General features: G+C 46.8%; 4 protein-coding genes and 1 long non-coding RNA gene across 11 annotated transcripts in view; 2 read left to right on the top strand and 3 right to left on the bottom strand.

The window, feature by feature from the left end:
* Positions 1-5,620: 5,620 nt before the first annotated feature.
* On the bottom strand, positions 5,621-93,561 carry LOC135235623 (transmembrane protein 135-like). 2 transcript variants are annotated; one of them, XR_010324419.1, is made up of 16 exons: positions 93,379-93,561; positions 90,871-90,998; positions 85,836-85,928; positions 77,620-77,653; positions 55,614-55,679; positions 38,213-38,259; positions 15,862-15,903; positions 14,996-15,160; positions 14,467-14,536; positions 13,860-14,027; positions 12,993-13,056; positions 11,928-12,004; positions 11,547-11,645; positions 10,125-10,192; positions 6,042-7,804; positions 5,621-5,984 (listed from the first exon to the last, which is right to left on the bottom strand). XR_010324419.1 is itself a non-coding variant. In XM_064301301.1 (15 exons), exons 1-15 carry the CDS (start codon positions 93,517-93,519, stop codon positions 7,672-7,674), a joined length of 1,395 nt encoding a protein of 464 aa, XP_064157371.1. In that variant the 5' UTR covers positions 93,520-93,561; the 3' UTR covers positions 5,621-7,671. The 2 variants fall into 2 exon arrangements, 1 of the variants encoding a protein (XP_064157371.1); XM_064301301.1 differs by having other exon boundaries at positions 5,621-7,804.
* A 4,502-nt stretch (positions 93,562-98,063) lies between these two features.
* Positions 98,064-102,909, top strand: fzd4 (frizzled class receptor 4). Its single transcript, XM_064301881.1, has 2 exons — positions 98,064-98,658; positions 99,942-102,909. The coding sequence occupies exons 1-2, from the start codon at positions 98,404-98,406 to the stop codon at positions 101,271-101,273; spliced, it is 1,587 nt and encodes a 528-aa protein (XP_064157951.1). The 5' UTR covers positions 98,064-98,403; the 3' UTR covers positions 101,274-102,909.
* Positions 102,910-103,248: 339 nt separating this feature from the next.
* LOC135235890 (CD276 antigen) lies at positions 103,249-111,772 on the bottom strand. 3 transcript variants are annotated; one of them, XM_064301882.1, is made up of 8 exons: positions 111,471-111,772; positions 109,030-109,064; positions 108,568-108,605; positions 106,607-106,906; positions 105,417-105,704; positions 104,827-104,958; positions 104,566-104,591; positions 103,249-104,060 (listed from the first exon to the last, which is right to left on the bottom strand). In XM_064301882.1, the coding sequence occupies exons 1-8, from the start codon at positions 111,504-111,506 to the stop codon at positions 104,028-104,030; spliced, it is 888 nt and encodes a 295-aa protein (XP_064157952.1). In that variant the 5' UTR covers positions 111,507-111,772; the 3' UTR covers positions 103,249-104,027. The 3 variants fall into 3 exon arrangements, with proteins under 3 accessions (XP_064157952.1, XP_064157954.1, XP_064157953.1); XM_064301884.1 differs by lacking the exon at positions 111,471-111,772 and adding an exon at positions 111,266-111,437; XM_064301883.1 differs by lacking the exon at positions 111,471-111,772 and adding an exon at positions 110,873-111,259.
* A 2,595-nt stretch (positions 111,773-114,367) lies between these two features.
* Positions 114,368-116,036, bottom strand: LOC135235489 (uncharacterized). The gene is made up of 2 exons (XR_010324384.1): positions 115,891-116,036; positions 114,368-114,564 (listed from the first exon to the last, which is right to left on the bottom strand). It is a non-coding gene; the product is annotated as an uncharacterized LOC135235489 (long non-coding RNA).
* Positions 116,037-117,128: 1,092 nt separating this feature from the next.
* dync2h1 (dynein cytoplasmic 2 heavy chain 1) overlaps positions 117,129-126,608 on the top strand; it is a 154,552-nt gene continuing 145,072 nt past the window's right edge. Inside the window, exons 1-15 of one of the 4 annotated variants that reach the window (XM_064300939.1) lie at positions 117,129-117,349; positions 118,472-118,678; positions 118,871-119,041; positions 119,321-119,459; positions 119,949-120,067; positions 120,152-120,296; positions 120,598-120,830; positions 120,937-121,071; positions 121,327-121,440; positions 121,901-122,012; positions 122,884-123,008; positions 124,761-124,936; positions 125,219-125,414; positions 125,523-125,618; positions 126,341-126,505. In XM_064300939.1, coding sequence (XP_064157009.1) covers positions 118,478-118,678; positions 118,871-119,041; positions 119,321-119,459; positions 119,949-120,067; positions 120,152-120,296; positions 120,598-120,830; positions 120,937-121,071; positions 121,327-121,440; positions 121,901-122,012; positions 122,884-123,008; positions 124,761-124,936; positions 125,219-125,414; positions 125,523-125,618; positions 126,341-126,505 — 2,127 coding nt within the window. In that variant the 5' untranslated portion in view covers positions 117,129-117,349; positions 118,472-118,477. Of the gene's footprint in view, positions 117,350-117,924; positions 118,679-118,870; positions 119,042-119,320; positions 119,460-119,948; positions 120,068-120,151; positions 120,297-120,597; positions 120,831-120,936; positions 121,072-121,326; positions 121,441-121,900; positions 122,013-122,883; positions 123,009-124,760; positions 124,937-125,218; positions 125,415-125,522; positions 125,619-126,340; positions 126,506-126,608 lie in introns of those variants that run through there. The other 3 variants (XM_064300938.1, XM_064300940.1, XM_064300941.1) reach the window with 3 other exon arrangements.

Genomic DNA, 126,608 nt, shown 5'->3' with positions numbered 1-126,608 from the left:
GGCCCTTTCCCTCTGTTAATCTACCCTCATCCCCCTCTCCTTCCTCTTCCTCTCCACTCCCTTTCTCTATCTCCTCCCTGTCCATCACCACTTCTCTCAACTTTCCATCTCTCTTCCCTTCTCTTATCCATCTTTCTTCCCTCTCCCATCAACCCCCCCCCCCATACAGGTTTAAAGCATGAGAGAGATGGAGGTTTCTCCCCCTCCAGCACAGGGAGGATGAAAGAGGGTTTTCTGTGGAGCACAATTGACCTCACTGCCAGCCTATACATATTTCATCTGGATGAAAAATCATTTTCAGGACAAAGCTGAAATTTTCTATTTGTGCCCCAAACAACCTTCAGCTGAAACCAACATCATTTACTTCAAGCACGTGCATGCACTCAGTATGCAGCAATCACAGACACCAGTGTGAGCAGATAGCTGACAGATTCTGGTTAAAGTTAGTGAAACTGGCCCCTAAATCCTTTAGTGAAAAATGGTGACAAGCTGAAAGGAAATAGATGTGTTCACAATCAACTCATTCAAAATCAAATTCAGACTTCCTTAGACACTTCCGCATATCAAATTGTTCTCACTGGTAGTTGGACCGATAAGATGAAAGTATGTGTATGTTAGAGTAAGGGACATGTAGCCAGTGGATTTAGTAGATAAGAATTGGTCTTGTAACTATAAGATTTCAGTTCCTAAGTCAAAAATGCTGTTGTACCCTTGAGCAAGGTACTGTTCAGTCTTACATACTTATGTACTTACAGTATATACTTAATTTCCTCCAGCATATATCTAGCAGAGTAAGTTTTAAAGCATTTTTTCTAAATGTGCTACTTTGGTGTATTTAGTGTATTTTCTTAGCAGACAGCCTTATCCACTTCAACTCACAGCTCATATTTCAACTCACAATGTCAATTTACACAGCTTGACTCCCTGAAGCGACATCAAGCTAAAAGCTTGTTTAAGGATAAGCCAGGGCTACTCCAAACACGAACGGAACCTTCAGCCTATTTATTAATAATACAGCTCCTTTGCAATTTGACGACACTTCCACCAGAAGAAACGGCGTTGGCGCTGACGTGCGCATTCCCAGCCCGTTCTGGGGCGGCCCTCTGGAGCACCGCTACCTCAGGACACCGCCAGAAAGCCACGCTTGCATTGTGCTCAGCTCACTCAGTCACCTGCCTCTGACTTTAATTGTATTCTGACTATGAATATTTTATCAAGGGGTCTTCTGCCTGCGTTGCTACTTCAAAACTCCGGCAGGGGACTAAATTACATTACAAAAATGCATTATTAAAGGCAGAGCAAGACTGCTGCCTCGGGTCAGCTACGCGCTCTTCTGCTACTTGCACAGTTAAACGGAGAATGATTCAGTGAAATTCTGATTCTGATCATGAGTGGCCCTTAATTACCTGTGTTTAATGGAAAAGAAAGATTTATCCAGGCCAGGGAACACAAGGCATTTTTCAGGATGCGTTGATCAATAAGCACTTTCAGTCCTTCGGGAGGGTGTTTGCGCACAACCAGTGTTTCAATATCTAGATACAGCATCTCATATTGTGTGATTTATTACCTGCAAATAGAAAAGAATAAATATGAGCGAGTCATTTTGCAAACTAATCACAGGGATTCCATCAGTGGATGGCCGGGCCTGGGCAGAATTACAGTACAGCAGTGTACGTATGACAGAAGCAATGCAGGGGCTGGCTTTCAGGTGGCTTTGAGGATTCTCACATTGCTGTCTTGTGAGGCAACACTAAGAGCAGAAACAAAGATCCTACACAGCGAACGCAAGCACCGCTCCAAGCCAAAGAGGAAAAAAAAAGCAAAGAGAAAAGCAGAATTCCCTGGAGGGTCATGCCTCCGATCACATGGTGAGGGAAAGGCCTCTTTGCTCATTTACGTTTTCCCTCAGGAGTCTACCGCCAGTCCCCCAGTCATCTCCCACCCCCATGAAGTCCTCTTCTGCATTCACGGGCATTTCCTTGAGGAGGGGCCCGCCCCTTCCCCCAATCCTCCGGGCCGGGTCCTAACCTCTCTCCCTCACCCCCGCCTATCAGCTGACGGGACTGCCGCGTGAGACCTTAGCACGAGTGCTCCAGAGCCTGGGGGCCTCCCCCCAGCTCAGGCCTCATATTCCTGAGAGGAGGCTCAAAGGGCCCCTTCTCCTCCCAAAGGTTCGTCTGGGTTCTCCGCTGTCACTATTTTTATTGACAGCACAAATGCCTTTTCCTTTAAGTGACCGTGAAACGGCGCAGACGTCTGACCTGCGTTCAGGGCGTCTGGTACGGCACACGCCAGCCTCTCTGCGGAAAAGCACGGGACGGCCTCGCAGCCGTTTGGCGCGTTTGTCCTTCGTCATCGGCAGCGTCATCATCGCCATCGCTGCACTCAACTCTCTGTAATCACGCAACCATCCCTGCGGCCGTCCACCGTTCCTTTAATGAGACGAGTGTGAGTCCAGGTCTGGGGTGCTGGGCGAAGCTCCAGGCTGCGGCCCCCTCAAACCTGCGCAGGGGTGCGAGGCCTGGAGGCTGAATCACTTACTGAACCCCTCATAAAAACATCCGCCCTCAGGCCGTCTGAGCCTCCCAACTTTCAGAGAAAACATAAGCACTCCAAAAAGGCCTGGGCGTAAGGTGCAGAATCAAAGTGTCTTATGACGCAATAAAGAACCAAAACTCCAACTCATATGCTCGAAAAATAAAGGAACTATTTTATTTTGCCTAATGACGATATTGTCACAAGGTAAAATAAAATGATTGCTTTTTCTCACAAGTGGAAGTATTAGAGTGTGAGATTTTATTGTTCATTCCCTCCACCATTCTCTCTCACACACACACACACACATACACACAAACATTCAAAAACACCCAACAGCACCAAGCCTTCACAAACAGGCATTCAGCTCAGAGGCAGGGCTCACCATAATCACCCAAACACACTCACCCCATACCGCCAACCATGTGATCGCGTTACCCATTACGCAAAAGTCACTGGGCTTTACAACTTATTATTAGGGAAAAGGTCACAAGTCCCCGAAACAATCCACCCACACATATTTTTGGTTTTATTTTAAATCTGTTAAATTCAGAAGATAAGCTGCGCATTCAAATTCACAGAAATGTATCTTAAGTTTGTTCCCTGCATAGTTTCATGTCTTTTCACTTAGAAAATCAACAAACATACAATTTGACCAGGCAAGTTTTGCATACGACTGTACAAACATACACTACACAACTGGGAGTCCTTCATTTGTTTATTTTCTAGTGTAGCAGTTTACCCAGTTCTGTTTGGTGGGGTGGGAGGTGGTTGTTCCCCATTTATGAGTTTCAATGCCTTGGAATTTTCACAGCAAAAAGGTTTCTTATAAGTTTTTTTAGCTCTAATTTACATGCACACAAAAATTTATTTCCAGCAGCCTTGGTTTTTGCATCCCAATTCATCATCACTACAATGCACTCCCTATATAAAGATCTCAACTCATTGTTCAAAGTGAAATATATCCCAGTGACTTAATCATGTTTATTGTAAATTCCTTTTTAGCTTACATTTTAATGACCCACTTATCAAGGCTTAAAAATGGCTCGCCTCAATTTCTCCTTTGTCAGCTGAGCATATATTTTCATCCAGACAGATTAATTCCTCTTGATTGATCAAAACCACATTTCCAAGTGTATAAACATCTGGCTGTTTCCTCAGCTGAAAGATTCATTAGTGCTGGTATCAGTAAGTTATATTTATAATCACAGTTAAGGCTTTCAAAACACAACAACAGGCTCTTATCTGTGTTTATAACTCAATCTCTAGTGTCTTACTGTATTATTTGTGAGCAATACGTCCTTGCAAAACGTGACCAGAAGATTCATCTGCTCTCGGAGTCTAATAATTGTAAATGAACCACCAGTGCCTTCTAGTGGGCCAGACTTGAACTGCCCTGCCTTTACAGAGAGGCTTTACAGAGAGTACAGCTAGTTCAGTTTCTTTCTAATGAAAGCCTTTTTTAAGTCATATTCTTCAAAAAAATCATCTCTGATTTGCTTTCTGGCTTAACTACAAAGCACTTTAACCTATATGGAATGTAGCATCAAGAAGACTGAGGTTTAAATGTGTTGGACACACCAGAGAGTTGGTATAGAGCAGCAAGTTGTTATAAATTTATCAGCCCTTGTGCCTTCAGCAATTCAATAAACTCACTCTTTTTGCATTATTTCATTTTTCTAACATTTTAGGAAGTTAGCAGCCACTCTTATCCAGAGCGACTAACAGCTTACATCCATTTTTACAACCCATTTAGACAGCTGGATACTTACTGAAGCAATTCAGGTACAGTTCCAGGTTCAAAGGTTAAAGGATTTGATGGCATTTTGTTTTGCCCAATTTGGTCATCTCACGTATTCCACTGTTATGAATTGAACAAGTTCTTATTAGTGATATAAAATGCACACAGACTCAAAATGTATAAAATAAGGAACCATAAAACACACAACCCCCAAAGCACTGAAGACAATTCTTTTTTTTTTAAAGATAAAATAAAACCAAATTCAAAAGATGTTACAGTACGGTCAAAAAGATGTGGAGGGCTTGTCCCTGTATGATGTGATGTTATCTTTTTCTCTAATGTCTAACCCAGTGTGTTTGATGCAGGCTCAAGCAAGACATGTCAAAAACATTAAATATGATTGATTCCATCTGGCAGGAAAAAGACTTTCCATTTTAAATGGCGCCAATCAGGGAGACATTTATAGCTTTTAGCCCTGAGTTCCAGAAAAGACTCCCATTGTGCAATAACAGGTAGGCGGCACAACAGCCGAATTAGCCAAGGAGAGAAAAATGGTCCCATCCCCAGGATTTGGAGTAAAAACATATTTGTGCAGTTAACTCAACACAAAATGCTCACTGCCATGTAGCCATGGCTCTTTGAGTTGTGTATGGCTCACTCATTTAGTACAGTTTATGGCACAGTCTCTATCTATGGCTTTAGGCAGCAGCATCAAGGATAGCATGGCTGTAGGATACAATGACAGGTTCCAGTGTGGAATGGAGCCAATGACTGACCAGTTCTGTGCCTTTAGTACGAGTCCCTGCCTGTTTCCGGAGCCACCATTGCCATCACTGATGGTTATTATGCGTTAACTCGAACCAGGAGGGCACTGAACTAAGGGCTGGGGAAGTCTGGAGTCCGTGCGATTCTGTAGCGGTTGCTTCTCGAGCAGCTGACACAGCGCAACATGACTGGCGCCTTCCTGATCCCCCAACCTGATCACGTCTCACCTTCTCAACCAGTGGCTGGCTCCACACTCTTAGTCACAGTGATGACAGGGGAAACCAAAGCAATCTACCTGGAGTAGTTAACTACCACCTTGGAGAAAAAAACACATAAAGTTTACCGAGATCTCAGTAGGTAAGTGAGTGCTAGGGAGCACTTCATATCCATGCTAAAAGCAAACATGGAGCAAGCGATGGCAACTGATAACAATGTTAAGCAGCAAGGATGGTGTCTGTGAGTATTAAACTCCATAATACATGATATAGCCTATGTATGATACATATTAGAGGCATTACATTAAGAGGCAATTGGCAAGCCTAATCTAATGCACAATAACAACCACAACGAGCCAACAGGAATTGTGATACATCACATTTTTATTCAACCGTAAAGCAACAAAGGTTTCTAGCTGTAAAAAGACCTATACAATACCCTGTCAAGTATAATAAGTTACAATATCTACAACATGTACTTTTTAAATGGAAAGCATATCTCTCTTCTTGCATTGGTTGGAAGGGTTTAATGTTCTTTTACAGGGTAGCTTATGAATAGAAAACGTATTTACCATATAGACTTATAAGGACGAGTGAATGATATACCTCAAATTGATCATTTTCTTGTGTTTGAGGCATTTGACAAATCTTTAATAGCCTGCTTATATAAATGAATATCTAAAACAGAATGAAGTATAGACTACAACATACACCCATCCCAGTTTATTCTTAATAACAGAAGCGCTATTTTATCACACTGCAGCAGACTGAAGTAGCACATCGACTTCTTCATTTTTAGTATTCATTTATTACACAGATGAGCAACATTAACAACATCTGAGAAAGGCTATCATTCCCTTTGTTGCAGCTGTGCTTGTGAATGTGAGAAGATGGGATCGGGGACCTTCAAATACATTTTGTTTTATGCGACACACACTGCATGAAAATGATATTCTTTTCAAATGTTTTTCTTTGTAATGTTCAGAAAAGAATGATTATTCCACAAATATAAAGATACATGTTACTATCTGCAAGGTATACACATTTGATTGCTACAGGAATATAGTGAGTTGAGTGGTCATTGCTAAATTTATTTTAAATGAAACATCATGTGCATATTTTTAAGTTGACAAAGCAGGTCTGGCTGTTATATTGCAGCATGCAAAAGAACACAAAACCCTTGAAAATAACTACTGTGATTTCTACTATTTCAGATGCAACCATATTTTGCTGAGCAATGCAGTACGTCAGAAAAAACTAGTCAATGGGCTGAGAAAGATAGATTACACTGCATAGAGGAACATTCTGTCACAACACCTTACTGAGAAGTAGCTGAACACCATTTCGAAAACAAAACTTATGTAAAGGAATTTACTCATACTGCCTTGCTCATTTCAAATCTGCAGGGAGCTGATACACAAACGTTCAAAGCGTTAACTATGAACAACGCCTAAGGTTCGAGGTTTTCGTGTTTTTGGAATGAACTGCCATACATTTTTCTCTCAAATCTGGAATGGCCAGTCCTGCTCGTGCTGCAGTGCTTAATGCAGCGCTGTCCTTTGGGGAAAGCAGAGAGGCACGCGCTCAGAAACACGTGATGCCGAAGGTTTCTCACATTCGCTTTCACTCTTTCAATGAGGCAACACATTCCTGAAAACGTATTTTCAGTCACCTTGTGTGTATACTATGTACCACAAAAATCTCAGTAATCGACATTAACTTCAAATTTAATAGAACTTCAATAGAATAAAATGTTTGTTTAATATACAAATACCAATATATATGTATTGTTTGGAATATTGAAATGATACATATATATAAATTTACACTGAATATATTCATAATATACAGTTCTTGGTATACACTCGTACAAAGGTGTGTTAAGAAGAAAAACGTTTTACAGCTCAAAGTTCTTACCAAGTTCTTTTTAAACTTCAAGTTATTTTCTTCTCAAAGGGAAAAAATAAAATAAATGTAAGGTTTTCAGAAAAAAAGGTTTGACCTGAATTCAATTAAATACTTCACAGAAAAGAAATATACTTTTCTAGAAACTATAGAGAACATGTCACAGCTTAGTTTCTTGCACTGACTATAAACTTTACTTATGTGCCACTATTTTTTAGTTGAGATAGTCTTCTTTTATTACATATTACACTGAGATTTAAATAATCTCTCTGAATTGATTAAAAGAACTTTTGAGGAAAATGTGCTGTACATACCAGAAGTACAGAAAGGTTGTGCGTTACCTTGATTTACCTCATACCCCTCTCCCCCAATCACAGCACTCCAACATCAAAACCCCACATAGCCCCATCCCTGACCAATCAGAGATACCCGTTTCACATTTAAAAACCCCGACTGCGAGGGCAAATGCTCCACATACCCCTGCCTGTATCTTGCCCCACCTCACCCTCCTCAGCCCAGGTGCACCACCAGGTCAGGCTGGACCACAGTGTAGCGGGGGTCCAGTTTGGGAATGAAGCCGTGGAAATCCCGCGAAGCGTTTGTGCCGAACGCGTCCAGAGCCTTCCGGTTCATCACGGCGAACCTGAGGAGCACACGAGGGGGGAGCGCATGAGAGGCCTCAGACCAGCGTGCGCTGTGTGCTACTGTCACCTTAAACATGAGTAAGGACCAGAAACATTTACATTTACACAACCTATAAAGTGACTGTGTGACTGTGTGTGTGTGTGTGTGCATGTGTGTGCATGTGTGTGCGTGTACGTGTGTGCCTGTGTGTGTATGTGTGCGTCTGTGTGAAAAACAAAAAATAATTCTAAAAGTTACCACTATCTGAATTGCACACATTGTCAGTAGAAACTGATAACAAACTGATGATTCAGGAACTACAACCATTTGTTAGTCTGATGTTTCCAGGAAGCTCTCCAATAGAATCATTTTTCTAAAAAAAAAAGATCCTTTAAAAGTCACATTGGGCTGTTCTCTAAAAGACAAGCTGCTTCGAAGAAGTCAGTTGTCTGTACTCCAGGGAATGGACATGGTACATTCAAAAAAACAAACAGAACCCATCTTGTCTTGAAACAAATTAATGTGATAGTCCTTTACTACTCCTCTGCTCTCTACTCTATATGACTAAGCACCCATGTTTCTTATATTTACCCCAATTTATTATCCGCACTCACTTTGCATATAAGAGGGTTCTGAAAGTGGGTTCTCTCCATCCCTTTAATGCTCTATGAAGTTCTATAAGCAGTTAAGCTCAGCCACATAAAGCACATTAAAAAACGTTTCTGCTACTCACTGGGGAAGTGTGGGGTGAGACTGAGTCACACTCTGAATATAGCTAAGTCACACCGTACATGACTAAGCCACGTCGTGTATGCATGTGAGCACTCTACATCACGCAGTCCACACTCTGAGTGTGAATAAAGTGTGAAGCGCTGGGGACCCAATGGCCATTTGCTCGGGGGGAAAAAAAGTGCGCACACACATACGTACACAAAAAAAAGCACATTTTGACGAAACGTGATCCATCTGTCAAAACACGGTGGGGCGTTCGCGATGTGGGAAAATGCCTGTGATGTTCTGCGAGCCCAGAGCAAACAGCTGCGGTACGGTGGGACCCGCAACTTTCCGCAGGAAACAGCCCGATCCTCAGAGCCCACAAGGCCAGTTGAACCCACTCAGGTGCAATAAAACATCTCAGTTTTATGTGCCTCTGAAACTTGTAGCATGCACAACAGCGGTGGGGGGGGGGGGCTTAAACAGCAATAAACAGCCAGGGCGATGTGCAACAGTGGACCAGGGGAATACGCTCATCCACGGCACACTGTTGCAACATTCTAACATTCCCAAAATCCAAGGAGAGCAGATGGGCTTTAAAAAATAACGAGAAGTATCAGGCAATGACATACAAGGGGGATATTTTAATCTGGGTGAATAAAGTGCCATCCGTACTTCTGTTTGTTTCACAGGACCGTTAGACATTTCAGTCCAGAGGATATTAATGAGGTGTCGCAGCCCAGTAGGGCTGCTCTCTGTGAGCCAGGAGCAATATTTCTCCCTGGAAGCCCAAAGCAATCATTTGGAAAAGGTAAAAACCCCGGCATCTGTGATGGTCTCCAATGCTTCACTTAGGGAAACAAATCAAGCAGTGATTAATTTGACTGTTGTGGAAACATTATTAAACAGAACCCCAGTCCAACACTGTACAAATTCCTTCTCCAGAGAAGCGACTGCCAAACCCCATTTCTCATGAGGATAACACACAGAACATAGGCCTAGGAGCCAGCACACATGCACACACATGCGTGTGCGTGCACACACACACACACACTTACAAACACACACACATGCATGCACATACACGCACATGCACGCACACACACACATGCACTCACACACGCAGACATACATATACACGCACACACACGTGCACACAAACACAAACTTGTACACGCACACACACACACACACACATGCATGTTTGTAGACATACATGCACACACACACACACACATGTACACATACACGCACACACACACACATACACACGCATGTACACACATGTACACACACACACGCACGTACACATACATGCATACACACACACACACTTACAAACACACACACATGCATGCACATACACGCACATGCACGCACAACACCATGGCATACACAGCAACATACTACAACACGCACACACACGTGCACACACACACACAACTTGTACACACACACACACCACACACATGCAGTTGAACATACATGCACACACACACACACATGTCACACACGCACACACAGCACACGTACACGCATTACACACATGTACACCACACACGCACTACACATACAGCATACACACACACACACACACACGCAGTCGCACGTGCACGCGCACACACCTGCCCTTGGTCAGTCTCAGGAGGAACTTCCAGTAGGAGGGCCGCAGGTTCTGAACCTCCATGACCGCCTGAAGAGAAACAAGACAAAGACACAAAGACCCCGATATCAGTGACAGCTGCATTTCACTGTACAAACTGAGCTTCTCAACGAAAACTGCAGAAATCTTTCTGTGGTTTGTGATAAAAAATGAAAATCTCCCTCCTCCTCCAGGATAGAACGCTGAGCTCAGGAGATAATGCAAGTTGAACAGAGTACAAACTCCTGTTATGATTACAGCATGGTGCTTCATGGCTGCTTCTACAGGAAACCACAGCTATTTATTTTTAGACAAAATTTTCCATTTACTGCTCGCCACACTGTTTCTGTGTGTGTGCGTGTGCGTGTGCGTGTGTGTACGTCTGTGTGCGTGTGCATGTGTGTGTGTGAGAGAGAGAGAGAGAGGGAAACATACTGAGCGAAAGAAAGAGAGATGAAGAAAGAGTGACGGACAGAGGAGGACAGGTGAAAATGAGAGCCAAAGTGCTAGTGATGAGAGCAATGGAGTGTGACACTTTCCCCTGAACCGGTTACATTAAGCAGCGTTTTAGTTGTAGAACTATTTTTACCAAAGTTTTTTCACATCCATTCACAATCCCCAGTTAGAGCCCCCTTCCCTTCCTATGACTCTTTTTCCACACCACAGGCCGCAAAGTATAACGGGACAGGAGAAAGTGAATCTCTCACTGAGGACCACTCGGGGGGACTCCACCCAACCCCACCCCAACTCAGGAAGATAAAGATAACGGTTTCAGGTTCGTTATAAGCTAATGGCATAGCCTAAACCCCCCCCCCAAAAAAAAAACTGCTCAAAACCAGTCATTTCACACCTCTGAGCTGTGGCTACCGTTTACTGATACAGATTACACGCAAACCTGGGGTACCACCCACTTGCTACTGAACAGCCCTATACAGCACAATGCTGGTTTATTAGAAATAAGCTTTGCGAGAGAAACAAACACTGCAGGTTTCCTTTAACTTTCAGTCTGCTAATGCGATAAAAATGGTTTTGTTTTTTTGCCTTCTACATATTCTTTTGTTTACTGGGGGGTTTTTTTTCTCTAAGATGTATTCTTCTGATATTACAAAAGCTTTATTTTCCTATACTGTGGCCCACATGAATCACCTATGGCTAAGAGATAGTGCTATAAGGAATTAACCTCCATTACAGAAACTGTAAAATGGCCCCATTATGGGCTGATTCACTGAGCTCATTCCTCCTCTGCAGCAAATCCTCTCTGACTCACACTGCCGGGCCTGGGGAGCCTGATAATCTACAATCAATAGCATAAAACAGCAGGGCGTGTCAGAGCAGACAGAAGCAGACTGAAGCAGAGTGAAGCAGACTGAAGCAGACGCGGTGACCAGGTCCTCCGCTTCCTTACGGCCTGGAAGCAGATGGCGGTGGACACGGCGTAGATGATGGTGTCCGCCTGGGAGATGTAGGGAAAGCGGCCGGCCTCGATGCCTTTGAAGTACATGGTCTGTGGAACAGAGAGGAAACAGCGTCCGTCAGTCCTGCCACACACTAGAGCGGCATATGCAATCTCCCGCTTCAGACGTGCCTCTTTTTACTGCCGAGTGTCTGTTATTAAGCAGCTGAAAGTCCTGTAGCCAGCAAATCATGGATTCTGCACATAGCTCTGAAGAGTATCATAAAAATGACGCCATTGCCATCAGGGTTACAGTTAGCATTACAATTACTGTTAAGGGCTACAGTTACAGTCAGGCAGGCAATTAGAGGAAACCTGAAAGTAGGCCATTACCTCCACCAGTTTGGACGCCAGGTACATGGATATGGTAGTGCTCTTGTAGAAGAACATGGAAAGCCCAGCCAGGAAGCCTTGGAGGACCATCAGACAGAAAAAGGAAAATAAGGAGACCAGGAAGAGAAGCAAGTATGAAAAAAAAGGATATGCTAAACAAATATGCATTACGATCACTGTGGTCCTCCAATCCCTCCCAATGTCCTCCACAAATTAAAGAAGTGGTATCCTCTGAGAAAACACTACTGGAGGCAGAGAACTAGCCTACACATTAAATAATCCCGTTTCTCATGCATTTTTCAATTTTTACTATTTGTCTTTCTTAGCAAAGATCACTCATCAAATCCTTATTCTCTCTGACTTGGATGCGTGATAACTCTACCAGGTGCATTTCACATCAAATAACACCGATTTGGTTACATTAATTTGGGAATATAGCTTATTTACAGTCGATCTTTTTTTTTTTTTTTGCAAACAGCTTCACATTTAAGTTAATTATTATTTTCCAAGTTATCTTCCAGACAATTAACCATAAATTATGTAAAAAGGGAAGGAGACTAAATAAAATAATAAAATAATACTAAAACAATTTTATACTGAATTCACAAAATGTAATGACATCTCATTAGAAGCAATCGAGTACAGGTGAGCTGACTGCTAATGGGTGTGCCTTATTCAAATTACCAGCGGTACTAACCATCAATCAGTGACAATAAATCAATAAAATTTTATGTTCAAGGCAGTTATCGAATAAAGATTAGGTCATCTTCTATTTCAACAGGAGATATATGACACATAAAAGCCTGGATGCAATCAAGATTTGTCCTTAACTTAGCAAGTAAAGGCTATATAATAAAGTGTCAAATGTTCTTTTTAAACACATTTTTGTGTCAAACTGTGCTTCAGAAGACTAATATTAGCATTCAATTTTGAGTCAAAGCTCAGGACAAATGCTGATTGGATGCAGGCCATTTGGATGCAGGCCAATGCCTGTAAAGGTATCTCCTATGAAACATGATGTGGACGTCTTTGAGCAATGCCAGCTGACATTCCCCCCGGCCTTACCGGCGATGAGGGCGTGGAGCTCATCGTCCAGGTTCCGCAGCCAGCGCAGGATGCAGCTTGTTCCCTGGGGGAGAGGACACCATCATAACTCCCCTGCTGAATACCCACTCATCAGTTTCCAACACGTTAAACCTCCAAAAACTGCGTAATGGAAATGTGCAAGTATAATGGCCACTGCAATTGTGCTACTGCTCAACGTTTATGACAAAAACTCAGCAATGTCTGTAAAATCCAGAGTGGACAGTCCACCCTTTGTGTACCACAAAGGCTTTACAGAGATCTGGGCCTGAAACTTCCAAAAGCACACAGAGAGGGACAGCAGCAAGGAAAAACTCCATGACTAGTAAGAGGAAGAACTGAAGGACCTGACTTAGGAGGGAGCTGCCGATTGCTGCCATCAGTTAAATTGAAAAAGACCCAGCACATGACATACAGAACTAAGATAAATAAATGTCAATGGAGGCAGACAAGGATGACGACAGGCCAATGGGTGGCACTGTCAGCCAGGGGGACAGGGGTGGCCATGGAGCCAGGAGGGGGCGCTAAGAGCTTCCTTAGACAGCAGGAAATGTTTCCATTAGAAGAATTAGAGCTAAATACTCTGCCCAGGCCTACTGGGGATAAAGGTATGTGTGTATTTGGGTTTAAACAAAAATTACCACCCATAAAATCCCTGCACTTACTGCCATAAGCTAAAAGACCCCAGTCATACAGGTAAACCATTATACACACTTGTAGGAGAGGGGAGATTATAAGAGGGAAATAATGGTGCGGGTAGAAGGAATCATTAGATTGAAACTGCCTTGCTCACGTTAATTAAAGTGGGGGGAGGGCTTATTCTGAGAGTTGGGGGCTGTGAGGAGTCACCTTGTAAATGCTGACGAAGGAGCCCAGGAAGGCCCCCAGCTGGAAGTTCTCCTTGTTGTAGAGCAGAGACAGCAGGCGGGAGGGTTTAGTGAAGAGGTGGCGAAACGCAGAGGGGATCTTCAGACAGCACTGGATCAAGTAGCCTACACTGAACATCCTAATGAAGCCCTGCGCAGAGACACATATCAACTTTACACGCTAACAAAGGCATGCGTGTGCACATATATATACCTACACGCACACGCACACGCACACGCACAAGCACACGCACACGCACACACACACACGCACACGCACGCACACACGCACACACACAGGTACACGCACACACACACGCACGCACAGATACACACACATGCACACACACGCACACGCACGCACACACACACACACAGACAAACACACACACGCACGTCCAGGCACACGCACGCAAGCACACACACGCACACACAGAATAAATTGTATGTACTGAATAAATCAAATGTACGAAAGACAGACATATTACGATTCCAGACAGAAATTAAGGAAGTAATAAAGGAAGAATAATAAACATGATCCAGTAAAATGCACATGTGCTGTTCTGTTTCCTGCTCAATGTCAGCCTTACTTTAACACAGTAAGAGATGCAGTTGTCCTCGTAGTGCTTGCAACACCTGTGCCTGGGGCCATGCCTGCATCTGGAAGCAATGAAGAAAAAAGTGTCACTCGCTTTCTGCCTTGGCCGTCTGACGTACTTTTAAACAAACATTCAATTCAACGGACAGTAAATTACAGGAAAAGCAATTTCTTTACAGAACAAGAAAGCCCCTCCATTTTGCAGCCTCCTGGAGGTAATCAACCTTTTGATAAAAACATAAACAGTTGAGAAAAGCACAAATGGACGTTATTACTGTAATTTACTTCCAGCAGCAAGCAAGCAAAGGAAATCAAAAGTGCTACTCAAGGGGCGCTCATGACATGAGAGTCCTTTTATTATAACCAATACATATTTTGCAGTGTGAACAGTATGAAGTGATAACGTTGTGTGTGAGTAGGTGTGTGTGTGTGTGTGTGTGTGTGTGTGTGTGTGTGTGTGTTAAAGTGTGCGATAGTGTGCAGATGTAAACTGTGCAGTGGTGGTCCAGTACACGTCTCACACAGATTCCAGCAGCCGTCGCGTCAGGGCAGCGATGGAGGTTCTGCCAGAGCTGGGCCTGACCCGGGGCGGCTCCGGCTCCACAGCGCCCCTCTCTGGTCCCCTGGGGTACACGTGCTCCGCCAGGAAGGAATGCGTCGGGATCTCTTCCTTTCCCACAATGAACCTGGAGCCCAGAGAAATTACAGAGGGCCTTGCGGGACTCCCAGAAAGGGGGGTGAGGAATGGGGGGGGGGGGTCTGACGGACGAGCGTTTGGGATGACGGGGTAGGGGCTAGAGGGATGGGGGCAGGGGCCGGGAGGTGTGACAGCTGAGCTGAGATAAGATAAGGGAAACTCCTCACACCTCTCCCGCTCTTATCTGACCCGCAGTGCCTGGCTCGCCTCATCTCTGTTTTTACAAAGGCCAGTAAAGCTAGTGGGCATCTGCGCTCAGAAACACAGTTAATTTCTTTATGACTGAGAGCAGCTCTGCTCTATCTCCAGCTAATGAAGTGCACTCCGTAAAGGAGCTGATAAAAGCGGCAGACGGAGCGTTTGTGTTTATCCAACAGGACACTCAACTAGTACAACTGGCATGTAAAAACACGGAGGAGACCGACTCCTCTGCCAGTTCTGCTGCTGTCAAACAAAATGAACACATAAGCTCATTATTTTCACCATATTCTCACTGATGTCAGGGCAGAAAAGAATGATTTTTTCTGTTTCCTTTTTTTCTAAGGACTGTTGTTTTAGGGGTAGAAACAAATGAGAAATATATACTTTTAGCTGGGAAACCAGCATTTCCATGAAAAACAAGAATTTGGCGCAATTTCAGCAAGACTTCATGTGAATCTTGAAATGCAAATTATATTAATTATCACTTACTTGAGTGCAGAGAATGCAAATCCCTGAAGCCCATCTTTACACCTTTAAAAATACAAACAGACAAGCAAAGCATTCACTGTAAATCCACCAAACACGTAGCTAGAATTGATTGCACCCCTAAATAAAACTACACACTAACAGTTAAATGTTAGAAACATGTTCAGCAAATTCAGCAAAATGAAGAAATAAGCATATAAGAGTCTACACTGTTACTAGACAAGCTTCAAATGAAGTAGTTATACAAACAGATTATTTTCAGGAGTGACATTAGTTTCAGTTTTTTCCAGTAGAAGAATCTCTCACAAACTGCACATAATCTATATATATTCTGCATTCACACAGCAGATGGCACTGTCATGCCAAACAGTACTGCGATAAACAGTAATTGTATGTATTCATTCATATTGGAAACTACACACACACACACACACACACACACACACACACGCACACACACGAACACACACACACACACACACCACACACACACACACACACACACACACACACACACACACCACACGCACACACACACACACACACACACACACACACACACACACACACACACACACACACACACACACACACGATTATCTGATCTTCCTGTGTGTTCCACTGTGAGTGATAAGGGGAAAGGACTGTTTGTCTCAGGAGGTCAATATAAACAGTGCATATCGGGGGAAGGCAGGATATACACTGTGAGCATGAGATCATCAACAGATCTGCAAATTAATGCCTTTGCTTCATTTGGATTTAAAGATTCAGGGACTATGAAAAGGGGGTTTCATCTTTTCTTTTCTTGAGGGATAAATCTGTGCCCCCAGTAAAAAAAAAAAAAAATTAAAAAAGATTGATACGCTTACGCACTGGTACACAAAGAACAAAAAAGGCAGACCTTTTGTCCCTGTTTGTCTGCCTGTTAGTCTCCACTGGTGTAAGACAGTCATGGAAATGTGGGAATTGGTTGCAGTGAGTGGGATAGTGTTACTGTGTTTATCAAAAGAGAGAGAGTCGGGGTTTCCCTCTGGTTAACACCACTTAGCTTTGAGTAAACGTACAGACAGGGCCAAGCTGTCCAGCGCCAAGCATCACAGCGCAGGGGAGCCTGCCCTCTCTCCAATCAATCTTCCCGGCTGCTCACTGCGCAGCCTCACTCCCTGACTGTTTACATTAAACAGCACTATCACGCAAGCCTAGTTAGCCCGCAGGAATGCACCTCCCCCGCCAGCCAACCCAAACAAACAGGAGGGAAGATGACCATCTCCTAACCCAGGTGGACGCGCACCACATGCCGGCCTGCACTGAAACAGGCCAACGGAGCCGCTCGGCCGAGGGAAACCTCGAAAAGGCGGAGCCGGGGAGGGCCGGAGCGGAAGCCGGGTGACGGGGAGCGTTTCAAACGGGGCGGCGGCGGCGGCCTCAGAGGGAGAGCCGTCTGACTCTTCCGCTACGCAGCGGAGAATGGCGGATTTGTCGCCCGCATAGCTGAGACGCGATGCCCGTGACCGAGGTCTGTACTCCTGTTCCATGTGCCCTGTGCTGGACACGCCTCTAACCACAGAACGCTCACTTAAGGCTACATCTGGGCCACAAAAGGAGGACAAATTCCTTTCTGATATTGATTGTGCATGAATCCAATATTCCATGAACCCATCCGAAATCATCATTAGGTTGACAGTGGGAGTACTGCATTTAGTTGGAACAGATATCCCATACATTTCCATTTACAAAAAAAAAAAAAAAAAACCTCTATTAAACTATTCACCATGATTGACTCGCTATGATATAATTCGATTATCAGAGTTATGAATGTCAACGGAATTAGCTCAGGGATGCAGTAAAGACTGCTTTCAAGACAAAGGACCAATTCAGAAAAATACTGCCATGATCTGGTCACTGCATTCCAAAGCCATTTCTACAAACCAAAACTTGGTACAAGTAATAATACTTACAAAAGAAAACAAGCAAGCTCACAGTGTTACGTCTGAAAGCATAGGTTCCAGACTAAACAGTGAATCAGGGTGTGGTCTATTGGAGAAGTATGCATGGTTCCAAATGTTATCTGAATTAGAATAAAAGGGAATAGACCAGCAGAAGACCTCAAATTCACCATTTCTTGTATGGCTTGTCTTAATTTACAAAACAGCGTTTTTTTGGCAAATGCTGCTTTTATCCAGCAAGAGTAGGCCCAGACAGCCCTTAAGATAAAAGACTGACCTCCTCAAGGACCAAAAAGGAACTGCTCACAGACAGTTTGAGGAAAGGTCTGAGAGGTTAGTCTTGTGAATTTTGTTTTCCCAGAATAACTTCTCCCAGGGGGTGAGTATTTTCTGTGGCAAGTAATTCAGTATATTCTTCTGTATAGCAAATATACACATTTATATATACTTCCACTATTTAGCTTGAAGCTTCACTTTGTAATTGTGTCATTGCTGTACTCACTATTCTGTACCCATTCCCTTCTGACAACTCTAATAACATGCACTTAACATATCAAGGCCATGATGTACTAGCAAGCCGCAATGGATAAGAGACTGCTGTAATGATAAATATACCGCAACAATAATAAAAATGCTGCTGCTGATGCTACTACTGCTATTACTACTACAAACACACAATAATAATAATAATAATAATAATAATAATAATAATAAACAATAATAACAACAAAAACAACAACAGAGAAGGTAATAAACAAAGCAGTGAAGTAGAGCGCTCCAAGCATACTGTACATTCTGATCAGCAGTAAGTGAAAGATCAGGCCCCTTAAAGACGTTTGATGGATGCTGAGATGATGTGGTGTTGGAAGCAGTTAGGCCCTGGGTCAGGCTAGGATTACAGCTGATCCCATCATCAAACGGCCCGGCCCATGAGGGTCCTGTCATCTCAGCAACCCGAGGAGCTTCAGATAAGAGCCAGCCTTCTTGCTCTTATTAATAGCCTTGCTGAAGAGGGCATCCTGTGCTACACGCCCTTCCTTAAGATTCCCCTGCCTGAAAGCAACCTGTCCAAGTCAGGGATGGCCAGGAGTTACTTTAGAAGCTACTTCATCATCTTCGCTTCACTGAAAGGCACATGAGGTACACTCAGAAAGGTCCTACATAAGTTGAACTGCTGCTATTGGTATTATGCTGACCAGTATTTGAAGGTCATATAATCATTACTTCTGAAAAAAATATCAAATGAAGATTGTTGGAAATGAGAGAAAGCTACAGTATTAATTTTACTGTTTTTAATTTGATGTTTTTGCAGACTAGGCCCATTTCAGAAAAGGCAGTCAAAACAAAGTGAGCACTGGTTCCAACGAGAGTCACCCCTGGTAACCTTCACAAAAGCCACATCAGAATGTTTTTCAGCTATAACAGGTGGCGGTGGACTAATTCCTGCGTAAGTTTGGGCCTGCTTATCCTGCCTGTCTACCAGCCCCTCACACCCACACTGGAGGGTGGGCAAAAGGAAATAGCCTGACCTTGAAATTCAAGATGGGGGGAAAAAAAATCGCAAGGCTTTGACTGGAGGCTTGCGGGAGTCTTATTTGCGCCAAGCGAGGACTCTGGTCTTTAATCTTCCGCGCCTCTCCGAACCCGTAACCCAAAACTGAAGTGCTGTGAAACTGATCTGCGTCTATATTTACCCGGCCTGACGGAACAGAAATAAGGGCCTTGCTGCAACTGGCCTTTGGGCCGCTGCGATGGAGCAGGTGTTGGGGAGTCACCCCCGCCCCCCCTCCCCCCAACACCCGCTCTGATTTGCGAGAGATGGGATTTTGGGGGGGCAACGAGATAACGGACACCTGAACTCACAGAAGGTCAATCTGGAAATCGCTGACACCAATCAAGGGACCTTTGATCATTTTACACACACCTTTAAAAATAGGAAATTCAGCACAGTAATGCTGGATCCTGCCCGTCTGTCCTGTATATCCAGTTCAAAACGCTTTCCAGGGAATGCAGAAAGCGGCCATAATGGTAATCGCATCCAAAACACTTTAGCCGATTCCAGCACGGGCTCACAGCTCCGCCTCAGGCTCTGAGCTCCTCACTTCCACAGGCCTCTCCTCAATATAACCTGAGATACTTGAACTGCCTGGAATCAAATTACACTCGACAAATAAACCAAGTTATATTTGCTATTAAATAACATCTTTTGCCTCGGCGAGATGTGAGAACAAGTAAATAAAAACCCCATCAAAGCCCCCAAATGGACTGCCTGGTCTCACTGTGAATAAACGGTTTAAAGGCGACACAGACAGACCACACAGCGTTTAGGTTCTGCCGATGCATTTGGGGATGGCTAGATGACAGCCTAATTAGTCATTATCCACTGTAACGAAGACGAAGTGCAGGCCAAAATGGCTGCTTAAAAACCCTGCAGCGGCCTCCCGCATCACGGCCCCCTCAGCACCTCCCTCCTCAAACAGGTGGGGGGCCCGAAATAAAGCGGGGCAGGAGGGACGGAGAGGTAAAGTCCTGAGGCTGGTGCGCGAGGATCCGCTCGGGGACCCCTGACCCCGAAAACTGATCCCCACTCCATCTGTCACGAACGCCCGGCAGAAGGAATGCACCTTGTTTACCGTTCGCCCAGGCCCAGCGACGTGCACCCCCCCTCTGGCCCAGCACGCACCCCTGTGTGCGTCCTGCTGGAGAGGGACTCAGTAACAGAAAAGCTTGGCATTCTCTGGAACAGTGTACAAAAAATTATTATTTGCGTGCCGGAAAATCTCAACTGAAGCCCTTTTTACGTCTTTGGACCTAATAAAAGCATCGGACCACCCTGAAATAGACATTACTAATTCGATAACAGTCTTACGGTGCCATAAGTAAGAACAAAAATAGCCTAAAAAAAGCCTAAAATTAGTCTTAATTTGCTAAACTGCGTTTGAAAAAAAGCAGTTCCATGGAATGAGGGAAATGACCCACACACCCATGCTACTCGGTAGTTTAGATACAATCATCTAATTTGTCAAAACCCACATGATAAGGGCTGTTGAACCCAGTTCTCTTTAAAATGGAATAAGACAAACGAATATAAGAATAGGTGGCAAAACCCCTGTGTAGGAATTTGTCTTGTCTGTTTACAAGAGATAGCCAACACTAAAAAAGCGGAACACAGTTCCTGTCAAAATAAATATGGAAGATTTATGAGTTCAAACATTGCGCATGGCGGATGGGGTCCTTCTCATTGGTGGGGGGCAGTGGGGTGGGGGTAACATCTGTTCCTCAGCATCCTGCTGCACTCAGGGGAGCCAAAGGAGCACTTTTAATCAAACAGACACTTCCTAAAAGCCATGCCTCCGGAGGCTCTACTTTCACATCCACTGATCCGGAGCTGGAGAAATGTCTAAACTATTCGAGTAGCCAGACGGACAACAGCTCTCGGAATGTGCGATTTGCTGACCACGTCGAGGCCCGCGTGCGTGTCTGCGCGCGCGTCGGGGTGTGTGCGTGTTGAGCGGCGTGACTGCGGAGGCTGAACGCGTTGGCGCGTGTGCGTGTTGAGCGGCGTGACTGCGGAGGCTGAACGCGTTGGCGCTCGTGCGTGGTTGGTAGGGAGGAGGCCTCCTGACGGCCAGGAGTCGTCGGGATGAATGATCCTCTGGTGTTTGTGATGGAAGACAGCTGCTGATCATCCGGTGATCGGCTGTGCGGGGGATCAGCTGCACTGCTCATTGGCCATGTGGAGGTAAGCTGCACTGCTCATTGGCTGTGTGGAGGTTAGCTGCACTGCTCATTGGCTGTGTGGAGGTAAGCTGCACTGCTCATTGGCTGTGTGGAGGTTAGCTGCACTGCTCATTGGCTGTGTAGAAGTTAGCTGTGCATGCCTGAGCTCCTCAGGCGAAAATACCATATGCCCAGTCAGTGATGCATTTGACTGCATGTATATGTGTATGCAACACCGCCAACATGACTTACTAAGTAGATCTAAGGACGAGATGTAGCTGTTAGTAAATAACTCGAGTGAATAGGCAGATTTTGATACACAGGCCTGAACAGGCTGTATGGTTGCACCTAAGGCATATATTCTGAAAGGAAAGGGAAAACTTTAAGAATAATGTGTTCACATGTAAGGAACACGATTATTATGAGTCTACTCGTGTACTCTGAGCTTCCAATGGTGACAAAAGGTTTGCAGTGTACATTTGAAGGCCGCCGCTCAGTTTTGCACATGCTCAGTTCAAACCAAGTCTAGCAGTTTTTACTGTAACACATAATTCTTACATTCTTACATTGCTTTGACCTTTGTTGAATGTAAACTGTGCATTCCAAAGCAAAACACTGTCTATGCTGAAACCAGGAACAAATAACCTAGAAAAGCAGCTGTGGCATGTTTGCGGAAAGAGGTCATGAAGGAACACAACCATTAAACAATGTCAGCCAGAAATCTGTACACTACTCCTGACGTTTTTCCCTTAAATTCCCAAACTCTGCTCCCATGAACCCCATAAAACAGCTACGGGTTAACGTGAATTATAAAACTGATGTGGACAAACTCAGAACAGCCACATACTCATTAATGGATAACCCCCGAGGTCCTTCACCAACGCTCAGTAGAAAATTAACTCGAAGTAGACCCCATCAACTCTAATGTAAGCTTTATTTTAATGGCAGTGATTGTGATTTGAAGGAACGAGCGAACATTAAAAAGCAACGGCTAACAAAGCTGCCGAGATGGATAACAACACCTCCAAAGCCGCCTCGCCAAAGTGCAAGTGCGTTCATATGTGTTCATATGGGACCCTGAAAGCGGGGAGATTTATTGTGGAAGAATTCAGAAGCCAAATGGGGAGAAGAGGAAAGGACTGAGTGCATGAGAGGCGCTGGGGGGGGGGCTAGCTTCCCTGCGGCAGATTCAGGCACGGCGCCCAACGCAAACACACACGGACATATTCCCCGGGAGTCGGCCCGTGTGTACCCAAAGTTAAAAATGTCGCAGGATAAATATTTGAATCTCTGCGGTTCTCGCTGCGGCTCCTCGCTCTGTCAGAGCGCGCGTGCTTGTAAACTCGCAGCGGGACGCGCCAGCACACACGGTCTGCCAGTCCTCTCTCTGCATAAACAGCGACATAAATACTTAACTAACGCCACATTTGTTATTACACATTTGATTTGCTGTGCAATAATACGCTGAGCCTCTTGACATTCTGCATGGTATTTGTGTGTGGGGGGGGGGGGGGATGGGGCACAAGAGGCATTTCAGAAATGTAACGTTATTCGGGGGGGAGTGACTGGGCTAAGTAAACAGTGCTCCCGATCAAGTGTGGAGGAGTTCTCCTCGGAGTGGGTGGCTAGGGTCGGGGCGCTGGGGCTCCACTCAGAGCAGCCCAGACGCAGCCCGAGCTGAACCGGCACCCTGCCCCGACCGCTACGCCAAAAAAATAATCCCGCCATCACTCCGCGGAGACAACCGGGAGGAATCGGCCAGCCAGGCGTGTCTCCGCTGCCAATTTCCCAAGGTCAATTTATTACAATTCCACCTCTGCGCTCGACAGGGGAACGAACATAAGGCCATCGCAGCGCACAGCAAAGAGCGGGCTCGCCAAAACTAAAACAACTATTCCTGCGATTCATCGAGATCGACGTATATGGTCAGATTCCGTTTGTTCTCAGCAGCCAAAAAATGTCAAGATGTAATGAAGTGAAATGAATGATTTTACTCTGCTTTCCCCATCTCAATCTTACTGGCCCTCAATTAACTTCACGGTTTTCAAATTTCACCCTTCTTTTAAAAGTAAATATCACCCTTCTTTCTAATATATTTTTATATACGCCTAATAAAGAGACTTCTTAAACATATAATTCTCCTTCCTCAGTCCGGAGTGCCTTGAAGCTCCTCAAAGTCAGATTTCACCAGGGGCAACACTCGGAGGAGAGCACATGCTTGTCTGCTTTCTCAAATAACAAAGGTTACGATGGGCATTGCAGCAGGAGCAAGATTGGGTAATCCAACCCGAGGAGAGAAATTTTTCTTTTTTTTCTAAAGAAATGATGATCACGGCTCATTGATTTGCTGGCAGTAGCATTGTAGTGCAAGCTAAATACCCTCAGGATAAATGAGTTATGCTGCCCCACAGATCAGAGGTGCACACAGGCAGGTAGCGGTGGGCTTTGTTGAGGAGAAGCCAGCGGAATGGGACAAAACAAGCTCACTCTGAAATACAATGGGTGAGGTCTTTGGCAGGGGAACAGCTAATTAGACTGCAAACACCCAAAGGAAGGGGAGACTATAGGGGATAGCTGTGGAAGGAAATTGGCAGCGCACACAGCATTTGGTGGCACAGAGGCCAGGGCTGTGACACAGGAGGACGTCGTTACGCATGCAGCGAGCCAAACCCTAATTCCCGCAACCGGGACTCATGCTAATTGTAGGAAATCGTAGGAAAAGTGGATATTTATTTTGGGGAAAGGGGGAGGAAGGGAGGTCCTGAAAACGCTCGCCTGAAAAAAGATGTGCCAGGGGAGTCAGGGCCCGCAGGTCTGTCAGCTCTCTGAACTCTTCACGCGTTTGATGGAGGCTGTGGCCCAAAAATAGGGCTCAACAGCCTCCTGGGTCAGCACACAAGACCCACGCTGCTTCCACTGGCACTGTTTGGAGGCTGCTCATGTGATATACTGATAGATATGGGATTGTTTTGACAGCTAACCTGTTTTACTGATCGAACATTGTAAGCTGTCGGGGAAGGGGGACAGTAATCGCAGTACAGTTGAGTACACCACAAGTGTTAAAAACTGAGGGACGATGACACCAAATAGCATCTGGGATTGCAACTACACCAAGGGTACAGTGCTGAGAATGGAAGTGCTGACTGATTAGGGAGCTGTGACTCATGTCAAAAATGGGCAAGAAGATTTGTAGGTTACTGGGTGTGGACACAAACAACACAGATTGACTGATGTAACAACAACTTCCTGAGGCGTAAGCACAACATAAGCAGGACTGTGGGCTCACAAGAGCAACACCATGGTGCATAGCAGGCCCTGTGCGCACCCCACACATTGAGCCATGAGCTGCGTCAGCAGTGAAAGTTATAGTGGAGTTGGAGCAACACAGAATAGTCATGAAAAAGCTATCAACCAGTAATTCCTCAGGCTAGTTGCAAAGCCTAACGGTTCGTGAAGACTAACTATTAACTGCACACATTTGTTCAGGCAACGCCAGAAGCACATCTAATAAGGGCAAGGCCTGCCATTATTTTGACTGACATGGAGCCTCAACACAAAGTATTCTGTCTTTGATATCGCAAATGGGTTTCGCAGCATTCCTTTCGATGCTGACTCTCAAGATATATCTGTTTTGGCAGTTGGATAGAAGCAGGTCACATGGACCTGTCTCCAACAGGGCTTCCACAGAAAGACGTTTCACGAAATAATGACGCAGGCGGTGGCTGGATTTGGGCTGGAGCCAGTGGGGAGGAGAGGAGATAGAGACCGTTAAGGCATTTTTCACTGCGATGGACCCAGAGGAAGGTCATGCGCAGGCTCTGGTCTGTGTGTCATGTGCACTGGAGGAGGTAAGACTGAAGGCCTCCCCTAACACGCCCCGATAGGACAGACGGAGGTGCAGTATCTAGGACGCAAGGAGAGCGACTGCTGCCACTCACCAAAAATGAGACGGCAGTAAGGAAAATCATTGGCATGCATAAACTACAGTCAGTTTGCTGAAATTACACAACCTGAAGTGGGAAGAAGAACCTGAGTTTTCCAACAGGGGGTCCATGAAGGTACTCTGAACCCCTCCCTCAGTCCACAATCACAATCTCCCGTCCACAAGTTTGTGATCGCACTTCCCTCTTCCAAGTTTGCATGCGCAATCCACCCGTCCACCCCCAAAGTTTGAGATTGCAACCGCCACCCCTCCCCACTTTGCGATAGCAGATTGTTTTCATCCACTCCCACCAAGCAGGAGTAAAAACATTGTTTGGATGCTAGCGATCATTTTGTGTGGAGGGTCAAAGCATTTGTTACTTCCTCATGCACGACACCATTCTGCCGAAGCCATTTTGGCAGAACAGACCCTGAGCACCTGGCTTCAGATCAAGGGGCAGTGATGAAGGAGGTGTGTAAATGACTGGGCATCAGACAGCGATGTAACGTCCCACTTCCTCCCAACAGCTCCAGCATGGTGGAACACATGACCTGGGCGTTCATGACTGGCCTCACAAAGCCTGCTTTGGAAAGGGGAATGTTGGCTGCAGTGTTACCAGCACGTCGGTGGGAAAGGAGAGCAGCCCCACATAGAGGTACAGGCCAGACACCCTTCAGAGTGATGGCGGGGAGCCACATGACGCTCCCAGCAGACACCACTCTTATCCTGTATGAAGTGAGTCTCCTTCTGTACTTGAATGAAGTGTTGTGAAGTGTTAAAGCGATTCGATTCCCAACATTGTCTAAACACTTGCTTCCTCAGGAGGGCTGAACAGAATACGCTATTGTTTCTGCAACATGTGCCTGTGTTTAGAGTATAACTGCAAAAAGGAAAAATCACACTGAGAAACCTGCCATAAAAATGCCCAGTACATTTGAAGTCAAATTAACTTCATCTGTAGAGCATAACTAATTGGATTCAACTTTACTGAAAGATAATCACATACCTTCAAATCTCCTACATCTGATACTTAAGAACTGGCAAGCTCTGAGCCGCAGAGCATTCCAAAATATTAAAAATAATAACTGATAAAGTGCCAGAACAAGGTTTATATAGTTCAGTTTAGGATTTTGTTTGTTTCAGCTGCCTTAAATGGACATGAGGATCACATGGAACTAATCATGCGCTCGTAAAGGTGTTACGCAAGCCGCAGTACCTCCAGTGCCCTTGAAATTAAATGATTACAAAGTCAAATGTTTGATGCTGATTACCATTAGCATTATTTCCTGCAATTATGGACCAATGTCTCCGCGCTGCTTGAGGGAAAACAAAATGTGCGGAGCGCTAAGAGCGCTACGCCAAGGCTATAAAGCTACGGCTGCAGCGTGGGCCTGCCGCTACACGCCATGACAGGGGAGGCCAAAGCAAACACGCCCGTAGAAGAGTGGGAGCCATCGGCTCCGTGGAGGGCCGGGGAGGGCTTCTCGCAGCGCGTGACAGCAGCGGGAGGCTACCCGAGGACCTGAGGACGCCGCCGCCACGGCGAGGGTTTTTGCGAGCCCGGCGCTGATCGTATATGGATCCGGCGCGGTAAGCGAGTGATGGATCTGCGCGTGGCGGGGAGCCCGTTAGCACGAAGCAGCGCTGAAACGCTGAGCAGCCCGGGGTGCGCGGGGCCAGATGGACCGCGGCCACCCCGCGGTGTTCGCACGAAGCGCCGCGCTCCGGTTCCAGCAATGAGGCCCGCAGGATGTCAGCTGCCCCCCCCACCCCCCCACCCCCGCCCAGCGCTGCAGTTTTCGCTGAAACCCAATGCTCAGGCACGGGACGCCCAGGCGCGGGACACTCAGACGCGGGACACTCAGGCGTGGGACACTCAGGCGCGGGACGCTCAGGCGCGGGACGCTCAGGCGCAGGACGCCCAGGCGCATGAGCCCCCAGCCAGAGGAGCGGCGCGGGGCGTCTGGCCCTGACGGGACGGGACTGGAGACGGCGGTACGGCCCGCGCACCGAGCGCTGAGAGACGCCTGCTACCGAGTCCGTCTGAGCGGGGGGGGGTCGGAGAGTTCCATTTCTCACACCCCCCTAACCCTCCCCTCCCAAATTCCCTGACCTAGCTCCACAGCTACATCTCAGAGCGCCTGAACGCTGCTGACTTAACGTTTTCGTGGATGTGAACTGGGAGACACGGGGAACTGCGTGAGTGCGAGTCTGCACACGTCCTGACGGAACGCTGACCCCAAAGGGGTGAAGGAGAAGCTCAGAAGTGGACAACCAGTAAAAGGGGTAAAAGAAATGATATAAAAAAGAAATGAAGACTGAGTGCTGTTCTGTGAGAAGCTGCAGAGTGTGCAGACTCATTCCAGAAGCTTGCTTCATGCTGAAGGCATTCCGCTGCGCAGCGATAAGCTGCCCCCCCAGTCCTCCCCCCCAGCTCTCCGGGTCTCCTGTGTTTTGTGTGAAACACTCAGTCATGCTGTAGAATAACATCTCGCTGGCAGGCGGAGGACTGCAACTCCCATGCAGGCGCTGAAATGAGGCCTCGTCTGGACTCCCGGAAAACTGGGCCGAAACCCGAGCCCGTCCCCCGCACCCCCCTCCCCCCCCGCCCAGCTTTAATTTGTCATCAGCCCTGAAGTGTGCTGCGGCAACCAGCCAGCATGGCGCAGCCAGAAGCCCCATTTCAGACGCCTGCGTCGGCTCTGGCAGCGGAGAGGACGCGTGAAGATCTCCCGCCGGCGATGGCTCGGCCGGCCTCGCTGCTGTCCGCGCCTCGCTGCTGTCCGCGCCTCGAAACGCCGCGGCGATCCGCCCACACCCCGCAGCAGCCGTGCTCCTGATTTCAGCCAGACCAGAAAAAACAAAAACAAACTAAAAACCCCCAGTGTGACACAGGAGCGTGCGATCAGGAGCGGTGCGATCTGGAGCGGTGCGTTCTGGAGCGGTGCGTTCTGGAGCGTGCGATCTGGAGCGGTGCGATCTGGCGTCCACCGCGGCCGACTCCACCGCGCCGCGGGCCTCGGAGCGCGCTTTCGGAAGGCCGCGGCCCCCGCGCTGTCTGGTTCCATGCGGAAAGCGCATTAGAACGATACGGCACGCACGCTGCGCAGGCTTCCGTCCCCTTACTCCAGGCAGAAATGAGGGATGAGGACCCGCAGCTGTTTGTTGTGCTGCTCCAGCGCGGGCGGCCTGCTGATAACGAGGCCTGTTTTCCTCACGGCGCACGCACGCTCACAAGCACCTAAAAGCAGGGAGGGGGGAAGAGAAACCTGACTGAGAAACTAATTAACCTTGAGTGCGACCTCTACAGAAACACTACCCCAGAATAATGGGAAACATAGCGCCGAAAGGGAAGAAAGAAGCAAATGATTAATAACCACGGCCAGTACTCCCTGCGCATAAAAATATGCCTTATTTATTTCCTTCCATCAGGCCCAAGAGCTCCAGTCCATCTGTGGCTCGAGCCTGGGGAGTTTCAGCTCAGTAAACACAGGGGGGAGGAGTGGGGTTGGGGGTGGGGGGGTTGGGTTGATGGAGCGTGCCCCTGCCACACGTACGCCTCTTAAACGCCAGCGCCCCGCATTGGGGGCCCCCCTCCGGCACTCCGCGGGTACGCGCCCTGGTTTTTGGCACCCAGCCCAAGTTGTTTGTCCTACGCGGTTACGAACGGGCCATGTGGCGTCAACTCCCCGCTCCCCTCTCACCGCACTCTCAGCTGGTACAAAACACGCTGTCGAGGCAAAGGAAACATTCATCGGTTAATGAGCTTAATCTCAAACCATCATTTTGAGCACAGCCAGCTCCTTCCCCTTCCTAGTTTCCCCTTATTACACAAACCATTCTGCATTTTTATGCCGAGAAAAAAAACCCTCTTTCCCCACAATTCTGTTTGCTCACGTGGAAGTTGGAGCTCACAGCGAACCACAAGGCCCAGTCATGCTGTGGAAGCGCGCGGTCTCAAGTTCACGGCCTAGCGGACCCGGCTCTCTCCCGCCGCCGCGCGCGGGGGCCAGCTGACCAGCTGATCGCCACGGTGATGGACGGAGCGATTACCCAGGGTCAAGGGTGGGCCTGGAGACGTGGCGAAGCGCCTATTTTGAGCCGGGCACCTGTCAGGGTGAGCCCCGGGGCGCCGCAGACCCGCACATCTGCACAGGAAGCAGGGGTCCGGGAGCCCGAGGCCTGCTGCTGCTGACAGCCCGCTGCACGCCACCTTCTGGAAGCTTCTGACCAGCAGCGGCACTCCGCCACGGGGCGGCGAGCAGAACGGCAATTCTGCCGAGAATAAATTCCGAAGGACGCCGTGGACCGAGGCGGACACACCAAAGACCAGAAGAGGCCACGGAGAGAGAGATATATTTCACATTTCACATTTCATATTCTGAAAGAAGGAAGCCTGGCGTAAGAAAGGATCGCTCTATTTCAGGCCTGCGGCGCTGTGGTCGAATGAGCGCGCTGCACTGGAAGGGTCTTGCGCAACAGTCTGGATCCCCTCACTTCTCCTCACGTGTTCTCAGTTAATGTTCTCCTACCACTCGTTTTTTTCAAATGCACAAAAACTGCCAAAAAGAACAAGTAAATGGCCGTGCGCGATGACTGGTGAGCGGGGCTCTGATCCTGGCCAGCCCCGGACCCCGGTCACATTGCGTCCCTGCTCTCCTCAGAGCCGTTGGCCGATCTCTGCGCCTGACTCTTTGCCAGCAGGTGGCGTTAGAGGGGATGTAAGCGGAGGCCAGGCCGTGCCAGGGGGTTTCTCATGCTGGGCTGTGTGCCTCAGCGGGGGATCAAAGCCGCGCAGCGGGTAGGCAGCGCAGCATCGCGCTCCAATTGGCCGGCCAGTAACAGCAGCCCTCTGTCAATCACAGAGCGAAGCTAAAATTGGCAGGAATCGAGGACTAATGTAGCAGACTGTTAAGGGATCAAATCCACTCCTCCACACAAGAAAAAGTCTCGAATAACTACGGTCAGCCTCCCACCTGTGCCTGCTTTGCCTCTCTAAACACACAAAACGGCAGCATGCGCGCACACACACACACACACACACATAATGTGTAATAAAGTACACACAACACGACAGATGAATGATAGAACAAAGCAAGAAATAGAGACAAACAAACCGCACACAAATGAAGGCAATTCCACACAACAAACAGACATTAAGGTAGCGTTTCCACACACACAATCACAAATGGAGGTAGTGTTTCCACACAAGCATATAGAAATGAAGGCAGTGCTTCCACACATGCCAACACAAATAAAGGTAGTGTATCTTTAGGAAATGGTAGGAAATGACAAGACATAGTATAACCATAAATTTACCAATGCACATACATACATACAAATGAAATCACATACGGACACACACACACACACACACACACACAGAGCCACTTTGAGTACAAGCCCCTCATTCTCTCATCCATGAGAACTGGAGGGGACTTTCTTTTTCTGACCCCACTTCTGCACCCCTCTACCCCCTCACCCCCTCACCCCCCCCCTCCTTTCTGCTTCATGTTTCCAGATGACAGGAACATGATGAACAGCCAAACCTCCGGCACTTCAATGGGCCGGTGACAATGGAGGCCTGTGAGTGACAGGTGGAGCCAGCCAGAGGGAGGGGACCCTCTCTTCCTTCCCTCCGCGGGACGGCTGCGGAAACCGGAGCCCTTAAAAGGCTCTCGGGTTTCGGGGGCTCTGAACACCTCTCCCAGGTGAGCATCCCCCCCCCCCCCCCGGGGGCCGCGGACCAATCCCGGGCCTGTAACCCACACCCGCCATGGAAATGCTTCACAGAGCACGGCCGTGTGATGTCATTCCTGCGGCATCACAAGAGCGGGCTTCTCAGCCCCCGCCCCCCCGGCCTTCTCGCTCTCATTTCCTCTATCCTCAGCCCTGCTTCTGCACTGCAGCAAAACACTTCTCAAAAAAACCCTTCACTTACACTACTTTTCTTGCACTGAATTTTTTTTTAAAAAACAGAATTTGTTTAAATGCCACACTTACAACGCCCAGATTTACTGAAGTTCTATAAATCCGAAGGAAATCTTTAAAAGAAGAGCTAGCGTATAAAAGCACTGCCTGATGCATCGTGTGTCATGTAAAAATGATTAGTGTATAATTCAGGAAAGCAACTGTTGAATCATTTCCAGGAGCAGAGTTTCTTGATATTGCTAAGTATTCAAAATCTTGTCCAAGAAAAAGATTTAAAAAGTCATTGCCTATGTCTGCAAAAATAAAAGTACACTTCTAAGAAAGTCTAAGAATCTAATCAAATGAAGCCATTGTCAAAGTGCTGTACTGGCTATGAGCAGCAAAAAAGAACACAACTCAGGCTAAATATAATTGTATTATAGATAGAATCGTATTTGTTGCCACAAACGTCATACATGCACCCATCTCATGATTAGACAACTGAAAGCTTTTTATTAAAGTCAAACCAGCAATGCGCTATTTCACCTCCAGCTGATTCAGAATGCCACAGCTAGCATACATGAATTAAAACAAGAAAGAGGACTCTAAAATTCAGTTCAATTACATCACACTCTCTACAATTGCTGTTGATTGTTTTTAAAATAGATTTTATTGATTACTTTTAAGGCACTAAATGGTCTGAGTCTCCTGAGTACAGTTCTGAACTAACAATTCCTAATCTGCCACAGCAGGTCTTCAGACCTGCAGGAAATGCTATTCTTTTTCACAGCCCACGTGAAAACAAAGCTTGAACAAGCTGTCTAGAGCAGGCTGCCAAATTATGGAACGCCTCACAGACGGTCTCTACTGAAAAAATCCCCAAGAAAAACACAACTTTTTAAAACTTGTTTTTCAGTGTTTGAAACTGACTTTTTTTTACTATACTGACTGTTTCACCGTTAAACTGTTTTTTACTATTTTCCATTGCTTCCATTCCATTATTTCCACCACAATTGTTTTATCATGTTTAATGGTGTAATGTACAAGCAATTATAGAGAGCAATGGAAATAAATAATAGTACTTTATTATTATTATTATTATTATTTCTCCTTTGCTCCTCACAGCACTGGGCCAATAGAGGGCAGGGGAGAGCAGGATGGGGGGGGGGGGTCTCTGGGCTCCCGTTGCCATGGCTCACAACACTGGGCTGAAACTCTCGGGTCAGGTGACGCCATACAAAGGCCAGAGACTTGCAGTTCACATGTATGGAAAAGCTCAACCCTGAGCCGAAAAAAATAAATACATTCAAGTATAAATCACTTTGAGGAAATGATCCAGCTTTGCCCAATGAGATTAGGACTGCAATGGCGGCCTTCCTGATTAATTTAACCAGGGTCACACTTCAGGACTGGCGTCAGCTCCGCCCCCGCAGCCCACCCCCCTTGTTCACTCTTCTGTCACAAGACGCTGGTCTCAGATTTGGCTCGCTGCACCGTGAAAATGCGATTTCACAGACACGTCGCAAACGAGGAGGAGTGAGCGGCCCAATCTTATTTATGGTGCCGGAAACCTCGAACCCAGCCTTGTGATCTTTTTCTTAACAGAGCGTGTCATTTCTGCCCATCCTCCGAAACTCGATCCGAAAAAGTTTGACGCCATCCGTGACACGGCGATGCTATCTGCTCCTCTCCACCCGCAAAGGACCCGGGGTGGGTTCAGGACAGGACAGGCCCCCTCAAAACTGCTCACGGAGCCTGGTCTCACACCCGTCTTTCCCTCTTCCCCCCGTCAGACCGCAGCATTCCACACCATTACGCACTCCACGCAGTGCATGAACACACATTTCACTATGCTGTTCTCAACTTTTTTCCCCCAAGATCAAACATTTTCTACAATGTCCATTTCTTTCCAAAACCAATAAAGTAGAAGTAAACAAAAAGTAATTCCATAAAGTAAAAATGCAATATAATGCAAAAAAAAAAGTCAGACACGTGGTGCCATTAAGAAGAAAATGTGAAATAAGTGGTCATAATCGCCACGGGCGTGATGACATCACTTCTTCACCTGCTCTACATTCTCTCCAGTTCACATGTTTACGGCTTCCCTACATGGAGCGATTACACCAACCTGAAAATTACCCCACTGCAATTACTGACGGCATCAACTGCAGCTACACCACAGTTAAAACATTTTCCACGGGTCTATAGTTACTCCTCTAACCCTGCTTTAGTTTACCCCATGGGCCTTAATGAGCTCAGATTTGGCATAGGTTGAAAATGAAGACAGAATGAAAGCAGCCCTTCGGAAGATTATATATATATATACACATGTAGACATAGACATAGGTTTCATTATTGACAACATAAATATTTTACCAGTCATTTGATCGTTAATGCTTATTCCAATACCCCACCGTGAATTTTCAAAGAAAAGTATGCACTTGAGACCAATATAGAAAACCTGTTTGTACGAATGAGGCCTGGTGTTTTTATTCAAAGCTAGCTGTTTTCAGTGTTCCAGATCAGTGATTATGTTCCCTGTTTGTGTTCCTGAGGAACATGCAGCTCCGTATACCTGCAATCAGACAAAGAGAGAGAAAGAGACAGGAGACGAAGAGAGAGTGATAGAGTGGACAGAGAGAGAGAGAGATGGAAAGGCGTGGGTAGAGCCTGAGAGCGAGGGAGAGAGGAGTGATACGGGGAAAGGCTGGGATAGATAATGGGGATGGAGTAAAAGGCAGGAGTGGGCTTTGATCTCTGGGAGAAAGGTGAGAAGCGGCGGGAAGGGAAATCGTACGCTGTGAGTATTTCTGATAGCCCCAGCCTGCGCGCAGCGCCACAAAGAGCAGCGCAATTAGAGGAAACCCAATCACAGCAGCCGAAGAGCGCCAGCGGCACACAAAGGGGGGGGGGGGGCATGACGGCTGGACAGCAGCGCCGGGGAAGACAGGAGGCACCTGCTGAGCACAGGAATGGGGGGGGACCCATTCAACCTTTCCAACTCTTAAAGCCCTACCAGGCCCACAGCCACAAAACCATCCCCTCAAACATACCCCCACCCCCCAACACACACACACAGAAACACACACACACACACACACAAAGAAGCACACACACACACACACACACACAGAAACACACACAGAGAAACACACACACACACACACACACACAGAGAAACACATACACAGACACACAGAAACACATACACACACACACACAGACACAGAAACACACAGACACAGAAACACATACACACAGACACACAGAAACACATACACACAGAAACACATACACACAGACATAGCATTATTGCACTTTCAAGACACATTTGGGCAATGTATTCCTTAAAGAAAAAAGAAGTACCCACACAGTATCTTCATTTCTGAGAGTGTACCCACACCTGGTGCACAGACACACACACATGTACACATTCACACACACACACACACATGTACCCACAATAATGCCCTGGTGAATGTGCCCACATAAACTAGCAAAAAAAAAAAAAAAAAGTAGCTTCCATTCATGTGTCTCCAGCTGGAATAGCAGTTCAGTTGCTGCTAATGGCATCCAGAACGTGCTATGGTGAATAGCGTAATATGAGGGGTGAGTGTCCAAACATATTTTAATGGCATTTCCATCCAATCTGGCACGGTGGCAAGATGTTCACAGTTTGGGCCCTCTGAGGGGGGGGGGGGGGCAGTTGGCACCGAGCAGTTAACTGCTAATCCATCGTGAATCGGGACAGGATATTACTCTCTGGACTCATTTTCCCCCTCCCAAAAAAAAAAGAAAAAAAAGGGGGCCGACAGCCCGGACATGTTATCACCGCCGAACAAAACAATAAAAGCTTTCAACAGCTCCCACAGGATGACAGATAAGAGCTGAAGGGCCTGTTCCTGAGCCACCGGGACGGTGTGACCCAGACACACAGGCCCAGGCTGCAGGATGACATCACGCACCGCGCGGCTCGCCGCTCTCCTCCCGCGGGCTCCTTCCCATTCGCTGAGGGGGCTGCCACTCAAACGCGCTAAACACAAGCGTTAGCGCCCGCGCCCCAGGCCGTGTATTCCTCACAGAGAGCTCCGGAGGGACACGTCATGCTGGCACAACTCTCCTTCACACCCACCTGACCGTAATGAGACGTTCGGGTTGAGCGCAGTTTCAGACTGTAGGCTAATGTTGCTGTAGGCTGCGTGGTGCTAATGTTGTCCTTTCTGAAAACCGTATATCAAATGTATATAAATGTACAAATTTACACATACACACACTTTGGCTATAATTGCACTATCAAAAATGTTTTTCTGCCTTAAATACAGCTATGTATTTGAGTTCACATACAGTATATCACTTTGTTAGGGCACAATGATGCAACAGTTGAGGGGTGGTGTTGGTGAAATCACACTGAGCAACTTTACTGTAGAACGAAGAGATCTTTGCAGTCTCAATACCAACAGCCAATCAGAACGCCTCGTAAAATAAAGCAGAGCATTCGAGCTGGAGTTCAAAAACAAGATAAAGGAACTGGAGGTGGAACCAAGCGTGGCATTGGAGGTTGTGTCCAATAGGCAATCATCTAAGGACAGGCAAAGGCACCAATGGAGACGACCGATTCTCGTCAACACCCTTTCACCATTGCCCCGCTCTTGTAGGTGGATTCCACTAAAACCCTCATGACTAGCATCACTCCGAACTCCGACCGTATGGACAAACAAACAAACAAACAAACAAACAAACAAAAAAAAATAAAAATAAATAAAAAAAATAAATAAATAAATAAATAAATAAATACATTTTAACTGAGAGAATACTGGTGGTTAAAAACTGTATGTGTTCTACAGATCGCCCCTGTCTACTTTTGAAAGTTTCACGTTAAAAGAACGACGCCCCTCTGCAGAAGCTCAACCCCACCCCAGTGAGGAGGATTAGCGGCCAAACGGGCGTCTGGGACAGCGCGGCGTAAGCGGGCCATTCAGCGGCCTCAGCCATGTAATGTCATGGGCTCCAGCGAGCCGGAACAACAATGGCATTCCTTAATTACTTGTAAAGGGGCAAAAAAGACCCCATTCCACTCCAGGCTCTTTCAGTTTACACGAGTTTTCCCCCCTTTAATTCCGGCTTCCGTGTCAATCCCCAAAATAGAGACAGGGTCCGGCTGGGACAGGCCTATTGTGAGTCGCCGTGGTGATGGACGAGGATTAGCTGCCGTGGCAACCGGCAGTGCTTTCTCGTCCACACTTGTTGGGAGCGGCGTTTGCGTGTGGCGCATGCACGCGGGCCGGTCCTGCTAGCGCCAGGCTGATCCCACAGCGCCCGCTGAGAGAGCCTCTTCACTCTAACCGCCAGGGCTGCCAAAGCACGGTGTGTTTAAACGGGACACCGAGCTCTATCTCTCTCTCCCTCTGGTGTGATTGTTTTAAACGCCATGGGTAAGTGAGCGCACAACAACTTTAACATGTATCCATTAAGGGAGCTGCGTTTAATGGTTAACACAATTTCAGGAAGGGTTTTGTTCTGGATTTGTTTGGCCCTCAGCAAGAGCTAAATTTAGGATGGAGGTCAGAGGCTCGCGTATATCAGAACCACTCTGTTCTGCTCTGGTATTTTCTTCTTCAGATGAAGATGCTGATATTTTCAGAACATCTGCACAAAGGTAAAATAAACACAGCACGGTCTTCTGCACTTTCACCCTCTGTCCCGTCAATTCTGGGGGGGGGGGGCACTTCCTCCCCCTTCCCTTGCATGCAGGAGCCTTGCCCAGCCATTCCTGGCCGCGGCGATACTAGCCTAATTGCTTTCAGCAGAAATAATTGGGACTCTAATTCATGAGCTGTCAAAGGTGAGCCAGCCCACCTTGTGTTCCTGATTTAGACTTCAGCGAAGCCGCCTCCCACCCTCCCTGCCCTCCGCTGAGCCGTGACCTGCCCCCCCCCCCCCTCGCCTGCCACCCAGCCGAACCACGCACCCCTTTGTTCCACGGGAGCGGGGAAGAACAGAATCGGCATGACCTACAGTGTCATTCAATTTGTCCAGTCTCCGCGGTTCCGCCCCCCCCCTCCCGACCCGACAGGCATTCATGCGCCCGCACATCCAGAACGCTCCGCTGCCGACCAGCCAGTATTTATGGGGTTTTAAATCTGAAAGAACACGTTAGGGTGAATAAACCGCAAGGCCGACGCCTGCCCAAGCGCCCGCCAATATCGTCTGTCCGCCGTCATCCCATCTGAAGGATTGGCGTCCGCTGTAACGCATGTCGTCAGCTGACCGCTCATTTCACATGCGTCTGCAACACGTCAGCCTTGGCTCCACAGCTACCCTACATCACAGGCCCTTGACCAATCGCAGCAGCTGCTGGTGAATGAGGACGTGACTGCGGACTGAAGGCTGTTTCCCAGGGAGACGCTGTGACTCCCGGCTGCAGTGGGCTCAGGGATGGTGTGGCCTGGGCGGGACGGGAGGCGCCACTGCGCTCCACACAGGGACCTCAGCTGGAGGCACCGCCCTGTGCTGCAGCAGTAATGCCGTCTCAGCTAAACCAGCCCTTCATTCTACCCACAAACTTCTACTGACAAACGTGATGAAGCATAGACTGTGCATGCCAAATCTCATTCATATCAAGCCCTGGTGATTTAAGTCTTTGGTGCAGAAACATTCAGAATGTGGGCAAATCTGACACTGAACAAAATGTTCCTAATGGTGCATATATTAAGAAAATTAACAATCCAATATGGGGGACACCACAGTCAAACTGACAAAGAAGAAGAATAAGTATATGCACCTTGCTCCTGTAATATAGTAATAATAAAAATAAGAATAATAGTTGTTTTTGTTGTTGTATGCTCATGTCACTCACCTGAAGAAGAACATGTAGAGAGAGGCGGTCATACAGAAGAGCAGCACCTGAGGAGGGGAGCAGGACAGACACACACAGGGGGAATGTGAGTAAAGCACATCAGAGAGATGCCCACACAAACCTGGCGTGTGAGGAAGCCGTGTTTGTGCTCACTGCTGAAACTGTTAAAAAGTCTGCTTTTCATCCGCACCCCCACCCCCGATCTGACCTGACCTTTCGGCCCTTCTATGCTCCAACCACCACGCGTTCCCTCCCCCCACCCCTCAGAACTCCCAACAGCAACCCCACACCCCACAGCACCCCCCACATACCCTCCCCCACCCCTCAGCACCCCCACCCCCACCCTTCAGCACACCTCCCCCACCTCACAGCACTCCCTACCCCCTACCCCACAACCCCACAGCACCCCCCACCCCAGAACTCCCACAGTAACTCCCACCCCACAGCACCCCCACTCCCTACCCCCGCACCCCACGCACCCCTCCCCCGCACCCTGGAGCCCAGAAGGGAGGGTATCTGCATTTCCTCCTGATGGCTGCAGGACGGGGCTGAAGGGCTGTTTGGGGAGTAAAGGGTAGCAGGCCTGCCCTTCCGCTGCGACGCTGCAGCTCTCCACTCCAGCCTGAGCGCGCTATTTTACCGCCGCTATTCATCATCCGGCCACTCGTATTCTTATTCCAGATATCGCCCTGGAAGCAGCCCCAGCGCCCGGCCCAGACCATCAGCGCAGCTGCTAAACCCCCCCTCCCCGACTCCCCTTCCCGCCAACAAATCTGGCCACCCCCACACCCCCCCCAGGATGAGGCTACATACAGGATCAAAGCAGCGCCTCTCAAAGACACCAAATAATCCCCCATTATTGGCAGCCAAGCCCCGCCCCCGATCCCCCCACAAGAACCTGATGAGTAAATCGGGCAGATATTCAGACGTTACAAACGCAGACACGGGCGATGTCTGCCACGTCCCATAGTTACATCCCATAATATTTACAAACTGTGTCGCGGCTCCCCAGCACAGTAGCTGGGGCTGCAGCTCGAGCGCTTTCCAACTTTACGGGCAGTTTTGAGCGCCGTATCAATTACAGGCCAGCGGGCCGCTGAGCGGCGTTCCTCCCCTCCGTGCCTCTCCAGGCCTTTGTGTGGCGGCCCCCGAGCGGCTGGATTCCGCGCGGCTCCCCGGGCGACACGCACGTCTCTGCCGTCAGGGCGGCCGCTGTGCAAACCCTCGCGCAGCTAAACCAAACAGAGAGACGGAGGCGACGTCCACCCCGGAGCCAAAGGTCAGGCCGGCCGTGTCCACACGCGGGGCCAGCCCCGCCCCTGCCGCACCACCCCACCCCCACATGACCCCCCACCCCCCCCCCCCTCCTGAAAAGCAGGGTTTCCCACCAGGAGCCTGACAGGAAACTAAGTGGAGTCAGACCCACCCAGCTGCAGTCCCTCGCGGCCTTTCCCCCAGGACTATCCGCACTGCGGGAACTGGCCCCGGGCCCCCCGCCCTCTCCCACCCACCCACCCTCGTCCCAGAATTAACCAAGACTAATTACCGCCTTGGCAAAGCCAGCCGCCGCCCCCCCTCCGCCCCACTTTTCTCACCCAATTACGGGCGGTTTTCCTGGTGCGGGCGGACCTGTGGCCAAAACAAAGGGCTCAAATAAAGAAGCACGAGAGATTTGAGCGCTATTTCACGCTTGAAATCAGGCCGTTCAATCAGAGCCCTGGGGAACGGTGGCGGGGAAACCTTTCACGCTTCCCCTGCCTTAATGTCAGAGACAAAAGCTGCTTACAGAACACCTGACACCAAATGAACTGGCCTTTCCGCACGCCAGCCAGGAAACATCAAATACCTCCGAGCCACTCAGATAAGAGAACATTTATCTGAGTATAAACAGCCGTAAAACAACGCGAAGGCGCGTGTGGGAAAGAGCGGACCCTGGACCACGGAACGGTCAGGCGCTCAGGAGAACCCCGAAAAACCAGACGAGATGGAGAGAGTGAGAACGAGACAAAGGAAGGGAGAGAGAGTGTGAGTGACAGAATAAAGGTAGAGGCAGAGTAGTATTACACTTCAGAGAGGGCTCCGCTTGTGTTTCGCAAGACAAAGGGGGGGGGGGGAACAGTAGCCAAAGCAACACATGAAATAAGCCTAGCCCCTGAAAGCAGCCATTGTGTGGGGAGCATGATATTCCCTTACAAACGCAGAGGGGCTGGCCTGCCTGCTGGAGCCTTTAAAGCAGGGCCAGTCTGGGGAAGCTCGCTGTAGCGCAGAGATGGCATTTCCATCAGCGGCTGGGCCCCGCCAGACGGCCAGGGGAGAGGGGCCGCTGCGCCGGGGGGCCAACTGACCCTGCGTACCTGCAGCCCACGCGCTCACACCCCGCCAGGGCAGAGAGGGAGAGAGGGAGGGGGGGAGAGAGGGAGAGAGAGGAGAGAGAGAGAGAGAGGGAGAGAGGGGGGGAGAGAGGGAGAGAGAGGAGAGAGAGAGAGAGAGAGAGAGAGAGAGGAGAGAGAGGGAAGGGAAGGGAGAGAAGAGAGAGAAAGGTAAAGAGAGAGAGGGGGAAAGAGAACCCTTTGAAGCTTCCCACCCGTTCCACAGGCCACTGTGACTACAGGCCAGCCTCCACCCACGCCCTGCACTCACACACACACACATACACCCACACATAGACACACACATTCACACACACGTACATATAGCCTATTCGTACAATGACACCAGTCCTGAATGCACACACATACACACCACCTCCTCCGTTCTCTCAAAAAAAGCAATACACTCACAGACCCTCTCCTGAACTCACTCACACACACACACCCTCTCCCACACTCACTCACAAAACCAGAAAACACCCCCATCACAGCAGACATACTGTAAGTACAATAAGCGGACTCTCACATACATACAGGCTCATCCAACATGCTTTCTTTCTCCATGTCTCCCACAGTAGCATTGAATCTCACAACAGCCGTTACCAGGAACAGTGACAGAAAAACAGGGGAAGAGCGTGAGTTCTCCTCTTCTGTAATGGTTCTGGATAAGAGCATGTGTTAAGTGATAGTAATGTAATTTGTGCCCGATGCATGACTTCACAAGAGAAGAACAAAGAGCATGCTGGAAGGCTGTAGGGGAACTGGTGCCAGTGGTTGGGGTTGCCAGTGTGTGATTTGAGAAATGGCTGTGATGCCAGAAAAGCATGTCCTGCTGTAAAAACTGTTACTGAAGCACACAACCCCTCGCACGTGATGAACTCACATTCGTTTTCTCATACAAACAAAACAGGGACGGCTAGGATAATCATATACACTTTGCTACACTCAAGAAAATATGTGATCAGTGGTTCATGTCAGCTCAGTGTCAAGCATGTGGACTGCACATACACCTACAGTATGCAGAGAGACAGACATACACACAAGCACATGTGCACACACACACACACAAATACGTGCACGTACACACGCGCACACACACACGCACACACACACACACACACACGCACGCACACACGCACACACACACAGATTGCGTGCGCTGTGTGGAAAAGCGCTCCCCGTCCAGAGGCATCAGTCCACAGCTGTAGAGAAACACAAAGGGGAGGCGGGGGCTGAAGCGTGAGATCGATCGGCTCTGCCGCCCCTCAGCCGCATTGCTGCCGTGCCAGCGCCCAGCAAACCAAACAGGCCGCCCGGCCCCTCTCCCCCGCGCCGGCCCGCCCGAGGCCCGCTGTTTTCACAGCGCATACATGCGCGGGACTCAGGATAAGCCCTCAGCAGCCTACGCAGCGCTTCTGCACAGCGCAGGGGCCACACGAAAACACCGAGGGCCAGAGGGCGACGGCGGGTCACTTCAGCTCGGGCTAGCCTAGCGTAGCTGCCCGCCCCCCTCACAAGCGCGCTTCCGCTGCGTCCTGCAGAGGCAGGTCTGCCGGGTTTTTTTCGACGGGGGCAAATGAGGGCCTCCGTCGACTGCACCGCTGGTCGGGCCGGGGGGGGAGGGGGGCGGGGGAGATTTCGGGGCGGATGAGGTAAATGAAATATCAGCTTACTGAGAACGCGGCGGAAACAAAAAGGGCCCAGTCCAGAAACAAAATGAGAGAGGGAGCCGGCCTTTCCCAAGACGGGAGCCAGGGTAATGTACAGCTGACACCAGCTGTCATCGTCCAACAGAGTGAGCCGGGAGCGCGGAACGGAGAGGAGCGGAGCGGAACGCAGAGGAGAGGAGCACGGAGGAGCGGAGCGGAGGGCGGGCCCCGAGGCCAGGGCCCTCCTGTAGCACAGGAGCACGGCTAGGGGCTCCCCTCCCCGTGCTGAGAGATTAGACTTTATTACAACCAGTCTTACAGGCTCTCTCATTTATTACACTGCGCCCTCCCCCTCCCCCACCTCCCCTCCACTCATTTTAATTACCCCGTTTAGCGTCCCCCCGATCTGTCCCCTTTTATGACGGATCGGGTGGCGTCCCGCAGAACGGAGCCCCTCGCCCCTCGCCCCCCGAGCCGAACCCAAACCTTGGGAGGGAGCTCTGCGGAAAAGGCGGAGGGAGGAATCGGGGCTTTGAAAGCCCCGCTGTGCGGAGCAGGGAGGAGGCCTCAGACTGGCTCTCCGCGCGTGTGTATATACAGACCTGCCAGGACAGGCGGCTAATGTCAAAGGTTCTGGCTGCTGCACTAAAAATACGAAGCTCAAATATGTGGTAAGTTACAGACGCTCCTAAATATTTCTATATAAAGAAATACAAATAATGCAAAAAGGTCTGCTGGTTGCCACTTGGTGTCACTGTGAATCACTTTTATTGCTATAAACTTTAATCACTGGACAAATGCAGAGGCCCCAACTCTTCAGTCAGTGCGCTTCCACTTAATAAGAGCAAATTAAAGGCAAAAGGCAGCGGTCTTCCCTCAAGGTGGCGCATAACCGCTCCCAGGCTGAACGCACCGCCAGCGTCACCGTGCAGCCGGCCGTGTCACGCGCACGGGAGTCCCACTAGAGTCTCTGCCGCGCCTCCTCAGCCGGTCTGAAAGGGGAACGGGGCTTTGAGGGACAGCAGTGCTGAGAGCTCCAGAGAGAGCTGATTACAGGACACCTGTATGCAGGGGGAAGGGCTGTGTCCTGCCGGCGGCTAGCCTTCTCTCAGCAGGGCTTTGATCACAGGGCTTATAACAGGCCCGGAGCTGTGAATCCCGCGCATTAGCATATGAACAGGAGCGCCCGCCGAGCCCAGCACAGGGTCCGATCCCACAGTGCTAAACAGAGGAGCTGCCCGCCAGAGCCAGACAGCCCCAGCCCAGTCAACAAACGCCAGCCGCCGCAGTCAGAGCCACCCACGGCGGAGCCCCAGTCCCACCCCCTCCATCTCCCAGATCCCAGCTCCCAGCTCTCAGCTCCCTGCTCCCAGATCTCAGCTCCCAGCTCCCAGATCCCAGCTCCCAGCTCCCAGCTCCCTGCTCCCAGCTCCAGTACAGGAGGGCCTCTGGGACTCACAGGTCTGTAATCAGTCAGCGCGGTCCGCATGCCTCCCCCACCCGGCACCGCAAACGCTCACGCTCCAAACAGGCCAGACTCCCATGCAGGCACTTACTGTAAGGGCTATGATGTCATGAGGGCTGGATGTGTTTTGCAGACACCGTCAGGGGGTCACGGGTAATCAGGGGTGTTTAAAATTGGACAGGGACAGTGCATGTGGCCTGCAGCGCGCAGTGCACTCTTTCCTGTCAAATTCAACCAGCATGACCGCATATATTTCTGCTGCCATAACGTATTTGTGTTGAACACAAGATAACTGCAGCTAACAATGAAAAAGTGATAAAGGAATAATTTATAAAGACTAAATTAAAAAGAAGACAAATGAACAAAGTAATTAATATGATAATGAGCTACTATTATTATTTTTTTAGAGTTAGAGCAGCTATGGTGTGAATGGAATGCCCATAGCTCAGTTTATCTACGTGCTGCAGTACAGGGTGCTGTTGATTGCTCTCCACTATTCCAGGAAATCAGGGGCCTCTGACTTCCATGTACTTCTCACATTTTGTGATGAAGTGCAGCTGTCTCAACCAATTGTGGACTCACTTTCTCCCTCTCTCTCCCCCCCCCCCATCCTTCCTAACCCCCTCCCCCTCAGTCAGAGCTCAGGATATACGGTTTCTATCATTAGATGCAGGAAGTGCAGAAAATCTCGGCCATTTTCCTCACAATTGCGTCAGATCAACTTCCTCTGCCGGCGCATTCCCGCAATCTTTGGCCTGCGCTTCTGCATTTCTGCATGCGCGCGTTGCAGCACGCTGGCCGCCGTGCATGCGGCTGCAGCTCAGGGTCTGCCGCGGACAGCCTGAGAAACGTTTCACAGGAAGGCTTCAGGAAGTCACAAATGTACTTCGGGTTTAACAAGAAATATCTTCTCTCAAGTATTTTTACACACCACAAAAAAATGTCTGCTTTTTCTTTCCTCCAATGGCTATCTTCTGAACTGTGCGTGTGTCTCAGGTCAAATTGCATGTTCAGATCAGAAAACAGGTCATTTAAAAAAGGAAAAGAAAAAAATGGGTCAAATGTTAACAAAAACAAATTGCTCTGGGAGGAAGACGGGCACTGTTGGGTGCCGGCGCGGACGGGCGGCGTCGTTAAAAGTGCTGGTTTGCGTTTCGGCTGCCGTGCCGGTCGAAGGAACGGCGTTCAAACGCAAACCTCGCTTCACCCCTCTTCTTTGGCCTCGCGGTGACCTCTGACCCCGCCCCCCTCCCTCAGGTAGCCCCTCCCACCCCAGGGCCACCTGTGTCAGCGGCCCCAGGGGAGGGGAGCAGGGGGCGGGGCGTCGCGGTGACACGCGATACAGTACAGAGAAGCGCTGCCTTTGTCCTGCTCCGTTTCAGCGGGGACAGCGGGGACAATGGAGAGGGCACATCTTTCAGGACAGCCCCACTCTCCGGTCCCCTTTCCCTCTGTTTTTCACCCACTCACTTTGTGTGCTTGGGGGAGTCACCCCTTGCCAAAAGACGCATGAGAGAGAGAAAGAAAGAGAGAGACAGAGATTACAGATTACACCTGGAGGCGGAGGAGACACGTCACCTGCCGCTTTTGAACATTACTGTTGGCCCTTTTTTCCATGTTTGACCAGCGGGGAGCCCATTAAAACTTTATTTGTGCCTCGCTATCCTGAGAGCGCAATGCTAAAAGAACGCACTGGGGCCGTTTCCCTTTTAGTCAAAGTACAGGGCAGCATTTATGATCTTGTGAGTGCGGTAACAGGCCTCTGTAATTTACTGCAGGCTTTGCCCAGGCACATTAGCAGCCCTGTTTCACCATGGCCCCGCTTTCCCAGCCGAACCCCCGGCACGCGGGGCCACCGCGGCTCCGCCCCCGAGGCTCCGCCCCCCCTCCCCGAGCGGGAGATGCTATCAGGCCGCGGCGGTAAACAACGCTTGCGTTGTCCTGGATGCGGGCCACCTCGCTGCACCGCGACCTGATGCTTATCGAGTCAGGGTGGTCCTTCCTCCCGCGCACATGCTCAGTGCGGCCCTGAACTTCCTGCTTTTATCGCGGTGGACGCCCCTGCCCCCAAGGCCACCGGTGACGAATCAGCCGCTCACAATCAAGTCACCTTTTGTTATAATGGGGCATTAATTTCAGAGTCCACCCCCGCTAAGGAATATGAACAATGACCCTCCCCCCCTCCTCTTGAAATATGTGGCTGTGAACTTCCTTTAGTGTAGTTCAACCTATAGGAGGCTCTCGATATCATTCGATATTGTTTACCCAACTTCCTTTGACTTGCCGTCTTAGTTTAGTTTGTACCGAAGCCATTAAAAATACGGCAATAGTCATTTTAATGTGGAACAGCGAATACCAAGGCCTGCGTCTCACATTAAGATGCCTATTACAAACCATGTGATTTAAGGGGGCCTCCCAAACAGTCCATTTGCTGAAAAAACTGTTCCAAATTTAGCAAATCAGAAAAATTTTCAAACTCAAACCTGCACATTCTTTTAAAGTATGGTCCAACATGGTGTGGGTATGCCATCTTTAGACTGAAAAATACCAGAAAAACGAAGAGAACTCGCAAAACTGTGGGTTAAAGAGAAATCGGCGATTACAAAAGTCAAAATAGCCGGCAGTTTAATTAAAATCAGATGGAGGCAGAAATGGTCTGATATTTATCTCGTAATTCAAGTCTGGCATTAGATCCAGCTGGGCCCAATTTGTTCAGGATAAAACGCTCAAAAATGCATTCTTTACTCTGTCAATCACACACAGAAAAAACACTCATTTGTGCAAACAGAAATTTAGGAGTCAAAACTAAGCTTTATGATCCTTTTTTCGTTTGAAACCTAGAACAAACTTGGAGGCTTTTCGTTCCCCTTCATAACCTGATCTTGGGCTTGTGCTACCAAACACAGGCGGAAGAGAAGATGTCAGAAGAGGCTGAAGGCATGCGGGGTGTCGCCTGCACTCCGGATGAGCCACTCACATCATCAGTGAGTGAGAGAGACCAGCGTCAGGACAGCTGCACACGCGCAGCCAAAACACGCCTCAATAATCAGGCCTCACTGAGCTGACTTATCTGCTCCTCGGACAGCTCTGGACAGGCAGATATGAGCTCTCTACAAAACACACACTCGCACGCAGCCAGGCTGGCAGGCACGCACGCACAGACACACACACACACACACACACACACACAAACACTAAGCACACCATTATTAAAAGGCAGTTAGTGTATTGAGTGGAAGCTGTTGTTCGCTGATGCACAAACCTACTTGTAATTATCCCCGGTCACTGTGCCCAACGCGCAATAGCACGCTTATCCCCATCCCCGCACGCACACAGACACTGCAGTGAGCGTTTCTGCAGATCAAGCCAAAGTTCTGCCGCAGCGCACCGGACAGGATGGGGAAACCGGGCTGAATGATACCAGACCAGGCTGGACGACTCCGGGGAAGCAGCACGTCGTCTTCTGCGGGAGAAGATTCCGGAACGTCAGAAAGGCCTCTGGCCAAGGCCGGTCTGAGGCCTAAGCGTGCTGCCAGCGGTGTGGTCTCCCCCCGCCATCTGCCATCGCTGCGCCACCTTCCCCCCCCCCCCCCGCTCTCAACCATCGCTGAAAAAAACCAATGTTTGCTTTGCACTTGAAGGCAGGGGGGTAGGACTAAAAATACAGGCGGAGATGGTGCCCCGGCCAGTGCGGCTGACCCTGATTAAGCAATGCAGCTCGCAAATCATGCAGCGCTCATTACACGGCGGAGTGGGACCTGCAGCCCGAGCCAGGCCAGCTGGAAGTGGAAAGTATAATTTCATCTTCTGGACGTTGGAAACCATTTAAGGCTCTAGTGGCGAAACAGACTCAGCACTTCACTTTACTCTGAGCACAGGGGTATTTTAATCAAGCCAAACATTATTCACTCACTTAGACACACCCATGAATGTGTACACACATGTAGACACACACACACATACACAATACCTACACGTAGACACACACACACACACACACGCACACACTCCATACATGGACATACACACAGACCACACAGGTACATACACTGTACGTGCCTGTACATATTAGCTCACAGCTAAGCATGCACACACAAGCAAGCACGCAGACGGATGCGACCACAAGTTCTGACAAACAGGGCCGCACTGACAGGAGCGGGACCAAAGTGTCCTCTCGCAGGGCTGGTGTGCGTTCACACTACATGTGTTGCTATGGTTGCGCGAGCTGTCTGCCTGGCCCGCTCGCAGCCGGCAGCGCGAGGCCTCGGCTCCCAGCCAGAGGCGCCGAGGGCCGGTTTTTGGCGAGCGCGCGGGGGCCGGGCCCTCCTGGAGGACCCCGGGCGCTCCGGGGAAGGGTGTGAAGAGGAAGGGAGAGTTTCCATTAGGCCAGCGAACAATGCCTGAGCACGGCTCCCAGGGCCCTCAGTGTCCGCTCCTACATCCTCTCCAGCCTGGCCTCCTGTCTGAGCAGCATCCACTGGACACGCTCAGCGCAGTGCAGACCAGCGCAGTGCAGACCAGCGCAGACCAGCACAGTGCAGACCAGCGCAGAACAGCACAGTGCAGACCAGCGCAGTGCAGACCAGCGCAGACCAGCGCAGACGAGCACAGACCAGCGCAGACCAGCGCAGACCAGCGCAGACCAGCGCAGACCAGCGCAGACCAGCACAGACCAGCGCAGACCAGCGCAGACCAGCGCAGACCAGCACAGACCAGCGCAGACCAGCGCAGACCAGCGCAGACCAGCGCAGACCAGCGCAGACCAGCAGCAGACCAGCGCAGCGGCAGACCAGCGTAGACCAGCGGCAGACCAGCGCAGTCAGACCAGCGCAGACCAGCGCGCAGGCAGACCAGCACAGACCCGCACAGACCAGCGCAGACCAGCGACAGCCCGACCAGCGCAGACCAGCGCAGACCAGCACAGACCAGCGCAGACCAGGCACAGACCAGCACCAGACCAGTGCAGACCAGCACAGTGCAGACCAGCGCAGTGCAGACCAGTGCAGACCAGCGTAGCACAGACCAGCGCTCTGTCAGGACAGCACGGGAAACTGCATGTGAGCAGGAGGCGTCTGCGATGTGCGTCTGCGCGTACAAAGGATACTTCCGATTTGACCCCTGCGCCCAGGGTAGCCCTCCTCGACTACGCTGAGTCGCGTGACCTCGGCCGCGACTCGCTCGTTCCGATGCCCGACTTCAACAGGACGCGGGATGCTCCCCGAGCAGCGATCCGATGTTTGACGTGCCCGCTGAAATTTCACTCGCCCACAACCTCGCTTTTAATGTCTTTCCGTCCGTTTACATAACATTACGACATACTAGAGGTAAAGATTCTGGCGTCAGAGTGCGTTCAAACCGTTCTGGCCTGTCAGTGTCCTGGGCAGAACCTAACCTAGCTCTGCGATGAGAGCATCATGTAAGCCTTGATAAAAGCGCTAATAATCAGTCCATTACCATTACCATTTATTTGGCAGACGCTTTCATCCAAAGCGATGTACAAAAGTGCATTTCATCGTCGTGGACAACTACAAAACACAGGTTCAATAAGACACATTTAGTGGGATTTGCCCAGACGTGGGCCCTATTACTGTCACGTGAACAATTTAACAGGCGGGAAACGTAATGCAGGCTGCATCTGGGGGGGAATGCGCGTGGGGGAGAACGTGGGCAAGGCTTAGAAATATTTACCTGGAGAAAACACGGAGCGAAACTCTTTCTTCCCTCTTTTCTTTTCATGCCCTTTCACTCAGAAAGAGCTTTGTTTGACTGACACGACCGTTAAGGGCTGAGCAGAAAATGAAAGAGGGAAACTTTATCTCCCAGCCCGCTCCCGAGTTTTGTGTCGTATGCGGATATATGAACAACCGCACTGTGTTAAACTCATAGGGGAGGGAGAGGAGGGCTGGCTTAAGAAAGGGACTGTACGGAGAGTGGAAAAAAAGTCTCTAAAAGGAAAGCGGGGATCGCTGATAATGTCTGAAACAGGAGAAGTACCCCGCCACAACACTCTGAATAAGATTATCTGATCTGTCTCTCCCGCTAGAATGGCATTCTTTGTCACTCCTGGACAAGCTGAGCAGACAGGCCTCGGATCACATCGCCGTTTCCTTTAGAAAGCTTCCCCCCCACCCCTCCCTCGCTGCATCTCTCTCTCTCCTTCATTCTCTCCCTCCCTGGCTGTTGAGAAAGAGCTGAAGTGACTGAGAGGGGTAATTTCCCAGAGTCTGAGAGGGGTAATACCCCAGACTGTGAGAGGGGTAATACCCCAGACTCTGAGAGGGGTAATACCCCAGACTGTGAGAGGGGTAATACCCCAGACTGTGAGAGGTATACAGACTGTAGAGGTTACCCCGACTTGAGAGGGTAATACCTGACTCCCGGAAGGGTATAACCCAGCTCGGATAGCAGCGTGAATCCCCAACTCTGAGATCTCCCTATCCCCGCTGTGAGAAGTACTAACGACTGAGAGGGGTAATTCCCAGACTCTGAGAGGGGTAATACCCAGACTGTGAGAGGGGTAATACCCCAGACTCTGAGAGGGGTAATACCCCAGACTCTGAGAGGGGCAATAACCCAGACTCTGAGAGGGGTAATAATACCCCAGACTCTGAGAGGGGTAATAACCCAGACTGTGAGAGGGGTAATACCCCAGACTCTGAGAGGGGTAATACCCCAGACTCTGAGAGGGGTAATACCCCAGACTCTGAGAGGGGTAATACCCCAGACTGTGAGAGGGGTAATAACAGATAGTGAAACTTGGCCTGTCCGATGCGGCTGTGCAGTGGTGTGTGGGGAGGGGAGCTCGAGGCCGATGCAGAGGAGATGTGTGCGGCTGTACTTTGGGGCAGGGGCTCTTGACATTTTCTCATGCTCCGTCCGAGCGGCGAAGGGCGCGAGCGTCAGCCGGCGCACAAGGAGCGCTCTGTGCGCCCGAGCCAAAGGTCAGCTGCAGGCTAAGCGGCGCAGCTGCAGCGAGCGCAGGCCGCGCCGCGCACAGTCAGACGCGCCACAGGGTGGGCGGGGAGGGGCCCCATGCCGCAAATGAAAACTCGGCGATTGTGAGGAAAGAATGGAGCCTTTATCCGGCGCTCTGAGGGGGAACGTCTGGCCGGAGCGGTGACGGCCACACCGCGGCCCGGGTCACACCGCGGCCCGGGTCACACCGCGGCCCGGGTCACACCGAGGCCAGGGGACGGTGAGAAACAGGGCGGAGAGCGGGCCAGCCCTACCGCTCCACCTGCTGCGCCTGCACCACCTGCTTTCATAGGAGTGTGTGTGCGCGTGTGTGTGTGCGCATGTGTTTCCATGACAGCACGCGTCTGGCAAACCGCATGTAGCCACCTGTTCATATTTAGCAGGCGAAGAATGCATCACAAATGCGGTGAACTCCGCTTGCCGTAAAATATACACCTCAAAGGTAGCACAGACCGTGATTGACATACTGCTTCCTCCCTTTCCTGTGAGGTCTGGGGAGAAGGGAAGAGCTGTTCAGCTCTCAACTCCTCAGAGCAAATGACATCACAAATGCAGATATCACACATCTGGAGATGTAGTCCAATGGAGCAACGGGGATGAGAGGCCTTGCTCTGGGATATGACACATGAGCTCATGATCCCTCCACAGGAAGTTTGTGTTGTAACTCGTCCACACTGCTGCAGCTGATTGAGAGCCTGTGTCCTAACCAATCTACACAGCTGTAGCGGATAGCAGACCTGTGTCTTAACCATTTAATACTGCTGGAGCTGATTCTTAACCACTACACTGCTGCAGTCAGTTTTGAGTGGGATTCCCCAAACCATAACCACTGACTGGGGCTGACGTGCCCCTGTACAGACAACGATTCTGGACAGATGGCCGCATTTCACCAGGGAAGAGAACCTTATAGAGCCCCTCAGAGAACACCGCCGTGGCCTAGTACGGTCAAGCAAACTGTCTCCATGGCTACGCCGTCCTTGACGACAGAGCCAGCTATTATTGTCTGTCTAGAACATTTATAAGAGCAACCTGGGGAATACTTTATTCCAGTCCGCTCTGTGATTATCAACATCTACACTTCTCAAGGAGAAAATATTATCATTTGCTTTTTTCACTGCTGTATGTGACCGTCATTATTTATGGGGCGGTCCTGACGTGCCAACTCCTGGAGAGCCAAGGACTTGGAACACGGTCAGTGTCAACGATGCTGATACACAGCTAAAACATCGCCGCTTCCAGAAACACACACACACACACACACACACACACACACACACAAAAAGTCAAATCTCCCAGGAGATTCCACGAGGATTTTGCTAAAATTGGAGGTTGGCGTCTCGGCCGCATGAATGGACAATCGCGGCAGGTCTCCCCACGGTTCACGGGCGTCGCTCGGCCCCCTTCCGACGTTTAAGCCGCGCGATGCACAGTGGTTCCGTCATCAGGCTAAGCCCCAGGTAATGAGCAGCGCCAGAGAGAAAGGTACTCAGGCTGGGCCGGACGCTGACAGACGGCCCTATTCAATTACACCGCTCCACACTGGCTGCTTTTAAAGCACATTACTGCTATTCACAAACGCATTACAGACTCGTCTGTTGAAAGCTACAATAACGGGGCTCCCTGATAAGTCGTGGAAAAAATGCTCTTTGTAATGACTACCCCCTTGTCTTAAGGAAACCTCCTCCTCCCAGGCTTGAGAGAGGACCGTGTTAAAAAAAGAAAAAAGGAGGGATTCAGTGACGAGGGTATTTAATGTTTCCACCTGCATTACGCCCGCCTTCGCCACGGTTACCAGATCAAATTTGTAGCAGCACTGGGGGGGGGGCTTTGCTGGAGTGACAAGTGACATCTCAGCAGATAATGTGCTACCGGTAAGGCATGTAAGAATCTGGACTGTGTGCATTAAGAAATACTCCACTTCACCTCAGCGAAAATGCTCACTATTATAAAACACTATAAAACAGTATCAATAAACTGCACATTTTGAGTGAGGCTGAAACACATTGCTAAAATATTGACTTAAAAGATCAGGAACAGACTCACATCCCTCTGGCCGTAATCCCAGCCAAACTCCGCCCAGGGTATAGAATTCCTTCTGATAAATCTACAAAACTTAAAACTAGATATCAACGATAAAAATGCACTTAAGAATAAGTTATAAAAATCTATTGTGCATTGTGTGTTGAGAGGGGGTGGGGGTGTCTGCAAAACCAGTTTTTCCGTCTGACAGGCAAGTGAACTGGCGACTGGCAGGCAGAGGCAGCGCAGAGCTACCTTCCCTGCGCAGCCCGCTAACAAGCAGCCCTTCAGACTGGCAACAGGAGCCGGCGGGGATTAACCGCAACAGGACGGAGAGAGGAAAAACAAGCGCCTATCAAACTAAGAAAATAAACAGCGGAATGACAGAGCGAAGAACGGTGCCAAGCTGTTTAAACAATGGGCCCGAGCGGCGGCCCGCCGGAGGCTGCCTTCGTTTGGCAGAGCCTGCCCCCACTGTCCTAATCTAATCTGCCTGGTCCACGAGACAGGCCTGAGATGAGTCTGAGACGTGCCTGATACGAGTCTGAGACATGCCTGATACAAGTCTGAGACGGGTCTGATACAAGTCTGAGACGGGTCTGATACGAGTCTGAGACGTGCCTGATATGAGTCTGAGATGTGCCTGATATGAGTCTGAGACATGCCTGATACGAGTCTGAGACGTGCCTGATACGAGTCTGAGACGTGCCTGATATGAGTCTGAGACGGGTCTGATATGAGTCTGAGATGTGCCTGATACGAGTCTGAGACGGGTCTGATACGAGTCTGAGACGGGTCTGATACGAGTCTGAGATGTGCCTGATACGAGTCTGAGACATGCCTGATACGAGTCTGAGACGGGTCTGATACGAGTCTGAGACATGCCTGATACAAGTCTGAGACGTGCCTGATACAAGTCTGAGACGTGCCTGATACGAGTCTGAGACGTGCCTGATATGAGTCTGAGACGTGCCTGATACGAGTCTGAGACGTGCCTGATACAAGTCTGAGACGTGTCTGATACGAGTCTGAGATGTGCCTGATACGAGTCTGAGACGGGTCTGATATGAGCCCGATATGAGTCTGAGACGTGTCTGATACAATTCTGAGACGTGCCTGATACGAGTCTGAGACATGCCTGATACGAGTCTGAGATGTGCCTGATACGAGTCTGAGACGGGTCCGATATGAGCCCAATATGAGTCTGAGATGTGCCTGATACAAGTCTGAGACATGCCTGATACGAGTCTGAGACATGCCTGATACGAGTCTGAGACATGCCTGATACGAGTCTGAGATGTGCCTGATACGAGTCTGAGATGTGCCTGATACGAGTCTGAGATGTGCCTGATACGAGTCTGAGACGTGCCTGATACAAGTCTGAGACGTGCCTGATACGAGTCTGAGATGGGTCTGATACGAGTCTGAGACGGGTCCGATATGAGCCAGATACGAGTCTGAGATGTGTCTGATACAAGTCTGAGACGTGCCTGATACGAGTCTGAGATGTGCCTGATACGAGTCTGAGACGGGTCTGATACAAGTCTGAGACGGGTCCGATATGAGCCTGATACGAGTCTGAGACATGCCTGAGACGGGTCTGATATGAGCCTGATACGAGCCTGAGACGGGTCTGATACGAGCCTGAGACGGGTCTGATACTGATTGAGGGACAGCTCCACTGACTATCCCTCAATCAGTCCTCTTCAGTGTGACCAAATTATTAAAATGAGAATGGAAGTTCACAACAATCCCTGCTACTACATTTCATTTGTGAGATGCAGGACAACTACAGATAAACTGACGGCAGTGAATCACAAGGAAGTTTACGTGCAGAAAGAGACGAGTGTGTGAACTGCTAGCGGAAAAAGGGCTCTTAAGATATTATCCTCAGGAAGACTTTAAACACTCCCAATGTGAAAGGGCTCCACTGCAAACAACAGTTTGGTCTGACAGTTCTTTGTCAGCAAATGGCAAGACTACGGGCGGCGACCAAGGAGGTAATCGATAACCCCCGGAAGCGCAGCCTGGTGAAAAGACGGCCTCTCTTGCGCAGGAAGCGGAGAGAAAGCAGGGGAGCGTGGGGACTGTGAGACACAAGCCGCCGTGCCGCACACAGGGTGTCGGGTGTTGAGGGCGACAAAAGCAGCGGAAGGGAAGGCCACGCCCCTGCTCCCGGACCAGAGACGAGAACGCCTCCACAAAAGCCCTCCGTCCGCCTCACCTACAAAGGCCACAATAGCACCTTGGAGCCAATCCCCGATATTGGGCCAGAAAGAGGCCTTAAACGGCTTCGGTATGGAAATGCTTTACCAGACGGCAAACGGCGAGAGATGTCTCATTTCATATCAAACCATGCTCTGTGCAGTGCGCCCACTGTGCGCGAGGTGATTTTAACATCGCGTAACCCTCGCTGTGTTGCATAGACGTTTAACACTAAAATTAGACTAAAAGCATTGGGCGAAATCGAACAGCCTAAGGAAAGCAGTCGATGAAAATGAAATAATGGGCTTTTTAAAACACGGCCTGCGTACAATTATTACGAAACGTGCCACACGTAGCGTACACTTTAAAGCCAGATTTTCAGCAATGAAGAATGAATACCCCATTTTTTCATCTCAATAAACTCTTTTCCACTTCTCTGGCTACAAGGAGGGCAATGATATCAATGGTCTAATACCCTGCTTTCTTTCTTCCACCCTCCCTTTCTTTCTTTCATTCATTCATTCTTTTAGAAACCATCTCAATCACCCCTCTGACAAATTGCCAATCAGCGTTGAACAAAGAGTGAGGGTGTCTTTGTTGGAAGTGTTTTGTGATTGGGGAGAGCTTTTGAGGCCCGTTCCCATTCTGGCTTTAGCGCTGGAGCATGGCTTGGTTAATGGGGATCCTGTTTGGAGTGCTGATCCCATCCCGGGTCTCACCTCTCCGTGTCTGATGGGGTTAATGACTCCTCTCGTCACTCCCATTCGGAATATCGTCTCTGTCGCCTGGAAACAAGAGACACATAAATTAGCGGATAAATTCCCCGGACGACCCGCGTTTCTGGGCCGATGGGGAGACAGAATTAAACAAACATTGTTTAAGGCTGTAGCAGAGAAAACTGGGGATGCGGAGTTCATTCGAAACCCAGAAAACATAAGACACAAATGGAATATACAGCTAATCATATACACAGGAATAAGACTGGGTCACTCCTTTCACAACATATGTAAAGGTCACAATCGGAATATGGCCCTAGAACAAGGATCATTATCCTGAATATGGTTTGTATGTAAACAGTGTGCGCAATACCTTGACCAAGAGGTAAAAAATGGTTTCCTCCAGCACTCAAAGTCGAATGGCTAAATGTTTGACGGGTTCAAAAACTGGAAAACTGGACATGGCAACTCTGTTCCCTTCACTACACAGAGAACAGAGTAAGCTTTGAGAAAGGCACTGAATATTGTCGTTGTTTGTGGCCCTTGGGCAGTGATTCTGAAGAGGGACTTCATACAGCGCTAGCAGGGATTTGTTTAATAAAGCTGTCATGGTAGTGAATGCAATCACAGCTCATGACAGCTTGAGTGTTCCCAAACCGCTGGGGGAACAAGCAATAGTAATACTTCTGTTGAGAGCCCTTAGAGCTGAAAACAAGCCACAGTCACAACTCACACACTCACACGCTATGAGTGTGTGTGCGCGTGTGTGTGTGTGCGCGCGTATGAGAGTGAGAGTATGTGTGTGTGTGTGCGCGTGTGCGTGCGGGTGTGTGTGTGCGCGTATGAGTGAGAGTATGTGTGTGTGTGTGTGTGAGCCTGTGTGTGTGTGTGTGTGTGTGTGTGTGTGCGTGTGTGTGTGTGTGTGTGTGTGTCCTGATTTTCAAAGGGAGGTAATGTGGCAGATAATCAGGCATGCTGTTAATGCAGCATGTGACAGGTTGGATGCTGGGATACGTCCGACCCAGGACAAAGGGGCCGCGGGGTTCCCCCTCAGCTCCAGGTCCGCGCCTTTCCCCTCTAAATAGCCTTCATTTGTTCCCGCTATGCAGCTATCGCCAGATCCCCAAATTATCTACACTAAACGGTGCACTTTTCTTTCCCTCCAAATGTCCAGGGTCCAAAAAAAATCCCCTGAAATTGTCTGTGCTGAACAAACAAGCATCATAAATTCTCTTCTTGGCATGTTGTTTTTTGGCTTGTGTACAAATACGATACTTCCAAACGTTTAATGTTTTAAGTGGCCTTGAAGCGTGACTCCGTTGCACTCCATTTATTGTGAGTTGGAAAATATAACTTGCGCCTTCACCTTCGGGGAGAGTACGGCAACAGGACATTCTATAAAAACATTCCTTCAGCGTCACTATTTCATTAACCCTACTGGGGATGACTGGGAAACCAGGAGGCTTCCATGGCAACGGGAGAATCCACTTGTCCTAGCCTGGCCCACAAATAGAGGGCAAGGGGGGTGCTGCACACCCCTTTGTGTGCCAAATAATGAGGTCCTTTCATGGCTCTTCCCACCAGCGTTTTTTGAGGATGTTTCGGGCCAAACCGGGACCTCTGTCGGGGCGAGCAGGCCTGGCGGACCCATTCGGGGGCAGTGGCGTGGAACGCTCCCTTTCTCCCGCGGGCTGGGGGACCGCTTTAGCGAGCCGCCGCTAGCACCACACCCAGGGTGCTCGGGACGACGCCTGGACACGGGGCCTGCGAGATGGAGGGGGGGGGCCTGCCCCACACCGTCCCGCGTGTTACTCAGAAGATTATCCGTGGCAACAAGAGCCATTTCCCCCCCCCGCGTACGAGCAGGGAGACGGGCCCCTGCTCGTACTGCGGGGCTGAATGGCTGCGGGTCTGAATGGATGATTAAGGACGGGGTGGCGGAGCGCGCAGATGCACTCACCCACCCTCCCAAATAGACCATTAAGGCCCGACTACATAAAAAAAACAATGTCCATAGACAAGGGATTAGCAGTTCCAAACTGGTCACTATGAAGACAAACTTCCTGCTTTGAGAAACCATAGCAACCAAGATTGCTACGAGGGGAACAAAACTAAGGAAAAATTAACACAATGGCTAGAGAAGAACTATGATTGCGTAGTTTGCTGTGATAGTTGCATGAGGGGAGCAGATCGAGCTTCTACAGTAATCACCCAGAGGTATTTTAGCCACTTGAGCACAGCGCAGCTAGCTGCTGCCGTGGTTCATTAGGTACAATAAAACTGAGGATTTATAGTGAAGGTGGGCCCAGGTCCCCACATTAGCCAGGTGTGATGTCATAGCTCTCCTGGTATAAGGAAACCTGGCCAGGGCCACAGCAAGCCCAGCTGCAGTTTACACCCCAGGGTGGGTTTTATTGGCCAGTCAGCACCGAAACCGGCCTGTTATTGGCTCAAAGGTGACAAGTAAAAACAGCGAAGTACGGTGAGGCCGCTCAGGAAATCGCTCGTTCGGAAGCGGCTCGCTCGTACCGCCGCGGACGTCCCCAGTGACACGGCCCGCTCACCAAGAAAAAAACAAAAACCCTGAAGTGATTAACCAGAGGAAATCAGTCAGACTGCAGACACCACACACACTTCTGGGTAAAACGTCAGGCTTTTTCTTTCCTGGCTGCAGGCTTCTTTAACCCTTTCCTGCCTGCTCTGAGCAAGGCCCTGCCTTACCGCGGGCCTGGGAGGGAACGACGCACGCTGACCGTGCTCCTTTAACTCTGCTCTCTTCTAGATTCTTCCAGCAGCTTAAATCAAACTGGTCCCCAGCGTGACGGAGTTGAACAGAGAGTAGAAAAAAATACACACAGAGAAAAGAGGATAATTTAAAGACGAGGCAAACCCACTGCTTTATTTTCAAGATGTCCTCTGGCTTCCAGGATGATCACTTTGGAGTTGGGATAAAAGCGGGGGGCCCCTGCGACATGTAAATCAATGGAGGGCAACAAAGTGACAGAGAAGATTGCCTGCGTAGCTCAGTACATCAGACTGGGCTAGTAAAGATCTCAAATCTGCTAAAGCTGTAGCTGTGTTTGGGGGGGGGGGGGGGCAACAGCGAACATGAGTAGATGTTTGTTTAAACGACCTGCTGGATATGACAGGATAATTTGATTCAGGTTTACCGTATTAAATTTGCAATTTAATGCACTAACAAGGGCATACAATTTAGCCTAGATAATTCCACCTCAGGACCGTGAGCCAGATATTGTTATTGAATTTGTCAACTGAGCAGAGCTGGAGCTCGGTCAGGCTTTTTCAATTAAGCAATAAGAACCAGGACGCCGGGGCCGGACGGCCCGTCCGCCGCGGCAGCGCTCCCCGAATTCCACCTCCTCTCCCAGGGCCGGCCCCTCGTCTAGACAGCCCTGGAGCTCCGCCTGAATCTCGAACGGCACCCAGCAGGGCAGACATTTATTTACCTACCGCGGTTACAAACAGCCCCACTACCCAGCCCCACACACGTAAACGTCAGTCCTAATAACGCTGTCTCTGATTCGCCGATACGGAGGCACCGGAGGAGGAAACCCACGGGGCATTAAGTCGGAGAGCGGAGAACGGGGCTCCGCCCCAGACACGGACCAGACCGTGTGACTCACACGCACCGCACCGCCATCCCTCCAAACAACCAGACCCAGAGTCAACAAACAAAAGCAAAGGACTCACCGCGGTCTGTGGGAGCTAACCTGGCAAACAAAACAAACCGTTTTTCATTTGCACGCTCATACGGCTAACAAACAGCCAGACGAACATCGGCTGGAACTGGAACGCCAAACAGTGGAAGGAAGAAATCCTTAAAATTGACAAACACAGGGAGACAAAAACTGGGAGATCTGTGCCTTCAGCCTGTGAGCATGTTTAGGGATTTCTTTCTGAAAGGGTAAACTTGTGAGCTGCTCTTAAGAAGCTGCTCTTGAGCAAGGTACTTAACCGAAATTGCTTCAGTATATATCCAGCTGTATAAATGGATACAATGTGAAATGCTATGTAAAAAAAGTTGTGTAAGTCGCTCTGGATAAGAGCGTCTGCTAATGCTGTAAGTAATGTATGTAATGTAAGAAGTATATCAAGGGGCATACTGTTGATGCCTACATGACTACCGCATTCTTATTTGAATTTGGTGTGTGTGTGTGTGTGTGTGTGTGCACGCACGTCTGAGAGAGAGATGAGGTTTTAAGGAAACAAATGAAAACTACTACAACAAAGCAGTGTAGAAAGAAAACATTAAAGCTATAGAAATTCCATTTATAAAAAGACTCAAATGTGGGTTCTGATGTAAAAATAACCCCGTCCTCCCTGATCGCACCCCTATCCCTAATCCCAGTGGAGGCTCTGGTTACCGCTAAATATGGTTGTAGGGGTGGTCCGAGCAGCACTCACTTTATAAATAGTTATGGTGAGGAGTCCATAAAGCAGAAGAGCTTAGGCCAGGATCTTGTCACTGAGTTTGGCTGGGTCAAAGACAGGATTAACGATAAAGCTGAATTTAATATAATAGCAGCTTCCATAACTGTCCAAATCCAGCTGTGAACAGTGCTTTCCAAATCCTGCCCAGCGATGTCCCAACATGCTATGCTCCCCCTCTCCCATGCTCCCGGATGGCTAATTTACAGCAACGGCAACGACTGTTTTAGCTTTGGCGCTCTTGTTAGCCAAGTCAACAGACACCTACATCTGTAAAGATAAAAACCAAAATTCCAGAGCGTTTGGAAACTCTGACCCTAAATCACACCCCATCGATCCACATTTACCACTGTTTCCCTCACAAAACTGGCAGAATGTGTTACAGTTTGTGTGAGAGGATGTGTCATATCGATGTCTCTGTAAAACGCAGGTGTTGATTGAGCAGCCTCCCAGTGGAGCGGGGAGAGAGGGAAACAGGAGGCCCGTCTCTGCTTCCCCTCACAGCCCACAGGGCAATGCAGCTCAGCCTCTGCACCGTTAAAGGCAGAGATATTCAACTCACACACACTTTAGATACACTACATGACTACATGACCAAAAGTATCTGGACACCCCTGGGTCTGGGGATGTTTTTCATGGTTTGGGCTAGATCCCCTTAGTTGCAGTGAATGCTAATCTTAATGCTACAAGCAAACAATCACATTCTAGACGATTCTGTACTTCCCTAATAGTTTGGGGAAGGTCATTTCCTGTTTCAGCATGACAATGTCCCCAGGCACACAGTGAGGTCCATATAGAAATGTTTTTTTTAGAACTGTGTGGAAGACTGGCCTGCACAGAGCCTTGACCTCAACCCCATCCAACACCCTTGGGATCAATTAGAAAGCCAACTGTGAGCCAAGCCAAATCGCCCAATCAGTGCCCGACCTCACCAATGCTTCTCTGGCTGAATGGAAGCAAATCCCAGCAGCAATGCTCCAACATCTAGTATAAACCCTTCCCAGAAGAGTGGAGGTCATTATAGCAGCAAAGACTGAACCAACTCTATATTAATGCTCTTAATTTTGGATGAGAAGTTGGAGGGCACGGGTCCCCATACTTTTGGCCATGTAGTGTATGTACAATACACACCCATAAAGGAAAGGGCCAAAAAAAAGTGTGCGTGTCGATCACGCCCCAATTAAGCTGGTAAATATGAAATCTGTCAATCATGGCCTTTCGCCACATTTGCTCCCAGAGAAAAATCACTGGACAAATCAGGCCAGTTAGATTTGGCTCCTGATCTAAAGTAGGTTCTGGATTTCAATCAGAGCAGCCAATAAATAATCTTTGGTCTACTATTTGCATAAACACTCCCACGCCCATTTTAACCTTAAGCACGGAATCGTTGCATTATTAGCAATAACCAATCGAGGCAGAGAATGTGAAAATGTGCCACGCCCACCCAAAATGGCCTGCTCAGCTCTAAGGGAGAGAGACTCACCAGATATTTTTTTTTTAAATGGTTTGTAATTTTTTTTTATTTTACAAAAGCATATAAACATGCTTGGTAGACCTTGTGTAAAAATATAAAATCTGCAAAAAGAGGGGGGTTTTAAAAATCATCTGTCTTTCAGCCACCGAGGTCTTCTCTTGCAGCCATAGTAGCCAGACCTACAGGCAGCCACGGCCATGTAATTTACTGAATAAATGAATATGCAAGTACACGTCTAATATACACACACCTGTGAGAAGCAGAACTAGAGGACTGTAGAGCATATAGCTGTGTGCTTCACAAATGTACCGCTCTCAGAGTCAAAATGAGAGGGAGAGAAAAAAAGGGGGCTGAGAAATGAATGTGGCGAAAGAGAGACAGAGAGACAGAAAGACAGATGGACAGAGAGAGAGAGAGAGAGAGAGACTCATATGAAACTTTATCTGCCTAACTGGGTGTAAACACTTCCTAAATAGCTGGACCTCTCTGCTCCAGTCTGTACTCTACAGAGGAAGCCGTCACAAGTCACCCCCCCCCCCCCGCTCCCCCCATTTTTACTGCACCCGAGAAATTCAAAACGCTCTTTTTCTTTTAAACATATTTTCTCCCTCCTGAAAAGTGGAAAGTATTACACATTGCCATAAATGGGCATCAGGACCCGAGCTTTCTGCCACTCCAAGAGCAGCCGACATCTCGGGCGCAAATAATTCAAGTCAGAATACGTCAAATTCAAGCGAAAAGGACAAGCCAAGCTTAAATTACAACGATAAACCAAGAAAGTAATATTCTGAGGCTTTTTTAGGGCTTTGTGAAAACCACACATTTTCATAAATGACATGTAAGTGTGAACAGTTTAAGGCTGGAAAGTAACCACTTACAGGCATTGTTACGGGTGCGAGTGTCAGGGGCTGGATGTATAATTCCTCAGACAGGTCTGCTGACTGCGGCAGTGTCAGAGCTCAGGATGCTGTTCCAGGCCCGATATCGGCAGGGTTCACGCGGAGAGCGGATTTCTGGGACACGCGTGCGGTGGCGGGAGGAGCTAGCCGTCGTCTGGGCCCGCGTCCAAGGCCGCCTCACCGCGCTCGGCCGCTCTCCGCTCTCCGTTCTCACTGGCGATTACGCGTTTACCGGTAACAAACAAAAAACGGCAAATTATCCCATAGAGCTGAACGCTGAGCTCCTTCTGCGTGGGTTCCAGGAGCCCGCCGAGCGTGACGCTCGTCAGCAGAGCGAGGCGCGGGCGGCCGCTCCATCAGAGCGCTAGGCAACAGCCAGGGGGATCCCGGCGTGGGGACCGGTCAGGCCCAAAACCTCAACCTGTCTGGTGAAACTGAACTACGGGCGGCTAACTCCAGAGCCTGACGCAGGGCTGTCGGCGCAGACAGGCCTGGCCACTGGCAGCGCACACTGAGATTAAACACTCTGAGCGGGAAGTTACACACTGAACAAAAACAACACCACATCAGGCAGCTCACACAATGAGCTCACCAGTTTGTTTTTTTGTCTAGTAGCAGAATATGACACCACAACTGCTGCTCTTTCCATCAAGAAAAGAGCAAAATAATGTTTTGGGGGAGGAGAAAAACAAAAACTTGCAGCTCAAGGGCGATGAGACTGGACATGCCAACAGACGATTCAGGCTAATAAATCCCACTTTTAACTTCCACCATCATCCAGATCAGTTCTTGTCCACGGGAGTCTTGTCGCTCCTATTTAATCAGCTGTTCATTTTTTAGCATGATGAACAAATCACAAAGCATAACTTCCATAGAAATCATTTATTTAGCTCATTCCTAAATTAAGGTTCACTGATTGAGTGCACTCACCCTTATACATATACATACACACATACACACTCTAGCCAAGTGGCCTTCTATCCCATGAAGTTGCAGCTTCTAAACACTCTCCCAAACAGTTACAGTAATGCACAGCCTTAATCCATGAACGTTCATGCACCCCAGCAACACATGCTAAATGCCAGCACACGCACACACACCAGCACCCACAGGGACAAAAAACGAAAACACCAGCCAAACTGCGCTGTGAGGGGGCGGCGGGGGCGAGGCGGTTTACCCTAATCTCCCGGGTTTCAGCTGAAGGCTCGTCCATCGGCGCCTGGCGGTGCCAACCCCTGCCTCACTTCCCCGAGCGCTCCGCGTGCTTACAAACACAGCAGCTTCCAACCGCACGCATTGCTCAACACTGAGCTTGTGAGAAGATTAACGCTGTCAAAACTGATGCCGCTCAAATGCTATGAAACAGGTCATTTTTTCCGAAACGATTTCACCACCACAATACACTGAGGTTTTACAAGCTCTTTTTCATTAGGGGAAAATTCTACCTCCCGTTTCATAATTGATACATGAGGTAGAAGTAAAGGAGTCCATTTTATTTCCACACACGCCCGCCTGTTCACTGCACAGTGTCTCTAATGTACTTCAGTCACCCGGGGAAATGAACTCATTTGTAAGAACCGTCCTAATCATGTTAATATTTTACTGGTGCTGCCGTTTAGCAGATGGCCGTCTAATACAGTCCACATTTTAAAGCGGAGCGTATATTGAAGCCACATGTCACTGCGACTGAAGGGGAGTGTTGAGGACCTCGGCAGCAGCTGGAAGGAGACAGGCCACGTACCCCTCCCCGTCCAGCCCTGCTGCGCGCACCCCCCCGCTGAACCTGCGCTGGGCCTCCCCATGCGCCACTGCCTGCAGCCTGCCCAGGTGAGCGCTTTCAGCCCACAGGAAGAAGAGGGGGGAGAACGGGCTGAAAACATCACCCCTAATTCCGCTTCCTTTCAATAAATAATGCTACAGCATATAGGTTTTGTTTTTTAACTCCCCGTCTTACACAATTAAGCTTAGTCCGGGACAGAAACAACGAAGACAGGGCTTGCTCCAGTAAACATATTCATCTGTTCCTAACAAATCACAACATTCGTAATTCGTGTAATCGCTTAAACCTCTCTGTTATGTCTTTAATGATATAACAGAAGAAACATTGAGTTTCACCGACTCGGAAAAAAGCCCCGCTGTTATCCAGTGAAATATGTGTTTGGCAACCAAGTGCCAATTTAAGAGGGAGAGACATTCCCTCAGTCCGGACAGACCAAATACGTTATCTGTGCTCTACGGCACCAGGCTAGGGCAGCGCTTTAATTGCATGCGTACCGTACAGCCATTCTGCTCTACCATGTGATCTGGTTGGATTTGATTTACTCTACTTGTTAACCTGTCAATTCTTTCCAAGAGTCAGGGCTTGCAAACCACTTCCCTACAATACCATCTGCAAACAACTTTGAAACTAGGTGCTTCTCACCCAACAAGAACGCTCATAAAGTTCTCTTTTATCGGGCTCTCAGCATCCCCCTCATTTCCCCCCCCCCCCCCCCAAAAGATGACATTTCAATCATTTATAAAAAGTGATACGCCATGTTGCACTATAAAAAAAATTATTTCACGCTGCTCCCGCCATAAAGTTCAGACTTTTTGAAATCCCAAAGTCTTGAAAAGTGAAGCACCTGAATTTCACATTAAAAACCCAAACACTCTGGGATCACAGCTGCCATGGCATTTATAAGGCAAATGGACGCGTGGTAAAAGTAACCCTGGAGGTGTGATATAACTGCATTGGGACACACAGCAGTGATGAAGTCATCTCAGGATGAAGGGTGACTGTTGATGATGTCACAGCGGCATTAGGACTTTGTTCCACAGTGACATGACCCACTCTACCTTACACACATATGGCCAACACCCCTCCCTCTCCTTACACACTCTCATTAACACTTTATGGTGCAAGATCACAAATATGTGATCAAAACATTTTTAACTGAACATTTGAATGCTCATGTAATGATTACTAGTGGTACTACAACAATGGCTGAATGTTGAAAAAACATTAAAAAAACTGAATATTTCAATGGGTTAAGGGTTAGCCGATTGTTTTTGTGCAGTGAACCCTATCAGCTATGATCTTGGCTAAACCTACACAGCTGATTTTGGCCAACTCATTGTGCCACTGGCAACTGGAATGTCTCTGGGCTGCATGAAGGATGGCCCATTGAGTCCTACGGTATGAGGGGAGGGAGAATGAGACTGTGAGGAACAGAGCTGTACAGAGGGAAAGAAAATAAAATAACGACAGGAGAGACACCGGGAGCCGGACAAAGGAGGGGGAGTATGAATGAGAAAGAGAGAAGCAGGAAAGTCAGAGGTGGAGAGAGAACGTGTCTTTGGGGAGAAAGAGGGAGAGACTGCCAAAGGACTTACACACAGCACGTATTTGGTTATTTTTATTTAGGGTACTCTTCGGGCATTCTCAGAAATACAATTTAAAAAATGCAGCACAAAAAAAAACCGTCACAAAGAAAACACGCAGAAAAAGAAAGAAAAGTAAACTGACAGCCGGTAAAGCGCTAAAAAAGCGAAGCCACACCCAGAAAAATCATTACATGGGCCTGGTTTCCCCGTCCTCTCCCAGCAGTGACCTCCCCATAAAACGACAGGGATGTATAAACTCCGTCCTGCTGCGTCGGAGCTCATTGTTTACTCTCTACCCAAACAGTTAGCAACCGGCGTTTTGGAGGCAGTATCGGGGTCAGGCAGGGTTTAGCTGGCCTCGTGTGAAAAGAATACAACCAGCAGGAGAGGCTGATAAAAATCATGAGGTCATGGATTCAAAACAGGAAGAGGCCACTTATCCATCTATTAGCAAACGGCTCCTCGTCCTGTCTCTGAAGAGCACCAGCCACTGTCCCTGTTCGCCAATAACAGCCATCTTCAGGCAGCCATCTTCTACAGGGCCGTCGCACTCTCGCCTGATCTCTCCCTGGCAGAGCTGAGAGGGGTGTAGGGGTGACACTGCGTCCTGACCTGTCCTCCCAAATCAATGATAAGCATCTACCCACACACCCTGCCTTCCTCCTCACCGAACAGGTACAGCTAGCCTATCTCTCCCACCTCACACACCCAGACACCAGTTCTTCCAGCGCTGAGGATTCTGGGACAGAGGGTTGCGGGAGACTTGATACAGCCGTTGCGGGCGCAAAAGCCGACGCCCAGCCGCGGCAAAAGCAACGCGCATCACTGCCTCTCCGTCGAAATCGCAGCCTTCCCACGTCAAAAATAAAACAAAAATAACAAAATCAACATTAACGATTAACGACTAGTGAGCTCTTTTACAGAGAGCGATTTTCACCGGAGCTATCAGTAGAGCCGTTCACGCAATCAAAACGAATAAATAAAAAAACGGGCCCTCGGAGATGGGGGGGGGGGGGGCGTGTGACCACGGTCCGGGCGGGGCCTGAGGATGGGGCTCGCTTCAGATAGGACAGCGCCCCGGGGGTCATCGGCTGCGGTGTGAAAACGGCCAATGTGCAATTAGGGCCTTGGTCCTGCGCCGCTGATTTATGGGCTTTAAAAAAATAAAACTGAGGATGCATTGAGGGGGGAAAGAAAGGAAAGCGAGGGAGGAGGAAAAGCCAGCTCGGGAGCCCCGAGGCCGCTTGGCTTCCCCCGGCGCGGTCTTCCTGCGGGGAAGGGGGGGGTCATTAAAGAGCACTAATGACCCAATGATTGACGAGCCGGTGAGCCTCTGACCCTGTAATTAGAACAGGGCCCTGAGAACCAGCGGCCCGGAGTGGAGGATTACATCCATTCTCAAATAACAAACCAGGGCTAAAAAAGGTCCGAACCGCGCTCAGGCCCCCTTCTGAGGCACGCGAGAGAACCGCGCAGCACAGGCCCAAAATAAGCCTCCGAAAAGACAGCCCGTCTCAGTCAAAACGGAGAAATACAACTGCAAGTTGGGGGAGGAACTGAAAGACAGAAAAAGAATGTTATGATGTAGATGGGGTCCTGTGGACGGCTAGAGGTGCTAAGCACGTTACAGTTTGCTGTGGTGTTACATCTGTGACACAGAAATAGCATGTTACAAACTGCAGTTGGGTGACATCAGTGAAACAGATATAGCACATTACAGTTTGCTATGGGGTGACATCTATAACACAGCTATAGCAGTAACAGTTTGCGGTGATGTTACATCTGTAACACAGATACATGTGTAGCTATGGCAGTTGTATGAAGCGGTGGTGAGAGCTTGGCCAGGGGCCCCCTTGATTTCTGCTGTGGGTGGGGGGGCCAGCGACGCTGCACCCTTGGGCTAGGAGCATTACCTGAACTGCCCGAATTGCTCTGCTTGAAAACACAAATGGCACGGAATTGCAGGGCCTCTTCAGAGTCAAACGAGCCCATGAGAATACAATTAATGACTTCTCTAGTCGGGGGTTTGGCGAAGGAGCCGAATTAGCGTGAATGCTCGGTATGCGCCCCCGCCCCGCCCCCGCCCGGCGCTCGGCACACCTTTAACCGCGCCTCCCCAGGGGTCTGTGTGAGCCGGAGCTAAGGAGCGCAGCGCGGGCACAGGCCGCCAGCCAAACCGCTTCCCACCCAAAACCACACCTTCCACAAGCGCTCCCTGCAGAGAGGAGGAGGGTGCGGGCCCCGGGGTGGGAACACGTCACTCAGTCAGGTTTGCTGCAGATTAGGAGGACTATATTACTAATTTAGCCCAATCTTCCCCTCACAATTCAAAGGGCACCATAAAAAGGCACACGCGTATATGTATGACTGTAAGAAAGGAAAACAGAACAAATACTGTAGTGCACTGACTCCACTGGAATGCATGACTTCTTCTTTTGCAGTTAGAAAATGTATTATAAAGATCTACACCTATGGCAGTATCACACGCTCACAACCATGCACACACACATACACGCATGTGCACACACACACACACACACACAGAGCCCCAGACACACACACACAGACACACAATAAAATGACTTCCCACCAATTAACTGTGGAAAGCCACTGGAGGCTGGCGGCAGATCAGGACCCCGTTTCCCATGAGACCTCAAACTGTGCTATTCCACCAGAACTTTCCATGCAGGACAGGCTTAATGCAGTCCACCTGTGCAACTCTGTCTCAGTCGTGGTTTGTGCATAAGTGTGTGTACACGGGCATATGCATGTGTGTGTGCATGTGCACGTGTGTATGTGTGTGTGTGCACACATATTAGAGGGACAGGCATCCAAGCACAATCAGAAAACTATATGGAGCAGGTGAACTTACAACAGAAATGCATTGTGAACAATTCAGTTTATTTGCTCTGTATTGCCAAAAGTGTTCCTCGACCTTTCCTGCTCCAATCCATCGCTTTTCCTACTTTCTCTACTCCTGTCACAAAAACAAGGAAAGGCAATACCTTAAAATGTCTGAATTTAAACAAGAAAACTAGGAAAGCAGCACAACAGAATTAAAGTGTACTGTATGCACTGCACACACAGGCTCTACCCTCCATTACTAACCTGTGAGACACAGGGCACTAAGACACAGAGTACGCACTGTGCACACACAGGCTCTAACCTCCATTACTAACCTGTGAGACACAAGGCACTAAGACACAGAGTACGCACTGTGCACACACAGACTCTACCCTCCATTACTAACCTGTGAGACACAGGGCACTAAGACACAGAGTACGCACTGTGCACACACAGGCTCTAACCTCCATTACTAACCTGTGAGACACAGGGCACTAAGACACAGAGTACGCACTGTGCACACACAGGCTCTAACCTCCATTACTAACCTGTGAGACACAGGGCACTAAGACACAGAGTACGCACTGTGCACACACAGGCTCTAACCTCCATTACTAACCTGTGAGACACAGGGCACTAAGACATAGAGTACGCACTGTGCACACACAGACTCTACCCTCCATTACTAACCTGTGAGACACAGGGCACTAAGACACAGAGTACGCACTGTGCACACACAGGCTCTAACCTCCATTACTAACCTGTGAGACACAGGGCACTAAGACACAGAGTACGCACTGTGCACACACAGGCTCTAACCTCCATTACTAACCTGTGAGACACAGGGCACTAAGACACAGAGTACGCACTGTGCACACACAGGCTCTAACCTCCATTACTAACCTGTGAGACACAGGGCACTAAGACACAGAGTACGCACTGTGCACACACAGGCTCTAACCTCCATTACTAACCTGTGAGACACAGGGCACTAAGACACAGAGTACGCACTGTGCACACACAGGCTCTAACCTCCATTACTAACCTGTGAGACACAGGGCACTAAGACATAGAGTACGCACTGTGCACACACAGACTCTACCCTCCATTACTAACCTGTGAGACACAGGGCACTAAGACACAGAGTACGCACTGTGCACACACAGGCTCTAACCTCCATTACTAACCTGTGAGACACAGGGCACTAAGACACAGAGTACGCACTGTGCACACACAGGCTCTAACCTCCATTACTAACCTGTGAGACACAGGGCACTAAGACATAGAGTACGCACTGTGCACACACAGGCTCTAACCTCCATTACTAACCTGTGAGACACAGGGCACTAAGACACAGAGTACGCACTGTGCACACACAGGCTCTAACCTCCATTACTAACCTGTGAGACACAGGGCACTAAGACATAGAGTACGCACTGTGCACACACAGGCTCTAACCTCCATTACTAACCTGTGAGACACAGGGCACTAAGACATAGAGTACGCACTGTGCACACACAGGCTCTAACCTCCATTACTAACCTGTGAGACACAGGGCACTAAGACATAGAGTACGCACTGTGCACACACAGGCTCTAACCTCCATTACTAACCTGTGAGACACAGGGCACTAAGACACAGAGTACGCAATGTGCACACACAGGCTCTAACCTCCATTACTAACCTGTGAGACACAGGGCACTAAGACATAGAGTACGCACTGTGCACACACAGGCTCTAACCTCCATTACTAACCTGTGAGACACAGGGCACTAAGACATAGAGTACGCACTGTGCACACACAGGCTCTAACCTCCATTACTAACCTGTGAGACACAGGGCACTAAGACATAGAGTACGCACTGTGCACACACAGGCTCTAACCTCCATTACTAACCTGTGAGACACAGGGCACTAAGACACAGAGTACGCAATGTGCACACACAGGCTCTAACCTCCATTACTAACCTGTGAGACACAGGGCACTAAGACACAGAGTACGCAATGTGCACACACAGGCTCTAACCTCCATTACTAACCTGTGAGACACAGGGCACTAAGACACAGAGTACGCAATGTGCACACACAGGCTCTAACCTCCATTACTAACCTGTGAGACACAGGGCACTAAGACACAGAGTACGCACTGTGCACACACAGGCTCTAACCTCCATTACTAACCTGTGAGACACAGGGCACTAAGACACAGAGTACGCACTGTGCACACACAGGCTCTAACCTCCATTACTAACCTGTGAGACACAGGGCACTAAGACACAGAGTACGCACTGTGCACACACAGGCTCTAACCTCCATTACTAACCTGTGAGACACAGGGCACTAAGACACAGAGTACGCACTGTGCACACACAGGCTCTAACCTCCATTACTAACCTGTGTGACACAGGGCACTAAGACACAGAGTATGCACATCATTCAGGGCAGTTAAATGGTAAATGGTAAATGGACTGCATTTATATAGTGCTTTTATCCAAAGCGCTTTACAATTGATGCCTCTCATTCGCCAGAGCAGTTAGGGGTTAGGGGTTAGGTGTCTTGCTCAGGGACACTTCGACACGCCCAGGGCGGGGTTTGAACCGGCAACCCTCCGACTGCCAGACAACCGGTCTTACCTCCTGAGCTATGCCGCCCCTAGAGAGCACACAGACAGCTCAGAGTCAACAGCGACGGTCACAAACGCAGCCGTCACTGACACAGAAGCAGCCGAACTGCCTCAGCGAAATGAGGAACAGATGAGAACACGCGAGGAGAGGCTTCACTGAGCGAACACACGCTGCGCGAAGCGGCCAAAACTCACAAAGCCCCCCCCCCCCCATCCCTCCCCTCCCAAATATCTTAAAGTGAGCAATTATCGATCACAGGACGCCGCAGCCGCCTTGGGTGGAGAGGAGCAGACGAACACGTCCTCTCCTCGGAAACCTGGGAGCCTGGCCGTTTCACTGCAGCCTCCTTCGCTTTGTCTGACGCGGCACCTGCTCTGCTCTCCTGCCACTGCCGGATGGGACTGACCAGAGTTACGTGTATTCCTGTTCCCGCGGATCTTTTCATTCCCAGAACCTCGCAGTGGCCAGGGATACAGCCATTAGATCTGGTGTGCTGTGTTCTCTTTCAAAGACCCTTAAGACGGTGGCACGCATCTGTGAACGCCTTTTCATTTTCAAATAGGATGGCCCGCCAAAGAACACGCCGCAGCAGATGTGACAATAGCGCTAATGTGTATGACAAGTACACGTTAGCGTGATGAGAAAGGAGAGGTAGCCTAGCCGCAGACTGTACCAAACGCTCCCGAACGGAGCAATCATTTCAGCCGCCCAAGGTCTCCGCCAGGTGTAATTACACAAAGTCAGACGAGAACCTACGCAAGCCGAAATGGTGTGCGCCAGTGAAACCGGTTTGGAAACGTTTAACGCAGAGCGCAGATATCTCTCTCTCCGCACACTCCCAGCACCTGGGGAATGTTCTGGAAGGGCTGGCGCTACCTGTCTTGTCCTGTGAGTGATAAATAGGCGCTAGTGTGATAATGGCTAACGAATGTGATGCACACTGAGGAACGTGACCCGGGCCCGGGGAGAAACAGCCTTTGAAGCGGAAACGCTTCGCGGGCTGGAACAGCAGCAGAGCCAGGGACGGAGAAATGAGAGGCTTTCAGATACAGGTCAATTTGGCTCGAATGAGAAGCCAAAGTAATGTCTTCGGTTCAGGGAACATGTGAACAGTAGGGCTTCAGACACAGAAGATACATGTAAGAAATGGCCTCAGGTCTCCAGGGATGAGAGATCCTCAGTCTCTCTCTCTCTCTCTCTCTCTCTCTCCTGGAGTCAGGCCCCCTCCTCTCATTCCTAATTTTAAATTTCACAGTACTTTACTGGTGTGATGCAAGAAGGTGTTTCCAAGGCAGATGTGAGATAAAAACTTTTAAAAGAATTCAGTGATTAAGCAGAGTGTGACCGCTTCAGAACTAAAACTTTTAGAAAGGGAAAAAAAGATTACCCCTTATAACACAGTGAATATTAGCAAAAACATAATAAAAATAATATGAACTGCATGGCTAGCGGTGCTAATGCGCATACATATGTTTCTTATAAAATGCATATCCAGTAAATTCTTTTGGTTTAAATATTGAAGTTAGATTCACACTAGCTCTCTCTCTCACTCTCTCTCTCTGTCTGTCTGAGTGGAGAATTCCATTCTCTATGCACTAGGTTCCTGAGCAAAGGGATTTCTCTCTTTCTCTTGGCCTACTTTGGGTTGATTTTAAGTTACTTAGAAAACACTGTAATTGTTCTCTGACCAGACTATTTGAGGTGCAAAGTTTTCTGAAAGTTTATTTAGAAATTGGGATTCTCTCACACTCCGGCCCCCTGTCTTTCCGGCCTGCGCCAAGCTTCCTGTCCTGGGATGAAGGAGCAGCTTTCCTGGGACAAGGTGTCCCGGAGTGAACACATCAAAGCCAATTAGCCCGGTCAGGCCCCAGCTGCCAAGAAATGCCCCCGTCATTACTCAGTGATTTAAACCCACTGAGCGCTCGGGGTCAGGGGTCAAGTCTGAAACTTAATGAGTGCCCTCTCCTTCCTCTTGCTTATGTTTTTCTCCCAGCAGGAAGGCCAGCTCCAGAATCATTTTTCACGTGTCAAACAAAGCGGTGCCTGCCCCACCCCCCCACCCCCACCTTCACTGTGCTATGGCGGGTTATACAACACTCTGTGCTGCCACTCCAGCCTGGCACTGAGCTCAGTGCACTTCACTCTGACTAACAGCATGTGTAAATCCATGTAGATCGTGTATCTGTGAAATAAACAGCCATAGGTGTAGGTCTTCATCGTATACTTTTTAACTGCAAAAGGAGAATTCATGCAGTGGAGTCAGTGCACTATATTATTTGTTCTGTTTTCCTTTCTTACAGTCCTACACACTGTGTGAAAATTCACAGACATCAGCTGTTAAAATATTTGCACATAAAGGACTGATTACACTTAATTGCAGGGGATATATGAGAGTATCTGCTGGCTCTGGAAAATGTGATGCTGGAGGTTCCTTAAAATTACATTAATATAAATTAATTAGGTAAGAAAAAAAGATAAATTAGCTTTTTGGCAGAGGCTCAATGGCCAACTACATCCCACCCTTGAGTAATTGTTGCCAGGCAATGGTAAGGTTTCCGAGACACCATGTAATGTATATTCCCTCATTTGGAGGGATAAAAAAAGACCTGTAGCTTACTGGACAATTATAGCCATGGGGCACTGAGCAGCATTCACAGAGGTTACTCACAGAAATGGCATCAAGCTTCCTGTTAATGCTCGCTAAAATGCACCCTTTCAGCTTCAGATAAATTCGAGGGCTACACGGTGTACTGCAGGCACCCGGGAAAAACTCTTAATCCTCAACATGGGGCCTCAAAGCAGTGACACTCATCATTCGCACCCGCGCTGGTCCACACGCAAGCCTCCAGACGCAGCGTTCCCAGTTCACTGCACTCTGACCCTTACTCCCTGTCCGTGCCGGCAGGTAGGCCCGGCGTCACGCTGATCATTAATCTAGCGCACAACCTGGGGCTGCTCACGGGCGGACCATCGCTCACTCGGGCGACACGTCCCCGGCACGCGGCGCCCACTTTCCCTTGAACGCGACGCGACGCGGCGGCGTCATCTGGAGAGGGAGGACGCTGGGAGGGGAGGCGGCGTAACCTCGCGAGGGAGGCAGGGCTTCGTTCTGCCGCGAGATTAAATTCCTCAGTGCAAATCAATTTGCCCCCAATTACTTTATGTTAAGCTAACAGAGTGGAAAACAAAATTAGGCCTTTAAGAAAAACTATTTGGCGGGCTGGAGGTTCCGTGCTTTCCCCCGCGCCCTTGGCATCCTGCGCCGCTGCCTCGCTTTATTTACACAGCGTCGCTGCTCGACTGCGGACGATGTAAACCGATAGCAAGACCTGGAACCCGTTCAATTATTACCTCACTTCTCATTTCTCTCCCCCCACTTCTCCACTTGTTTTTCATATTTACCATTTTATTAGCAAGAGCCGTATCAGGTTATCATAAAGAACTTGGAAGGCACGCCGCATTCAGAGCTATAAAACCAATGCGCTACAGGAGAGGCGGTCTGGTTATTTTTAACTGGAAATCTCGCAGTGTCCTTTGCTAAACACAGCAGTCTTGTCCTTGTAAAAGCTGTGCCTGCAGATGCTCAGCTCCAGGCAAGGATTATGCGCATAATCACGATGGCCTCTGGCCCCATCTCCTTGGGTTAGGGGAAACTTTAAAATCCACAGGGAATAAAAAGATAGAGTCGAGATATTTAAATCATTTATTCACTTCATTTTGTCTGTATATCCCCAAATAGAGGCCATTTTCTCCTACCAAATATAGTGTGTGCAACATGCAGTAGCTTCTAGAAGACGGAAAACATGTCCAGGTACACACTTATACAGAGGCACACAAGCACTTAGAATGCAGAACATGAACATGCACACACAGACAAACATGCATTGCACACACACACACACACACACACACACAAGCATGCATGCATGTACGCAACCCCAGCAATTCACCAGACACTCATAATTCATTGTGTAGGTGTGGCAGAGAAACGAACAAACGAGAGGGAAAACACTGGCCTACTGTAATCACAGCTGTGCTGAGAGAAACCCTGGGGCCCGGAGCCAAGGAGCTGGACCCTGGCGCCCGGAGCCCGCAGCCTGAGGAGGGGCCCGGGGGGCCACTGCCCCGCTCCGCCCGCCAGGAGAAACCTATACGCCTCCCTCGCCGGGAGAGCCATGAAAATGAGCCATACTCGGGAACCAAGCACAAAGCTGTTATGGGAAACGGCATCAACTGCTCCTCCTGTCTCCATTCCCCCCCCAGCCTCATCGTCTCCCCGGGTGGAAGAGCGACGGTGACGGGACCGCGTCGAGAGGAAGGGCCTTCTCGAGCGCGGCGTAGCGACTGCGGCCCAGCGACACGGCGGCGCGCGGGGAAAGGAGCAGGCTGCTGGGGACCCGTTTCCAGGAAGAAAAGTTACAGCGGTGAGCTCAGCCGAAAACGACTGCTGAGACGCTCCAGGACCTTGCCGCTTCTAGCAAAGGCTCCAGCGCGCTCAATAAAAGCCTGCAGAGCTTGTTGCGCATTAGCGTCCACAAATTAAACGGAACAGGCGGCAATAAAAAAAAGCTTTAAATACTGCAATGTTTCCACCTCTGCGCCTGACGCTGGGCTTTTGGATCAGGTCCTTGCCCGGTGTTGGCTGAACTGGATGGCAGGCGTCAGGGTCACATGATTGAGGTTCTGGAGGTTTTGGCCAGAGAGATGCAGCAGGCTCCATAACCGGAACCTCAAGTACCAAACATCAGCAGATCATGAACGCGCTCCTGGTCTGGTGCACGACACTACTTTCTAGTCAAGCGTCTTTCACTGTGGTGTTTATGACCTTCTTCATTAATAGAAAAAGTAGAAAAAAAGAAAACTGAACTGTGTGTAACTGTACTGTACTATACAACCAGTACAGTACTCCTACATAGTAACAAACCACACTCCTTTGTCTTTAAATCATAAGACAAAGTAAAGCAAAATTCTTTCCCAAAGACTTTTGTCAGACACCAAACCAGCCCCTACACTGCAAGAAGGTGAAACACCAAATCTGACATACAGTAAATTAGCTCAAATGACTAATGAACAGTGCACTGTGGTTCCTTTTTGGAAACCTAATTGCACTTAATGATTAAAATAGACCTCAAATATCCCTTTGAAATCATATACACTCAAAAACTATGTAAACATATTTTCCCAAGGCGCACACTGTCTGACTGCTCAGAACCAGATGACTGGGTGAGGCCTTCCTAATGTAACCTAAGCAGTGAAACGCAGGAGCGTGGGTGCCCCCCTTGCCCCCCCCCCCCCCCATACACCAGACGTTTTGAAGCTGTCTTCAGCCGATGGTATCCCGCAAATTCCCTCAGGCTTCTCATTTAATGGTCAGACTTAACTAATTACGATTAACGACCTCCCTGCTCACAGCCGGACTGCTGTTCTTTCCAGCCTGCCGGAAAATACATGCGGTTTATCTGGTCGCCCTGAGAAACGGCCCGCCCCCAACACAAAACCGCCGGTCAGCAGCCCCCCCACCCCGCCCCCCCTCCACCTCGTTCATGTGTCAGGCATTTCCTGTGCATCTAGAGTTCCCTGACGCTCCCTGGAGCATCACTCCTCAGCTCCACAGCCATCCGGCGCATGCCAGACGGGCCATTACAAGCTACAGCGAGCGTCCAAAGTTTTACAGAAGGCAACCTTCTCATAGTGGATAGTGCTGTTAAGGGCACATACATACACGCTGCGTCGTTATCAAGGCTAGCCACAGTTTTTCCCCAGTTCAGTTCTGGAGGACTTTAATTACCCAGACTAAGACACCATCAGGGCATATTGCGGTGTGCTTTCGGTGATCCGGGTAGAGCACGATCACCTTGACAAGCAGACATCTTGTCATTTACAAGTTTCTATCAACACAAATGTTCCTTGTCTTTCCAGTACACCTCTACTACTGCCGAAACCACATTCGAGAGCCTCTGATGGCTGTTTTTCTAACTGCATGTACTAGTGTATTAGCATGGCCTTGCGATGCAAGCATGCGATTCATGGCATGTAGGTTTCCATCATACTTCACTGAGCTCAGTTTTTTCTGCTCCAATATAGCAGAAAAGAATTGCACAGAACTGTTCTGGTGCATTTCATGTGCAAAGGTGCAATTATATATAACATTTCAGCTTTGAAGAGCGCATACTGAAGAGTGCCATGTCATATCATTTGCAATGGGTTATGTCTAATCGTGGAGGAATTTCACGTTGTGGTATTTTTACAACAATACCAAGTCTTTCACGGTTGATCTAACAAGCTACTTCAGTATGTTCCTATGGAGTATGTTTCTATGTGCCTACTGGTGAAAATGTCTGGGGTCCACTTACCAAGTTGGCCATGTATATTGTTAGTAGTCCTCTCCTGCAAGACAAAGAAAAGACAGACACAGGAGTAAGTCCACACAAAAAAAACGAATAGTAAACATATTAAGTCAACCTGCAACCCCCTATGAGGAACACATAAACCCTGAAAGAAGCGATACCTCACATAAAACATACTTGGGAATGTGAACTTTACGCAATTTTACTGAGAAACACAAACTCGTTTGTTGACCACAAGTCTTAAGCCTTGGGTTTTATGACCCGTCTGCGCTATAGTTCCGCTATACCAAAGAGGCGTTTCCGTGGTGAACTGACTCATACCAACTGCAGATATGATGGATTTGCTCTGAGCTCGAGCAAAGCAGGGGGAAGCGGTTGTGTTTGTCCTTTCTTTATTACGAGAGCCTGATATCTCAGCTGCAAATTCCAGCTTAAACCAGCCTAAGCAGGTCGAGCTGGTTAAAGCTGTGTGTTTTTGACTCTTCTAGCTGGTTTTCTTGATCAACCATCTGACTGTTTGGTCACAAGCTTACTTCACCAGCTTAATCAGCTTTAAACAGCATTGACCAGCCACAGACCAGTTAAGACCATCTTAGAATCCCAGCTGGTCTTCGCTGGAATTTTCTCTGGAATTGCAGGGACATTGCACATACTCCCAGCCCGGTAGCCTTGGCCTTGTTCATGAATTGTTGATAGTTCACACTTGCTTGGTAGAACACCATTATCTTTGTAGTGATCCCTGTAGAAAAGATCGTTTTCCCTCCACTATAAAGGAGCAAGCCGGCAGATGAATGTGGGAACGCAGGTGGGCGTGGGCCATTCCGGGTACGTTCCGAGGAGGATGGCGGTCCAGTAGTTGTGAAACTCTGTGTTGAAATCGTAATCCTGCACTTGCTTTGGAACGGCGCACACAGCTCTCTCTCTTGAGAAATGCTAAAGGAAATGTGGTCATCGCTGAAACCTACTTTTGGAAAATGCGCGAATGTGAGGAAATGTCCCTCGCTATTTCGCTGCTGTGCACACAACGTATGGGCCAGCAGGGCCCTGTCCGTTAGGAAACAAGGACGCCATTATTCAGAACATTCCCACTACGGGATCAGATCCCTCCTGTAAAATGACTTAATGGCTGCAGTTTACAGAGCACACAAGTATAAGGAGGCTTAAAACCACATTGTTTAAGGATGGATTACACACCTTTCATTCTAGTCTCACTTGTGAGCCACAGAACTAATTTGCTCTCTTATGAATTTGTGGGGAAAAAAAACTTGGGAGTGTTCACCAAGACTTCAAGGAAACCTGCCAGATCCCATTAAAACAAAACATGCTTTTATACACAGCTTACACTTTGTGGTGCAGAATTCCGAGGAGCATGGTAGCATTCAACAAGACAAACAGGCAAAACACCAAACCTCGTACTATTAGTTACCAAAAATGACCCAGATCTCAACCGCCAGAACCACAAAATAAAACAAAAAAAAAACTGCGAAGTTTGAAATCTAACCATCTCAATAAATCTGTACAAGTGTTTTTTTTTTTCTTTTTAATCGGTTAACAAGTGAAATCAGCCCGCCCCCAACAAAGCAATAAAATAGGATTCCAGGTACGAAAACACCAGAACACTGCGGGACGCAGCCAGAACGAGCACTCGGTGCACGCTGGGAGCCTAGCAACCCAGAGAATGGCTTTTACATCTGCGGCCAAAAACCCTCTGGCTCGCGAGCCCTTTTTTTCGCCGTCTGCTGAAACTCCTCGGCCATTTTTTTTAAACGTCCTGTGCCGGCTGCAAAACACTCTGCTCTACGGGGAAAGGGAGGAAATGGAAAAAGATAAATTAATCTGAATGTTTCCAAACTACGGTCTGACCAGCTGACAGACTGTTGGCAGGTGGGCGAGATGGCATCCGCTTGGTGCACTGGGAAAAGAAATTTGCTGACATCTCGGGAGTTTTTTTACCCCAGTGACAGCCAAAAAAATAATTATTTGATTCAGAGCCCAGGTCATTTAGTCTCACGCAATCAGAGAGAGAGAAGGTCATAACCCACTGGCTGAACACTTGTGTTTATCAATAACCGCACTCAGTAAACATGCTTCAGTAAGCCAGCTTCAGTAAACATGCTTCAGTAAGCCTGCTTCAGTAAACATGCTTCAGTAAGCCTGCTTCAGTAAACATGCTTCAGTAAGCCTGCTTCAGTAAGCCAGCTTCATTAAACATGCTTCAGTAAGCCTGCTTCAGTAACAATGCTTCAGTAAGCCTGCTTCAGTAAACATGCTTCAGTAAGCCTGCTTCAGTGAGCCTTTCACAGCGTGCTGTAGAAGAGCCTGGTTATTGATCCCGCTCTGCTATCAGCCCTCAGACACGTTGCTCCTGCCCAGTGCTAAGACAGCGCGAGGTGCTCTGGGGTGACGGTGTGTCTGTGAGAACCCAGACAGGCAGCAGTCTGACACTGCCGCAGCCCAGCCTAACGTCCTCCTCTGCAGCACGTCCTTCCGGCATATTCCCACACGCCACCATCGCTGAGATACAACAGGAAGTGGAGGAGAGCGAATGGGCGCTCTGAGGAGTGGAATTGGATTTCCAGCTGGAGCAGGAACAGAAGGGGAACAGGGAGGGTCTTTATTCTGCTCCCTCGTCCCATTGAGCTGGAGTTCAAATGGGCTCTTCTCAGGGTCTCCGCCAGCACTCCACTCCATACAAGTGCCCATGTGTCTGAGAGAGCGGCACTTCAGCACACACAGCCTGCGCACGGGACGGTGTGATGCACTGATACAACACACACACTCACACATACACACACATACACTCACACATACACACACACTCTCTCACACACACACACTAACACACACACACACACTCTCACACACACACACACTCTCACTCACACACACACACACACACTCTCACTCACACACACACACACACACACACACACTCACACATACACACACATACACTCACACACACTCACACACACACACACTCTCACTCACACACACACACACACACACACACACACACACACACACACACATACACTCACACACACACACTCACACACACACACACACACACACACACACTCTCTCACATACACACACATACACTCACACACACACACTCTCACTCACACACACACACACACACACACACAGACACGCACACGCACAAAACACAGGCACACGCACACACACAACACACACACACACACACACACACACACACACAAACACACACATGCACACTAACACACACACACACACACAGAACACACGCACACAGAACACACACACGCACTCACATACACATACTCACACACACTCACACACACACACACACACACACACACACACACACACATACACACAAGCATGCACACCTGCACGTACTCTTGCATCCAAACATGCTCACACACATACGCGCTGCAAACTACTAATTCTTTTTGCTAACCCCCTCCAGATGACAGGGCTGAAGTAACACACAAACACACTCGACTGCAAAGACAAGCACAGAATAAAGGCCAATTGTCCTGTCATGTTTCTGTCAAACGGTGCTACTGGCAGAGCGGTATGGATTTCACACAAAAGCAGGAAACCCAAAATCTGCGACAGCGACTGCAGGACTGGCATGGTGAGAATGTGAGAGAGTTGCCCACAGCACTCGCATCATGAATAAGTCATTTGTGTGAGCAGGCATTCCGAAACACCGCACACATTCAAATGAGGCCACATTGCAATGTGAACATTACCACTCACACGTACCACACACGCAAAATAAAGCATGTGCACACACAGGCACACGTAAAAAGCACTCACACAAGTACACACATGTACACACACGCACACGCAGTGCATTTCCCTCTCACATACGCTCTCACACGTGCACACAATCTTCCACATGTATACAGTGCATTTCTCACATACATAAGCAAAATCAATATCCACAAACATACCCACAAATCCACCCAAAACGCACAGACACATACACACTGACACTCTAACACACACACTCAGTCACTCACTTGTTCACAGAGTCACTCACTCACCGAGTCATTCACTCACTCACTCACTCACTCACCAATATTATGTCTCACAGGCATGCCAGTGAAAACAAATGATTTTCATATACGCTTCCGTATCTGGAAATTTGGGGCCGGTGGCCTCCTCTCCTGGGTCTCGGGCCGTGTGAACGTGTTAATGCCTGCCGGTGTCGACAGCGCCGTACATTAGCTTCTCTATTAGCGCCGCGCCGTGAGCGCCCCGTGCAGCCGCGGCTCGGAGAGGCCGGGGCCCGGGGCCCCGCAGAGCGGCTCCCCTCTCCGGGCCATATGTCATCTTCATCCCCGGCCCTAACCACCCGACGGAAGAGAGGAATAAAACTCAGGGCTGCGCGGTCCTGCAGGGATCTGGGGAATGACAAAAGCAGGAAGCCGATGGTTTCCACAGACGCAGCGCAGGCACATTAAAAGCAGCCTTTCTCAGGCCGCGGGCCCAGCAGGCCGGGTCAGGCAGATCAAGGAGATAGCAGCGGGCCTCCTCCGGTCTGTGAGAGCGCGGCTGAGCGGCGGTACAGTATGTGTGCGTGTGCTTCTGTGAACGAGCGTCAAATTGGGGGTGTCTCTCAGTCAATACATGTGCATGTGCATATATGTGTGTATGCGTCAGTGTGCTTTTGTGTGTGTGTGTGTGTGTGTGTGTGTGTGTGTGCGTGTATACGTGTGTGCATATGTGTGTGTATTTGTGTGTGGTACACATACGTGTGTGTTTGTGCATATACTGTACGTGTGAATGGGTCAGTGTATGTACGTGTGTGCGTGTGCGTACACTGTACGTGAGTATGGGTCAGTATGTGTGTGTGTGTGTGTGTGTGTGTGTACATAATGTATGTGTGAATGGGTCAGTTTATGTACATGTGTGTGTGCGTACACTGTACGTGAGTATGGGTCAGTATATGTGTGTGTGTGCATATACTGTCAGTGTGTCTGTGTGTGTGTGTGTGTGTGTGTGTGTGTGTGTGTGTGCGTGTGTATGAACCCTGACTGGCACTTCTCTCATCAGAGCCAGTGCAGACAGTGGGGCATGGGGCTGCTGCAGAGGGGAGTCTGGCTCCGCTGTCCGCCGCTGCGATAAAGACGCTGGAAAAATAAAGCGGAGCCGGCGGTGTTTACGCTGGAGCTAATCTCTCACGCCCAGCCTCTTCCTGCGGACCACCAGGCTCCCGCTCCGGGCCCGGCTCGCCAGCTCCAGGAAGGCACCAAAAGGGGGGGGGGGGGTCGCCACTGTCGGCTTTCAAAAATAAATAAAAATAAAGAATCGTGAAATTAAGCTTCCTTTATTGTGGGGAGGCGACCGGAGCAGGTGTGAAACTTCCACCCGATCGCACCTCCGTTGAAATATCGTTTTAAAAAATCACAGCTCTGCAGGGCCAGAGAAGGCGAGGACTCCTGATAATGGCACAGTGCTGCAGGACGCTGGCGACAGGACTCATCTGAGTACCAGAGCCGTCTGAAGACCACACTGACATGGGGAGGAACAGCTCTTCGGGTGAGTACATATTAATGTTGGATGGAGAGAACTGCAGGGGTCCCCGACAGGGTGAAGACCCACAGTCAGGCTCAGATGAAAATCTAGACCTAATTCAGACCCAGAAAACCAGGTGTAATTAATGCATTTAAAGAGTCAATAATGTCCTGAGTAACACAAAAACAGCACACTGCCAGGATGTGGGGAGGGGAGGGTTGGGCGGTTGGGGACCCCCAGTCTTAAATCTGAAGCACACCCAACGCTGCAGCTGAAGGAAAGTGACCTGGAGAGTTAATGTTGCCACAGCAACGGCTCCAATGGTGACCTGTAACCGTATCCTGGAGACGGGGAGTCACTCACTGACAGCCAGGCTAATGCTGAGGGTCTTGGCCTGTTCCAGGCTGTTGAAAGGTGTGTGAGGAAAGTTCGGCGCGGCTCTTGGATGTGCGAGAGGATGGGGAGCGAGAGGGAGATGCCTGGGAACAGATCGCATGTCGCCCAGCGTCTCGCGTGCCAGGGAGACGGGAGCCACTGAACGCCGCTTCACCCTTTCAGCCCATCAACGGCTCTAACATTCAAGCTCACACTGAACACTGACATGGCCGAGATGAGTTCTGTGCACAAGCTGAACACATGAACACACACAAACACACACAAAGTGCATGCATACACACACACACAGCACACACACAGCAAACACAAACACACACAGCACACACACAGCATACACACACAGCAAACACAAACACACACAGCACACACACAGCATACACACACAGCACACATAGACACACAGCACACACGCAGCACACACACACACACAAACACACACAAAGTGCATGCATACACACACACACAGCACACACACACACACACACACACACACAAACACACACAGCACCACACAGCATACACACACAGGACACACACAGCATACACACACAGCACACACAGACACACAGCACACACGCAGCACACTCACACACAGCGCACACCCACAGCATACACACACACACACACACAGACACACACAAACACACACACACACACACACACACACACACACACACACACACAGCACACGTGCGTCAGTGGTTTGCAATGGACACATTAATCTAATTTCTTCTCATTTTATTATATTCCTGGAATCTGTGGTCTCCAGTTGGCGATGCAGCCTGCAGAATGGACGTGCCACGAGGGGGAGAGTTCTGGTTTAGGGAGCGGTTTCTCTCCTGAGAGCGGGTGTGCGGTAGCAGTCCAGAATGATATGAGTTTTTGGGGCCCTCTATATCCACATGGGACAGGGCCTCCCCCCAGCTGTGTGGCAGGGAGGGAAGGAGGGAGGGAAAGATGGAGCGAGGGAAGGAAGGAAGGAGAGAGAGAGAGAGTGGGAGTCCACGCCAGCAGTCTGTCACTGAGTGGTCAGGCTGGGTTCAGGCCCTCGGGGATCCCTGCTGAACGGTGCAGTGTGTGAACATCCAGCTTTTTCCCCTCCTCAGCCGGGCCGAGCACTGCCGGTGCCGGTTCCCGCGGTGACACACGAGGGCGTGGACGGCGGGGAGCGTTCCAGCGCCGGCCCCGCTGCTCTCCCAGCGCCTGGCTCGCCGCTTATCAGGCGCTGCTCAACTCGGCTGCTCGCCGACTCTTCAGAGGAGGAACGCGTCCGCTGATAATACCAATTAACCCCGCGACCAGCGCCGGCTGACGTGGGAAATGACAGCGCAGCGCAGTCCAACAGAGTAGCCCTTCTGGGCCCCGGCCGGGCTGATGCTATCAGCTGCCCCCCTACATAAACAACGCCGGCCCTCTCCGGGGTTCCTCCCGCCTGGCCGTCCTGGGGGAGAGGGGCCGGCCTTCCGCCAGCCAGAGCGCTTCTCTGGCCGCGCAGCACCGCACCTTCCCCCTCACCCCTGCTCCTTCTCTCTCTTTATAAACGACTTCATTTAGCAACTCCAATTGTGATAAAAATAACCCGAAATGAGACAAAGAGCGGAAATTCCTGTCCCGGTGTGAAAGTTGCCCTCTGCGTGCCCTGTGCTGAGTGAGAGGCCTGGGACGGAACGAGAAAACGGGGAATCCTGAGACGGAGCCATCACACGCGGCCAATCACTAGCCTGCTTGAGTGGCTTTGCTCTCTGCAAAAAGTCTATAGTGAATTCTGGATAATGCACAAGATCTTTTCATTTTAACAAGTTTAAAAAAAATTTTGTTTGGGGGCATCTTCTGATAAGTTAAGGCACACCTAAAATGTAGCCCTACCCAAAATATCATCACAAAGTGCTAAGCCTGGAGACAAGAGAGCGTCTGGAGTGCACCTCACTGCGTATGAAAAACCCAACAGCAAAACACACCTGTCAGCATGAGAGCAGAGGAGAGGAGCCTGCCTGCCGCTCACTTTCCTTTGGCCCTGCCAGAACAGGACAGAGAGTACAGTACAGGACAGGACAGGGCAGGACAGGGCAGGGACAGGACAGGACAGGACAGGGCAGGACAGGACAGGACAGGACAGGACAGGACAGGGCAGGACAGGACAGGGCAGGACAGGACAGGAGAGGAGAGGACAGGGCAGGACAGGGCAGGACAGGGCAGGACAGGAGAGGACAGGACAGGACAGGACAGGACAGGACAGGACAGGACAAGAGACGCAGAAGTGGACAGGATGGGACGGGACAGGACAGGCGGGGGGAGAATGGCGGGCTCACCTGCTCTTTCGCTCGATCAGGATGGCCAGGTAAGAGGCCGGCAGCGCTGCCCCGAAACCTGCCGACCACGAGTAGAAGCGCCCCAGGAGTCTCCTGAAGGGGGGGGGAGGGGGGCACAAAAGAGCAGGGGAGAATGAGTGGACTCAACATTTACTGCACTCCACTATCCAGGAAAGGCTTGTGCTATTTAGCGTTTAATAGGCACAATGGAATCCATTAACACAGCTGTGTTTTTACAGCAGGAGTTCGGGTTAGCGTACCATGCTCTCAGGAGTGCTGGGAACACCTCACCCGGGACTCACCGCAAGCCTGAAGCCCTGCCTACGAACCCCAAGCAGGGCCCCACAGAAAGAAACACAACTCCCCCTGTTACTTTTAACAAGCTACTTCTGCAATTCATTCTATAAAAGGGTAACCATGTATGGTTCTGTGAGCGAAAATCCGAGGAAAGGCATTTTGTTGGACGTAACGTATTTACAAATTGTCTGCACTGTTAGCATTAGATCCATCGTACCCCTTTTCTACTGCAGAGCTGGTTTAGGCCAGGTTTTGGGTGGTTGTCCATTGTCTTTTTTGCTGTGCTAACCTATAGTAGCACAACCCAACAGCATTGCCAGTGCTAGCACACTGCAAGCAAAGCCACGGGCTGAGTCAGCAAGCTCACAAACTGTGATGCTTCCATCGGGTGTCTGCGGTAAAAAAAAAAACGTGAGGAGGCGTAGATGGGAAGGAGAAAGGAGAAGCCTGCCATGGCTGATCACAGAGGTAGACAGGAATAATAGAGCGCGTTTTGTTTGGGGAAAAACCTCAGACTGGAACCGCAGACGAAGTCCAGGCAGTTATCTCAGTCTGGGCAGATGCCATCATTCGGCGCGACTCTGTGTGCTACATCTCTGGCTGTGGGGAATGCGGAGCAGTCATACTGTATCAAGTCAGACTCCAGGTTGAGCAAGGCTGGGCACAGCTCATCAGTGGAGAAGGGGAATTCAATTCGTTACACACCAATCAGATGCTCCCCAGTGATTCAGGTCTAGCGGTTCTTGGTATCCATTACCATTTTTAACAAGATGCGACCAGGCAAGCAAGACTGAGGGTCCTGTCCTGGCTCTGGCCTTAGCCTGTGCTGAGAAAACACAGGCGGGATTTTTTCACTCATTATCGTCGCGATTCAGGGAAAAGGCACAAAACGCACGCGGTCAGACATTGTCCACACTTCACATCCGTAATCAACCCTTGTAGGTTAACGGGGGCAGCAGGCAAGATTAAAGGTCCTTTCCACATGCTCACTTAAACAGGTCCTTGTAATGGTATAATTAAAAATTAGCAGCTAATAATATGCTTGTGTTTTTATTTGAGTGTCATTGAATGAACCCTGTCCTGCGATAGACTGGTGACCTGTCCAGGGAGTATTCCTGCCTCTCGTCCAATACACACTGGGATAGGCATCAGCATCCCTCGTGACCCTGACCAGGATAAGTGGGTACAGACAATGGATGGATGGATGGATGGATAGATGAATAAATGAATGAATGAATGAATGAAACCCTTAAACTTTACTTGGATTTTAGCTTGTGACTGAATCTTATAAGCAGTACTGGTGGCTCTTCTGTGACAATTTTATCTTACAGTGCCATGACGAAGTATTTTATTTCCAAATTTTCTCTATTACTGCATATTTGTCACACTGAATAGTTCTAGAAATTTAGACTAAATGTAATGTTAGACAAAGAGCATCTGAGTAAACACAAAACATTTGAAAACTATTATTTCATTTATTTAATTAAAAAAGTTATTAAACACCCATATCACCCATGCAAAAAGGTAATTGCCCCCTTAGCAATAACTGCAACAAAACACTTCCTATAATTTGATATCAGTTTTTCACATCGCTGTGAAGGAATTTTATCCCACTCTTTGCAGAACTGCTTCAATTCAGATAAACTGGTAGGTTCCCATGCATCAACTACTTGTTTCAGATCCTTCCGCAGCATCTCTATTGGGTTCAAGTCAGGACGTTGACTAGGCCACTCCAAAACTTTAATTTTGTTTCTTTTCAGCCATTCAGATGTGGACTTGCTTTTGTCTTTTGGATCATTGTCTTGCAGCATAACCCAATTACGCTTTTGCTTCAGCTCATGGACAGATTACCTTAATTCCTCAAGAATTTTCTGGTACAGAACAGAATTCATGGTTCCTCCAATAATGGCAAGTCGTCCACACCCCGAGGCAACTAAGCATCCCCACACCATCACACTACCACCACAGCTTCTGACTTGGTATGATGTGAAATGCTGCATTTGCTTAACATAAAACATTTGCTTCCAAAAAGTTCCACTTTTTTGTCCTTAAAATATCACTCCAAAAGGCTTGGGGATCCTCCAGGTACTTTTTTTTTGGAAATGTGAGAGGAGCATTGCTGTTTCTTTTGATTAGCAGTGGTTTCTGTCTTGCTGCTCTCCCATGAATCCAATTTTAACCCAGCCTTTTTCTTAACGTGAAGTCATGAACACTGAACTTCGCTGAGGCTAGAGAGGCCTGTACTTCTTTGGATGCTCTTCTGGGATCTTTTGTGACTTCCTAGATGAGTTTTCACTGTGCCCTTGGAGAAATTTTGGCAGGCCAGCCAATCCAGGGAAGATTCACCAGTGTTCCAAATGTTCTCCATTTGGAGATAATGGCTCTCACTGGGGTTCGGTGGAGCCCCAGAGCTTTAAAAATGCAACTTTGCAACCCTTTCCAGACCAATATATTTCAGTAACTTTTTTCCCCATCTCTTCTGGAATTTCCTTTCATCGTGGTATTGTGTGCTTGCAGAAACCTTGTGGTGACTACTTGCAGTGGTAAGGTTCAATATGAGTATGGTTTCGATTCAACAGGGTAGGCTGCAGTCAGTTATGACTGAGTAACTAAACCATGTTACTTTCTCACATGGGTGTTTGATAACATTTTTCATTAAATAAATGAAAAAAAATGTAATGTGTTTTTTGTTTACTCAGTTTCCCTTTTGTCTAATACTACACTTTGTCTAATGATCAAAACCATTCAGTGTGACAAATATGAAGTAATAGAGGAAATCAAGAAGGGGGCAAATACTTTTTCATGCACTATAAATAAGAAGCTCAAACATCCTCAAGTTGTGCAATGCAGTTCTCTGACTGGTTCAGTGGTTAAAAGATGAACTGCCAAAAATAACTATACAATAGTCTGTCCGCCAATAGTTGGCTCGGACTGCAACAGCCTTCAGGCTACATAATGTGAGCTCAGAACAGCAAAGAAAACACTTCCACCGCGGTTTATTTATCAAATGTTAACTTTTACAATAAACTGCATGTCAATTTCAAGCTCCGATTAGCTATACTTGTTAAACGGCCATTGTGAGGTAAACTACTCCCCAGGGACCAGTCCAGGCCGCATTTAAAGTTCCACACATGCAGTGCAGCTCTGCCCTTAGGCAGGGCCACTCAGAACAGACAGGGGTCACAAGGTCCACACAGCCCCACATTTCGGTACATTAGGTCAAACACTTAAGAATGCATACCCTTTGGGCCCAGGGCTGCCCCTTGCGACAGCTGAGATAATGATTCAAGTGTTATTTTCACACTGTATACATAAAGCTTTAGGCACTTTTACTGGTGCCTGGAGGTTGTTTGCTCAGCGATGCCCTTAAAGGGACAGTTTCGGTTTTAGTGTATGTTTTCGAATGGCCCAGTGGCAGGTGTTTGTGTGTGATGAAGAATATTTCAGATATTTAGAGAAGTTTCTGATGACCTGTCAGGTTTTAAATGGCAGAGATAAAACAATAGGGGGTTTGTGGGCTAAAGCAAGAAAATACATGTCAAAGAGCTCCTAGCCCAAGCTTATACAGCGACGGATGTACATTATGTGACTATTCTTTTAAAATTGACATCTTATATTATTTTAGGTTGGAACCATTTCCTGTGGGCATGAAACCTGACACCACCAGCAAAAAAGAATATATATTTATCTTCGTAATTATGGTAAAATCTATAAAAATATTATGTTCATTTGTACCGTCTCTAAAAACAAAGTTGTTGCTTTGGAGTTATAAGAAGTTTTTTTTTTTTTGCCTTCACCCATAATCTCACGATTGCTCTCATACCAGCAGGCCAGGCTAGCAGGTCGACAAAAACTTCTGTGGGTTTGTAAAATATCCTTCAACTGAGACAAACACTGTCCAGGCCAGTACACTAAAACTGAAATAATATCCAGAAAAACCTGGCTGTCTTGTTTGAACCAATGTTCTCAAGCTGTTGTTTAGTTTCAGTACCACCAGAGGATCAATGTCCATTTAGCATGGGTCCTGCCTGTGGGAGGTGTGCAATCCCGTCATTACAAATCCCCAAGCCCTCCAACACCTTTGATCTCTGCATTGCTACAAAGCCTTCATTAAGAGAAAATCTCTAGAACAGTTACCAAAGGAGCAAAGTTTATGATTCCAGAAGGTCTTTATGTGCCTTGGTATGTCCAAGACCTCCACCGTGCAGAAAGGTTATAAGGCTTTTACCTCAGTCATAATGCTGCATATAAAATGCTGCTCTAATTGCTCCAAGTTGTTTCAGCCATTAGCTGTTTCAAAATAATCGCCCGGCTTTGCCACCCAGGTTTACGGCAATGCATCTTGTGATGTGTTCACTTTTCCTAACAGGTTTACCATCCTACAGTTTGCGTTAAGTCAAAAAACGCATGCAAGCCTTTCGTCTTTCTTTTTAACTATTCTTTCAGACACATTGACTTTGGCAGTCACTAAAATGAATCAGGGAGCAGCGTAGCATAATGTTTAGGGAATCGTAACACAAAGGTTGTGGGCTTGACTCCCAGCTGCTGTACCCTTTAGCAAGGTATATGAGGTAAGCGTTCTCAAATACTGACATTTCACGAAAAACCTTTATGAAAAGCATTTATTTCTATCTCTTATAATATACTGATGAATAAATAATGAATGATTACTGCATATATAATACACAAGCATTCAGATAACTATATAAATACAAATGAATGGTGGTGGACTTCCTACCGCAAGATGCAGAAGAAAGCGATGTAAAGTCCTCCATTGGCAGTCAGAAATGAAGTGGACTGGAGAATCTCCGGTAACAGCCGTTTCAAGTAGTAATCCTTTTTCCGTCTTCTGAGAATGGCCGCAATCTAAAAAAACAAACCAGGTGGAATCTAAGAATGGCTGTGATCTAGAACATAGAGCTTTCACTGAATAACAAACAGAATCTCATAACAGCAGCAGTCTATAGCTATCATTTGACACCTGTATCCAGCCATCCCCAAACCACATACCAGCTGAATAGGGCCAGTCCTTTGTATTTTAAAAGACAATTACAGAAACACTGCCCATGGCATGATGCCATCTGAAGATCGTCCTTCCTCACTTAACATCACAATGAAATTGCAATACTCGCTATCAAAATGCTATTCATGGCTATTTTCCCCTTATCATGGCAATTAACACCCACCCAGTTCCCTTTTCAGCTTTACAACCAAACAGTTGACAGGGCATTTTCCCCTTCAATTGCCCCCCCACCCCCCGACACACACACACACCAATCCGAGCACAGAGCACCCTGTAGAGTCTGATGAGTCTTACATTGTCACTCACTGTTGTCACAAGGATGCAGTACAGTGTGCAAGTGGAGCACATTCCCAGCATTGTCCCTGACCGCACACATTCTCTCTGTCTGCACGCACTGTGACACGGGGGCGCCCTCACGCAAACACTCCAGGCTTGTGTACGGAAGTAAGTCGGCCCCATGGACTAGGGGCAGATACCATTCACATATAAAAGGCTGAAAATAATTCACTGACCAAAGTCACATATTACGATGTCACTGAGTCACAGGGCGTGAACTTACCATTAGCTAAGGAAATTCATATGCCACATTTGAAGGCCAGAGCGAATCAAGTTAGCCTAGTGTTGGTGTAGGTCTATAAGAATTTTATCCCCCCTCAACTGTTTGAAACAGCTAATGGTTTGTGGTAAAGATTTTGATTATTTTAAGAAACATATTCTTTTGTAAAGTATTATAATGAGCGGACAATACTTGTACAGCATAGAGTTTTATAAACATAAGGCTTAACCAATGAAAACACCTGCACAGAATCCTTCTTAATAAGGATGGAGGCTACCACTTCCTCTTTGCAGTTTTTTCTACTAACTGCTGGACAGGTGTTCGGTCACACTGAGATGAAACTGATATTTTTCAAGAAGGGGGGGTATGCAATGTACAGAATTAGACAAGCGGACATTACAAGTATAGGCTAGTACTGTTAGTTCTAAAAGACAAAACTTGACACCAACTAGTTTTATAACTACAATTTATTGACATTCAAATTTCAGTGATACTCATTATAAAACGCCCCGTGATAATATTAAATTTACTAGAGTATCGTTGATATTTGGCTAAGACGCTTGAGGTCTTTGGATAATGGTTTGCATACGTGACAACGTCATCGACCGTGAACTTTGAACTGATGCCTGGATAAGAGCGTCTGCTAAATGCCTGTAATGTAATGTAACTCCACCATCACGTTGCACACAGTGACAATGTCAGCTGAATTTGAAATATTAGCGGCAGGTTGGCTATGTGTCAGCAACCACAACGACATTTTCAAAGCCGCCAGACTTCTTGTCTCGCCACCAAGCTAAATACAGTGGCGGTAATGTACACAGAAGACAGCATTACATGGCCCGCTGTATCACTTACATAAACGGTAGCAAAAGCTTACACCAAAAAAAAAAAAATGATCCCATTTAATTTTGATGTTGAAGTAGCTGCATAATTACATGATAAATAGCCAAAGTCTCTCCAAAATAATACCAATTGGTAGCCAGCTAGTAAACAGTATAAAACAGTCCTTCACGCTAAAGTGGTTAATTGGCCAAATGGTTTAATTGGTTCTTACCAACGTATATACGTACGTTTATAAATCCAATTTGCTAGCTACCCTATACGTAGCTACCTGCTATGTTAGTAACCAAACGGGATCTCTTTTTCTGGGTTTGAAATGTAAACAACTGAGTATTTATTCTAGTCCGCTACTAAGAGGTTGTCACGTCATAAATAACATATTACAATTATTGCGCAGTACTCTTGATTACAGCAATGGTAACTTAGCTAGCTATGATAGAAGAAAATGCACCCGTCCAGCCACTGGCTTGCTAGCTGTCAAGTGTCAGTAGCATAGCTAACGAGTCATACACACAAAGTTGACTATCTATCGATTAAACTGGCTAATCTTAGCCTCATGACTTATACATTCTAAGCAGGTAATAAAGAATGCATTTTCAGTAATAACATTTTAAACACTGTCACATCGTTAGCTTTGCAGTTTAGCTAGGTAAACTAAACGAAACACAGCATCTAGTTAGCCAACTAGCTGGCTAATGTTTCTCATTTGCACTCAAATGCAGTTCAGTGAATACCAATCGATGCAAGAAGCCAAACAGTTCTTGCATTCATATTAAGTGCCTTTCTCTTGTAAATTGTAGCGGTTTAGACGAAGCATTTAAACTTACGAGATATAAGGGTGCATATATTTTAAAGGACACCTCCAAAGCTCCGGCTGTCACCTGGAGTGATGAAAGCGTACACGACGGGCTCCATGTATGCCCTATTTCGTAGCAGCTGTGCGGAATAGACTTGCTGAGGGCAGCCATGTTTGTACGCTATTGCCAGACTGTAGAGCCGCGGTCACGGGACCATGCCGTGCAGCGCTGAGGGTTGAAAGCAGGGAAAAGGTCGCCGCTGGGGTTACAATAGGACACCCCCGGGTAGGAAGATCCTGCGCAGCCACACAGAGCGCTGGTCAGTGCATCGTACGATGCTTCGATCACAGCCTTCGAGATTAATCAATGGATTCAGAAACAAAAAGCCAGTTTACTTTAGAATGTTGAAGCGAGTTTTGTAAATAAAATAAGCAAAGATAATGCTAAATATAAAAAATATTAAAATAGAAGTAAAATAGAAAAAAGGTGCAATGCACTGTTTCAATCACATAATTAATGTCTAGTATGAAATACAAAGCTCTGCATAATTTGTCCATTGTATTATTGGTTATTTAATCGTTTGTCGTAATTGCCTTTATGGTTTCTTAATAGTTTCAGTCATTTCGTTTTTATTTTTAAATCTAGATATGAGACATTACTATTCACCTCCCTGGGATGATTCTAATTTTGTAGTGGCCTCTGCCAACCTTCATGCTGTTTTATTTATTTATTTATTTTGGTGGGGGGTCATAAAACTGACAACATGGACTTTATTAAAATAGATACGTATTGTCATATTCCCAAAATTAAATCAAAATCAAATCTATTTATTTGGAATAGCGATTTTTTATTTATTTATTATTTATTTATTTTTTATTTATTTACAGAGAACTGCCACAAGGATGCATTACAGAGAGCAGAAATCAAATTGGGCAGAAACCTCCCCTCAACTCCCAAAAACCTGGAAAGGTAAAAACTCCCCATCTCCTAAAAGATGGTGTTCTTATACAAAGCTTACTTGAGAATGAACGAATACAGTAGGAATCCAGTTTTATCTTCCAAGCAGGCTAAAATTGGGTTAATGCCTCAACAGGACAAAAATTATTGCTGCAGGATACATCATAGGGTTAATTTCATCATTTCAAGAATGAACAAGATGAACATTCCAACTATATATCTGACACATCCCCTTCACTCCCTCAGACAGAAGAAACAATCCAGCACCACGGTCTACTCTACACTTAAAAAATAGATAAGTCTGCTATGTAGCTGACCGCTGTGGTATGCTGTGTCCCCCCTATTTCTGTTATACTCAATCATTCATTTTGTAAGTTTTACATATTATCTGCCTCGATTGACATCCATTATGTTGTCCTGCACTATTTTGGCCTCAGAACATATGACATCAGTGAAAGTATTTATGAGTGATTGTTAGATCTTGTCTCTCGGCACCATCACTGGCCAACAAAGATGGGTAACTCTTACAAAGTAAGAGTAACTCTTTCTGGTAACTCTTACAAAGTTAGCATTTGACATAGTTTTCCAGGAGAAATAGTCCATAGCAATATGCACATTTATATTACTATTAATGTTTTATATGTACAGTAAAAGACTGAATAACAAGCTTGGCCTGCACAAGTGTCTGGATCGCATCCAGTAGTAAAGCTGCACTTACATTGTATATAGGAGTTATATTAATGTTACCTGTGCCATTCCCTCTCTGTGCACACCACATCATTCAAATGATCACAATATTATTCCCATCGTTATCTGTGATACTTCATTTAATCACATTTGGGTAGCCAATCCTTATTATTTTATTTAAGCAGTTATGCCAAAACATTCTAGGAAAATGATCAGTACACCTAATGTGAAGCTACTGTAGACATTGCTAAAAAGAACACCCCACACTAATATAAGCATGACTGAGAACATAAGGCACTATGTTGCTACACTTTTACTTAATTGTTGGCAGAAATGACATTGTGTCTTCTTGGAAATTACAATTCAGACAAATGATTTATTGCACATATAGCACATGTGCTATATTATTATATATTATTATATGACATAAAATACCCAATATTTTTCTGCATTAAAATCCTATGCATTCAGTCTACAAGAACATAATTGTACAGCACTTTGAGCGTTGTGAAGATTTTCTCACATGCCAGCAAATTCTTCTGCAATTGGACTTTTGTCCAAAATGTGCCTTTGTGTAATCAGACTTTTCAGATACCAACAAATTGTTTACAAGCTTTTACATTTTTGTTTTCTTCCCAATGAGCTTGCTTTCACTCGACATTTACATTGAATCTCATTCTCTTGTGTTTCTGCAAAGGCACAGTGGGGCCAAATAGAATGTCTACAGGGGACCAAGGGGGCTTTTAATCTTAAGATTCCTAATGCATTGCTCAGTCAGCCAGTGTTTTTGCAAAGACCTAAGGAGACCCCAGCCATCTACCAAGCGGAAAATTCCCTTGCCACCCATTTGTGAAATCACTGCTTCTTTGTGACTATATGAAGCTATGCCAGATGGTGAAATGTGTGACTGAAATGGCTTTCGGAGAATAGCTGCTCTAATGTGAGAAGTTTCACTGTGGCTGAGATAGCCTTCAGACAGAACACTTGGCAGTGTGAGAATCACAAACACATTAATGAGCTTATCATAGAAGAACAGTCTCTCACGAGAAGTTTTTCCAGTTGTAGTGAGGGAGGTCGTTTGCAGCATGATTTAATAAAACTGCGTCAATTCCGAATATACTGCTTGCAGTCCCCTCATCTGAATAAGAAGCTGAACAAATCTTCAGTTTTTTTTCAGTCTTCAGACTATAAAAAAGGTCCACCATGGAATCTAGATTTGGGGGAAAAGGCACATTCCACAAAAAATCTCTCATAGAACACACATTTCACAAGGGATTTCTACACCACACTTGTATACGAGAGGTAGTATACGAGAGATCTGGAACACTTCTGCACCTCAGTGAGTGAGGCAAAAAGTGCAAAAGCACTCTCCTTTGGAATCAGACCACTGGTTACATGATAAGTGAACACATCACAGACCATAGACGTGCCTTTATTGAGAGAGCTATTGGGAATCTTGTGATACTATTCATTTTTATATGTGCCAAATTTTCTAATATCCAAAGATTTATTCAATACTTTCTGGATAAATATAGGTCATTCTTTGCTGTCTGTGCCTTTACTAGCTTTTAGCACAACACCTCTAATGTGTGGCTTAAACTTATAAATGATTATGTTTAAGACTTTATGACTTTACTGGACTAAACTCTGTTTTGTCATTTAGCTAGTTACATTTTCTATTTGATAAAAAAAAAAAAAAAAAGGTATGAAAACTTTGTGATTACTTGCCTATGGATTATTCAGATAATTCAATCAAAAATAAAATTCATTGGCAGAGAGAAAAATTATTGTTACATGCCCCTCGTAAATCATACAGACACATATGTGTTGCCAAAGTGGTGTGGATTGTGTCCTCACCAGAAATATCTCCTTAATACATTTTGTTATAGTGTACAATAATGTCACATTAGACAGCATCTTCCACTGATGCTATTTTTGGTGAAAAGCAGATGCAAAAACATGGAAAGCATTGGGTAAAGATAACCATACTTATGCACATGAGAGAATGGCAGTTACAACCCATTATGACAGGTCATGCACATATTGTTCAAGCCGAACAGTTGAAATGTATCTTCTAAATGGATGGACCTTTGTGCATCCCATACTTATTAATTCCACACAACATTCAATGGAACCTTAATTCTTACTAACAATGCCTGCTAAGAATTAAAGCTCCCTTCACATCATATTGCCATCAGCTCTTTGTTTTGAAGCCTTATAATTAATCATTCCTTGACCTCTGGTTAGAATGATAGGAGGGCCAATCAATCAAGAATGACAGGGAGGAAGAGGCAAACTCCTTATTATAGCAAATACTTGCCCCCTTTATTTCTGAATGTCTTGCTCAAGACATACAAACGTAGGTCCATGCATGCACTAGAGATGTGTGAACAGTATCAGTGCCTGATCTATTAATTGTCATAGTTTCTCTTGAGGAGAATGAGGATAACCTCTTCAGTCCCTCCTCCACACACACGCACACACACCCACACACAACCAATCAAGTCAGTGTTTAAGGCAGTGGGGCATCCCAGGAATGCAAATACCTGTCATGTATCTAAACAGGGATCTGGGGTGCTTGGAAGGTCAGGGCAGAAAGGTAAACAAAAACAAACACAAATTTAAACCTCGGTAGAAAGTTCCCGTTTAGATTAGAACAGAATTCGAGCGGTCATTACCGTAGAAATAAATGTAAATATAAAGGTACAGAAGCAAAATCAAGCAAGCATTACAAATTATTGGGTTTTCTTGTTAGCAAAATATTCTTCTTACAAAAGCATATACAAATTAACGTGCTAGAGCTTCTAAGTGTCTGCACTTAGAAGCACGCATATAAAAGCAGTGGGACAGTGTAAATATATTACGAATTGTAAATTGAAACATAACTCGATATTCGAGTATAGACGCTTGTTCACAACCCACCACCACACTGGATAAGAGAGAATAGCAAGGATTACTTTCTTCGAGTCCACTCAAGTTCCGCCCTTATATTTGATCATTGCTCTCTGATTGGTTGGACTTCACTGGGTGAGTCAATTAGAGCGCTTTCTTTACCAAAGTAGGCTGGGGGAGAACCCGCAGACTCTGAGCTGCTGTCAGTGCTGCAGATGGTGAGCGGATCAGGGGAGTCCGCGAAACAGCACCTCTTGAGAAGCAATTCAAAAGTTTTCATATTTTTTCGCGTTAAAGCGAACTCATTTTAACCGAGGAGAACAATTTTGTTTTTTTGCCAAGCGCCCATGTTTTGCCGGGTACATTTGAAACTCTGCATTACAGATTGTTTTGTCTACCAGTTCTCTTTTAGGCTTTCTTAGTTTGCTGCGGAGGCAGCCAAAACTTGGTTGGCACATCAGGACCGCGGAACATCGGGACCAAATTCTGGACATTTGGATTTACATTTGAGTGGCAAAAATGCATTGGATTCCCATTTTGGATATCGTGGCATTTTTCCTTATGGTGTTCCACAGTCAGTTGGGGCTTGCGCATGCTTTTGGGGACGACGAAGAAATGACCTGCGACCCCATCAGGATATCCATGTGTCAGGATTTAGGATACAATGTCACAAAGATGCCCAATCTGGTCGGGAACGTGCTACAGTCCGACGCAGAGCTACAACTGACAACTTTTACACCGCTGATCCAGTATGGGTGTTCCAGCCAGCTAAAGGTTAGCAGCTTGTTTACAGTAAATTTAATTCACTGCTGTCACTTGACCGGTTATATTATCGTTGCGTATCGACAGACACGAATCTATGTAAACTATTAAAATATTTGAGCAAATTGCCTTTTAAATATTTTTTCTATAATAATTGATGCCCCGAGCAGTGAAGTCTACTGAAAATACCATTATTTATGTAACACCCCCCGTCCGATATATTGATCGCCACAAACTTTAAAAGTGTATTTTACTTAGCACTGCCGTAATGCATAGGACTGTATTGGATTACATTTAGCGTTAGCAAAAATAGGAATTCCAAAACGGTTAAATTGTTCATCGGTTTAATGGCATATATGCGATAATATAGGCTCGCTCATACCCCTCCCGTTCCGAGCCGATGGCTTGATACAGTTAGTCTGTAAATAAAATGTACTGATTACCGAACATACTTAAATTGATGTTATAATTTCCTTCAGTGGTTGGAAATCTGTGCCAAAGTGACCGCTGTGAAAATCCGACATTTCCTCTCGCAGAAAAAAACACGCCGCAGATTACCTTTCAAACGTTCAGTTACAATGCATTTTCAGTCCACCTCTTATATGTGATTAATCTGCTTGGTCACATGAGATAACATCAATCCTTTATTTCTTCTCGCATATTTTTCAGTATATAGTTTTCATAACAGTTAATGTCATTAAAATGACTGCATTAGAGCCTAATACGTTGTGATGCCAATAGTTTTGTTTTCATTTTAGGTTGGCTGAATTTTACTAATCCTTATTTGTACCAAGGTGATATATAATTTTGTTTACATATCCATGTAGTGTATAATTGCTGGCAGGACACAGATGTTTATTCTTAACATTAATGTGACTGAAAAATATCTTTGAGCAAGCCATTTCAAAACAAGGCTGACCCCCACAATAAGATGCATATGTTATGATAGAGGTAACTTTACAGTAAAAGTAAATTAGCGTTGTGTGATGCATTACTATGCAACTGTTTCTCATGAACTGTTGCGAAAAACCTTATTATTATTTATACATGTTATTTATTTAAATTACATTTTATTTATTTTCATGTAGTAGAGGCAGAAACTCTGGGGCTTTTCAAGACTAGGCTTGATACGGTGTTAGATACTATCTAGTCTGTAGGTAATCAGAGTACTAATTTGGTCAGGAAAATGGCGAGCATTGTTGGGTTGAATGGCCTGTATTTGTCATTGTCTTGCTATGTTATATTTAAATGTTTTTTCACTGTCCATGTTTAACTTCTCTTTTTCTTTCCCACAGTTCTTCCTGTGCTCTGTGTATGTCCCCATGTGCACAGACAAAGTCCCCATTCCCATTGGCCCCTGTGGAAGCATGTGCCTGTCCGTCAAGCGGAAGTGCCTGCCGGTCTTGACTGAGTTTGGCTTCGTGTGGCCCGAGGTGCTCAACTGCAGCCTCTTCCCGCCTCAGAACGACCAGAACCACATGTGCATGGAGGGGCCGGGGGACGACGACGCCCCCTACCACACCATCCGCACACTGCAGCCCATGGAGGAGGAGTGTCACACGCTGGGCGCCGGGCCGGACCAGTATGCCTGGGTCAAGCGCAGCCTCAACTGCGTCCTGCAGTGCGGCTACGATGCCGGCCTGTACCGCCGGCAGGCCAAGGTCTTCACCGACATCTGGATGGCGGCCTGGGCCGTCCTGTGCTTCGTGTCCACCACCTTCACCGTGCTGACCTTCCTCATCGACTCCTCCCGCTTCTCCTACCCCGAGCGGCCCATCATCTTCCTCAGCATGTGCTACAACATCTACAGCATCGCCTTCATCGTGCGCCTGACGGTGGGGCGCGAGCGCATCTCCTGCGACCTGGAGGAGGCCGCCGTGCCGGTGCTGATCCAGGAGGGGCTGAAGAACACGGGCTGCGCCATCGTCTTCCTCCTCATGTACTTCTTTGGCATGGCCAGCTCCATCTGGTGGGTGATCCTCACGCTCACCTGGTTCCTGGCGGCAGGGCTCAAGTGGGGCCACGAGGCCATCGAGATGCACAGCTCCTACTTCCACATCGCCGCCTGGGCCATCCCGGCCGTCAAGACCATCGTCATCCTCATCATGCGGCTGGTGGACGCCGACGACCTGACGGGGCTCTGCTACGTGGGCAACCAGCACATCGACGCGCTGACGGGCTTCGTGGTGGCGCCGCTCTTCACCTACCTGGTGATCGGGACCCTGTTCATCGCCGCCGGTCTGGTGGCGCTCTTCAAGATCCGCTCCAACCTGCAGAAGGACGGAACCAAGACGGACAAGCTGGAGCGGCTGATGGTGAAGATCGGCGTCTTCTCCGTGCTCTACACCGTGCCGGCCACCTGCGTCATCGCCTGCTACTTCTACCAGATCTCCAACTGGGGCGACTTCAAGCAGTCGGCCCGGGACTCGTACCTGGCCGTGGAGATGCTGAAGATCTTCATGTCGCTCCTGGTGGGCATCACCTCGGGCATGTGGATCTGGTCGGCCAAGACGCTGCACACGTGGCAGAAGTGCTCCAACCGGCTGGTCAGCTCCAGCAGGACAAAGAGGGAGAAAAGGACGGACAGCTGGATTAAGCCGGTAAAGGGAAACGAGACGGTGGTTTGAGGTGCGACAGGGACAAGCTGAGGAGTTTGGAGTTTGGGGCCGGGGGTGGGAGGAGTCTTCTCGGCTCTGTGGGCGTGGTGGAGCGGAGCACCTTTCTGAGAAACATTTCACCCCTTCCTGAGGTGACGTGAGGATGGGTAGTCCAGGCAGCGGGCTGAGCCTCGGGGCTTGATGGAGACCAGGCCTTAGAGGAAGTAGGTTAGAGACTCTGGCCTGGGGGGATGCCATGGCCATATCGTGTGTGGGGGTGGGGGGGTGGACTGTGGTTACTGACAGTGCCTTACCGAGAAGTGGACATTGAGGACATTGAGTGCCTCCAGCCCCCTGCGAACCCCTCCGGAGTTTGGTCTGTGGCTGATCTGGAGCCACTGGCATACGGGTGAGCATGGCGCAGTGAGGCCAGTCCCTCAGCGGCCACCGCCGGTGGAACTTCACTTATGTAGCAGTCTCCCTATACCATTCTTATGCATTTCTGAAGTATCTGTTTTCTGAGTAACCTTACACTGGACAGTGGTAGTGCGGATGTCATACCGGTGGACGCGTGGCGCGCAGCCGCGCTGGAAAGAATGCACTATGGAGAGATTATATGCGCGCGCTCGTGTTGTGCCTTTGGGCGGGGGAAGGTCTGGGTCAATGAGAGATTGGTGCTGCTTATTAAACTGTGGTATTTCTGAGCTGTGCTGCAGCTTTGTGCGAGACCTCTCAGAGGAGCTTGGGAAACCTCGCCTAGCTTTGGTTTCCACTCCTCAATATGTAGAACGGGTTGCCGGTCATTAAAATGAGAACATTTGTGGTTGTGAGCGGAGGGTTTTGTGCCTGTTTCTGTAGTGGTTTTGGGAAATATCCACTAGACACTCTTAAGCTTTGAAGTTATTACTCAAATGCCGTGGCCATATATGAAGTGTTTTTTTAGAAATAAAATGCATTTTTATCCAAATTTTTTTATTTAGAAATTGTAGTTTTATTTAGAAAAGCGAGTCTTATATTATAAGGCACAGTCTTTAAAAGAATATGACCCTCCCTTCCCTCACACACATACACGCGCACACACACACACAAACACACACGCACACACATACACACACACACCATCACATGAGCTGAGTTGTGCATGGTTCTAAACAAACAGTTTGTCATGATCCATCAAAGCTTTCTGATTTTCCCCAGTGGTATTTTAATCACTTAGGATCCCTGGCTAGAGTACAGACTGTGTATTGTTTAATATGAAATAAATAAAGAACAAGCCTTCTCTGTAAAAGAAAACAATTGACTAAAATAAATAAGAAGTAAATTAGCTCTTTCTAGGGCTCATTTTGGTGAACTTTTCAGGTCAGGATGGCAAGGTATTGTGTTGATGCCCCTTCTCTCTATCCTTTGAATGTATGACTTTCAGAAAAATCTATTTTTTCATCAACTTTACAGGTGCCACAGAAGAATAAACTGTAGATTCTAAAAACTCCTGTCCCAGGACTACACAAAGTACTTTAAAACCTTTTTTGAAAGAACTGGTGTTTTGTTGTAATGTTATCATAAAGTGCTAATTTATCTTTGTAAAAATCCAACTCAAAAAATAAGTTTGTTATTTAAGAACGCTTTTGTATCAGAAGAACAGAAATTAAACTTTTTGGTGTCCAAAGTGCTGTGTCTCGATTCTTTCTATAAGCATATACAGTATATGTCACAGGCAAGAACGTAAGTAGAGACTGGAAACATTTTTTTCTGCCAAAAAGAAAGTCCATCCTTTGTTAATTTGAAAATTTAAAAATGTTCAGAGATTTCTTTATATTTAGAATTCTATCTCTGGTCTATGTGTAGTTGATCATTGCAAATTGGTGTCATTTTTACATAAACTTGCTTTATGTTGTTATACTTGCCAGTGGCTCCCTCTAGTGGTTAATTACGATGGCTGACTTGTACCTTGCACAAAAGTTGGGTATATAATTTTGTATAAAGTTCTACTTAGTATTACCAACCATTTTTGTTACAAATGAATTTTATTAAATATATTCTACAGGAGACAAACATTTTATACATAAATAAAAAGAATTTATATATGTAAAAAAACATTGAAGATAATGGTACATCAAAATACAGAAGTTGAAATAAGTTATAAAGACAGTAGGAAGACTATTTTCAGGTAAAAAGGTTGTAACATTATTCATAATAATAATATAATGTTTGCCATAGGAAACAATTGTGTAGGGGAAAAGGCAGAACTATGTATGTTGAGCTGAATCTGATTCATCTTTGAGGATCCTGAAAATTTCAATTCTTATTATTGTATTTGCAATTACCTGCATTAGAGTTTCCTGTTTCTTAGGGTTTTGTTTGGTGCCTTTTTCCCCAGTTGAGACGCAAGTGAGTATACTATAAAGCACTCAAGTATAATTGCCATTAAAACGGAGTAAAATGACTGTGGGATGAGGTTACAGGAGCCCTCATATATGCATACTCATTGGGTGTCAACACAGAGAACTGTTTTCCTTTTTTCTGCTTCCTGAGATGGCTGAACAGTGGGTTAGCACTTGGTTGGGAAATCAGAAAGATGTCAGATTAAATATGAATAAAACAAGTGTAGTGCGATTCGCTTTGGTCCCATGGCTGTATTGGCATCAGCCTCCATCAGTTACCCAGAATTGCTATTTGCTTCACCCAGCAAGAGTCATGTGATGTTTTTGCCATCACAAACCATCCATGGTCCCATTAGAGGTGAAGCACTGGAACCACACTGTAGGACAGGCTCCTCAACAGTACTCATTTGAGCTCCATCAGGTGAGTGTTTGGTCCCTAGAACAGGAAAAAAAAGGGCAGAGTAAATACACACTTTCTATACCCAAACCCCTGCCTGCTCTAAGAGGAGAGGATCTCTGATTGAGACAGTGTTAGGCTAGCTGTGATGTCATCACTGAAGATGTCAGACAGCACACCGCAAATAACTACATTTGTTGACCTGGTATTCAGCTCCATTAGCCCCTCATACAAAAAGTGTGTTTGGGCAAATATTTTATTCAGCAAAATTATTTCTTATTTCATTTGTGTGTGCATGGACAACTTTTAATATTTTGGTGTTTAAGTACTCACACATCCAGTTATATGTAAGGGAAATGAAATCCAACAAGGAAATACAATTTAAATCACTTCACATACAATCAGTGTGACATATGATTGTGACACGCTTACATTCAAATTTGGTGCAAGCAGCAGTTTAGTATCATATATTAAACTTAGGAACTACTTTTGTGGTGGATTCGAATTCAGAATTAGTTTCAGAGTGCAGAGAAAAAATACTCACAGTTTGCTCTATTCCTGCTTCAACATCTGAAAGAAAGAGACAAATTTACTATCAGCCCAGTTCAGTTTTAACTCAAACTATCTTCAGTAAAAGCTGAAACTTTTTTAAAACTCAAGACAACTTTGGCTACTGTGGACCCACATTCCATTTGAGAGAGAATTTTTATAACACATGCGTTGTAATTTTACTGAATGTAACATGAATGCTTTATCACTGCAAATGTGATTTGTGCTGATTATGTCCTCACATGGATATTCATACCTGAGGTGTCAGTTGATGGAGATGCCTTCTTTTTCTTCACCAATATTACTATAACAATGATGAACAAAATGGCTGCAGCCACTGAGGCAATGATTACCACCCCATCATAGACGACAGGCCTAGAAGTGCTACCTGTGAGAAAGTTACAAAGAAACGTGTATCTTTATGGTTGAAAACACAACAATTACACAGGTTTCGATAATTGCTGCGCTGAAGGGCTCGAGGGAGAAACATTTGCACAGCTGATCTGTACGGAACTATTTACTCTTGGGTCCAAAATAATGCTATTATCTTCATTCTCTCATCTCTTACACACAGGAGAAAGCTGGCCAGGTTTAGCTCAATGGCTGAAACATTAAGCGGTGCAAGTCTGCACCATGGAGTAAACTAATCTAAAGGGACTAAAGTAATAAAACATGCACCGGGGCCAGGGAACCTGCCGGTCTGCACATGGCACCTCTAGTCTGAGTACAGCACGGCTGAACTCACTAGTCTGAAGATATAAGTTCAAGATGATATAACACAATGGAAATATGACTTCAACACTTCTGGAAACAAATCTGAAAAAAGTTATTAAAGGCAGTACTTACAGACTTCTTCCTGCTGCGACACAGCGCCCCCTACTGTACATCTGATTTTAAGCGGTTGGGAGCAGTTGACGAGGATGCTCCTGGAGACGGCGTAAAGCATGGTGACTTGGTTCTGTACACTGCTCTCGTTCACCTCCACCCACTGGGTCCCAGCCACGTTGGGCTGGAAGGCCCACTTCACGCTTGCGTTGGGATATCCGCCTGAGGAGGAGCAGGTCACCACGTAGCCCCTGCCGCTCACAGTCTCATTGCTGTGACTAACTGTCATCACAGGAGCACTGTAGTTGGCTGTGGATGGTAAGAACCACAGAAGCTGACAAGACTGGAGCGTTTCACCGCATCTTCCATTTCCACAGGGTCTTAAGATCATGATACACGCATAATTGTTTTCTCGCTGTTGCCTGAGATCATTGCCCAACTATGTACTCAGAAGACAGCTTGTCATGATCTGAGCTAAACTGGCTGTCTGTACACTCCCTTTGGGCAAATGTAATACAATACTTCAATTAGAACACATATATCAGCACATGATTTATAATTCACTGGTTTAATTATCACACAAAAATCATCATTACAACATACTGCTGATCCACCATTCATTTAAAGTTGACCATTTCCATACCATTTGCAGCGTGCAGAGTGCATCATTGTCCTTAGAGTTCCCTTCTAAGCTACAATACTCCTTTTTTAGGAGTGTTTTATCAGGAGGGATCAAGGTCCCAGCAGAGTATCACCTAGGTTGTATTAACATTTTTACATTTTTAAGCCTTAGCAGATGCTGTTATCAAGGGCAAGTTGCATTCACTTAACATAGAATCCATTTACAGAGCTGGATATTTGCTAAAGCAATTCAAGTATAGTGCTTTGCTCAGTTCTGCAGCTGGGAATCAAACCTACAACCTTGGAGTTGTAAGCCCAGTTCCCTAACCACTATGCTACACATTCACCCTCAGCTAGCAATTGGAAATCCACTAAAGCAGCTCTGTTGAAGACCTTGCACAAGAGTACAATGGCAGTGCCTCCGACCTGGAAATCAATCAAACCCACATCCTTATGGTAATAGACCATTGTCTATCCATTACACTACACAGGCACACAACCATATTGGCTCCTTTCTGAGAATCAGAAAATTAAAAGCCCACAGATGAAGAGAGTTAGCTGTTCTATAGCCAGCAGAACCCACTGTTTACCTGTTACTCTCAGATACAGAGTCAGCGTTTTTGTCCCGTCCTCGTCCATGAGGACCGACTCGTACACCCCCTCATCATTCACCCTCACATTCCACAGCTCCACCCACGCCAGGGAGCGGTCCACTGCAGTGCGGTTTGCGAACACCTCGTGGGGATTGACGCCTCTGTTGTGGTGGTAGCCATTGACGAAACGAGAGGGGGCCTTCCTCTGCAAGTACATGAACGTGACGTTTCCTTTGATTTGGTGTTTACAGGGGAGACGCACACGACCGCCGACCTCAGCATGGACTTCTTCTCGGGCTAGGGTACAAAACAGGCAGGATGGGGACAGAGGATGGGTTAGAGGGGTCGGTAAATGAGGATGGACAATCACTAATATCAGACAAAATTCACAGAAGGAAAAGTAGAATGTTCCACCCTGTTCCTATATGACCCATGTCTGCTTAACACACACACACACACACACACACATATGGTGATATTACAAATGATAAATATCACCAAATTACAATATGCTGATATTACAAAAGACACAGACACATGTCTACTTGATAAAAAACACATCATGACACGTACATAAATGCACACACATAGCACATTATATTGTACTGGATGAATATTCATATTATGACAAAGAAACATTATGACCTGTATTGAAGACTGCTCAGGAATAAATACAAATATAGAATATTACTATAAAAACAGATACGCCAAAAAAACTTTCTCTCACTGTCTTGGTTATATCACTTGGGTGATTACAGGTTAATAGTAAAGTCATTTGAGTCACAGAAAGCTTTTACTTCTCTAAGAGTGTATTATGGGTGTGAAACACAGATCTCTCTGATCAAAAAGTGAGAAATGAAATGTGATTCAGGCCTTAGGTGCTTTTTTAGTAGGCATATACTGAGTGGTCCCTGGATGGTGTATTGAGCTACAACAGTAGCTCTTGCCGGTGCTGTCTGTGATGCATAAGAGGTGATAGCACAGTGGTAAGCTCAGGTGGTGGACAGCAAAATGAAAAGAAGCAGCAAGTAGCTGAACACTCTTTCAAAGAGCTACCCTGGAGGAATGGATGGTCCCGGTCTAAGGTACAATAGGACAGTCCAGTTTAGAGAATAAAAAGGAGAGCTAAATTTTGTTAAGGTACTGGAATATTATAACTGTAATAAAGGAGAAACAACGTGGCCTTTGGGTCACTGCCTTTCGGGTGGAGTGGTTGGAACACTCGTTTCTTCAGAATGATGACATCTGTCTGGTGATAAATAAACAGGGAACCTGCTTTCTGTTCACTTTCTGTCTGGCCCTCTGTAGCTTCCAAGTCACGCTGTAGCTTACTGAGATTGCAGAATGGGTGTGGCCACAAGGAAGAGGGGGCAGGGCAGACTGCACGCAAGCAGTGAGACTTCCTTTTATTACTTCCCCTGTTCAAAAAACTGACTCTCTTTTTCTACTCTCAAAAGCCCTAACATGTTTGATACATGCCACGTTACCCAGAACAGACCCACACACATATACAGGGAACATTGTGATGAAATGGAATGCATGAGTGTACTTCTCAATTAAGAAGAAGGAAGTACATAAGCCAGTCATAGTCAAAAAAATATTCAAATATATCACAAATTAAATACATTGGAAATTCACATTCACTGTTTTTCAGAAAAAATTGGAAAGTTAATCCTGTTAATCTTTTTTCTTGTCTAATAACAGGTATAGGATTGTATGTGTTTTATCCTTGACGCATAATGATTATGTATACTTCAGGTACTTATTGTATTAATCACATTTCTGGTGTCTGCATGTATTGTACTTTCAGCATTACCTGCCCAGGGACAACAGATGACATAGCTGCATAGCTAATTGTAGTACAGCAAAGTGGCTATATAGTGTCCCTGTCAAATAAGAACATTAGTAAATAAAAAGATGCAGATATAATAAGATACTGATGAGGTAATGGGACGTACTTTTGTTCCTCAGCTGCAGAGAGTACTGGCACATACATCTGAAAACAATGAGAAGAAAAACAGTCACAACAGTGGATACACACTCACAGACATGACGGAATAAAAACTTTTTAAAATATAATAATTTTATAGTAATTTTCAACCACCTTCAGCATTATACTACAAGTTAGTCACATGTGCCAAGTGTTACCATAAAATTCAGTCAAGTACACAGCCGAGATGTATAGGTTGTATTCACAATGAATTAAGTCAATGTACTGTTCAACTGACATTTTGATATTATTTTGAATACTCACAAAACAAATTTAACACACTTATTTTGATGTACTAGGATAATTTAAAGCTTGAAAGATTAAAGCAGTTAAGAGCGCTGTTTCACGACAATGCTTCAAGCATCATGTAGGGCTGTCTTTTTTTGAATCACACGGAATCTTTCTGCAAAGTCAGTTAAAACATACTTACAACAAGCAGGGGAAAGTCACAAATACCATCAGACTCTGTATGAAACAAAGGTTTCTGCATAAATTACCTGTGCATTAACACATGTCCACAAATATGAATGCATGTGTGTGTGTGTGTGTGTGTGTGTGTATGTGTGTAGTTCTGGCTTCTTTGACTATAGCACACGCCCTGTCTCAGGGGAAATCCAGCTGTGCTGAAACGGAGAGGACAAATTGCAGTAATTCTACCAGGTTGATAGTACCATACACATACACTGTAGACGTGATTTCTGAAGGTGTGCACATTATTGTGCTGAATAACATATTTGGCAGAGGCCCCAGGGACCACCGGCATGGATGACTGTGTGTGCAAAGATATGTTTTGAATAACCAGTCATACCAGCCATTGAGGTAAAAAAAAAAACATAAGTTGAAGAAGCTGTTTGACTAACTCATAGGTTTCTGGTTTCTAACAAGATCTATAGCCGCTATTAAGAAAATCCCACCTAGTGTCTCATATCACTGCAATGTGTACAGTCTGGCAAAATAAACTTGAACGCAGGCTAATGCAAGTCACACGAAAAGAGTATAATTTCACAGTTGAATAAAAACTGTTAAAGCAACATTATCTGGGACATGCAGATGTGGATTGTCCACACAGCAAAGCTTTTCAGCTTTACTCCACAACTTAAGATAAAGAGTAAATCATTGGTTAAAATGTGGTAAAACTGCAATGGCGTCGGAAATTACTATAACTTCCTCTAAGAGGAGTGTTTCTATAATTGTACACAAATCCAGATGAGGCAACTATTGTCGCGTTAAAATATAAACTCACCGGTCACTTTATTAGGTACACCTGTTCAACTGCACGTTAACGCAAATATCTAATCAGCCAATCACGTGGCAGCAATGTATTTAGGCATGTAGACATGTTCAAGACGATCTGCTGAAGTTCAAACCAAGCATCAGCATGGGGAAGAAAGGTGGTTTAAGTGACTTTGAACGTGGCATGGTTGTTGGTGCCAGACGGGCTGGTTTGAGTATTTCAGAAACTACAGATCTACTGGGATTTTCGCACAACCATCTCTAGGGTTTACAAAGAATGGTCAGAAAAAAAAGAAAATGTATCCAGTGAGCGGCAGTTCTCTGGGCGAAAATGCCTCGTTGATGGCAGAGGTCAGAGGAGAATGGCCAGACTGGTTCGAGCTGATAGAAAGGCAACAATAACTCAGCCACTCGTTACAACCGAGGAATGCAGAAGAGCATCTCTGAACGCACAACACGTCGAAAGTGCCATGAAACTGAGTTCGAATATTTGCTTTTGTAATTAGCGTTCGAATATATTCGAATATCATTTGCCTACAATTAACAAAAGTTAGCTGCTTATTGTCGGGCGCAACATGCACGTGACGCTCCCTCTAAACTGGCCTGCGCGTTATTTTCCACAAGTGGGCAGTAGAATAGAGGACATCGGTGAACTTTCATACTAGGTTACTACATCTGGGGCCTCATTTATAAAACGTATTTTAGATTAACAGTGTGGCGCGTACGTAGAAAATCACGTGAAAGTAGTGATTTATAAAATTTCAACATGACTAGGTTTGACCGTGGAAATGGCTTTGGCTCTACGTCAGGTCTTCACTTGACGTATGCACGCAAGTTCATTTTATAAATGAGCCCCCTGCAGTTTCTATAGCCTGATGCGCAAATGAATAAAGCACTTTCTCGTGGATGTAATTTGCCACAACTCGGCACAATAATATGGAAATGATTGTTTAGGCTATAGGAAATCCCTGTTTATTTCTTAACACAAAAACTATTCAAACGGCTAATACGTGTAGCCTAAAACAACACACATTACTTACTCGGTTTTGTTTGTTTAACTTCTTTCATCATCCAATTTTATCAAAATCTTCAGAACCAAAAGAAAACACAGCCTGCCATGGGAACATTATTTAGCCTAAATTGTTAGCTGACCAGTAACGGTAGCACAGGAAATTAACTTTGCGTGCATGAACATGATTCGCCGCATGAAATTAAAGCCTGTAGCTTATATTTATGCTGATTACAAAACGCGGAATCAAAAACGCTCGATCCAAAACTAATATTCGAATGCTCAAATTTAGGTTCGAACTTAAAAAAAGAAAAAGATTTTCGAATAGTTTTCGAACTTCGAATATTTTTTGACAGCCCTGAAAACGTTTCTTTAAATGCTCTTTAAAATATAAAGCCGTAAACATATGCCTCCAGAATCTCACCAGCTTTAATTTCCAGAAGTTATGATCACATGTTTGAAAAAGCTCCGTGTTTTTAAATCATGCCTCTCAGATTTCTCGTCTAAACCTGCCAATGAGAGCTAAGGCATTTAGCTACGGAGACTTCGCCGGCTTAGACTTCAATAGAGACACCAATTCAACACAACTACAAAAACTACCAGCATATTTTAAAGAGCGCGATACTCACCAGTCTGCATGCCATGTCTGTTATCAAATACAACATTTCCCCCCAACTACAGAATAAAACTCAAAGTTATTTGTTGCGTGGGAGGGGTTTTTACACCAGGAAGTGGCTTGATTAAACTGCTTTCATTTTGCCTGTGTCATACAAGCTCTCAAATGACTATGACAATGGCCTATTGTTTTTAGCATTATTTGGAAGCTTGCATTAAGTAACGAATCTATCAGCTTTAGCTAAATGCATCTATAAAACGATAACAAAACTAAATAATATGCCATTTAGGTGTACAAACCTCAACAAATGTTTTAACCACAAACTTAAAAAATATTCACTTAGATCTTCATGATATCACATGAAAAATGTTAAACATTTCTTTTGTACATCTCCAAAAATTAAGCCAGGTTCTTTTCTCATTTAAAATGTGTTCCATAGATTAATTACTGAAAATAATTTACTGTATGTACCTTACTTTCACTTGTCAAATTTAACAGTAGTCTGGAACTGATGCATGTCCTCGATGTTGAGAAGAGGTTAGATGCCCAGATGAGATAAAATGAGGTCAGATGACCAGCAGCATAAGTGGTTGCATAATCTGATATGAGATGCACGAGGAAAAGGCCATGACATCAGTGTTATAGTATGCCTATTACATTATGACAGAACATTTCTGCAAGGTAGTGCGTATCACTTTTTATAATAGCTAGAGTTTATTCAAACCAATCAAACTTAACGGATTGCCGGAACTGAATGGGGGAACACACAATATATTCCGGTTATTTTTCTGAAAACTGGCATACTTGAACAGAGCTTACTTTTTAAATTGTCAACGTTTACATTACATAATGAATGTAATATACTAATGACCCAGGAAATAAATGGCTGCAGACTCGGGGCAAAAGAGCAAGAATGCTGGGCACAGTGGCAAGGTTCTTCCTTCCAGTTACTGCCATTCATGTTATCAACGCTGGGCATAAATGAGTTTATACTCTTTATCCAGCTTTTGTCTTATGATTTTGACAAATATTCCCATATTCAGTACTCCCATAAAGAAACATTCCGAACAGCTATCACCGTGGTTTAACGTGTTTTGGATGACTGTTCCTTCCCTTACAATGTCTTGGAGACATTGTGGCAAAATCACATGACCACAGTCACATGAAAAGCGGGTGCTTGACTCAGTCTTACATGAGTAAACATTAAACACTGTCACCATTACCCTGCTGCTACGGCACTGCAAGGTGAACTTTCACACTTTGATGCTGCTCCACTAGGCTTCCGGAAATTGACAAAGATGGAATCACATAGTGACTGAATATTATTTGTGAAAGCGTGACTCAAATGTATTGCATGCTATTGCGTTAAAAATGATATTGAGGAGTGCATCGAGCAAACATACATGAATACAGTATACCATCCAAAATACCAAATGATAATCAATGGATTGAAAAGGGGATTTTATTATAAAGGAGCTTGTTTGCAGCAGCACCACAGTAATTACACTCCAATTATACCCCAGTCCAATGGTGGAGTTCATGCTTGATCCTGATGATTGTGGTAAATTCCATCTTGTGAGTTAATTGTGATTTGAATTAGCCATTAATTTTATCTGTACAGCATTCATGTACTTTGAATTCCCTGGACAAGAGAGTCGGTAAAAGTACTTTGTGAGCACTGATAATGGTTTGAAAATATTTCTGGATATTATGATGTAATTTGTTGCTAAAGGGAATGTTCGGTTGATTTCTGTTTCACTTCACATGTGTACAAGCTTTTTTCACTTGGAAAGGGACCTCTCTCCATTATGGCAGACAGCCATGACCAATAGGGTATCAGGGAGAGTTATGGGCTTTCCTGGTTTCTGTGAACAGGGAGCAGTCCGCCGAATTAGCTTGAATGTTTATGATATGAAACAGAGGCATACTCATCATGGCAACCAAACAGAATGATGATCAGGAGGTGGAGCTACTATACTCAGGTGGTACAAGGCCCAGCTGAAAGTCCCATATGTGACATTTGTTGTCGATTGCATTTCTACTGTGTAGCCATTGTGTAATTCAAAGCTAATGGTAACTTTACTTCCCCCATAATTCTATGAATTTACTTTGGGATTATGCATCTGAAAACACAATTGCAGCCTTGTTGATATAACTGTACAATCACATTTTTGTTTCTTAATATATCCTATAAAAGTACACATTATTTTGACATTTAATCACATTTGGGCTTGTATGATTTTTGGAAGACCTGGGTCAAATACATTTTTGTTTTGGATTCAAATACTTTTCTGTGCTCTATTGATCTAGCCTGGTGTAACTGAACCTGCCAATATGACCAGAAGGCTGGGTTTTCACCTTTTGAGAGTATTTCATTGGTTCCAATACACCAGACAAGGTTAGTAAAGTGTAGAAAAGTATCTTAATCCAAAACAAATACGTATTTGACCCTACTCTGATTTTTGGTGCAGCATAATTCTTAAAACCTTAGAAACCAAATCTAAGGTGTCAATCAGAAGTGGGGACACTTCAGGTTCTGAATGTGAAGTTTTTTGTGATTCTGTTTAATTTTAAACAAACAAACTCAATAACTCATGAGATCTGAGTGATACATTACCAAGTTTCCCATTCTGCGTTTAGGTTTACATTTACTCACCTGTCATTTCTTGGACCTCGTTTCAGTTTTTAGACTACAGTTTTTTCCACTGCTTAGCCAGACAAATCTATCATTTTATTGCCCCTGCAAGACCACCCCCAGGTGATTCACAGCCAGCATGGCCTGTGGTCTGTGATAGCAGCACAGTGTAAGGGTGCAAATGTCAACATGGAACAAAACATAATAATGCACTTAACTTGTAAGTTACTGCTTATAGATTTGTATGATTAGTACACAACAGGTAATTAATTAAAAATAGAAATGCAAAATTGCTTCAACAATGAAGGGTTGGGGAGGGGCCAATGCTGGTGTAGGGAACAGCTCCTGGGATTTATTTCACGATGCTCAGTATCCATTTCTGATTTTAATCTTCTCCCCATGTTAACAGAATTCCTTCCTGCAGAGAGGGGTGTCTTTCACCAGCTCCCATCCACAGAGCATGTATTGTCACCTGGTGGTTTGATGAGCATAAACACATATTTATGTAGTCCTTTTTTTCACTGTTTGACCATAGGACCACACCAGGAAATTCATTTGGATAGTTGAAATTAGGCATGATGACACTTATGTTTTCCACATATCATGTGTCATCTGAACCCAATCATTCCAGCATTTAGCAGATAGCCGGTAGAGAAAACCCTCAGGTGTCATTCCAGAGCTACCAATTAAAGCTTGATTGTGATCAGATGTGGTGAATGAGGAGGCTAGAGAATAACATGATTTTCCACATCTATGACTTCTATCAACAAATCAAAAGTTAACTGACTTGTGGACAAATGCTGCTGTATTCATACGGCAGAACTCCAGATGCTCTGTGCTCAAGATACTGTATGCCCCAGAGTGTATAGACTGTACTGACCACATGTAGTGGTCCAAAACCCTATCGACTTACGTTGCATTGGTGTGACGAATGAATTCAGACACAACATACATTTTGAGCCCTGAAATGTACACTGATATAGCAGCACCTTCAGCTGGAATTAGGAAGTAAGGAAACTGTTTAACTGGTCCTAAATTTTGTATAGCAGTGGGTCTGAGGGCAAGAAATCCTAATTTATGTTGAAACAGTGAAATGTAGAAAGGCCTGCTTTGAATTTCAAGGGCTTTTTGTCGTCACTGCTTTTTGTTAGCGGGAAGACATATTTTCTAAGGCTTCTTCCTTCAGCTGCCAAGGCAGCACATGTACATGCATGTGTGTATGAGTGTTTCATTGCCTACATGATAAAATAAGTGTGCAAGAACAGCATGCAAGTCATGGATATTAGATCTATAGGATGGTATAGCATAGTATGCTTATAAAACGTATTCAAAGCTCAGCTGAATGAGTTAAAAAGGGAATTCCACAAAAAAGTTACAAGCTTTTCGGATCTAAAAGGTATGCACTTATTTTTTAAAAGCACACCCATTTCTATGTGGTGATTTTAAGGGGAATTCCCTTAAATAAATGTGACGATTGATTTCATACAGGATGAGGCTGAAAACAGGAAGCAAAGCCAGTTTAGCAGCAAGAAATAATTCTGTAGGGTGGCTAAAAAGCTATTTTAAACAGCACAAAAACAACGCACAAGCAGGGTTGGTGACACCCGTTGCGGTCGACCGTTAATGTCACCCAATGTTGTCGGAGGGTGGGGTGCTGGCGGGTGTGGGCGCAAGGAATTGCGTGTTATGCATTAAAACGACAAAGCGCTTCTCGTCACATTAATACTGCTAATTAAATCAACCGGCAGTAAACCGCATCAGAGAAAGTAGCTGTTAGGGTTAAGGTTAGGCCACTTACAGGTTATGTTAACAAGTTTGTAAGTCCCGGTTCTGAAGCATAGCACGCTACGACTCGGGATCGGAGTTAATGTGAGTCCATGTGGCGGTGCCTGATGCCCGCTACTGGGTGGCAGAGACCGTCAGACTTGGTCCGGCCTCATGGAAACACCCCCTCACCTTTGTCCTTTACGCGGTGCAGATGATGCTGTTTCTAAAATATACATACAGTGCATATACACACATAGTATAGATGTGTGAACGGGTGCAAATAGCATTGTTGGCTACGGACACCTGGGTGCTTGTCTCTGCCATGCTATATACACCCGCCAAATATTTCCACAGCCAAATATTAAATCATAATAAATAAATCGAACTTGTCAAAACTATTGCCACAGAGCGCATTCTTCAGAAACAAAACTATGTAAGCTAAAAAAAAGAACACTAACACAATAACAGGAAAAAAAAAATCCAAATGATTCTACTAAACTATGTCAATGGTAGTTAGTCTACAGTCAAACAAAAATGTCTCAATCCAACTACATTTCATTGTCATACAATGTATAACATTTTGTCCAGAGATTAACCTCTGAAAAACGTATTACGTTTTCATCTTGCTTTTGTTTCACTCTAAGGACATCCCCCAATTTAACCACTATCCTAAATGTCAGTGAAATGTCAAATAATTAGAATTCGCGTAAGTAGTAGCCCTACTTCCTTTTTAGTGGAAACCTCATTGGATAGACTACAGGTGAAAAGAGGGAACAGGAAAAAAGCTTGATGTGTAATTTCAGGCTATTGAATCCATCAAGAATAATGAAAGGCATTACGATAATAAAATATGTTTTTTTTTAAAATAAAGAAATAGATAAGTCCATAGCTAAGAAAAGTTCTAGGGAATTTCCTCGCTGACTACATCTGAAACAAAGAATCTGTGTTGATGTTACAAATGAATGTTAGCTCGTCTGTAATCCACAAAATTTGGCCAGGCGAGAAACTCATCTACAGGCTAAATTTACACTGTCAATGAACGTGAGATTTCTCTGGGTTACTGTATTACACGTGTTTGCATAGAAACATCAACATGTTAAACAATAAATTAAAACGTAAACAACTTCATTATAACTTTTTATGTTTCCGTTTTCATTGAAAAACACAATTTACATATGGTGCGGTGTTCAACTCGGACTTGCCTACGTATACTGAGTCTTAGGAAAACTACGCAGATAAAGCCCACTAGAAACAATTGTGAATATCACTGTCGTGAGAGACGTTGCCAGTGCAACAACGTCAGCTTCCCCGCTCCAAAACGCACAAACATGTAGCGGTCTTGTTGTCATTTAGCAAGCCACGGTATATTTACGTTCTCGTTGCAGGTTTTTCTAACATTACTTATGTATGTTCTCTTGCATGCAAACTAGCAACCTAATTAACAAGAGACTTGTTTTAGTGTCTTTCTCTTGTGTTGCCCTCCATGCACGGTAAGAGGCTTGGCGTACCATTATTCGTTAGCTAGCTAGCTAGCTAATTCGCAAGTGAATTAGTCTAGCTAGACTAATATTTGTCATATATAAAAGAAACGATTAATGTTAGCTAACAAACTAGCTGTTTATTTCTTTGACTTGGCTATCTACACGAATACGCTTAACAAGCTAAGTATCTAACTAGCAACAATCTAGCTAAGTTAGCTGACTGACTGCATGCGTGTTTCCGTTATATTGCATTAGCTAGCAAACGGCTTTGTGGTCATTTTCCTAGATTGACTTGCAGCTGGCTACCTATCGATACGTAGTGCTGTCAGGCTGTTTATCTCTGCTGTTGACTTAGCCTAGCTAACGAGCGCAAACCAGGTATCGGATAACGTTACTACAACTGCCAGTGACTGGCTGGCGAGTTAGCTATCTAGACAACATTTGTACGTCGTTAGCTAGACTAACAATCTACTGAACTAACGTTAGAACCTGCCGGTTATGGCTAGCTAGTAACGTGATCATAGTTACAGCGCACCGTATATATAACGTTCCTCTAGCTCAGTGGTGTCAAACTCGTGCCATGGAGGGCCGTGTGTATGCAGATTTTCATTCCAACCAATTAATGCTGCCTTAATTGAGTCCAATTACTCATTCAGCCATATGCGTTTAACTGCATTGAAGCACAGAATATAAGAACATTTTTATTTAGACAATGCGGGTCACCATAGACGTCGGGTCACCATTGTACACAAACCTGCATCCCTAATTCAGCAAATAATTTAACTAATTATATAATCAAGATCTGAGGCTGGAATGAAAACCTGCATACACACGGCCCTCCATGGCACGAGTTTGACACCACTGCGATTAGCAGTTGGCTACATATTGGAATTGTACGACTCTTCTTTGAACGAACAGATTAGATATTTAGCTAGTTAAGCATGGGAAGAGCATTCGCCTGCAAACTGTGTAAACTAGCCAGAAACGAATTGTTAGTTACTCATTCCAACTAACTTACTTAATTGTGTTGGCAAGTTAACTATGTGGCAAGCTAGCCACAAGTATCATACATTTTCATTGAAAATCTAACGTGTTTGTTACTTGTTTGTTATTTTGTGGGAACATGAGAAGGGAAAGATGCCTCACTATGACTTGGAAGACGCACGCAAGAACTTCATCCTTACAACAACGGGGAACTATTTTGGCCTGAAGACTTCATCAGACCCACTTATCTCTTCCTTAACGGACTGTAGAGAACTTAATAACTTTTTAGATGATGGCAATGAGTACGTGCTTTCAGTATACAAGCCTGGAAGCGAGCTGCGTATGTCAAACAAGGCAAGACTTTTCCCACCTAGCTGGCAAGCAAACACAGTATTTTCTGTTGATGCGTGCAATGTAACTTTAACTGTCATTATGTTTCTGTGTCTCACTCACTGATGTATGCAAATGAAAATGAAGTGCCTGAAGGTACTAAACGTTGGTGGCTGTGCTGAAGTATATTGTTTGAAGTATATCGTTTGTTGTTAGATTGATTCAGCGGACGGCAAAGACAAAGTGCTGGTATTTTTCAAACTGCGGCCCACTGTCATCACAGAAGACAACCTCCACAGCAATGTGCTGGTCTCTTCTATGTTGGAGTCCCCCATAAACACTCTCTATCAGGCTGTGCGACAAGTGTTTGCTCCCGTACTGCTGAAGGTAACTGCGGCTCACTTATCTTCAGTGGGAGATGAGTGCCTTCAGTGATTCAATAGATTACCGAATCCTGGTTTACAGAAACCAGATCATAACTTCTGAAGATTGCGCTCAGAGCATGTCTTGGATCAATGTCTTCCTGTAAAGGGATAGTTTCCTGTTTTTATTTTTAAATATTATACTATGATATTTAGACTAAAACTGCAATAATATTAATAAACACAGAAAGTAAACTATTTCTTTAAATCAAATTAATTGGCTTTTTTCTTATTTTTTTGTAAGGATGAAAAATGGAGTAAGATTATTGACCCCAAACTGCAGAGCTTATTGAGTGACCTGGAAGTGGGTCTGGGTTTGGTGGTTAGGCGGTCCGACTCGGAAGACACCGGAAAGAGAAGCTTCAAAGGCGACGATGCCTTGGGTAGGAGCCGCAGTAACAGACTTTTCGGTTAAGAGTTCCGAGGTTTGGCAATCTTACTACTTCATGGGCATTGTCTAACACCACAGAAAGCAAGTATGTTTTTTGGATTCTGTGCATTCACCATTAGGCCCGAACACTTGATTTTGAAGTATTATGTCTTCAGAAAGAGATTCATGGGGTGTTTGCTGAAGTAGTACTGCGCTACGACTCTTCCGACAGGAGGGGAATGTGTCAGTTTGGATCTAATTCTTCATTATGGTGGCAGAGTGCAGAAAAAATACATTATGTGGCATAATATTCATTTCCATTTTATAATTTACAAAAAATGTACTTTGTTACACTGTAAGAGAATACCATATTTGATGCTGTATTTCAGTAATGTGGAATTCAATTTACTGCAAGCACACACTTTTCATGGCTGAATATCCACTGTTTTTGTGTATCTAGTGTGCCCATTGCAGAATGTCTTTGAATGACTTTTCCCTGTAGGTATTCTGACTCCTAATGATGAGTTTCAGTACTGGGCAGACCTCTCACAGGTGGGCGGGAAGACCAGCACTAAAGAAAGAGCAGCCCATTTCTCTGAGTTGTTTCAACATATTGAGAAGGTACCAGTTCACCCTCAGTTTGTTCTTTGCGCTTTTCCATTCGGATCTGCTTGTACATTCATAATTCTGCCCGCATCTTCACAGGACTATAACAACCTGGACAGCGTGGCGTTAGCCGATGCCGTGGAGCTTGTGGACAGCACCAGAGACACGGTGGACGACGTGTGGAGGCAGAATGACCACGAGCCATACCTTGAAGTCCGCATGCAGCGCCTGATGGATGTCATAGGTACGAGAGTCGTCTGTCATTGGTCACAGCTAAGTGTTTGGGAGGATCTAGACTCGTCTTTGGGAGGAGCTAGATGCGTTTGTCACAAATAACCATGATTGGGCACCAGTTCTTTTGCAGTCTATGGCTAACGCCCTGAAAAAGAATCACCGTGGAAAATTCTTAGTGGTTAGTTTCAGTGGAGAGGATTTGGTCCAATGTGCAGCAATTTTAGGGTTGGGATGATCTACACCCATCCTGCCCCTGTGGGGGTTCTGGGAAGTGGCCCTTTCGGGAGTGTGAGTGGGGTTGTGCATTGCAGGTGGAGCTCTGGGCCGGTATGTGCAGAAGAAGCTGAGTTCCTTGAAGCTGTGGGAGGACCCCTTCCTCACAGTCAAGGAGAGCCTGCGGTCGGGCGTGGCTGTCTGTGAGCAGTGGGTGGGAGCCTGTGATCACCTGACGGGGCAGCTGTGGAAGCGCTACGCCCCTCACCCGTGGAAGGGTGATAAGTATCAGCCACAGCTTCTGCAGAACCTTGCCCGAAGGCTCGAGGAGGTTTGTGGTATAACCTGCGTATCCCACAATTCCTTTCTGAATAAATTGAATAAATTGGTGTTTGCTTTACTGGGTGTTAATTGGGTGATGTTAACTTCTCATGCAGGTGGTGATGATTCGCACGGTTCACGAGAAACTGCTGCGGCTTCTCCCAGCCGGGAAAGGGCAGGCACTCTCTCCAGCACACGTGTTCGAACCTTTCGCCGGTCTGAACGCGCTGCACTACAACCCCTACACCGAGGTCGGACACGTCCCGTGTGTTCAGTGGTTAAAGCCAGTGCTCGTTCTTGACCTTTAAACCGTCTGTATATCTTTCTGATTAAGTACTGTGTAGTCTGAAGTCTGACAGAAAACCCGCGGTTTTTCAGAAAACTTCCTCTTTTTAGCATAAAGGTCAGGATCACAGCAAAAGCTGTGTCAGGGATTTGTTGATTATGGAATGAAAAGGCCTGTGCTTGCGTGTTCAGGTTGTCATATGCCAATTCTGATGTTTCAGCCTCTTTGGAAGGCAGCCGTGTCACAGTTTGAGAGGGCCATCTCGCCTGCTGAGCAGGAGGCTGCAGGCAAGCTAAAAGTTAGCATTGGAGATGTCCAGGACAACCCCCAGCAGGTACTTATGCGGTGTGTTCACATAGCCTGGAAACAGTATCTCCAGGTGCAGGAACTATGACATCATTAACATGCTTTCTACCCATATTCTGACAGTGCATGGCTAGACTAGATTCTCTAAAATGTTCTGGTTTAGTTTAAGCAGAGGGTCTACTGTCTCTAGAATTGTCTTGCAGAGCACATTTTTGCCCAATATTTAACATGGCCAGCATACCATGCTGGCTGTTTGATGATTTAATATTGCCTGCGTGAAGGCATTTCGCATTCTGGCGCTAACGATAAGCTTGGATAAGACATACTTTGTATTGTGAGATTTAAGTTTGTTGCTACAAAGACACCATCAAGTTTCCTGGATTCTAAGATATCTTATCAGAATGTCATTTTATAAACGCATATATGGTATCATTCACATTTTATGATATATGTCCTTGAACTGAAAATGTAATATTTGCTTCTTTCAGCTTCTTCAAGTGTTTCAGAAGTATAAGGAACTAATCAAGCGGCCCAGCGTTAGCAAGGATCTGCTTCCAGAAAGGGAGACATTACTGGCTAAGCTTCTGGACTATATCAAGGGTGTCTTATTTGCTTGTATCAGTCCGATTAAGGGAATTTCAATGGAACCTCCACTGGAAAAACATGAACTAAAAATGCGTAGAATGGTAAATTAAGATCTTGAAACTGGTTCCTGTTTCGAAATTGCTTATTTAAAAAAAAAATCTTTTCCCCCTTTCTCTCCAAATTTGGAACTCCCAATCATGCTAAAGCTGCAATGCTCATAAAAACCTCCGTTGTCAAGCATGCCTTAGCAGGACAAATCACCCGGCAGACCCCACTTACATTTTTATTTGCATTAAAAAGGCTGAGGCCTTTGCTTAATATCACAATGGAGCAAAGCCCTTTTATACTGCTGGCTCTCTGGCCCCAAAGTCTCCTGTTTTGAAGCAGCAGTTCTTGGTATCCTGATTTAATTTTGGAAAGTGCCCCTCCCATGAAAGGGAGACTTTGGAGGAGAAAGCAATCACATAGTGCACTTCTCTGTTACATTGGTAAATGAAGGGGCGACATAGCTCAGGAGGTAAGACCGATTGTCTGGCAGTCGGAGGGTTGCCGGTTCAAACCCCGCCCTGGGCTTGTCGAAGTGTCCCTGAGCAAGACACCTAACCCCTACTGCTCTGGCGAATGAGAGGCATCAATTGTAAAGCGCTTTGGATAAAAGCGCTATATAAAAAAGCAGTCCATTACCTTTTTAAAAGCGTATAACAAAAAAGCCAGTGTTTGAAACCTAAACCAAATGAGAGAGATTCTTGATTTACTGTTCTCTAAATTTTTGGTTTATGCTTTTTCCAGTGGAGTTTCCTCTTGGAATCATCTAACATAAATGGCATTAGCACAGTGAGGTGTGTATCTGTGTGTGTTTACAACTTTAATTTTCGTGTCTTCCCAGGACTCCGCACAGACTTTGAGAGCCGTTGTCATGGCATCCCGGGAGAAAAGTCGGGTCCCCTTGCTGGCAGGAACCTCCCTGAGGTCGTCAACAACATTGTTTGGGTGCGACAGCTGGCCCTGAAGGTACACATGCGCCTCTCCCCAGGCAGTCATGTCTTAAATACCTTCTAGAAAAGTGACTTCATGGATGAATGAGGTGAATTTAATCCCGTGAGGTGAATTAAATTGATTCTAAATAAAAACTCTGGGGTAATAACCATCACTAATGCTGCTGTTGTAATAGAAGCTCATTTGGTCATTTGGTTCATCCTGCGTTCATCCTCTTTGCCCTTTAGTGCCTTTTGCGGTTGTTCCTGTGGTTTCAGCATTTCCCTAGTGCCATACTCCACTGTTAAAGCCCGCTTCCTTTTACTGAGAAAGAGGGCCAGCCCAAGTCATTGGGTCAAAACATTGAGTCACCCTCTGACGCATGAATTATCGTGATTAAATATGCGGATTCCAAAGCTGAATTTGACTTCGCTCTTTGTAGGAAATGCAAGTCTGAGGAGCCTGAAACCATTTTAAAGACCATTATGTTCACAAGTGTTTATAGAAAACCAATTATGGCAACGTCAACAGGTTTGCGAGTGTTTTTACTGTCTGTACACAAGCATGTATACAGTGAACAAGATAACCTTGTAGTAGAGTATGATTTGCACCACACCAGCAATTTTCAGGCTTCTTAAGGACATCAGTATAAAGTTGGTCAAGTGGGTAGAGCCTTTTCAACCACATCGAATGGCCGATTGATTTGATGTTGTCTGATGTGAAAGGGGCTTCTGAGTCGCTGATTCTAGGGTGGCTGTATGGCTACTAAGCAAAGTTGTTTTGTGTGAATATAGTGCTAGCCATAAGGAGGGAAATGCATCTCTCCTCTTTGTTACTTGTGCTTTGTTTTTTAACTAAATGGACCCTCATTCAACAAGGATGTACACTCTCTTCGCTCCTTAAATGTATAGTTTACATTTCTGGGGTCTTTTATATAATTTCAGTTTTTGTTGTGTTTTTAAAAGAATGTGTATAAAAAAGTGTAACAAAAAGCCGCGTGACGGCAGTAAAAATAAGACGCATTCGCGTCCAAAAATAAACTCTCGCCTCTCTCATCTCTGACACGAGCGGTGGCACGCAGTTTGCTACAGTGGTGGCCCGTACGGGGAGGACGGCAGGAAGAGAGACGAGAGTTTATTTTTGGACGCGAATGCGTCTTTTATTTTTACTGCCGTCACGCGGCTTTTTGTTACACTTTTTTATACACACACACAATTTCCCGGCTGACCGTCCGTCAGCCCTTCATCCGTCTCCAGTCAGCCCGTTCCGTCTGTGTAGACCGGCTTTTTAAGCGTCCAGGCTCACTGTCGAGGTAATCAGCACATTGTTCATTAATCAAACAATTCACCATCAGTGCTGATTAATAATCCCCAACAGCTGTGGCGCAGAGTTCCGAGAGCCGCCCCGCCCACCCTACCACAAGGCCTATAATTTTTTGAAGAATAATCAGCTAGTATACATGTACAATCTCTGGAAACATAACATTGCTGTGCGAAGTTTGGAGTTACTTACTGTATTTTCCTGCTTTAGACCAATATCCCTATATACCTGTCACTGTAAAGCAGAAACTGTTGTAAATACCTGAAACATCACGCCCAAAAACTGTCTTGGCAGACTGAACATGCATTAAAACTGGAATAATATTAAAACCTCAAAGTGAATAAAATATTGTTTAATAAATGAAGAAGCAAAGAGAGTGTTGTGCTTCTGGAATGTTTGTCCACTTTTGGTCTGCACCTTGTTCTGTGTCTCATTTACAAACGAAATGGACCTGCCCACGTGCCGTAGGTGGAGGATTCCATCAAAATGGCAGCAGCCCTTCTGTCGGACCTCTCTGGGTACCGTCCATTCGTAAGGTTCTCCGACGACCTGCAGGAGCAGCTCCGGGCTTATGAGCAGGACCAGTTTGACGACTGGTCACGAGACATCCAATCAGGGCTCTCCGATCCAAAGTCTGGAATCAGGTGATCAGATAATTCTGTTGTTGTTCACTGTGCTCTCTATTGACCCATCAATCAATGAGTCAGTCAGCAGATCAAGCGATAAATCTGTCAAAATATGTAACAGAATGCCCGTTAGGTTTCCACCGAGCCCTACACAAGCACTCAGTATTTTGTTATGTGCGCCATGCAGTATATTACTAGAGGTAACATACTGGTAGTGTAATATTATGTAAATACTGAAGTCTGAAGTAATGTTTGAACAAAGCAAATATTTTGGTTTGATGAGATTGGGCACCCCTCCAGCCTGCAGGCCAGCAGCCGTGTGATGGAGCTGGACCACGTGGACGGGAAGCTGAAGATCCAGTACTCGGACCGGCTGGTGACCCTGCTGAGAGAGGTCCGCCAGCTCTCGGCCTTGGGGTTCGCCATTCCCGCCAAAATCCAGCAGGCCGCCAATACGGCGGACAAGTTCTACAGACAGGCCATCATCCTCAAACAGGCGCGTGCCCATCATAACCGGAGTTCTCAAACACAGAAACGATTTGACCTTTGCTGACTCGTAGCACGGCCAGTGTTGCCATTGTGTAAATGCTGTATTTTTTGGCAGGTGGCTCATTTTTACAACACCATAGATCAACAGATGATTCCTTCCCAGAGGCCCATGATGCTGAACTACGCCTTGGCGTTTGAACAAGTGATAAAGGTATTTATTATTGCAGTGAATATTTATGTTTTTCATTACATCCTGTTCAAAAGAAGTCCAGTGCATATATAATGTATGATCTATGCATTATATATGCACCATCTGTTCTGAGCTACTGTAATAGTGTGCCATTTTTTTATGAGAGCTTGCTGTTTGCATAATTAAATCCGAGTGTGCACTATCAATCATTTGCTGGATTGCACAAAATAATTATGATTGGTCTGTCTTTTAATAATCAATCATTGCTTAATTGTGTAAAGAAACCAGCTATAGGGTAAGGTTATTTACTTCAAAAGACAGGTTGGGGCAGCACACACGTTTGTATGTTCTCCCCGTGTCTGTGTGGGTTTCCTCCAGATACTCTGATTTCCTCCCACAGTCCAAAGACATGCAGGTTAGGCTAATTAGACATTCTAAATTGCCCATAGTTATGAGTGTGCGAGAGATTGTTGTGTGTGCCCTGTGATGGATTGGCGACCTATACTGGGTGTATTCCTACCTCTTGCCCAGTTCTCACAGGGATAGGCTTCAGCTTCCCCTCACCCTCCGCAACCCTGATCAGGAATAAGCGGGATAGAAAATGAGTGGATGGATGGACTTACCGGTTGCAAGCTCTGGTCAAGAAAACTGTAGGCCCTACTTAAGGTGTATAGTTTCATGGTTATATTTCTGTTTTTCTCATCACAAATGCACACCTGTGGTTTTACTTTGGCCACCAAAAGCAGAGCCCACGGTCCCAATCCCGGGAGTCAGGGGGCAAGCTGCAGATCACCTGGGACAATCCCAAAGAGCTGGAGGTGTACATCGGCAAGCTGCAGTCCTCCGCAGAGAACCTGTCCACCCAAAACAGGAAGTTGAGGAAGTGGCACACGGACTTCACCGAGAAGGTACACATCCTGACCAGACCAGTTGCACTTCCTTTCCTGGAGGGCTGGTGTCCTGAAAATGTCACGGCTGATTGGATTGACTGTGTGCTGGCTCTGCGGTCGC

Source organism: Anguilla rostrata, chromosome 12, assembly GCF_018555375.3.
Source record: "Anguilla rostrata isolate EN2019 chromosome 12, ASM1855537v3, whole genome shotgun sequence".
Taxonomy (NCBI): domain Eukaryota; kingdom Metazoa; phylum Chordata; class Actinopteri; order Anguilliformes; family Anguillidae; genus Anguilla; species Anguilla rostrata.
The sequence above is the reverse complement of the archived record's forward strand: the minus strand, read 5'-3'. Positions and strand labels throughout refer to the sequence as shown.

Excerpts from the sequence above, each read along its gene's own strand:
- LOC135235623 (XM_064301301.1), bottom strand. The coding sequence starts at position 93,519 with ATGGCTGCCCTCAGCAAGTCTATTCCGCACAGCTGCTACGAAATAGGG. Across the intron at positions 90,999-93,378 it reads TATATGCACCCTTATATCTC|ATTGCGGCCATTCTCAGAAG; the intron begins GTAAGTTTAAAT and ends TTGTTTTTTTAG. Across the intron at positions 14,537-14,995 it reads CGACGGCTGCTGGAATCTGT|ATGCAGGCATGGCCCCAGGC; the intron begins GTGAGACGTGTA and ends CATTGCTTCCAG.
- fzd4 (XM_064301881.1), top strand. The coding sequence starts at position 98,404 with ATGCATTGGATTCCCATTTTGGATATCGTGGCATTTTTCCTTATGGTG. Across the intron at positions 98,659-99,941 it reads GGTGTTCCAGCCAGCTAAAG|TTCTTCCTGTGCTCTGTGTA; the intron begins GTTAGCAGCTTG and ends TCTTTCCCACAG.
- LOC135235890 (XM_064301882.1), bottom strand. The coding sequence starts at position 111,506 with ATGTTGTATTTGATAACAGACATGGCATGCAGACTG. Across the intron at positions 108,606-109,029 it reads GTGACTTTCCCCTGCTTGTT|ATGTATGTGCCAGTACTCTC; the intron begins GTAAGTATGTTT and ends CATTGTTTTCAG. Across the intron at positions 104,592-104,826 it reads TCCATCAACTGACACCTCAG|ATGTTGAAGCAGGAATAGAG; the intron begins GTATGAATATCC and ends TCTTTCTTTCAG.